The 144,179-nt window shown below is 35.4% G+C and overlaps 2 protein-coding genes across 12 annotated transcripts in view; both read right to left on the bottom strand.

The window, feature by feature from the left end:
* Vps15 (vacuolar protein sorting 15) overlaps positions 1 to 17,361 on the bottom strand; it is a 158,757-nt gene extending 141,396 nt beyond the window's left edge. For 5 of the 6 annotated variants that reach the window (XM_069833973.1, XM_069833972.1, XM_069833974.1 and 2 more), the window contains exons 1-4: positions 17,122 to 17,361; positions 16,024 to 16,204; positions 7,831 to 7,980; positions 1 to 42 (exon numbers count right to left, since the gene is read on the bottom strand). The exon at positions 1 to 42 is cut by the window's left edge and continues 366 nt beyond it. In XM_069833973.1, the coding sequence (XP_069690074.1) occupies positions 1 to 42; positions 7,831 to 7,980; positions 16,024 to 16,204; positions 17,122 to 17,213 (465 nt within the window). In that variant the 5' untranslated portion in view covers positions 17,214 to 17,361. The remainder of the gene's footprint in view (positions 43 to 7,830; positions 7,981 to 16,023; positions 16,205 to 17,121) is intronic. The other variant, XM_069833977.1, reaches the window with a different exon arrangement.
* A 23,629-nt stretch (positions 17,362 to 40,990) lies between these two features.
* Positions 40,991 to 141,413, bottom strand: Hr96 (Nuclear hormone receptor HR96). Of its 6 annotated transcripts, none has more exons than XM_069833968.1 (8): positions 141,323 to 141,390; positions 140,865 to 141,055; positions 130,717 to 131,678; positions 120,243 to 120,462; positions 97,809 to 98,015; positions 83,778 to 83,987; positions 69,638 to 69,882; positions 40,991 to 41,865 (listed from the first exon to the last, which is right to left on the bottom strand). In XM_069833968.1, the coding sequence occupies exons 2-7, from the start codon at positions 141,030 to 141,032 to the stop codon at positions 69,682 to 69,684; spliced, it is 1,968 nt and encodes a 655-aa protein (XP_069690069.1). In that variant the 5' UTR covers positions 141,033 to 141,055; positions 141,323 to 141,390; the 3' UTR covers positions 40,991 to 41,865; positions 69,638 to 69,681. The 6 variants fall into 6 exon arrangements, with proteins under 6 accessions (XP_069690069.1, XP_069690067.1, XP_069690066.1 ...); XM_069833966.1 differs by lacking the exon at positions 40,991 to 41,865 and adding an exon at positions 47,168 to 57,821 and having other exon boundaries at positions 141,323 to 141,413; XM_069833965.1 differs by lacking the exon at positions 40,991 to 41,865 and having other exon boundaries at positions 47,168 to 69,882; positions 141,323 to 141,413.
* Between the last annotated feature and the right edge of the window lie 2,766 nt (positions 141,414 to 144,179).

The raw sequence follows: 144,179 nt of genomic DNA, 5'->3' as shown, positions 1-144,179 counted from the left end.
GGTTATCAAAATGTTCTCGAGTTTGATATCTCCGTGACACACCTGAAACAAGAGTAAGCTGCCATAAATTATCGGAATGTTCTCGAATTTGATATCTCCAAGACACGCCTAACATAAGAGCCAGGCATCATAAATTATCAGAATGTTCTCAAGTTTGATTATCTACGTAACACACCTAAAACAAGAGCATGCCACAAAGTTATGAGAATGTTCTAGAGTTTGATATCTCCACGATAAACCTAAAACCTACAAGAGTAAGCTATCATAAATTATATATCAGTGTGTTTTCGAGTTTAATATCTCATAATATCTAAAACAAGAGCAAACCACCATAAGTTATAAAAATATTCTCGACTTGCACACCTAAAGCAAGAGCAAGCTATCATAAATTATCAGAATGGGTTTGATATCTCCATGACATTCCTGAAACAACAGCAAACCACAATAAGTTATGAAAATTTTCTCGAGTTGAGTGTCCAGCAAACACCTGAAACAAGAAAAACTCATCATACTAATATTATATCACATCCAGCAATTCGCGAAACCAATGTTTCCAGAACTACAATCTTGAGTTGTGAATTGTGGGACTAAGTGTAGGGAAAGCCCATCTCTCAATAGGTGTTTTCCCATATAAACCATCAATTATATTAATTTTATTATCCTCCAATTTATGTTAAAATTTAATCAAACTCGTAAAATCTCTTATCTCATTTTTGGAGTAGAGTTCAAATCTTCGACTTCTGTTCGAGAAAATATCTATAACATCTCTGTAAAATGATAGTACAGCAGACTTCCTTTTAACTGGCACCAATGGGACCAGGCAAGTTCCGGTTACGAGATAATTGAATAAGTATTTTAACAAATTACATGTTCTTATTTTATGATGCCAACCTGTTGAAACTGTGGCCATATGAAGCTTATTTCGCAGTCACTTGATCATAACTAAATAACATAAAACTGTGTGGATTTTCTTTATTAAAATACATCACTGAATACAAAAACACACTAATTTTCGGTTTGCATATCCACTGAACGATCTTTGTTTTGCTTGAAGCCCTTAGGTGAGGTTTCCATCGCACACGCCAGTGTTGTTGTAGGAAGACATCTTCATAATAAATGTCATCTGCATTATATATTTGTTCTGCAATAACATTACTCTCAGAAACAATTTTCTGGAACTGATCCACAGACACTTCGCTGGCACTCCTTTGTTCACCAGATACAACTAGTTTTCGGATCCATGTCTCTCTTTGAATCTGTTAAGTCACCCAACGGAAAATCCACACTCACCTCAGTTTCTTTTTCTGGTGCAATTTCTTGTAGTAGAAGAAATACACATTCCCTCAGATCTTTTAATTGCGAACCATTCATATAGAACACGATCTAATTCTTCACAGTGGGACTGATGTACAGTTTTCCGATCTTCTGCAAATTTCGCAGATTCAGTGTTACTTATGAATCGTCAGAGTTGACTGTCTTGTTTCTTTATATCATATAAAGTTAAACTTCCAGCTTTATATTTGTCCATTAATTTGGATCTACTAACTCCTCTCTCCAGTTTCTCTGTAATTCAAGCTTTTGCTTCAGTGTGAGGATATTCCTCTTGTGCTTAGTGGTAGGAGCCATGATGCTATCTATCACACGAATGAAACTTTTACACGCTGTAGGAATAGAGAATTTCACACTTTCCTATTTAGACTCATCCAACACCTCCTCGGAACAGGCGAGTTCAAGTGGTAAATTTAAAGATATTGTCTGTGCATTGTTTGCAAGGCCCAAGTGGCAACTTAACGATGCTACCCAATCTACTTCAGGGATGTAATGGGGTTTTCTGCCTATGTTTCCATGTGTAAACAATATACATAATAAACGCAATATGCGCATGTACGATCCACGAAAACCACTCAAATCTTCGTCTTCTTCCCATAAATGACTTTTTTTTTTTTGGCCTAGCCAAAAATGCCGCTGTTTTGGTATTGCCAGTTACTTGGGTTCCAGATACGAGGGATTTTACTGTACTTACCACAGATTTACAAACAAAGACCTCTCCATGCTGAGAAGAGCAAGTGATGATATAGCCCTTGACTTTGAGAGTTTCGAAGATACGTCTTTATAAGCTTCAATGCTGAGAAGTGTTTCTCAGGAGAGACAGATTATAATTTATTAGTCATTAGTGACTTACATCAGGTAAATCTGAGCTTATCAAGTATGGCCTACCTATGCAATTCAACGAAACTCTCTTTGCACGCATCTCATTCTTTAAACAGTAAATATAACTCACTTCTTTGTTTAGGAAAGTCAAAAAAGTTATAGTAATTCTATTTCCAATTGAAAAGTTTCTCTTCTAGAAACTTTTTTTTTAATTCTGAAAATCTCTCGCATCTAAAAGGTAGAGGAATTTTAGCTCAGAAATGTCACTGAATCTGTGGATAAAGTTAGCTTTCATGACATCAATGACTTCAAAAAACTTGATTTTCTATCTTCATCTCAAATAGTTTCTAGTTTTATTATCTTTCTAACCAGCAAAATAATTTATAGCTGAGAGATGGCTATTCTAGTTTAACTTCAGATAGAATTGAAGTCTTCTCTGACAAGGAATGTGCATGACCTCGAACACTCAGAACTGTACGAAAATGTGCTTAGAATATAAATCGCTCATCCCAAAAACAATGGTATGAGTCATTCTCATGCAAAACTGCATGTCTTACCACGAGAGACATTTGAATGATCACCTATTCAAGATCTAAGAGAGGAACTTTGATAATGCGAAGAAACAAAATATTGATATAATAGGATCAATCAATCTTCTTAATGTATCCAGCTGTTTGCTGACAACATAAAGTCCACTATAGTCCACTGGAGTCTATTCAGTTGCTGTTTTTCACGAGAAATGAGGGGTATTTTGATCGGTGTTCATTATAATGCCTATTGCTAGTAGCCAGAGTTGGGGTGTAGTCAATATATACTGCAGGGCTGTGTCTTCTGCAACTGGTACTGATAATTTTAATTTACTTCTTTTGTGGTTTATGGATGGACAGTATAGAAGAATGTGTTTCAGATCTTCATCATGATTATTACACCACAGACAAGTAGGATTATCAGAAATGTAAAATCGGTATAGGTACAATTGAGTGACAATGTGCCTGTTCTGGCTCTTGTTAAAATGTTTGAACATGTCTGGGCAAGTTTTTGTACATTTCCGGGTCATTTGGTTTCTTTTGTACAGACTGTAAAATTTTTCCTTTGTCAGAAGAGAGCCAATTGTTAATCCATAGGTTTGTAAAATGAGACTTTACTGAAGCAAAAGCACTGGATAGAGATATCACTTGAAGAGGTCTTGGTTGCAAATATGTTGTCTGTTTTGCAATATTATCGACTTTCTCATTTCCAGGTATTCCACAATGACTAGGTATCCATTGAAATGATATTTCCTTTTGGAGTTCTTTTAGTTTACTTAGTTGTTTCTGAATTGGAATAATTCTATGTGCATATAGGTTGGATACATATTTAATTATATTAAGTTGGTAAGTATGCAAATAGATTTTTCAGAAATTTGAGTAACACACTGAAGAGCAGCATCAATAGCTAGCAATTCAGTGTCAAGACTGGAGGAGGATGAACATGGTATGAAATAACTTTCTTGATATTTTGGAATATAATACCCTGCTCCTGATGTCCCATTATTAGGATTTAGAGATCCATCTGTATAAATTTGAAGGTGATCCCTATATGTGCTGCATGGCATCTAACTTAAGAATGTATGGAGGATCATTTTTGGAATGATTTCCTGGAATTTGTATGCTATGTTCTGGAATCACCCATTTCCATGGAGGAATTTCGTTCACAACTGGACTTTTAGCAATGAGTGTGTCTGTGATATAGATTGGTATTTCTTGATATTGATATTGGTATTGATATAATAGGACCAAAAACACACATATTTCAATGTGACTATATTGCTATATTTCCCTCTGCTTAAAATAATTACACTATCTGAACAACAAACTTTTTCTACTGACCTGATTAGTGTTGCACAGCTATTCAGTTTTCAAAGTGCAGGTGTGGGATTTCAATGAAATGGTCAAAGCAAAGTGGAACAGAACAATATGCACAGCTGACTAAGGCTATTTTTTCACATTCAACATCACTTCCACATTCAAGCAGTCCAATATCAAATGCAACACTAACTACATTTTCAAACGATGACATTGGTATGTCAATGTCATAACCTGCCTTTTGCCAAGCACATTGTAACATAGGCTTGTACTTCGGTGCAGAAAGTTGACTGTACAGCACAGAGTAAAGTCTGATGATGAAATGACAATCATGTAACTTTACTTGTGGTTTTTCACATTGTAGTCTTACAAAATCAACGATCCTTCTCATGTGGAGCCTATATTGCCTAAAGAAGTATACATCAAGAGGTTGGCAATATTTTGTTGTCTTCGGTGGCAATATCTTGAGAGTAACATCCTTGTTCGAAAAACTTTCATCTAAGAGTATAATCTTTATGGCCTGACCAGGAATCACACAGCAACAGGCTCTTCTCATCGTCACACACATGTTCATCAAGGTCTGTAGTTAGAAAACTTTTCATATGCTCTTTCGTCATTTTTCCACTTTTGCTTGCCTCCACATAAATGTTTCGTGGACATGTTGCTTCAAGTTTCTTTGAAATATTTGGGCCAAAAGTGCCTTGTGTCTCTTGAAAACAGATATAGAGCTGTTAGCTAATCTGCCACTCACTGATAAAGCCACATCAATTGTATAGCTGTGTGTAGAACTATGTACAGATTGCAACACACCAGCTGCAGTTTTCTCTCCTCTGTGAGATAATGTTGAGAATGAAGACATTTCATAATTAAATTGACTTTGGTCACTGTTCCAAACATTTTCTTTGTCCACATTCCCGTCTCTTACATATTTGGTCACTTCCTCCACAAACCCTTGTGCCTTCTGACGAATACTATGATCTTCTTGTATGTTAAAAAATGTTATGTTTTATTTAACGACGCTCGCAACTGCAGAGGTTATATCAGCGTCGCCAGATGTGCCGGAATTTTGTCCTGCAGGAGTTCTTTTACATGCCAGTAAATCTACTGACATGAGCCTGTCACATTTAAGCACACTTAAATGCCATCGACCTGGCCCGGGATCGAACCCGCAACCTTGGCCATAGAAGGCCAGCGCTATACCAACTTGCCAACCAGGGCGACTCTTCTTGTATGTCCTTACATATGATGAAAGTAGTAATATGCCTGGAAAAAATGTCATATTCAGCCTTAAGTTTGTTGAAGCTGTAAATTTGTCCAGGCCAACCACTTTAGAGCTTCTAGTGCCCACATTTGCAGATGCCAATAGTGAACTGCAGATCCATACACTCTTGACCTATCAAATTGTGATATTATATACTCTTTTAAAGTTTTTAATTGTGATAGCCTGTTTCCCTTGAAGTAAGCTCGACCTCGCCTTTTGCTAGTCACATAATCTAATATTAACTTGCAATTTGATTTACTTCAAATGCAATTATAGTGCCTCATAAGTTTTCTATAGGAGTTGAAGCCACAATTGTAACAGTCTTCATAAATGTTCTCCAGTATGTTGTCATCAACATCTTGTAATACACTGGGTCTCGACATTTTGGGTGGAGATGGTTCCTGTTGAGCTGGAGATGAAAGTCTTGTACTGCTGGAAGAGCCAATTTCAGGTACGGGCTCTTCCTGTCCTTCAAAATCACTATACCTATCCAGTGCATCACTGAAATGTTTGCATAGTTATTTCGTAAACGATTTTCCCATTTTTCCTCACTCTTATTAAGTCTCCGGATTTTCTTTTGTCTTCAGGCAGAAGTGTTTTTGTGTAACTGAGACTTTTGTTTTGGAAGTACAGCACAGGCCTGTCTGCCTAAAAATAAAGTATAAAATACTACCTAAAATTATTAATGTCGAATTTATACTTATCTATTAAATGAACGAAACTCAAATCAAATTCAAAGCACCACATGCACTACCACTCCTCTAGCAGGCAGCGGAGTCTGGGTGCTATTTCTCAAAAACATCCATCTCTCTCTATTCTATTGTATAACAAAATAATATAATAACAATTACAAATTGTTAGGCAAATTTTCATAATTTTCTGTCCAATTTTACAAGTACTCGCCCATAAGTACAGCATACACACTTAGACAAGCTCATCTACTATTCTGATACCCAGTGCAAGAACATTCTTGCTTACATCACGTGTACAGAGTGAAGCGGTCCCGCACCATCAACCGACTTGGGACTTGGACGTAGCTAATATAATTTAACAAAATTATTTTTTACAGGAGCACTTTTTTATGCAATGAAATTAAAACTGATACAATTTCTTCAGATAGAGAGGAACTAGTTGATATTTTTATCTGTTTTCTGTGGAAAAGTCTATCAATATCGATTTATCTATTTATGCCATTGTTAAATATTAGGTATTATAAAATATGGTGTATGCATAGTTATAAAAATTATACTCTCAGCTATAATATGAACTTTTATTGGCATGTCTATCGTAAGTCATTTAAAGTTTATGCCCTTTGAAAAAGGAGATTTTTATGGAATTACAATAAATTTAACGTGTTAAAACAAGAAAACTATGGTCCGTGTTAAAACAAGAAAACTAATGGACCAACGAAAACAGACTTCACACAAAAAAGTATCTCCTACTCCTCTATAAATACATTTTTTTTCGAGGAATTACACGGTTGTAAGGTTTTTTGCTGTCCGATTTCACATGGAATGTCCCACATAAAGAAAGTAAAGAACCAGTTTCCACCATGAACATAGACCATCTATCCCAATGCAGTGCAATAGAACAACACAAGAGGATATAATCCAATTTACCAGCTATCTGCTGAGATGCAAGAATGAATCACATCTAATGAACATCATTGTAAAAAAAAAAAAAAAAATTAAATAATACTGAGATTCGTGTACTTCTACTTGAATTTATAAACTGATATCTAAGAAGCTGAAATTAAATAAAAATAAATAAGCACAACATAGGCATCAATAGTTAAATGAATTTAAAATAAACAAGAGAAAGTGTATGAGCATGTGTGTATCTTTATAGAATATTTTAAAACTATATCTTGCGCAACCTTCGTGAACCTTGGCATGCTGATGTTGCTAATATGGTATGCACCAAAATATGCAGTATGGATTTTGCGCAGCCCGCATGCACATGCCTGTGCATCTGCGTGTTGTTGCATCACCATTATGTATTGATAGTTGTGTAACAAACGTTGTGCTGTGTGGTTGGAATTGACAATGGGTCTCGCGATGGAAGAAAAAGTGTTCATAGTGGAGTATTATTTTCACTCGTATGGAAATGGTTATCAAGAAACCTTTCGAAGGACGAAACATTTCCCGTGGAACTGAGTTCCCCTACCCATCACATTCCCCCGATCTTACACCACCTGATGCTTACGTGTGGGGAATGTTAAAGAAGAACATTTTCAACTGTAATGTTCCACCCACAACTGTGCCTGCATTACATCAGAAGATCGTCTCGTTTTTCAGGACTCTGCAGCAACCTATGTTCCGGAATATGTATCAAAATCTGCGTGATCGTTATGAACACTGTCTACAGCACAATGGAGAACATTTCGAACATTTACATTATCATCCCGATAACTAACAACAACAAATAACAGTAACATATTGTTCCAGTACTGTATATTTTGGTGCATACTGTACTTCACAAATCAAACCTGATGGATGATGAACACAGAAGAAAAAAGAACAAACAAATTCAAACTGTTACGCCTAGAAACTACTATGGCTTTATAACACTTACACCGACTTTGTGGCACTGATGGAGAGCATACAACACTTGGAAAGCAATCCAACGCTTCTCGATGTCTGTTAGGAAAGGCCGTGTGCTGATGCGGTCATATAAACTGTACTTCACATATTCCCGCATGATGAAACCTGCCTTCTCAGTTAACTGTAAATAAAAATATGTGATGAGTGACAAGAGGAGTGTTCATATTCCAACGTTTATTCACATCCTTATAAAATACTTTAAAACCACATATTGAGCAACCTTCACGAACATCACCATATTAAATGAAGTAACATGCATTTAACACTTTGATGAATAGCATCCAAAGCAAGAAGACTATTAAGTACATCGAAATTAAATATTCCAACAATTTTGAGGATGATTTAGATGGCCAACTGGTGGCCCACGGGCTGTAACCAGCCTGCAATTTGATTTATTCCAGCCCTGGGAGTCTGAAGCTTACTTTTCAAAATCATAACTTCATTACTGTACCGACAAAGTACTCAATTCTTATCAGGACACTTCACAAGTTTACAGTGTTATGCAGTAAAATGTATACGTTCTCATTGTGTTGGATATTCTCTCTTAAAGCTTCAACCTGTCTTCTAATAACAGTGAGCCCTTTTCTGATATCCTCAAAATAATAGTGACTGCTTCCTGAAAGCTAGTTCGTGGGGAGAGGGGTGTTAAATGTTTAACATCCTGGCTTTTGTAGAGGATAAGAAAGACAATTCTAGCAGCAATGTATCTTAGCTGTTAGTGCACCTTCAAAAAGTGAACACGAAGTGTGTGAAACTGTTACAATTAATTGAGGTTCATGTTGTGGTGAGTGATAAAGTTGACAAAGGATGATAGTGAAACCTGAGTGGGAGTATGACTATTTTTTATATTGAATAAAAACCACAAACAACAGTGCCTAGTAGGTCTTTATGTACTAGCAGTTTTCAGGACCCCAATCTGAAGAGACATTATGTGGCAAACCATGAATAAAACTTTGAGAAACATTAAAGTGAAGCAAGAAAAAATGTCTGATCAGTTACAGAGAAACTTCTCCAGCAGAGAGCTGCTTTTATTAATGAAACTAAACAACAAGAACCATCTGTGCTGACTTCACACACACTTTACTCCAGAAGTTGCCAGAAGTAGATTACAAATGACTTTAAATATAATTTCTAAATGGGTCTCAAAATGGAATCTCACCATTTCTTCAAAGAAAACTGAATACATAGTTCTTACACGAAGGTACTCTTTAAATAACTATCAGCCAACTTTAACCATTAACAAAGAGCAATTAGCATTCAATAGAAACCCCAAACTTCTTGGCATCACATTTGATAGAAAATTATTATGACTAGACCACATATGTAACATCGTACAACAGTGTATGAAAAGACTTAATCAAATTATAGCAAGCAGACAGTGGGGATCGGACATCTTAGTCATAAGGCAATTCTATCTTGCATATATCAGAACAAAATTAACATATGGATGTAAAATTTGAGGACATACAGCACGTTCAAATATAGTGAAATTCAAAACTCAGCACTAAAACTCTGCCTAGGATGTCCCAAAACTCTATGGAAATTGAATGGGATGCTGAACCTCTTAACCAAATTATAGCAAGCAGACAGTGGAGAAAAATACTCATAAAATAAAAAAACTACAGTTAACATCACCACAATATCCACTACATGCATTGAATCCAGACCCCAAAACTCCAAAACAGTCCTTCAGATATGCAATCAGTCAAGCACCCACCATAATGAACACAAACAGCATAGCAAAGATCCCAGTAACTCATGACATACCTCTCTGGGAATGGAAGAAACCAAGAGCCTTTCCATCTCTACCAAGCAACAATACAAAACAAACCAACAATGAAATATTAAAGGCAGAAGTACTTGAGATGATCAACGAAATATATGATGACCACTTTCATATATATATATATATATATATATATATATATATATATATATATATATATATATATACACAGGGGCGGCCCGTCCTTATGTGCTACAGTGCTACAGCACAATGATATTTTTTGCTCAAATAAAGTGTTTGCAATACCATAGTATTTGATCTGCCATTTGACAATTTCCCGTTATTATGTTCATGACGCGTTATAGAGTGTTTAGTCTTCGCTCTTCGGTGCCTCAGGGGGTTCGTTGTGCTACTCAAAACTTACATGACAATGTAGACAGTTAATGCGCATGTGCGAAGCTGAAATAACTGCTCTGATTGGCTATTTTTACGCGGGGAAGTGCTGTAGTAAGCTTCAGCACAACACAGCTTGGAGATTGCAAAAGTAAAGCTTAAGGAAAGAGTCCTTGTTTGTGGAGGAACTCGGAACTATGTACAATGTATTTGGTAATTCAAATGTTCGACTGCTGCTGCCATCTAACAGGTTTTTGAGATACCTCTTGAATCAATCAGCAAGTGACAGAAAATTGAATCCCAGAAAATTGATGCCAAGGAGGTATGTAACCGTATAATTCAAGAAACTACTCATTGTTTCCAATCTTTAAGCTACCTAGACGCAACAAAATTGTTAAACAGCGAATTTTTTGACAATTTTTTGCATAATTTTCCTGAACGCGAACTTGAAGTTGCTGTCAACAGCTATAGCCTATTGTACTGAACAAAAGAATGTTAAAGACACAACTTGGAGTTCTATACGGAAGATCAGACTTCCGAAATATAGATGGCTGTTCAATTGTTACAAAACATTGTCTCCAACAATTCACGGGATCCATTCTGTGAAGTAACGAAGTTGTTAAATATTTTGGTTACAACACCAATGACCACTGCTGAGCCAGAAAGATGTTTTTGTTGCTTGAAACGCATAAAAACGTTTTTAAGGAACACTAAGTCCCAGGATCGCCTCACTGCTCTTGCAATACTGTCAATAGAAAAGAGTATAATGTCCAGGATGGAGGGATTTAACGTTTAACACCAGGGTAATTGACAAGTTCTGCAGTAGGAAGGAACTCCATATTTCGTCACTAGGCGAGTCTCAAATTAAGATAAATGCATATAAGTGTATTAGTAGGCCGATATAGAGATTGTAGCACACTCATTATTTTGACCACCAGCCGCTACTGTATATATATAAAATATTTTTTATTGGGTTATTTTACAATGCTGTATCAACATCTAGGTTATTTAGCGTCTGAATGAAATGAAGGTGATAATGCCGGTGAAATGAGTCCGGGGTCCAGCACCGAAAATTACCCAGCATTTGCTCGTACTGGGTTGAGGGAAAACCCCGGAAAAAACCTCAACCAGGTAACTTGTCCTGACCAGGATTCAAACCCGGGCCACCTGGTTTCGTGGCCAGACGTGCTGACTGTTACTCTACAGGCGTGGACTATATATATATATATATATATATATATGGATCATTATCTGAAGAAGGCAAGTCTGTAGCTGGATAATACATCCCATCAACACACATCCCATGCTCTTCTGTTTCAAGCCTTGCCACAGAGTTACTTGCTATTGATGCAGCTCTCCAATACTGCAAAGCTTCTCATTACAGACAGATCTGCATATTTACAGACTCAAAAACAGCCCTTCAAACAATAATCAAATATACACCAACTGCTTATGCTTTCAGAGTTATACCTATAGTGCAATTAATAAATCTGCTTTCTAAAAATGGTAAATATATCACCTTTCAATGGATACCAGGCCACTGTGGAGTGCAAAGTAACAAGATAGCAGATGAAATAGCAAAAACTGCATCAAACTTTTTACCAATACCACAACCTACAGATTTCCTTGACAGGATAATAAATAATATTCATAACATGATAAATAAGCAATGGACAGAAGATTGGTTAAGTGGACAAACAGGAAGAACACTATGGAAAATTTTGAAACAACCCAACAATATTAAAATCTACTGTGATCTTCCTAGACAGGTACAAACTTTTGCTGCATGGGCTAGAATTGGACATCTTGTTGCGGAAGCTTATTTACATCACTTTAAATTATCAGTCACCACTATGTAAAAAAATGTTTAACAGAAGAAGAAACAATAGAACATATTCTACTTCAGTATAATAACACCAACCATACAGTGCAGGAAATAATGAAAAACCACTCATTACATGAAATTCTCACCAATCCACAGCTCTGGAAAATTACATATTTGATTTACAGTGGACATCACGTAATCAGCTTATAGTTGGACACATGTATTAAGAAGTAAGAAGTAAGTAACATGTTTACAAGTCAACTAACGTCCTACATGAATTCTCCACATTCCAGACTACCTTCTCTCTGAAAATCAGACCATTTTCCCACTTTTTTCATTAAAAAAAACCTTCAGTGTCACGTGCTACAGAAAACTCCCAATTTCCTTCAGGATCCCTACAATTTTATTCCAATTCACTCTGTCAAAAGCCTTTCCCAGATTCACAAGTATTACATATAACTTCTTTATTTTTCTCTAGATATGTTTTGCCAATTGTCTGTAGTTACAGTGGCACAAAATCAATGACAGAAATGGTAAGTGGTTTGTCGAACACTTAAGCCATAATTAAATCACAGTACCTACTCTACATTTTAGACCTCTTATAAAACAAAACAAAAAAATCTTACCTGTCGAACTAATTACTTAAAAGTTGGGCATGAATTGGAAGGCATGATATTTCACAGGCTATTTGGAAAGAAAAAACAATTTTACTATACTTCACATCCAGAAAATCACAAAAAAAAAGGCCTGGATAATTTCCATGACAAGATTCTTTGGTAATTTGGTAGAAAACGTTGGTCAATATGAAGGACATCAATGACATCGAGAATCAGTGACAGGTTAGGTTTGATTTGTGGTTTGCATTGCATATTATAAATTTTTGGTAGGCACACCAAAAACCTGAACAAACCAAACCTAACCTGTCACTGATCCTCGATGATGTCCGCCATATTGACCAACGTTTTCTACCAAATTACTGATTAGTCTTCCTTCTTTTTTTTTTAATATATTTGGTTATTTAACGACGCTGTATCAACTACTAGGTTATTTAGCGTCGATGAGATTGGTGATAGTGATATGGTATTTGGCGAGATGAGGCCGAGAATTCACCATAGATTACCTAGATTACCTGGCATTCACCTTACTGTTGGGGAAAACCTCGGAAAAAACCCAACTAGGTAATCAGCCCAAGCGGGGATCGAACCCGTGCCCGAACGCAACTTCAGACCGGCAGGCAAGCTCCTCAACCGACTGAGCCACGCCGGTGGCCTCTTCCTTCTTTGCTTAACCTAATCTAACAGGATGGAATCCAATCAGAATGGGAGGCTAGAGTATATAACTGTGGTAGGGGAATGGTAGTGACATTTCCTCAGAAATAACCAACAAATGTTCCGAAAAAACCAGGATGCTTCCAGCATTGACTTTGTTTCATATGAAGCCCCTTAGCTATCAGATGATTTTGTATCTTATTGCGTGATATTAGTTCACGTACCTTTTAAGCTTTTATTGTTTTGCTGATGTCTTGTGAAACTACGTTGGTTAGTGTTGTCTGTTGTTAATGTAGAGTTGTGTAAAGGAAGTATGGTTTCAAAGTGACGATATCACTTGTTGCCGTTATATTTAGGCCTACAGTTCTGGTAACATAGACTTATAACATTAATTTATTTTCTAGGATGAATATTAGTGAGCATGGTATTACTGTAGTATTAGCAATTGAATGAGTATTTGCAATGAAAATTTAGGTGTTGAATTGTTATTTGTTGTTTAGTCAACTGTCCGAAGACAGCTTTGAACCTAACAAGTGATATGCATAAAGCAATTAAGATAGGAGATAATGGGGTAGAGTGGGCAAGTTCCTTTCCCCCTGCATTGCATACATTGCTGACTAGGTACATATTACACTAGGCCTAATGAGATTTCAGATGGATTAGCGATAGGTTAGAGGTTTATTAAGATGTGTGTATTAGTGAAAGGTTAGGGTTTATTAAAGGCGTATATTGAGTTAGGATTGGTTTGTACGTATGTTAGTTTATTCATATGAGAGTAGATGACAAACTTTGGAGATGATGCAGTATTTTTTGATGGAAGAGAACTAGCGAGAGTGTTTTCAAGATAGAGTGATAGAGACTAGTGGAATACATTATTATTTAGCGAGTGGTGTTTGGATTTGCTAATCTTCGTAGTGTATCCAGCTATTTGCTGACAACACATGTTCCACTTCGTTTCACTACGAATTTCCTCTTCTTACAAACGATGGGTAAAAAGCACGATGCTTGTTGTATATTTCAGCAGCCAGATTCCAAAGATGAGGTGTATTCAATATGTACTGGAGAGAATTGTCCAAGGTTACAGGGATTGCAGATTTTAGATTAGTTCTATGGATGCTTGCGACAGGGCAGTTTAAGAGGATATGTTCCAAATCTTCTTCGTTATTGTTGCACCAACAACAACTACTAGAGTCAACAAGATTAAAGCGGTGAAGATACTTCTGAGTGATAATATGCCCTGTCCTGGCTCTTGCCAAGAAAGTTTGTATGTGTCTGGGAATGTTGCGGAACATTTGTAAATCATTAGGTTTCTTTTGAATGCTTGGCCTTTATCAGAAGAACGCCATAATTCGACCCATAAATTTTTTAAATGAGAATTAAGTGCAAAATATGCGCTGGTTAAAGAAGTTATTTGCATAGGTTTGGGCCCCGAAGATGTTGCCTACAATCTCATTTCCAGTAATGCCGCAATGACTAGGTATCCATTGGAATGCTATTTCTTTTTGAAGATTTGAAGGCGTTAAGTGTTCAGTATGTTACGGTTTTAGAGGGTTTCTGTGAAGGTTATTATTTACAATTATGGCTTTTGCGATGATTTTCGTGATTTTTCTATGGTAGCGAATTTCTGTAATGATTATGTCTCGTGACCAGAATATTGTACGAAATGGAACTATAAAAATTGGAGATTTATCTTTCGAAGAGGTGGAAAAATTCAAATATCTTGGAGCAACAGTAACAAATATAAATGACACTCGGGAGGAAATTAAATGCAGAATAAATATGGGAAATGCGTGTTATTATTCGGTTGAGAAGCTTTTGTCATCTAGTCTTGTCAAAAAATCTGAAAGCTGGAATTTATAAAACAGTTATATTACCGGTTGTTCTGTATGGTTGTGAAACTTGGACTCTCACTTTGAGAGAGGAACAGAGATTAAGGGTGTTTGAGAATAAGGTTCTTAGGAAATATTTGGGGCTAAGAGGGATGAAGTTACAGGAGAATGGAGAAAGTTACACAACGCAGAGCTGCACGCATTGTATTCTTCACCTGACATAATTGGGAACATAAAACCCAGACGTTTGAGATGGGCAGGACATGTAGCACGTATGGGCGAATCCAGAAATGCATATAGAGTGTTAGTTGGGAGGCCGGAGGGAAAAAGACCTTTGGGGAGGCCGAGACGTACGTGGGAAGATAATATTAAAATGGATTTGAGGGAGGTGGGATATGATGGTAGAGACTGGATTAATCTTGCTCAGGATAGGGACCAATGGCGGGCTTATGTGAGGAGGCAATGAACCTCCAGGTTCCTCAAAAAGCCAGCAAGTAAGTAAGTAAGCTAATTTCTGTATTATGTGTTATGCAGTGGAAAGGAATGTCTTTCTTCGTAAGATATGATGTTATAGGCCTATATGACGTAATGTTGGAGTTTTGCAATTGGGTTCACTTTTTCTACGAGTTTCACGCATATGGTTCGTAAGTGTTCATGTAGCCGAATGGTTAAAGTAATGGAGCATAGAAAAGTACGGTGGTTCGAGTCTCGCCATCGGCAAGGTAAGTGAAGTTGTGTGTTAATGAAAATGTATGTAATGTAGATATAAAATTAGATAGTAGAAATAAAGTCGTGGGGTGTGGAAAAAGGTGAAGAAGAATGGAAGAATGAGAGTGTAGGAGAGTGCGCGAGTGGAAAGAGAGAATGTGAGATAAACGTTCGTTATTTTTTGTCTCCCCATAGAACATTTTCTAAGATGTTCGGATGATATTTCTTTCTCAAAATGCGGTGTTTCTCTTCAATATGCTTCGAGATATTTCATTAATATATCATGTTGTATCTGTGTATTTTTTGCGCTCTTTCGTCGTTGTCTGTGTATGGAAGCACGCCCCAAATGTCAAATATTTTAAAATTTCCATTTTATACCATTTCGTATTACAAATAAATATGCTTTGTTTCATACCACGGTCCTTTGAAATGGCAAGCAATTCACTGCTGATGCAAGTTTATTGCGGATCTCCTCAACTTTTTCCTTATGGGTTGCCAGCGGCAGTGTGGGGTCATGAATGGCAAAAACCTTCACGACAATTAGGCCCTCTTGTGTACGAGCACGTGCGACTTTGAGGAAACGTGTACTCCCCAAACTGAAACGTAAAATAAATTATAATTAATCAATCATCCTTGCCTCTTCACAATAAAATTCTTTACTAACGGGAAGATTTATTATAAGTTAATCTTACTGCCAAACAATCTACAGTTGCATCAGAAACGCGAGGTACTGTAAATATCGGATTATAAAATTAGTTAAACTAGCGCTGAGGTAGTTCTCTTCGTATTCCGCTTATACACCTTGCATATACGAATGTGTGACTAGTTAGGTTTGGTTAATTTAGGCCTTTGTTATGTCTTGCATATAAGACCAACTGCATCTTCACAAAAAAAAAATCCTTAAAAATTCAAAGATTTTTCACTTCCGAAATCACCGTAACTACCTCGGCGCCAGTTTCACCATAAGATTAATCAACTATAACGAATTTCGAACAGAAAGATAATGGGTCTGACTTTCATTTGTGCCGTTCTTACCGGAAATTTTTTTAGTTTTCTTCTTTATCCCTCCTTCCTCTTCCACGCACTTACTGACAAGTAGTCTCACTGTTAGTGACAAGTTTAAGTATAGTTTGATCAGGGAACAGATAGTAGCTCCACTGTCGGTGATAAGGTAGGTAGGCTATGGTTTAATGAGATAGATTACTGACAAGTAGCCTCACTGCAAATGACAAGGTTAGGTAGGGTTAGGTTTGAGGAGATAGATTAGCGGAAAGTGCGAGAAAAAAAACGACAAATTAATGTCAGGCCCACTACCCCTTTGTCTACTAATTTTAATTATTAATACTGGTATCGAAGTTATATACGAATTTAGAACCAGCATAAATATAACAAAGTTTCAGGCTATGGAAAAAGATTGGGGAAACCGTGTTCTCTTAATTCATCTATATTCTTATTCAAGTGTAATATTATTCATAATAAACATAATAATTACAGGAACATTACTTCCACTTACTTGACATCAAATTGTAAATCCGCATGATCAGTTAAATAATGTTCAACGGGAAATATTTGGGATGGTGCTATGCCCACTAATTGATTCCCCATAGTGCCAAGCTTTACTTCGCTTTTTACACAGTTTTATACAATATAATTTGTACAACTCATATTAATTAACACACACAAAACCAAAACATGTTTTCCATTTCTGTCATTACTTTGATAGCTACATTAGCTGATTTCGTATATTTCCTACAGCCAGTCTTCTGTCAATTTATTGCCAAATTCATACATTTCAATAATATCCCTCCTTCAAGCAAATATCTCTACATGTAGCAAGATACATAATCTATGAAGAGATCATGACATCAATACTTCCAACGCATCCGCCATTTTGGGGCTAATACAACCAAAGACGACCAAGAAAATAATCAAAAATAGAAAAACATTCATAGACATGTTTCTCGCGTCAGGATCATCAAGTACTCTGAGATTACCATGAGCAGGTTGTGTGATTGTAAACTGCGCATCCTGCGCATGCGCGGCCCTCTCATGACGCCTCGAGCGAGGATCACTGCCAGTGTGGGGACGTCCATCTGAATCCATGTTATCAATTTTTTTATTTTCTCGCAAGATATTTCTCGCTGGCGAAAACTCTGCAAGTGTGTGTAAGTAAACAACCTTTACCTCCAAGCTTGTAACGTGGGTAAAACATGACAAAACACGCTTTCAGTTTTTCTTTGTTACAGTAGAGTATAATTATTATCGAAATGTGAACGTGAGGCCAACAGCCGGCTGGTCTGTCTGAACCTTTCAAGGGCTGTGGCACCACAGATAATTATTTGTGTATAATTGAGCACCCACGTACAATAATGGGGTAAGTAGTTACGAAATATATTCATACTTACCCCATTATTGCACGTGGGTGCTCAATTATGTTCTTTCATGTCCTTCCAGTCAAAATACTAACAACAATACGACCTACCCCACAGTTTTGCGTTATTTTGGATGTGAGTGTCGAAATACAATTGTAATATTTCATTGCTATTATTGGGTTTGAAACGGAATTGTAGCGGTTTTATCCGTATTTAGTTTAACTTTAATACTAGTGAACCATTTATTTGATTAATCGTTTGTCTTCGAAATAGGCCTACTTTTTATAAGCTACAGCTCATCGTCTTCTTCTATAAGCAATAAGGACAGAAGGACAGAAATAAAGGATGCGGGTGTCGAAATACAATTTTAATATTGTATTGCTATTTGTTTTTCCCTGGGTCTGAAACGGAATTGTATTGGTTTTATCCGTATTTAGTTTAAGTACATTACCAGTGAACCATTTATTTTGTTTATGCCGGGCGTTGTTACACATTTATGCATGAAAAAAAATGCTGCTAATTAACAAAACTATGTACTTAACTTCATAAAATTTACATGAAATATGATATATCAGTTGTCTTTTTCCTTTTGACATTGCACTTATATGCCGCACACACAACAGGCATGTTTTTTCTTCGTTTTTTTTTTTTTGTAGTTCTTACCTCCGTTATACAGCATTGTAAGCAAACGAATTTTTACAAAGGTGGGCGCTTAGTTCAGATCTGCCGTGTTTCGCGGTGGCACCGCAAAGAGCGCTGTATAGGACAACATGGCCACTCTAAAGTCTTCTCTTTCTAAGACCCGTAACCAACGAGCTAGATACTATAGAGAGGCCAAAGACTTCTCAAAGTTGAAGACAATTGAACATTGGTCCGCCATGTTTCGGTTAGTCAAAACAAAGGGGCGTGGCTCGGATGTTGTGTAGGAAATGACTGTGATGAAGTTAGTATTATTGTGAATTGAGTTACATATTAAGACTATGTTAATAAGTAAAAAGTAAAATACACACAAAACTTCACGTTTTATAACAGCTGTAGGCCTGTTTTTATTACTTTCACTAAATATAGCCCAGATATTAAATGACAAGCTATACTCAATGCAACCAAAGCAAAACACCTAAAGACGGATGAATGTATTCGGCAGAAGAAAAATAAATAATTTCTTAACTTCGTCACAAATTTAATGACCTTACAGCTAGTCTAACCTAATATGAAATTATGTAATTCAGTGCTCACCAGGTGATTTCAAGAGAGACGACGTATGTAACTAATAGGAGTAAAATATAGGAAAGGTAGCGGCGAAAATTAAAAAAAAAAAAATCCAGTAATTAAGTTATTGAGAAAAATTCTTTGAAATTGGAATTAACACAGAGAACTTTTGAAAACTGCAATTATTAAAACTACAAATAACCTCTTAGCATGCAACATAATAATTAAAGAATAACACTAATAGAAAGTTACTCATGATCATAACTCATCACATTTATTGAAAGGATAAGATACTTACGATTAACATTGTTATCAGAAACAACAGGAGCCACAGCTAGCTACACTTCTTTTCGCGTGATGGAGACATCGTGTTCTCTAATATAATTTGAAACAAACATTGATCTCACACGTGTCTCGCAACTAAGCAGAGGTTTTTGCAGAATAAAACTGTTCTTATATTATTTTGAACAATAATGACAAATTGTGTGTGATGCAAGTGCTAACTTTCCTCTTTGTTAACAAAAAGAGCCCTACGCATTAATAAAAAGAAAATTGGATTAGGCCCTATAAACACAATAAATACTAAACTCTTGATGGTACAAACTTATTAATACAGACATTTCGCTTATGCTCAGTCCGTCTTATCTTATAATTCTCTGGGGCAATGGTACCTGTATTGAGAGGGTTTAATTATCCAGCAACGAATATTATGATTTACGATACATTTCATTTAAATCCGAGGGAATGAGACATTTTTGGAAATTTTAAAGTCTTAATTATTACTTTTTCATTTATAAATCAGCTTCTTTACAAAACCTATAGCGAAATGTTTAAATTACATATTGATGTATCTGAAAAATATAATACATATACCAACTCGTTGCAGTGTACCTTTGATAAGCACTCCTTGCGGAGGCTGGCGGTACTATAGACCGCCATGTTTTTTAGGGAACGATCCATAGTACTGTTGGCCTCCGCAGGGAGCGCTTAACAGAGGTCTTCAGCCTCTCTATAGTATCTAACTCGTTGCCCGTAACACACTTGAAGAGTTTTCGCCAGCGAGAAATGTGTTGCGAGAAAGAGGCGAAGCGCCTTCCTCCACACACTTGGCGAGTTCTCGCTATCACAGATCACACCTCGCTGTGATCATCTATGCACTGCCTTCATGCAGAAAGCATTTATCTGATTATAGTAATGGAATCACTCGGTGGGGGAAATATTATAGGTTATGTGTTTACGTATATTGTCGTACTTAAATATATAACCTGTAAGTATAAAAAAAAAATACAAATTACATACGAACGCTTTGTTGAATCTGAGTATTCAGATGATGAGGAAATTGAGTTACATGAACATATTTTGTTATTCAAAAGAAAATGCAGGCCTAAAATTAAAGCCAGAAATATCTGAAAATTACATTGTATCTTACGAAAATAAGGGCGAGTTCTGGACGCTGGTTTCGATTTCAATGATGATACGTTTAGGCGTTATTTCAGGTTTAATGGACTACAGTTTTTTGCCATTCATGATATGATAGAGTATTCTTTGCTATGTTCTGATTAAAATTATGTAAACTGTTAAGCCATCGATACATTATTTCACATTTTTAATTAATACTATTAAATCTCATCAAAATAAAATATAGCCCTATTTTCAGATAATCTGATATTTATCTCCAGATTTCTTCTTTAAGTTTCGTGTTTTTATAGTTTTCATCCCGTGTATCATATAAATAGGCCTACGGGTGACTTCGTACAAGTTCGATAAGTTTCTGACTGCAATTATCAGCTATCTTTCCTCATTTTCAAATAAAAACAATACAATTCATCGCCATCTGTCATATCTTTTTCTACATTCAATCGTCATAAAGAGTATAAATGTCAAACATCTTTGATAAATGTGTCAAGAAAATTCGCTGAGCTACCGATCCCAGCGACAAACTCGCGCGAGGTTTTTGCCTCGAACGAGAATCTCTTCCAGTGTGTGGACGTCCATTTGAATCCATGTTATCAATTTTTTTATTTTCTCTCAACACATTTCTCGCTGGCGAAAACTCTGCAAGTGTGTTATACTGGTGACAGACTACAGTACTAATCGCGATCAGACCCGATCGCGATTACCGAAAATGTGGTGACACACTAGGTCACGCTTGGTCCCGTCTGGTCAACAGCTGAATTACCATAGAGGAAACAATTTTCTCTATGTACATACGTATTAGAGTTGGGCAACACGATTCTTTTTCAGAAGTCGATTCCAACGATTCAATCATACGTTACGAATCGATTCTAACGATTCTTTCAGTCTGCGATTCCAACTATTCTTTTGAATCGTAACGAGTTCACGATTCCTCCTAGTCTGCGATTCCAACGATTCGTCAACGAACGTCTTACAGGACACTTTCCTTTGCAAACCACGGGTAGAACAAAAACGTTCTACATCTCTCGCATAGATGGCATAAGAGGCGTGACATTGGACTTCTCACGTGCCCATGTGTTGCTGTGTTTATCATGTGACTGCACCCAGAAGGGTGGGGAAAGAAGGGGATTTTTGCAGTCCTACCACAATATTAATAACATGCTACTAGCTCTATTACATGAACTTAATGACCAGTGCCCCCACCCCCCTCTCTCTCTCTCTCTTTCTGCAGCAGTAGTAATAGAATGAAATAATATTAAAATTATATATGTGATAATAATTATCCTATGTACAGAATTCAATAAATTTTGTGACACGATTGGCAATTCTGAGTCTCAACCAATAGAAAAATGTATAGATGTAGCCTACAATAGAAAAAGTTAAAACAATAATATTGCAATTTACAGTGTATACGGTAGTCGGTACAATATTGCGTTGTACGTATTTACTGTTAGTGGTTGCATGTCTATTAATTAAAAGGATACTATTATAATTATAGTGAATTAGTGATGGATAAGAATAAAAGGAGTTTAATTTGGAAATATTCATTGCAAATTAGCCCAGGACGTGCTAAATGTGAAATTTGTGCTAATGTGTATTCCTATAAGGCTGGAACTACCTCGAATTTAACACGACATTTAAAAAGTAAACATCCTACTGCTGCCGTAAAACCTGAAGAGCCAGAAGAACTAATTGAACTCGAAGAGGTAGAACCTACACCCTCCACGTCATCAGCTGCTGCACAATCGGAGCCACCATCCAAAAGACGGAATATTAGTCACCAAAACAAAATAAGTGATTTTGTGAAGCGACCATTATCAGTGTCAAAAAGTAAAATTATTGATGATATAATTTTAAAATTGATCGTGAAACAGTTTCACCCATTTAGACTTGTTGAACAACCAGAATTCCGAGAGCTATTGCACAATCTAAATCCAAATTATGCAATACCCTCGAGAAAGACCCTGTCAAATGCACTTCTAGATTGGACACATGACAATGTCAAACAGAGAATACAGACGTCCCTGGAAAGTGTTACCTCATGTTGTATGACTACAGACAGCTGGACTTCAGCTGCAAATGAAAGCTACATTGCAGTAACTGTACATTATTTAGATGAACAATATAAATTAAGCAGTGCTCTTCTAGACTGCTTCATGTTCAGCGAAAAACATACTATTCTAAATATTGCCAATGAGATCAGACGGCTATCCCAGGAATGGGGTTTGTGTAATAAAGTTGTCGCCCTGGTATCCGATAACGCTGCAAATATGGTTGGAGCCGCAAGATATTTAGGGTGGAATCACATTCCATGTTTTGCACACATTAAATCTTGTTGTGCAAAATGCAATGGGAGAAATAAAAGAATTGCGAGGAAAAGTGAGAGCAGTTGTTGAATATTTTAAAAGAAGCTCTCATGCTCTTTCAAAATTGAAGAACACACAAAAACAAATGGGACTCCCCGAGCAGACACTGAAGCAAGAAGTATCAACACGATGGAATTCAACACTGTTGATGTTCGAAAGTGTTGTGAAAAATAGGGACGCAATTTTGTCCTCATTAGCTATACTGAATCCTGCTATTTTGATTTCACAGGAAGATATCCAGATAATTGAAGAATGTGCAGGATACTAAAACCATTTCTAGAAATCACCCTGGAAGTAAGCTCGGAAAAGCAGGTCACAATTTCCAAGCTCATATTGTTTGCTAGAGAACTAACAAATTATATTAATAAGTATAATCAAAATAATAAGCACGACCTCATAAAAGCAGTTGTGACGAAAATTGGTGAAGAACTGAAGAAACGCTTCAAAGACATTGAAGAAAGAACCATTTTAGCAGAAGCTACATTACTAGATCCCAGGTTCAAAAAACAAGGCTTTCAGAATGAAATTGCCTACAGAAAAGTGAAGGATTCAATTTGTCAGAAAGCCGCTTCTGTAAGAATATTTGAGGGTGAAGATGGTAAAGAATCGAATGTGACAGTGGATTTCGAAGAGAGTGGTGAAGATGAAAGTGCGATATGGGGCGAGTTCGACTCCTGTGCTAAAAGTTCCTTCAGTCTTGTAACACCAACTGCAGCGGCTATAATTGAATATGATAAGTTCATCGAAGAACCTTTATTAGGAAGAAAAGCTGATCCATTTAAGTGGTGGCAAGAAAGGAAATTGTACTATCCGAGGCGACACGAACTCATGAAAAGAAGATTGTGTGTTGTAGGGAGTTCTGTGCCTTGTGAGCGTGTGTTTTCCAGAGCTGGAAATACTTTAACTGACTTAAGAAGACGTCTAACGTCCAAAAAACTAAGGAAGATAGTGTTCCTGAACTATAATTTGTAATGTGAAGAAAGTGGAATTTTCAACATATTTGTGGTCGATGAGAGTCTACATCATTATTTTCAGGTAGGCCTAACTACAAATTTCTCTTACAGTATTATATATTTATATTATAATTATTGTGTTCAAGGGAAATACGCGTTGGAACGATTAGGCAGACAGCTGTAAATCGCAATTCATTTCCATCTCGTCCGTCGGTCTTTGTTAAGACGTTCGTTGACGAATCGTTGGAATCGCAGACTAGGAGGAATCGTGAAATCGTTACGATTCAAAAGAATAGTTGGAATCGCAGACTGAAAGAATCGTGAACGAATCGTTAGAATCGATTCGTAACGTATGATTGAATCGTTGGAATCGACTTCTGAAAAAGAATCGTGTTGCCCAACTCTACTGTCTGACTCTTCATATGCCATGTTTGTTTGTTCTGTCACAGTCTAATATATACAGTCGCGCAACTTCAACACTTTTTTTTGCCAACATTCACGACACTAGCGCTCAAGCGGCAGGCAAGGCACTGGTCATAGGGTTGATACAGCCAGCACGTGCTTTAAAGGTATGCGAGATGTTATAATAACGTTTTAATCATGCGTCGGAATAAAGGCAATGTGTGCAATGACGAAAATTGCAGTAACAACAAGTTTAAATCTCCGAATTTGTCGTTCTTCAGATTCCCTAAAGACCAAGAGAAAATCATAACTCAGTCATAACCTATAATCCACGCTGTAGGTAGCCTATGTATTGCGTTCTATAAAACATTTATTAGTTATCAGTTACCTATTTGTATGTCAGGAAGGAGAGTTTAAATAAAAACAAAGTAAATACCTGTTACAATATATTATTTTTTTGCAGAGATCATGTGTAAATGTGTAACCATTCCGATTTTGGATAATGTATCTACAGTTTTTAATGCAAGTAATTCCATAATTTTTGTATTCGTGTTTTTTTCTTTATATTTTTCAAAAGTTGAATGTTATATCCCATTCAAGTAGGGATTATGGTGTTAATTTTTTCAAGAATTCATGGCGTATTATAATCCTTTTGCAAAATATTCACGTCTCGAAGAAATCCAGACTGTGTCGATAAATTTCTGATGTGTTGGTGTAGATTCATGTGGCAGACGTATTAAGTTCTCAAGAAATAAAAGAGCCTTTTTAAATTTAATATAAAGAGCAATCTTTTCTGTAATAATTTGCATGACTGTTATTGGTGTTGATTTTACATTACCTGTGATTATTTGAGCCGTTCAGAGCAGAAGTGGTATAAGTCAAAATTAGGTAATGAGGTTTAAAGTAAATATTCTGTAAAATACAGCTCAAAGTAGCAATTAATATATCCTTCGTGCTATTCACTGACTACTAATAGTTTAAATGAATTCAATATTAACTGCTACTTTGCGCTGTATTTTACAGAATGTTTACTTTAACCCTCATTACCCATTTTTGACTTACACCACTTCTGATCTGAAACTAAAATTAGGCCTACATTTTCTGAGTTAATTGAAGTTACAATTTTTTCAACAAAGTTGTGTATTCATTTGTTCTCACCTACGTCATAATAACAGTAAGTGCATGTAAATTACGTATTATATGGGTAGGGTAAGTTAAAATTAAGCTTATGTGTGAAAACTGGAAATGTAATGTAAAATGCGGTATACTTTCCATAAAAATTTAAACCATAATATCAGCACTATTAGCGACTCAAAATATTAATAAAAAAAATTGAAAAATAATGAACTTCATAAATCAATGTCTGTCAAATTAAGGTTTAAATCTTCTCCTTTTTTATTTTTAAGTGTACCTCAGCGGCCGAGTTTACCCCAATTTGCGGTATGGAAAATAGTTAATTTCTCAGGAAATAGGGAGAGGAGTTCACCACGCGATGTACCCTACGAGATATGCCCTACAATTTTGACTCTTCTCACAGGAAATATAGAATTCCAATGGTTTATAAATATATTTAGGAATGAATTGAATTAACCGTCCACGTACAAACAATTATATTATTTCAAACCATGATACGTGATCAGGGCCATGATTCAGTTGTAAGGAGCAGAAAGAATTACGTTTATTCCCAGCTTCTGAAACTTGTAGATTAACTGCGTGTGAAATTCTTCCAGGATTCTAAAGTAGAATTAGTAAGAACCATATACACTTATTATATAGCATAAAAATATAAAATACGCAAAACCCGTTTTCTGATGTGTTATCATATGTCGTGTGCACACTTTTAACTTGCCTGCCGCTAGAGGGCTACTGTCGCGCCAGCTGTCAAATGTTGGCATATTTTATACGTATGAGTTGCGTGACTGTATGTTCTGTTGCTTAGGCAACCATGTCGCGTCACCTGGCGAAAGAAATTCTAACTACTTACTCAAGTGGAAGCTTTTGATAGGTTAGGCTCTAGACACTTTTTTTTTTTAGTCGTGATGTTGATTTATACACAAGTTTCAGCCTTATATATAAATAAGGCTTTTACTTTAAAGTAATATAAGAAGATATTAAAATGATTTTTCGTTCAAACTTAGTTATCCTTTTCTTGAAGGCATTTAATTAATCAAATTTCGCTTCAGGTAGCCAGAGCTCGAATGAGAGGGTTAGGATGATACAGCAACTTTCGAGAAAAGTTATTTGAAATTCTTTTGATGAAATCATAAAATGATTCAATCTCTAACATCTCTTGGAGCTGTGCATTTGATGTGGTGTAGTCAGCACCAGTGATTTTTAAGCAGACTGATCGTTGGACTGCATGTAGTCTTCCGATGATTCTTGGATGAGCGGAATTCCAAACTTCACAACCATATGTCATCACTGGTCTTATGACCGATGTATAAAGCCTTACTTTGAGGTGAAGGTTAAGATACGGAGATCTAATCAGTGGGTATAAGTGAATAAATCTGGCCAGAGCTTTGTTTCTTGCATATTCTACATGTTCATTGTAGCGCAGACGTTCGTCGAGAATCACTCCTAGATATTTAACTTCATCTAGACACTCAGGTCAGAACCTATAACGTCTTTGGTCAGAACACATTGCTATGCCATCTGTTGACGATTTCAATCACTACTTAGTGATACTGGCAACTAAGTGCGCACGAATGTGCTTTGTGTGCGATATTGAACTATTTAGTTCCTAACTCGTTGATTAGTTCATTTGAACGACTGAAGTTCATGTGCGGGAACGAACGAACTAGCTCTTGACAATGAACTATTTCGCCCGTCGCTAGAAGTGATCATGACATCAATACTTTCTAACTCGTTGTTTCCTACGCATCCGCCATTTTGGGGCTAATACAGCCAAAGATGACCAAGAAAATAATTAATCAAGAATAGAAAAACATTCACAATCAGATGATGTCCTATATAGTGCGATTTTAAGGCTAAAATGTACCTAAAGAGGAGAAAAAATTTTATCTTTCACTCATTAGAATGTAGGTAACGAGACAACCTATAAATTTGTCCTGGTTTTCTTGGAAAAAGAAAATATGGTAGGACGTAGTAGGATGCTAATCTACATGGGGCTATTGCATGCCTATCATTTTAAAATAAATGCTGGTACTGTAGTTATTATTACTTGAGAGAAATATTAGTACGTTACATGGTTCATGATTGTCCGATTTCGTTACATCTGTAGTTTCCCCACCCTTTATACAACGCATTCATAGCTCATACCATAGAACTATATCCTTAGCAAGTGCAAAGTTGTATGTTGTATTGAAAGTGATGTATAACTTTTTCGTGTAGTTGATTTCCAAATAAAATTTATTTATAAATCCTGATCCGTTTTGAATTGGGCGTGTACAGTTTTCGTGTTACTGTGTAATAAAAAATGTGTTGTGCAAATGGTGACCATTCTAAAAATATTAATATTCATATAATGTTTTGTTTCCTCTTACTATAAACCACTGCGAGGCCTTTTTCGGCAGAAATACTCTCAATACATTTTTCCAGCTTTGTTGCAACCCTTTCAAGAACAGTATAGGGCAGATATTTCGACATCCGAAAATAAAATGAAAATCGCTTTTCACAAGGTGACCATCCATCCCGATTTTTCCGGGACAGTCCCAAATTTAGATCCTCTGTCCTGGATTTTTCTGAAGGCATTTCGGGATGCCAATTTGCCCCGGATTTTTGCCTAGTTGTTATGATTTATCCCGATTTAGACTTTTCTACATTCTTAGTAATGTTTTTAAGGGATATGAATTCTGAAGTTGGCAATATAGTCAGTTAATTGCCATTACTGGTGTTAGTATTATATCTCATTCATTTCAAAATTGGCTTACTTACTTACTTACAAATGGGTTTTAACGAACCCGAACGTTCATTGCCGCCCTCACATATGCCCGCCATCGGTCCCTATCCTGTGCAAGATCAATCCAGTCTCTATCATCACACCCCACCTCCCTCAAATCCATTTTAATATTATCCTCCCATCTACGTCTCAGCCTCCCCAAAGGTCTTTTTCCCTCCGGTCTCCCAACTAACACACTATATGCATTTCTGGATTCGCCCATACGTGCTACATGCCCTGCCCATCTCAAACGTCTGGATTTTAAGTTCCTAATTATGTCAGGTGAAGAATACAATGCGTGCAGTTCTGTGTTGTGTAACTTTCTCCATTCTCCTGTAACTTCATCCCGCTTAGTCCCAAATATTTTCCTAAGAACCTTATTCTCAAACACCTTTAACCTATGTTCCTCTCTCAGAGTGAGAGTCCAAGTTTCACAACCATACAGTACAACCGGTAATATAACTGTTTTATAAATTCTAACTTTCAGATTTTTGGACAGCAAACTGGATGATAAGAGCTTCTCAACCGAATAATAACACGCATTTCCCATATTTATTCTGCGTTTAATTTCCTCCCGAGTGTCATTTATATTTGTTACTGTTGCTCCAAGATACTTGAACCTTTCCACCTCTTCGAAGGATAAATCTCCAACCTTTACACTTCCATTTCGCACAATATTCTGATCACGAGACATAATCATATACTTTGTCTTTTCGGGATTTACTTCCAAACCAATTGCTTTACTTGCTTCAAGTAAAATTTCCGTGTTTTCCCTAATCGTTTGTGTATTTTCTCCTAACATATTCATGTCATCTGCATAGACAAGAAGCTGATATAACCCGTTCAATTCCAAACCTTGCCTGTTATCCTGAACTTTCCTAATGGCATATTCTAGAGCGAAGTTAAAAAGTAAAGGTGATAGTGCATCTCCCTGCTTTAGCCCGCAGTGAATTGGAAAAGCATCAGATAGAAACTGACCTATACGGACTCTGCTGTATGTTTCACTGAGACACATTTTAATTAATCGAACTAGTTTCTTGGGAATACCAAATTCAATAAGAATATCATATAATACTTCCCTCTTAACCGAGTCATATGCCTTTTTGAAATCTATGAATAACTGATGTACTGTACCCTTATACTCCCATTTTTTCTCCATTATCTGTCGAATACAAAAAATCTGATCAATAGTCGATCTATTACGCCGAAAACCGCACTGATGATCCCCAATAATTTCATCTACGTATGGAGTTAATCTTCTCAAAAGAATATTGGACAAAATTTTGTACGACGTCAACAAAAGTGATATTCCCCGAAAGTTACCACAGTTGGTTTTGTCCCCCTTTTTAAAAATAGGTACAATTATGGACTCCTTCCATTGTTCTGGTACAATTTCCTTTTCCCAAATAGCAAGTACAAATTTATAAATTTCGCTATATAATGCACTTCCACCCTCTTGTATTAATTCCGCTGGAATATGATCGATACCTGGAGACTTGTACTTTTTCAGATTTTCTATCACAATTTCGACTTCTGAAAGCGTGGGTTCGGGTATAAATGGCTCAGCTGTTTGTATTTCAATTTCGTCCCGATCATTTCTATTTGGCCTATGTACATTTTCAAAATTGGCTACCACTCATTATTCAATTCAGTGAGAGGGGCTGGGAGTGCCTGTATTCCAATGCTCAGAGATTGGATTGGAAGAGATGTAATGAGCCCTGTGATTGGCTGAGTATAGTTTTCATTCCATGTGGTATAGTAGCCTGATGCTACAAGACTGCATTTTCATATGACTCATACAAATACTCTCTTCCTCACCAGCTGCCATTCTAAGAAAACATCTATCAGTAGAATCAACAATTACACTAATAAAGGAGAAGCCAACAAAAAAAGTAGTAAAGTTCCCTACAGTCTGAAAAAAACTATAGGGAACACAACTGGAAACCAGAAAACAAGCAACTGACGAAGCTTAAGTCCTCCTTAAAAGGCCCAACCAGATACTCCTCTGAAAAGAATAGAAAAAACTATATTCGTATACAATCATCATTAGGGGATGGATGTTGATGAAAAGTCATCTTCTTATTTTTCACATTAGGACGATGCCTATTAATATATAAATCCTTCGTATAATGTAATTTCTTATATTGCATTTTTTGACGTTTTTGAACTAATAATCATTTTTATACTTTTTTCGGCATTTTTGGGTCATTTTTAACACTATGAACTTTTAGATAATTTGGAATGCATTTTACTTTCTTCATTACCGATAGATCTGTTAAATCATTTTCTAACCAAATAGGTCAGTAGTAATTAAGGAACCTGGAGGTTCATTGCCGCCCTCACATAAGCCCGCCATTGGTCCCTATTCTGAGCAAGATTAATCCATTCTCTATTATCATATCCCACCTCCCTCAAATCCATTTTAATACTATCTTCCCATCTACGTCTCGGCCTCCCTAAAGGTTTCTTTCCCTCCGGCCTCCCAACTAACACATTATATGCATTTCTGGATTCGCCCATAAGTGCTACATGCCCTGCCCATCTCAAATGTCTGGATTTAATGTTCTTAATTATATCAGGTGAAGAATACAATGCGTGCAGTTCTGTGTTGTGTAACTTTCTCCATTCTCCTGTAACTTCATCCCTCTTAGTCCCAAATATTTTCCTAAGCACCTTATTCTCAAACACCCTTAACCTATGTTCCTCTCTCAAAGTGAGAGTCCAAGTTTCACAACCATAAAGAACAACCGGTAATATAACTGTTTTATAAATTCTAACTTTCAGATTTTTTGACAGCAGACTGGATGATAAAAGCTTCTCAACCAAATAATAACAGGCATTTCCCATATTTATTCTGTATTTAATTTCCCCCCGAGTATCATTTATATTTGTTACCGGTACCGGTACTATTGATCCAAGATATTTGAACTTCTCCACCTCTTCAAAAGATAAATTTCCAATTTTTATATTTCCATTTCGTACAATATTCTCGTCATGAGACATAATCATATACTTTGTCTTTTCGGGATTTACTTCCAAACCTATCGCTTTACTTGCTTCCAGTAAAATTCCCGTGTTTTCCCTAATCGTTTGTGGATTTTCTCCTAACATATTCACGTCATCCACATAGACAAAGAGCTGATGTAACCCGTTCAATTCCAAACCCTCTCTGTTATCCTGGACCTACCAGTACTAAATAAGTGAGTATAGTTTGGAACAAACTCTAAAGTCCATCACTCATTCCACTTAAGGCCTAATTTCACACAACGGAAGTAATATAAAATGCTTGACAGCTGCTTAGTTTAAGTGAGGACTTTGACCACTATTGTTCTTTTGTCGGTATGAGGATGTCTTTAGAATTTATGTTTGGAAGGAGGAAACTTTCACCATGTCCTGCACAGGACGTTGTGTCCTCAATATAGTTCGGAAGGGATGTCTACTATAGAAGACAGTATTTTTAACACAAATATTGCAAGAATGCACACTGCGCCCACAATTTGTATTGTCTCTCATCTGGAAGATTGTGACATGGACCAGCCCTGATTGAAACACATTGTAAACCCTCATTAAAATCTATAGTTTTCCCTTAAAACCTTCATTTTGTTGCGTGTTCTTTTCCTTTATCTTAGTCAAATTCCAGGAAGTTGCCTCTTCTCTGCGAGATTTGCAGGGCAGTCATTGAAACAAGAAGTTTTGGTGTGAGTACGGTGAATAATGTTTAAATGTCATTTTCTTTTAATTTTATGTCATTTCTCCATTAATTTAAGGGCATTTAATGATCATTTTAAGTAGATTTTTAGGTCATCAATATCCGCCCTCTAATCATCACTCATCTTCCAAAGGACAGCCAAACCTTGGTTTGATGCTGAGTGCTTCAAAAGAGAAGAGAAGCAATCAAACTCTTGCACAGTGTACAGACAGACGTCTCCGAGGCGAATCTAAATCTTTGTGCAGAGAAAAGGAAACCATATAAAAACTCGTACTAAAGACAAAGAAAACTAATTCCATAGAAGAACAAAGAAAAGCCCAAGCTCAAGAGGCATTAACAGAAGACAGTTAACCAGCACTGCCACAAAGATTCCAATGGAATCTTGGGGAAAACACTTCTCCCTTCTCCTCAACAGAGGTAACTAACCGATGCATGCCAACTCAAAGAGCCAGAGTCATACAACGAAGAGCTGATATAAGCATAGCGGAAGTAAGAGCAGCCATCCTCAAGACTAAAGACAAGAAAGCAACCAGAGCAGATGGAATTTATAATGAAAACCTCAAACACACAGAATATCAACTGACTCCCTTCTGAAACAATCTATCCAACACATGCAGTCGATTTCCTTCTTCTTCTTCTTCTTCCTCCTCCTATTACGTATTAAGTCTGGTGGCCTGTTACGGTTTCACTCCATCGTTTCAGCAGATGGCCCAAAGATTTTATTTCTAAAGAGCAGTAATTTAATGCTTCACATAGTTTCCTTGTTCTAGGAATCCTGAGTATATGAGATTTCCATTTCTGTCTATAATTTTTCATTTTCTCTAAAATCAGGTCAATATTTAATTCTTTCAAAATATCCAAATTTTTCTTCTTGTCTACTCTAGTATAACCAGTCGTTCTTCTTAAAAACGTCATTTCATTGGCAATGATTCGGTGTTCATCACATTTACGTATGGTCCAAGCTTCACTTTTGTACATGAGAACAGATCTCGCCAATGTTTTATAGAAGCAGTCTATTTTAATATGTATAATATCTAATTTTTTAGTTTTACATTATTTTATCCATGTATTGCAATGTGTTGTTTTTATCGCGATTCTGTTTTTTATTGGGTATTTATATTTCTCACGTAAATTTATATAAGAAGTTCATAATTAATTTACTATCACACTTTGCAAGGTGTCCCGATTTTGAGACTTGAGCGGTTAATCGAAAAAATCGGATAATCCGTACCATAAAAGATTTTCGTAAATTAAGTGAATTATATTTTTAAACTTTCGTAATTCTCTTCGTGGTGTTGCGTTTAACATGCTAGAGAATGGATCAGAAGTTCACTAATTTAAGTCTGGTTATCAACGACGGGTTTTTACGGGGCAAGGAAATTCCTTGCATTGGCTGTCTGTGGAAAGGTATAAGTAGTGGAGGTCTCGTGTTGTAGATTTACGTACTTTATACACTCCAATCTCGTATTCTGATGCAAGATGAGCCACGGTTTCTCTTTCCCCAAACCATTAAATTATTTACACTTTTTTTCCACAATGGGATTTCTTTCGACACCTGTACACAGTGGCGGTGCATCAATAAGAGCACAAGAGCACGTGAACACCTTGTTTCCATTAATGCACGACTAGTTTTATTATTTAATACCGTATTGACGTAGTGGGGATGTATAATATCAGAATCCAGTATTTTAAACTTCCCGCATCTTGCATAAACTTCTTATGTAAACTTGGCAACATCCGTTCACGTACAAGCCGTGCTCTTCTCAAGAAGGTTACAGGAATTTCACGCATGCGCGGGAGAAAAGTGTCTTTCGCTGGCCGCTTATGACTCGTCAAGAGCACAAAGCTTTAAGTGAACAGTGAATCTATCCTACAGATGTCAGGTGCATCGATCCCTATCGTTCACGTGCTATATCTCGAGGAGGAAACTGAATAGCCTATAGGTGTCAGCATCTCACTGTCAGAACGTTTACTTCATGTGGGTGTGTGTACAGTGCTGCTACGAGAATGTAGTTTGTGAATTACTATACTATAGCATAGTTTGGCTTTCAAAGACGTGCTGGCTGAATGTGGTGGTGATATGAATTTAAATATCTGTATGCGGTGTATATTATTTAAGAATAATATTACTAGATATCACTTTATCACTGAAATTAGCAATATTTTCAATCATCACTTATTTTACGCTTAAAACTGCTACGGCAGTAAGATGGTCTCACATCACTGTACTTCTTAGAAAAGTCTTCACTCTTTCCACCAAAGAAAAACACTTTTCAGGCTAAGCAGTAGTCATGGGAGTGGTAAGAATTATTTTGAGGAGAGTGAACACTTCTGTACAGGAATTGTCGCTTCCTGTATTCAACAATGATTTCGTACATTTTCATAAATCCAGAAATATTACGGAATTCTTTTCAGTTGGTTATTTAACGACGCTGTATCTACTAGGTTATTTAACGTTGCTGGAATTAGTGATAGCAAGATGGCATTTGGCGAGATGAGGCCAAGAATTCGCCAAAGATTAACTGACATTCGCCTCACAGTTGGGAAAAACCTAGGAATAAATTTAATCAGTAATCAGCCCAAGTGGAAATCGAACCCACACCTAAGTGCAGCTTAGGATCTGAAGGCAAGCACCTCTGCCGACATAGCTACACTGGTGGCTACTATAGTGTGGGAGTAGGATCTTGCATAAAGGGTTTCATAAAGATCTGGAAAAAACAGTGGCAGTACAAAGAGATGCACAGCAGGTCAGTACACACAAAGGTTTTAAAGAAGGTGGGAAAAATCCGTGGCTGAAAAGCCAAAAATACATTCCAAGTGGGCAATTAGAAGTGTGTGTCATCAGAGTTTTGATAGAATTTGATGATAAAGCTTTGTTATATTGAAGAAGACTGTTATGTAGTCTGCTGCATTATCATCTACAGATAAGATATCATGTTGGCACAAAGCCAACATGTTGAGTACATGTGCGAATATACTGTAATAAGTGATGAATTCAGGGAGTGGTCCAGGGAGAAATCCCTCGTTTCCGATTCCAGGATGTCCCCCCCCCCTTCCCCGAGATTTCAGAATTTTTAAAATTAAAAAAATTAATTTATACAATATTATATTTCAATTTGATATGACTTTTCAATATGGTAACTAAAATAAATTCTGTTATGTAGATTTTCAAGTACCTAGTTGTTTCCTTAAAGGTTTATGGTCTGTTGGCCAATCTTAATTGGTTGCAATTTAAACCATCTGAATTTTCAGTCTTGATTGTCCCAGTTAAGAAGTCAGGTATGCTGTGTTTTTATTGGTGCAATTTTCACTGTTAGTTTTGTTAGCAAATATAATAATTTTGATTACTTAGGAATACAGTTATTATAACAATTTTCATGTGTTAAAATGAAAACTAAGTTCTAAATTACCTAGTTGACTAGGTATCAGCCATCTTCAGAACTAGTTCTGTTGTTATATTAAGATCAGAATTGTTCTTTGTTTTGCTGCCTGTTCCACCTGTCACCTGGTATAGCATAAATCTTCCCTGGGGAAAAGTACTGAATTCAACGCTGCTGTAATAATCAGTAAAATTCAAAATTACATATAGACCTATACAGGTTGTACCATTTACCTTGCGCACTTCAAATAACTTTTATGTTTGTACAGGAATTGAAAATATTTTTGTTGAAAGTTATTTTACAACAAGGAACTAACATGAGATTTGGTTCATGTAACTGCATTCTTGTACAAGATAAAAGTGACATCACCACTTTTTCAAAGAGCTCTACATAATTTAACCATGTCCAATGAATTACATTCTTTAAGACGAGTTCAAAAATGTATCATAATGCTACCATCCGAAACAATAACACACCGAAACCAATTAATTGTTGTGTCCCATTTATCTTGTGCACTTCAAATAACTTTTATGTTTGGACTAGTATTGAAAATATTTTTGTGGAAGTTATTTTATAACAAGGCTGAAATAAGTATGAAGATTTTTTCATGTAACTGCTTTTTGCAGAAGATATAAGTGACCAGGGCCGCCGAGAAGGGGGGGCAAAGGGGGCAAGTGCATATGGGCCCATGAGCAGTAAGGGCCCATCAGATTAAGTGAGTCTGATTACTTTTCATTATCACGAATAATTATTCACAGATATACAGGGACATCATTTTATTTTTACTTCAATTTTTATTGTACATGAGTTTTTGAATGTACTTCACTCCCACCCTTTCTACTAATGCAGTTCAACCATCCTCCGCACAGATCCAAGACCGCATATACAGTCATAGTAGCCATACAGTCATAGTAAACAGTACGTTTCAAAAATATCTTCACGTTTTCCAGTGACGAAAGGGCTTTCAACATTGAATCATTTTCGCATAGGTACTGTCGTCCATTTGCCTACGTCGCATCCCGGTTTCCCCCACCTGCTTCTATTCGCCTCTCTGTAAAGTCTAGTGGCTGGGCTATCTTAGCTCTTTTCTAAGAGCATTCATTTTTGTTAGGAATTGAAAGTCTACGTAATATTATACCCATATAACGGCTTAAAATAACTTAAATAAAAGGGTCTAGTTAAGTAATTAACCGTCACGTGATTTCCTCCCCTTTCTACGACCCTGCGACATAACCACTTGGACGGACAGTAGATAGCATGTCTGAGTAATTTTATCTTTTCGGATAGGACAGAAGTGAAAATTGAATTTACAGTACATAAGGTACTCTTTTATAGAGTAGGTACAGAATTATTTCAACATGAGTTACTAGTACGAAGGAAGAAACTGCTAATTGGAATTAGGTACAATAGTCTATAGTGCGATAATATGCACATTAGAACTGAAGCCTATATCGAAATGAACGGCCACCATTTTAAAAAATGTGTTTAAATATCCATATTATGATTATTTTTCAATTTAACTTCATTCTCTATAGTGTATGCTAATGTGCTGTAGATTGTATTATAATAATAATAATAATAATAATAATAATAATAATAATAATAATAATGGTTTATTTTAACTGACAGAGTTAAGGCCATTCGGCTTTCTCTTCCACTCAACCACTATACACTACATAATAAATACGTCCACATGGACAGCTCAGTTCGTGAGTAAAAACACTTACATACTGTATTTTGATTAAACAAAAACCTAATGGAAATTATCAAACTCAAAAGCGTGATATTTCCTAGTTTACGTAAATGGATGAACTACTTTTCTTCCCTCCTATAACTAGTAAAGTGATTTGTTTGTATATTACGCCAGTATCATCGAACTCCAGTCGTGGAAGGGGGTAGCAAACTGTGTTTTCGGTTCTCAACAAAGTATAGCCAGGTTAATATTAGAAATGTCAGTAAAAATAAAATTATGTCCCTATACTACATACTGGTACTATAAAATTTTGTAAGGACATTTGTTACATGAATCTGACATATTAACCAACAATAGTAGAATTAATACAAATTACCACTTCATTATGTAACTTTTGTATAATAGAATATCGGTTTCCCACATTAACAATCATCGACACGACACTTGAAGGCTCCGGGATTTGCCTGAAATACAGTAGATTTTCCGTCACCCTATTAACCGATTGGTGGATTATCCGACTGTCTTTCTCGCTCTTTTTGTCTGCAGAAAAAAATATGAAATACTCTACATTATATTAGCACGAATTTTTTCTACAGAGTGTTTTTTTAAACAAATCCTTATCCTTACACAGTATTATCTACTCTTCGAGTGACCGTACTGTCTAACTTCTATGCAAAATATCTTCCACAGGTTTCAAAAGAAAACGTGTTGTGCTACGAAAAAGTAATTGATTTGCGAAAAAAAAAAAAAACTGTGGTTCACGTCATATCAGAATATGAGATAGGAATTACAACTGTGCCCGTCTTAATGAAAAACAAATATAAGAGTATAAAGTATGTAATTCCATTACATGAGACCTATACTATTCCTATCTTTCCACAGACAGCCATCATAAGGAATTTCCTTGGCCATTAAAAACCGGTCGTTGAAAACCAGACTTAAATTAGTGAACTTCTGATGCACTACCTAGCGTATTAAAACAAAAGACTACGGAGAAAATTACGAAACTGTATTATGCACTTAATTTATGAAAACCTTTTATGATACGGATTATCCGATTTTTTCGATTAACCATTCACTCCACGCCCTTCATTACCACGGATAATAGAGGTTCTATTGTATGTTCCCGTCGCTTGTACCAAACACGTTCAATTGGCTTGTCCTCTTTAACTATCAACCCCTGCCGGCCCACCGCAATATGCTATATTAGTGGACTCTCCCAAATTCAAGCCGCAGGATTACATTTCCTTTTCAGTAGGGCCTACATAGTATTTATTTTTTTATTTTATTGGGTTATTTTACGACGCTGTATCAACATCTAGGTTATTTAGCATCTGAATGATATGAAGGTGATAATGCCGGTGAAATGAGTCCGGGGTCCAGCACCGAAAGTAACCCAGCATTTGCTCGTATTGGGTTGAGGGAAAACCCCGGAAAAAACCTCAACCTAGGTAACTTGCTCCGACCGGGATTCGAACCCGGGCCACCTGGTTTCGCAGCCAGACGCGCTGACCGTTACTCCACAGGTGTGGACCCTACATAGTATGTTTCGTCTTTTCGTTGTCGTTTTTGTGATAAATTCTGTTCATTAGTGTTACCAGTGGACAATGGACAAGTAGAAGCATAAGTCGGGAGCTGAGAAGCGCAAACAGAGACAGAAAAATTGGAAGCTATTAAGAAAGGGAGTACAGTAGAACTTTGTTTGGCGTCGGTGTGAAATTGAGCAACCTTGGAAAACTGAAAAGTAGCAGACAAATTGTATCATTGAATGTGTTGTTCGAAAACATAAGGCCTTTCCAAAGACAGTATTACAGTATTTTCAGAACCCAAGAATGGAGAATGTGTTCCCAGAGACTGGCTAGTGTGGAGTGAAACAAATCAGGGAAAATAGTGCACTGACTGATTTGTTTCACTCCACACTAGCCAGTTTCTGGGAACACATTCTCCATTCTTGAGTTTTGAAAATAATACAGTAAAGGCTCTTGTTCCATCACTTAGAAGGTTATTAGGCAGGTTGGGGGTACTTTATCGAACAACACATTCAATGACACTTGCAATTTGTCTGCCACTTTTTAGTTAAACAAGGTCGCATGTTACTTGCCATGACTCAGAGTTAGGAACTGGTGTGTGTAAATTTGTTTCACTTGCACAATATATTAACAAATCATTTTTACTATTGTTTGCTTGTTCTGATTCAATACTACTGCTATCAGAATTTTTTTTCTAAACAGTCGCAATCATCAGTATTCACTTCTAAGCATGAACTGTCTTCATTTTTGACAACCTGAACAGACGGGCTTGAGATTGGTTCATTTTATGCACCTTCACAAGCAACGCTCAATTTCACACCAACTTCAAACAAAATGAAGGAAATAAAAAAGTATTCAGAGTAACAATGTGTCAAGAAAGATTGAGTAACCTTGGACTCCTTAGTCTGGAGAGCGAGCTTGCTAGGTCTTTAAATTTTGATGATGTAATTGATGATTTTGCATTAATGAAGTCAAGGAGAGTTGTTTGTTGATGTTGGCCTGCAAGTCAGAAATTACAGCTGTTTAAGAATAAAGACGAAAGTTTCGTCACGAAACATAGCCTACTATATAGGCCCTGCTGAAAAAGAAGCGTAATATATTATGCTAATATGAAGTTTTGCTAAAAGTTTTCAATGTGACAAAAGTGTATATTTTTAGATCCGTATCTGTGTAAGGGGTTATCTTTTATTAATTTTGCAAATAATTGTTATCATCAGAATAATTGGTAACTTGTCATTTTAAATGTTTTTCAATGGGGCCCGAGTACAATATTGCACAGGGGCCCATAAATCCTGTTGGCGGCCCTGCAAGTGACATCATCATTTTTTTTTAATATACACCACATAATATGCTGTTTCTTGATATAGAAAGGTCTAAAGCTACATTTTTTAATTCGTCTGAAAAAGTGTAATTAATGTAACATGAAAAAATTATGTGGTGATATTTGAAAAAATGATGACATCACTTGTATCTTGTGCAAAAAAGTAGTTACATGAAAAAAATCTTCATACATATTTTAGCCGCTGGTTTTAAAATAACTTCCAAAAAAATATTTTCAATAAAGTCCAAACATAAAAGTTATTTGAGGTGCACAAGATAAATGAAACATCACCATTGGTTTCAATGTGTAATTATTATTTCGGATGGCAGCATTATGGTACATTTTTGAAGTCTTCTTAAAGGTCGTAATTCACTGGACATGGTTAAATTAAATTATGTGGTGCTACTTGAAAAAGTGATGACTTCACTTTTATCATGTACACCACAGCTGCCTGGTGGTCTAGTGACTACAGTGCTAGACTTATAATCCTGTGGACCCAGGTTCGATCCCCAGTGTACCCCTGATTTATAACTTGTGTTGGGCAAGCCCATGGTCCAGGTAACACAGGGGTTTTCTCCGGGAACTCCGGTTCCCCTGTGGCATCCCAACTAATCTCCATAATCATCTCATCACGGGTGTAGCACAGACCAGCCTCCTATGATGCACCCTGGGCAATGACTCTGTTGGTAAAAAATATTTTCAATTCCACACCAAACATAAAAGTTGCACAAGATAAATGGGACACCCTGTGCATATATATATCGTCGTGTGAATGCAAGAACTAGGTAACTCGAAATTTGCGTTTTTTAATTACCTCTTTTATAGCATAGCAAAAATCGCACAAAATGTAATGCAAGAACATGGTAACTGATCGAACGATACCAGTGACATCTATTTTCCAATATAACAAATAGGTAAATGAAAACGAGACATATTCCTTAGTGCAATAAATAAGTAAATAGGCAATGCCACAAAATATGAAAAATCAAGTTACCTAGTTCTTGCATTCACACGACGATATATATATAGGGTGTAAACAATATAAACTGCCAAAAAAAAAAAATACTGGTGGTAGAGCATAAATAACTGAAGGAAAAAGTCAAATAAAATTTTCCTGTACCTTCTTGTGCTGGAGTGCCTGGGGAAAACCCAGAAGGATAATGGATCACTAGCGTATAGGATATTGGTTACCTTTTACATTGAAAGAAAAGTCACCATCAAATTAATCGAAATTAATACACTCTGAACATAAGGTACACAAAAGTTTCTTTTCAGTCACAAAATTGTCTGTAGGAAACTCCCGAACCCTTTGTATCGTAGTTACAGATGTTTTCGGCATGCTGGTATCAAATAGATATGAATCCTTCTGATTCAAAGTATGAACTGGCCTAAAACTGTTATACTTGTACTCTGTAATGTTATTTTAATTGTTGTCCTGCTCCTCACAGAACTACAAATAGTAGTTAAGAATTTAAAATATAACTTAAATTCTTAAGTTTGAAATTTCCATTGTTGAAAAACTAGCTTCCCATTGGTAATGTATTTTTAATATTAATTGTTGGTCACAATTGTTATAAATAATGCACTGAAGCAGGCAGTTCATTTTCCAAGAATTATGCTCTATTTTAAATATTATGCTTTATTTTTTTAAATTATGCTTTATTGTGCTTCTAACATTTGTTTCATCAAGATAGTTTGATAACCAAAATCATGTTTGGGGTAGCAACCATATATCTAAAGTGCTGTTATGCTTTATACTTTTGGGTTGCACTACCGATGACGGAGAAACATCCTGCTGGAACAGGAGCCGTAATGCAATCCACTCTGTTACTGTTTGCCCCAATTTACAGAGCTCCACTGCCCGATCTGATGCTAACTGCCTGCACCCGGCAACTGAGTTACGGAACTGAGCCGCTCCGACTGATTCTCACTGCATCTGCTAGATGACTCACCACAGGGCTCGACCAACTGCTGCCGCTTAAAATCCTCCAATAGAAGACAATGGTCGGCTTCGCAGAGAAAAAGAAAAGGGTGCATTCATAAATAATGCACAGCAACAATATAAATATGATACGCTGTTTAGCCACCAGAGTAACAAGAAACATATACCGCGATGAGTGGCAAAAACCATAACTAAATAATAAGCAGAAATTAACTTAATGGCAGAATATAAGTGAAAGTGTATATCCACAGCATATAAGGAAAACTGTGGTAACTATACCACAATCTGTCAAAGTTTTTGCAGAAAAAAATGTGTTTTGTGAGTCTAAAGTTTTTGTCCAATACCTACGCTGAAGCAATTGTTTGTTACACTGTTGTAATATTGGTATATGTTGAGCGCAAAGTCATTCACGTTCAGTCGAAATGTAAACAAATAACTGCACTACTATCAATCTTAAAAACATAGTATTTTAGAAATTAAAAATAAAATTATAATAAATAATTAAATTTCAGTACACCAATACATACTCTCTGTATAATTTTTGGCAGTTTATATTGTTCACATTCTGTATATATTATTAGATGATATTCAGTAGTATCTTGGAAACAGAGGTCTCCTTGTTTATTATTTTTTAACAATTTATTTTCATACTTTTTTAATCTCCTACAGTTTACCCCACTTTTCCTATTATTGTTGCCACCAAAACTTGTCATCCAATGAAAATGGGCATGATGCACTGTTGATTACAGTCTTTTACTGGTCTCACTTTATCTACTAGAAGGAAGATGATTTTCTCCTCTTTACCAATTACAGTAATAATCAATCAAAGGACATCATGGAGCATGTCGACTCCATGTTGATTTCACAAAATGCTTCCACTCTGTTGTCTTTTGCTAGTTACTCCCAATTCCTGCTCTTTACCAGAATTTTGAATAGTAGTAATTTATTGAGACAAAGGTGTTCTCTCAAATTTTCCCGCAAATATTATATCTACAGCCATTCCACACCAAAATGAGTAAGTGCAATTTTTTAAAGTTTAATAAAAATGCATTTTAACTCAATGATAGGAAATAATAAACTTAAAATTGAAATAGCAAAAGGATTTTATCTCTTCAACTTCGCTTTTTTTACATTTTCTACATGTTTGAAGTGAAGGATGATAAGCTCATACCTTTGGTTCTAAATATGGTTGAGTTCTCAGCTCTGTATTTATTTTAGCATTCATTACTGACTTCAGCTATTTTGTAGGGAAGACAATAAGAGAATATAGCAAACAGCTGATAGTTTTTAGTTTGTTTTAGAATTTTTAATTATTTCAGAAACTGATCTCTTATTGTGGAAACTTGTCATGTCCCGTCTATTACAGAAAATGTAAGTTTTTCATTTTGATGATGACTTCAGAATGATATAACTATTACAATTTCTGTAAGAATTTACTCAAGAATTCTAACATAAAAAATATTATGTTGCTAGACATTGCCAAAATTCAATAAATTTACAGTTTTAAGTGTTCTGTCCATTACAATTTACATACCATATTTCCATTATTTACATGAGTTATGGGCACTAAATAATAAAATTATGCAGCAAAACTTTGTAATAATTAGCAATGCAGCACTTTCTGAGGAAATATTCAAGACTTTTAAATTCTGTACTATGGAGATTAATACAAACATTCAGTATTTTTTATTTTTTTAGATAAACAGGAACAGAATGAAAAAGCAAAGATGAAGATGAAGATGAAAAAAATACAAAGAGATGCTGAAGGCAAACAAAGAAGAATGGTAAAATTGTTTGAAAAAAGATGCTCAGCAGAAGAAAGAAGCCCACAGCAAAGAGAAGATTGTTTTGGCTAACAGCAAGAAGAAGTTGAAGCCGAAAAGACTTAAAAAGACAGAAAGAAAGAAAGAAAAAGTACAGAGCTAGAAAGAAAGAATTTCAGAAAAGTGAATGTGAAGAGCAAGAAATCGTGTAAGGAATGTTCTACCGCAGTAATAAAAAAATGTATGAAACACTACCAAATGAGTGTAGTACAGGTAACATGACATCATGGAAGAAATAACTGTCTGATGAGGTATGTAAAGTTCAGATTTTCTACTACTGAGATGAAATATTAGTCTCCAGGCACATGGGAAGATGGATTTAAAAAATGTTAAGGATGTTAACAAAGGTGTTAGACATTTTAAAAACTACATATGAATGACAGTAAAAGAAGCATGTTCTACGTTCATCAATGAAAATCCAGATTTTAATATGAAGCTTAGTCAATTTTATGAGACCCAAAATATTTCTTGACATCCTTAGAAATGCTACACAATGTATACATTTGTCGCTAACATTCTAATTGTCAATTCACTGTTGATGCTACAGCAAAAGTAGTTCCTGGCTTTCCATGTAGGAGCAAAGGGCTTTTAAAGAAAGTATGCTTCAGAAAGTTGTAGGACTGGAGTGTGTAAAGAATGCAAAGAGAATATTAATTTAGTACTAGAGAAGTGAGAAGTGTGACAAAAAATACAGTAATGTGGAAGCAATGTGTGGATCTCGACAGCACACCTAGACTCATGTCTAATGATGGACTTATTGAGGATGCTGTGTTTCATCTTCAGGATCAACTGTCAAATCTTAAAATTAATTGCTTAGACAAATGTGTGCAGAAAAACATTTTGAAGATAAGAATGGTAACTTGGGCGTTGAAAACTTGGTTCTACAGTCTGACTATGCAGAAAACTAATCTGCAGTGAGTCAGACGAAATTCAGTGAGAAAGTGACTATTTTCACGTGTGTTACTCGGCTAGAAGATGTAACAATGTCCTATGCAGTGCTAAACGATGATTGATCCCATGATTAATATTAAGTATTCTTCAGAGGAGTCACCCTGGGTGGCACAGTCGGTATAGCACTGGGTTCGATCCTGGCTCAGGTCGATGGCATTAAGTATGCTTAAATGCCACAGGCTCGTCCCTAGATTTAGTGGCATGTAAAAGAATTCCTGTGGGATAAAATTCCGGCACACCAGCGACGCTGATATAACCTCAGCAGTTGCGAGTGTCGTTAAATAAAATATAATTTAAAATTTCTTCAGAGGACAGTGATGGCGAAGCAGATGTGGAAATGCCATTAAAGATAAAAGTTAAATAAAGGAGGTAATGTATTTGTTGGTTCAGTTTGTTGGACAAGTTTAGAGGATGAAGAAGTGAAATTAATTTTTATATTGCTGCTAACAGTCCTGATAGAAAAGTATTCAAAATTAATGAACAAGATGTGTCCTTTGTATATTTTAATCAAATTCTAGGCAGCCTTACTGAACTCCAACTTATTCAATTTGCGAGAAGGATTTTCTATGAATTTCCTAAAAAAAATCTGGAAACAGTGATAAAATTAGGAAAATAATATGAGAGTTAACATTAGCCCTAATAAATAAAATATATATTTTGTTTACTTAAAAGTGTAAATTATCGCTAAAAACAGAGTTTCAGTACAGAAAATATATAATAAATGTATAAATTTAAATAGTAATCTGGTATCTCATTCATGATCCTTCAATACCCAAACTGTCCCATCCACTCTCTCTCACTTTTGTAACAGAGAGTAATAAATTCTGGGGGGGGGGGGGGAGTATTATTTTGAAAAGACAAAGTATATGATTATGTCTCATGACCAAAATATTGTACGAAATGGAAATATAAAAATTGAAGATTTATCTTTTGAAGAGGGGGAGAAGTTCAAATATCTGGGAGCAACAGTAACAAATATAAATGATACTCAGGAGGAAATTAAACACAGAATAAATATGGGAAATGCCTGTTATTATTCGGTTGAGAAACTTTTATCATCCAGTCTGCTGTCGAAAAATCTGAAAGTTAGAATTTATAAAACAGTTATATTACCGGTTGTTCTGTATGGTTGTGAAACTTGGACTCTCACTTTGAGAGAGGAACATAGGTTAAGGGTGTTTGAGAATAAGGTGCTTAGGAAAATATTTGGGGCTAAGAGGGATGATGTTACAGGAGAATGGAGAAAGTTACACAACACAGAACTGCACGCATTGCATTCTTCACCTGACATAATTGGAACATTAAATCCAGACGTTTGAGATGGGCAGGGCATGTAGTACATATGGGCGAATCCAGAAATGCATACAGAGTGTTAGTTGAGAGGCCAGAGGGAAAAAGACCTTTAGGGAGGCCAAGACGTAGATGGGAAGATAATATTAAAATGGATTTAAGGGAGGTGGGATATGATGACAGAGAATGGATTAATTTTGCTCAGGATAGGGACCAATGGCAGGCTTATGTGAGGGCGGCAATGAACCTCCAGGTTCCTTAAAAGCCAGTAAGTAAGTAAAGTTTTAGGTATGTTTCAATAAAAGACTTAAAGACTACTATACTTCACATCCCGTCCATTACACAATGAAATTATGAATTTCCAGCTTACTTTACGAAACATACTGCTTCCACTTTTGACAGATTGAAAACCTGAGCCTATCTACTGAATTGAACAGTCTTAAAAAAACGTTTTGTCGCACAGATACCTTTTAAGTCCCATAATCACACATACAACGAAACAAAACTAATTTCATTACCTCAACTATCATTCTCTTGTGAACCAGCTCGCTCATCCTTTGATCATGCGCACTGCCTGCTTTGAGGAACTTATAAAGTATGTGTGCGAAAAAATGTTTTTCTAAGACTGTACATAGTTATGACAATTTAGTTTTGAAGAAATATTACAAAATTGTTATTTTGTATAGAAAATAACTCTCTAACTGTCCCATCCATTACTGTGGAATGCCTGTCTACTGAATATTGTTTGTATCATTACTCTTTCAACAATGAAGGCTAACCATCAAATATCCGAAACTATAGTCGCGACGCTGTTATTCCCGGCGTGACTCCTCCTCTTTGCTTACATCTTAGGAAATGAAGGCTCTATAAAGTATAGGTAGGTGGTATCGTTCGCCATTTTTGTTCTTTCGTTGCCAAGCTACCAGACGAATCTATTTGCCACACCGTTAAACATTATCATGTCGCAGCTCCTATGATAATAAATCAAACGCACTGTAATTCAGCAAAGAATTGAGCGGCAAATAACGTCTTCGTGTGGTTTCTGCAAACGCCAATGAAAGAGCCAAAATGGCGGGCGATTATATTAAGTATTTATCGAGCCTTAAGAAATGAATAACGTCTTCATAAGGGAATCACAAGACGCACAAGTTTAAATGTAGCCTACCTGCAACGCGATTGGCTGCCGGAAATTAGAGCAACGGGACTATAGATTTAATACTCTGATCAGTTGTTTCCAACAGCAATGGAAAAAGTGCAACCAGTATTTCACGTGTAATATAAAAGAAAGGAAATAAAGCAATGCAATTGCAGTTGATAGTACATTTTATAAAGTGTTAAAACATATGTTGTCATAAAATAAAACATTTTAAACCATGACAATTTGTTATTATTCAATCATTCCCATTCCAATAGAGTACAGCTATTCGTACATGTTTTCATACAGTGTATCACATATTTTACTCTATCCTCATTATTTCTTCTCACCCACAAAATATTGAATGTGACATTCCTTGCAGATAATTACTATTTATAACTAATAAGATCTGTACGATTATTTTATACATACAAATGTACCTGAGAAAATCTGCAATCATTTCGTAACATGGTTAAAGTTAATACCTATCTGATAGTAAGTTAGAAAATCTCTGTAATAATAGTCAACAAGAAAGGAGACCATGGTTTCTAGAAGTATTCGAACTGTAAAAAAATGTAAACATTTAACTTTCTTTTCCCAAAAATTCGAATCAATCCCGCTTACAATTAAATACAGCCAGTTAATTGTAATTATGTCGAAATATATGTATAAATTATTTATAGTTGCAGTAATTCTAACGTAATTCATTAACCCTATGAGGTAAGAATGAATGTACTTAGTTTTCCTCTTCTTAAAATGTCCAGTAGAATGTAATGTTTTACTGAATGTAACTACAAACTGAAAATTTCCAACAACTTGCGTTCTTTACAAAAGCAACATGATGCCAATCGAAAATTTATTTTATATAATATATAAATTTCGTGGTAAAAACTATAAACATAACAAATTAATGTTATTTTAAATTGTAACAAGAACTCTTTTAATTCTTCAGTGACTACATTATTGTAGTAAAAATGATAAAGACACATGATGAAGTCCTGCACTTTCAATAACACCTCAGTTATCTGTCAGGACAGAAAGTATAAAATTAAAACAGCCTGCAATATTTGATGAAACTTTATTATCAAAATATTAAAAACATTTTTAAAGCAACAAGATGATTATATATTGACTGACATCCCACAAAATAATGAACCAGAAAATACAACTGCTTCTGGAAGGAGTAACCATCATTCACAGGTGCTTTCTAAAATTTACAAGGTATTGTGAAAAGTTCCATTTTGCATTTGTTTATTCTATAGTAGTTCCATTTCTAAACTTTCTAAAGGAAATATTTTAGTAATAATAATAATAATAATAATAATAATAATAATAATTAATTGATTAGCTAGCGGACTTACTCGTGTTAATTATGTAAGATTTGTGTGGCTTACAGCTCTTTCAGTGCTTCACGCACCATCCTCAGAGCCTACTAGATCTCGGCGTCATCTCGAACTTCTCTGCCTGTTATGTGGGTGTGTTTGATTGTGTTGAAGAGTGGAGTCAAATAGTGTGTGTGTGTGTGTACTGAAATTGATCTGTGTGTTGAGAATTAGATCGGGGTGTGTTTTAGTGTGTTTGTATATTTCGTATTGTTCTAGTGTGTTGAGTTTTTGGTTCTTGGGTTGTATGTGTAGGATTTCCATGTCCGCATTTAGGTTATTGTATGTAGGGTTAGCATTGGTTATGTGATCGGCGTATGTAGATTTATTGTGTCCTCTGGTTATTCCTTTAATGTGTTCTTTGTAGCGTGTTTGGAATGATCTGCCTGTCTGTCCTATGTAGAACTTATAGCAACTATTACACGTGAGTTTGTATACATCTGTGTGGTCGTATTTATTTGTTTGTGTTTTTTGTGTGTTGAGATGTCTTTGTAGTGTGTTTTCTGTTCTGTATGTTATGATGTATTTCTGCTTTCTGAATGAAGATGCGATCTTATGTGTGCTTTTGTTTTCATATGTTAGTGTGATGTATTTCTTGTGTTCTTGTGTTTGTGTTGTGTTTTGCGTGTTTTTGTGTTTGTTAAGTTTTTGTTTTGTCTTTCTTACGATGTTGTCTATTATGTTTGGATTGTATCCGTTTTCTTGTGCTATGTATTTGATTGTGTTCACTTTTTCATTGTAGTGTTGTTGGCTCATGGTTGCAATAAGTTCTACATAGGACAGACAGGCAGATCATTCCAAACATGCTACAAAGAACACATTAAAGCAATAACCAGAGGACACAATACATCTACATACGCTGATCACATAACCAATGCTAACCATACATACAATAACATAAATGCGGACATGGAAATCCTGCACATACAACCCAAGAACCAAAAACTCAACACATTAGAACAATACGAAATATACAAACACACTAAAACACACCCCGATGTAATTCTCAATACACAGATCAATTTCAGCGCACACACACACACACACTATTTGACTCCACTCTTCAACACCTTTCAACAATCAAACACACCCACATAACAGGCAGAGAAGTTCGAGATGACACAGAGATCTAGTAGGCTCTGAGGATGGTGCGTGAAGCTCTGAAACAGCTGTAAGCCGCACAAATCTTACATAATTAACACGAGTAAGTCCGCTAGCTAATCAATTAATTATATTCAAGTGTTAAAAGTAGTGTATGCAAGATTCAAAATGAAATATTTTAGTGTCTGAAGTGACTGTGTGTCAATACATACACATAAACTAGAAAGAACAACTAAGTTTACAAAATTTAATTTACTATTTTTTTTTCAGGACACCACAATTACCTTTATTTATTGATTTTATAAGGGTTTCACAAATTGTCATCTTTTTTTTTTTTTTAAAGATGAAAATAAGTAGATTACAGTTCACATTGAATCGTGTTAATAACATGCAAGATGCTGCATTATATCTATCAAATTTCAAGAAATACTGTGAAATATACCACATTTGTTAATATTTTCAAGATAACATTCAGTACTTTTAGCAAAACGAACAAAACTTTATACAATAAATCTGCTATATAGCGGAAACATCGATATCATCTTGCTAACAGTTAACATAATCACACTTAATAGTCTATGCTAGCTAAATCTATCAAATTCATTACATTAAACTGAATTTCCAATATGCTTTCATATCTACTTGGCTTCCTGTGTAAAGAATACAACTAATTCTGAACATAAAGTCTCGGACAATATGTGCACACTTTTTTCCGAAGCTCAAATGTATTTCTTGGCTCAGTACAACAAAAGTATAACCAAAACAGATATTGAAAAATCGTTAAGCTTTTCTCCACTGTTCTGTCATGATTATACTTTGAAGGATATCAGTATCAACAATTACAACATGTACAATAACCCATCACTAATTTCAAGCCCCATCTTACACAATGCAAGTCATGATATTTCTTTCCAGTACAGGAGAGGATACAAAATTTCACAATTTATCACCCTTGCACTGGAAATACTTTAAATGCGTATCTAGGTTGTCTGCTACCCTGCTCCAGATGTACTGTAGCATACTTAGCTTACTGTGCTTGCTCTCATCTATAATTTTACTCACATTTCTTCAGTCTCACATGACATTAATCTATAGAGACAGCTACTCATAAAGCAGGCAACGTTGGCTTCAAGAAATGATCAGTAAATTTTGCCTGAAGCCATCTTATTCAGGTACAGTTTATAAAAATAGACCACTTCCAAAGGAAGCTATGCTGAAATATTTTTGAAGTCTGTAAAATCCACTATCCTCGATCATGTCCGAACTCAGTATCAACTGATGTATTTTACAACTATTTGATCACCAGGGACAATCATTACATGTCACATATTCATTCGAAATTTTCAGGGGTAGATCTACATGGCATTTACAAAATATTTAGAGCTTTCTTTTATTATATGATTAAAAATTTGACCCACAGTAAAGTAAAAGAATTAACATATTCTTAAACTGTGTGACCATAATATTTTACGTAATAAACTAAATTTGTGAGTAGTTTTTAAATAGCAAACATTTTCTTTCCGCTTTATTTAATTAACAAATGACAAAATACCTGTACTCCTATTTATATACAAAATTGTTCAAATTTAAAATGGATTAAACATTTTGTAAAATTTACTAAGGGTTATTGTACAATGGCATATCTGCTTCTTTTATATTAAGTGTCTTTATGTCAGGCACTAGATGTACTTCTAGCATAAACTTTCCTAACAGTGAAATAAAAATGCTCAAACATCAATATATTACTTATTAAAAAAAGAAAACTAAATGGCACAAACATAAATAGAATATCTCAATATAGACATATATATCTATTTTATCACCTATTGTTCACAACAAATCATAAAAAATCTGAACATACTAAAGATAATGTTTATACATATACTATCACCTATCCCCTGCAGTTAGTTGACTTTACTTAACCAAACCGAGAACATTTTCAGTCTAAAAATTAAAGCATTTCACTGGTGTATGAGGATCTACCTTAACTTATTTAATCTATAAAATAAAGCAATGATTAGGGCTGCCAATTCTTTAAAACTAATGACCAATTATTGAGTCATTCCATGCCGTAGAGGAGTACAAATGATGAATTCCAGATGTCGAAGTTTCGTCCATTTCCTTTTCTTCCATTCACCCTTCTAACTTAATTCGAGTCTTTATACATTTCTTTTTCTTGTTCTTTCTGCAGTTAGAAATTATAATTCAGTCTCTTATTCCTCATCACTTCATTCTTCTATGTCACTAATTTCATATAAATAGTTAACTCATTAAATTTTTATTTTAATTATCCATATTAATAGCAGCAGCACAAACTTAACAATAATAAAGCATGTGGCTCAGATAATCTGGCAGCTGAATTGTTAAAGAATGGTGGAAGAGGACTAAATCAATATCTGGAGCACATTTTCAACTTAGTATGGAATACTGAAATAATCCCAAAAGACTGGCTCATAGGAATTATATGCTCACTACATAAAAGTGGAGATCAATTAGTATGTGCAAATTTTAGAGGCATTACTTTGTTAAATACAGTGTACAAAACGTTGTCTAATATCTTATACTATAGGCTTCGTCCTTACGTAGAGAACTTATTGGGGGACTATCAAACAGGGTTTTGCACCGGAAAATCTACAATTAACCAGATTTTTATTTTACGACAAATTTTAGAAAAAAATGAAGGAATTTTGTATCCCAATTCATCTGCTTTTTATCGATTTTAAGTGTGCCTATGATAGTATTAATAGGGAAAGGCTCTACGTAGCAATGGAAGAATTGAATATCCCAACTAAATTAATTAGAATGGTTAAATTGCTAATGAGTAACACATATAACCAAGTTAAAATACAGAACCTAACATCGAAGCCATTCCAAATACACAATGGAGTTCGTCAAGGAGATGCATTAGCATGCCTCCTATTCAATATTGCATTGGAAAGTGTCATCAGGAAGTCTGAAGTGCAAACACGGAGCAACCTTTTTTTATAAATCCACACAAATATTGGCATTTGCGGATGACATTGTCATTATTGGCAGATCTGTGAAATATGTAAAGGAAGTGTTCCTTTCCTTGGAACAGGCTGGAAAAAAAATAGGCCTAATCATCAACGAGAGGAAAACAAAATATATGTTGGCAGATAATGGAAAGATAGGTGACAAAATAGACAGCCTACAGATATCAGATTATAATTTTGAGAAAGTTGACAACTTTACATATTTAGGATCAGTGGTCACTAGCGATAATAACATGTCCAAAGAAATCTCTAATCGATTAATGAAAGCAAACAGAGCATATTTCGGCTTGAAATATCACTTTAGTTCACATGCTCTATCCAGGAAAGTAAAAGTTATTCTTTACAAAACATTAGTGAGACCAGTTTTGACATATGCGGCAGAAACGTGGTTAATCTCCAAAAACGATGAAAAAAGATTGGAGATTTTCGAAAGAAAGATTCTGCTAAGGATCTATGGCCCAACATTTGAGGAAGGTCTCTGGAGGAGGAGATGCAACTATGAATTATATAGACTTCTAAGAGAGCCAAATATAATCAATACAGTTAAAACTAGCAGGTTGAGGTGGGCAGGACATGTAATACGCATGGACCCAAGTGAACCTTGCAAAAAATTGTAAAACAAATCCAGGAGGTCAGAGAAGACGAGGTCGACCGCACTTGCGGTGGATTGATGGAGTGGAAGAGATGCCAGAAAGTTGGGGTGCAAGAACTGGAAGGCTGCTACACAAGATAGAGACGGATGGCGACAATTACTAAGGGAGGCCCAGGCCCACCAAGGGCTGTAGCGCCAATGATGATGATGATGATGAATAGCAGCAGCAGAAGCAGACATCACCCACCACCATTCTCCGTCATGAACTTACGATTTCTGTGGTTTGTTAATTACCAATATACAAGTAATATTATACGTCTTGTTTACACAACTTTTAACACTGTATCACCACATTCTAGTATATACAGTCACGAAGCTCAATACGTAGTAAATATGCAAACATTAGATAGTTGCTCACCACTAGGATCGCCAATATCGCCTCATTACAGGCAATGCAAAATAGTACCGGCACATTCTATTGTTTCTAGCACCCTCAAAACCCAAGCTTCGTGACTGTATATAGTAGTCTGTGGTATCACTTCGGAATATATATGATAAGATAAGATAAATTCTAACGTACCTTGTTTACATGTTTCGACCTTTTATGGGTCATCCTCAGAACTGGTCGTTGTTGGTCTTGGCATCTCTTGTTTTGTTTCCTGCGAGGGTGTGTTCTCAACACACAACTCAATTTCAGAACACACACACTCTTTGACTCTACATTACACCACACGAACACACCCTCACAGGAAACAAAAAAAGAGGTGCCAAGACCAACAACGACCAGTTCTGAGGATGACCCATAAAAGGTCGAAACATGTAAACAAGGTAAGTTAGAATTTAACACAAAGTCTTATCATACATATTCCGAAGTAATATTATACTGAATTTGGCTGTCAAATCAATTCAATATGATCTACGCTGGTAATTCCTCAAGTAAAATCTAAACAGGAATATTCCTCAGTGAAGTAAAGAGTCCTGAATTAGATCAGTGCCCAACTATAAAAAGGATGTTGGAAAAAAAATATTTCCAAATATTGATGCAAATCCATATAATCAGGCGAGTAAATGAACTCAGAATTTTGAAACCAGTGCTTGCAAAATTTCTACCAAAACTTGTAAGTTCTCAGAGCTATACTAGTGAAAAAATTATTCTGATTAAAATATAACTAATCGTTTGACTCATTGCCACTGACTAATGAATTAAAGATTGGTATTTTTTTTAAGTAGGTTATTTTACGACGCTTTATCAACAGCTGAGGTTATTTAGCGTCTGAATGAGATGGTGATAATGCCGGTGAAATGAGTCTGGGGTCCAACACCGAAAGTTACCCAGCATTTGCTCATATTGGGTTGAGGGAAAATCCCGGAAAAAACCTCAACCAGGTAACTTGTCCCGACCGGGAATCGAACCTGGGCCACCTGGTTTCGCAGCTAGACGCTCTAGCCGTTACTCCACAGGTGTGGACAAGATTGGTATTTAAATCAACAGATCTACAATTTTATATGTCATTCACTTCATGAATTTAGATCTGTCCGTCTGTTCCCAACATCAAACATATTCATCCTCCGAACCAGTCAAAGATATCAGCAAGTATCCTCTGGATCTCAAACATATGAGACTCATCATTTAAACATTACTCCCATAAAGCATGGTATGTCTCAATTAAAGAGTGGGGACCACTCAAATCCTTACACTCTCCAGTTCTGAATTCCTCTGCAAATACTCCTACGCAGTCTAGAATTAAATAGTCCATACTATCAAATCTCGTATGAGTGCACTTCATTAGAAAATATACCCAAACAACAATACACACAAAATAGGATTATGAGATTTCGTACTTTCATTATGGTTAGTCTGGTATCAAGAATTTAAAGCAACTGTAATGATTCAGAGAGATTATTGTATCAAATATATTCGGAACAACTTTCTGTGGCATTTGTGGGGAAAGATCCCAGCTTAGATGAATTCACATATACAAGACATAAGCATATACATACATAAAAACACATATACAAACACATACACACAGACTTACGCGCATAGATTTCACATATTAATAAACCTGACACAAATTCAATTACTTAAAAATGCCCAACAGTACAGTAAAGATTTCTTAATTTATTTTTCCTACATTTCAGTCTTAAATGTCCAAAAGTTGTACAAAAAATATAGCAAATATTATAGTGGAACTTGCATAGATTGCTTCCCAATTTATGAATTCTCAAAGGCAATGTTGTTGATTGAGTTTATAAAAGATTGTAGTTACTGACTGACCATCAGGAGTAAAATTGAGTATTGACAGCCCTAATAAAACATGTTAAAACACATACTGCAATGATAAAATGTGAGATGCAACACGAAAGACATACATTTAGCCATACACTTTTACGTTCAAGTGTGAAAGTTTATCAGTAATTGTTAATATCTATGTAAAAAAAAATACATGAATTTAAAATGAGCTGATTTTCTGAATTTGTGTGCAGACACACAAAATATGTTACCTAACTCACAAAAATCAAGAGACAACATTCACTTTGCTGACAAACTCTAAAATTCAATCAACTGTCTTTCAAAGGCAACATGTGTAAGGACAAATTTTGAATGAAGTCGACTTCGATCATCAGTGTCTTTACTATGAAGTTTACTGGTAATTATCATTCATTCTTCACCATCAGTAAATTCAATTTTATTCCAACAACTGTTGCTTTCTTTTTTTCTCTCTAAGATTTTATGCTGCAACATTGTTGATGCATGACTAGAAATCACTAGTAACATTAACCCAAGTGTAGCATATTATGAATCACAGATGAATTGTAATTGTTAGTGAAGGCTACTGTCTCATGCAGGTAGGTAATGGTATAGTTTTGTTTCACACAAAATGACGTCAAGTAAAGGCACTACAAGTGTAGATTTAATAACAGATCAGGAAATGTGTCTTCCTTGCAAGATACACGTTATTGATTTCAAATCTGCTAACCTAATTGTGGACAAAATTTGTGCTTAAAACGTAGGAAGAAATTGAGTGATCACAATAAACATAAATGGCGTCCTCTTCAAAGACAAGTTCAGACAATTCAGTGGTTGTAACAATTTATTTCAACTTCTCAGTATTATATAGCATTTATCAAACAAATGGCATAGCAAACAGAAGTAAAAAATTTGATCAACTGTTAGTTGTTGTGCTTTCAGCATTGAAAAGTCGAGCTACAGTGAGTTAGCTACATAGCAGCCTGACGACAATGATTCACAAGTCAACAACCCATGTAATTGTCAGACCATGTACAAAACATGCAGAGAAATAAGTTTCACAAAGGTCAACTTTTCATATATATTTTTTTGATTTCACAACAATTTAGTTCCTTTATCATGATGCAAATATTGCGTTTATAGTTTATTTTCAGGACCTTGTGTTAAAACTATCATACATAAACGAAATAATAATTCTACATGCACCAAACTTTCGTTGTCTCCACTGCACACAAAAGGCATTCTTTATAATCCCAAAAATGAGACATTTGACTTCATATATGTAACTATGTTAGGAGGGATGGATTCCATTTTCATTTACAAGCGCTACACTTTTTATTTAAATAATATACCTCTTTAAAATAAAGAACCAAACATAATTACTCAGGAAATAATACAGTATTAAAGAATACAACACTGACTTGTATACTGAACAACAGCATGTTGCACATAACTGGGAAGAGGAACTACAGAGTGGCACATGAAATATATTATTTATGTATCTTGTTGCAATATTATATTAGTAAAGTGTGAGCGTTGACACAGGCAATGTAAAAGTATATGCAATACTGGATGTTCAATTCAAAGTGTGTCGTGGCTCGCTGTATGCCATCACATGATTAGTCGATGAGCCTAGAGAATTCAATCTTCCTACACTTCCGCAGAGGTTTATTACTTATCTGCCAGAGAAGTTGCCTAGCAAGTACGGCGTTCATTCAGAAGTACTTACTGATACGTAGCCTACAGTAACGCCGGTAGTGGCAGGAATGTGAACTGTTTCGAAACATGTACTGAGGTGAGTTTTTTCTTACTGTCGGGATATGGGGAGAGGGTTAAGACGATTACTTACGTATTTGTTGACATTAATTTCGACGGTCAACATGGACACGGAGCATTTGATTTGTATTGTGGAATGTTGCCGTACGCAACCGATAATAACAAATACCTTGCGTACGACTTGGCCACGCAAAACACAGTTCGAAGGAGGTTATGGTAGCACACAGACCGTCATCTATTGCTACGACGTTCAAGTTATACTGTACACGTTCTCAAGTTCAGATTGAACGCCTTGATTAATAGGCAACTTCTCTGACACAAAAGCTGAAACTCGCTTCAAATCGCTGACTCATCAACAGTGACGTCATGACACACTTTGAAATGAACACCCAGTAGTTCATAAAAGTTACGCTAGGAGCTAACAAAAGTCTGAATTTGGTAGAAGTGATGACATACACATTCTTGTGTAAGATGAGGACAGTTACTGGTGTAGCTGATTCGGAGTTGTGCTTGAGCATGAGTTCGAATACCACTTGAACTGATTACCGGGTTGGGTTTTTCGAAGATTTTTCCCAACTGTAAGGTGAATGTCAGGTAATCACATGACGAATCCTCAGCCTCATATCACCGAAAACCATCCTACTATCATTAATTCCATCGATGCCAAATAATCTAGCAGTTGATACACCGCCATTAAATAATAACCACCTAACAAAAAAAGAAAAAAAGGGGAATAGATGATTGAGTGTTGAACAGAAAGTGAAAAAGTATTGTTTTTTTATGGAAACAAAGAATGTGCAAGAGACTAGGAAATGCTTCCATGCTTTCTTTCGTACACGATAAGCACACTGCAAACAGTCTACAGACTATCCCAACTATTCAAAGTTAATGGTTCTGTGTTGGTGAAAAGCGACCTTGCACCACCAGCGATCATATGTCATGTTGTAAAACTATTTCATCCCCCAAACCCTTGGCAACAGATCTCTCACTACAGACAAAATAGTTAATGGAGAATGGAGCACGTCCACACTCTGTGAACATTGTTCTTGGTTCTTTACACAAAACATTCGGTGTACACATAATTTAACAGAAATAACCACTGAAGCTTTCCTGGCGATGTGATAACTCAAAATTTTCTCGGTCTTCCAGCCAGGTCATGAGTTGGTGATCCACCGACGTTTCGAGGATGTTCATCTTCAGGATTAAATGATATCTAAGGGTACACAGCTCCTTAATTTATAGTGCCAGAGGGAGGAGTCAGCTGACGAGATGTGCGCTGATTGGCTCTTATTAGTGCGGACCGCGGCATGAACGCGATGTGTCGTCTTGCTTTGTGCTGTTCGGCTGATTGACCGCGGGTCTCACGATGGGCTTGATGGACGAGTTCTTATGTGTCCTCTGCTGATGATGGCCCGTCGTCTGGGCGTTGAGAAATTTAATAGCCGGTGCCCACGCCTTGCTTAGTTGGAGACCCGAGTCCCGATTCAGGTTACCACGTTCTGCCGCTATGGCCAGGGTTTCCTTTACCCTTCTATCCCAGTAGCCCGAACACTTCGCCAGGACCTCGGTGTTATTTAATTAGCCCTATGGCTTTTTTCCATACAGTGTTCAGCCAATCCGGATTTTTCGGGCTGCATTAATCTGATGCTTCTTTGATGTTCTGAAAGACGCGTAGTTACTGTGCGTCCCGTCTGTCCAATGTAAGCAGCCTCACATTCACAAGAAATGCTGTAGACCCCTGGTACTCTGAGGCCTAGATCGTCTTTTACTGATCTGACTCCTTAGGAGTCGACACAGCTCAGATTTCAACTAGATCTGAGATGCAGGTGAAGCCACTGTACACATCAGACTATTAATTGTTTGTACATCCTGACTATTTAATATTGATGACACAGTTATGCTCTACAAGTTTAGTTTAAACAGCCCTGAAGAAATATTCACGACATAAAGTTATAGATTCGAATTTCTACTTTCCTAATTCCAGCACCTGAGACCACTATACTCACAATCCCGCATGTCTCAAACTTGAACAAGAAACGAATACTAAATTTTGTTTGGGACCCTCTCACTCAGGGAGAGGTTTCTTTTGTACGCCTAAATCTATGACACTAGAACTCTGGTTTGCCTACTTCGTTCTTCCACTTGATATTCAATACACAGCATGTCATGTTCCTTTCTTATACCCTCATTTCACACTGCTGTTCATGAAAATAACTCAAACTATTTTTCTCAGGAATTCTTGGTCGTCTTGCTGTTGCTGTGCTTACCTCTGGACCCAAGTATCGCAAGTTCACAATTCACAACAACAAAATGGATTTTTCGTACGAAAAATTTAATAATATGCCTTATCCTGAATTCCTACATTACATTAAGTTTGTGGTAATATAACAGAACCTTGTGGCAGTTGACAGCTTTTATAACAAGCCAATTATAAAATATGACATTCTTCGGAATTCCTGGTACAGTAAGACTCCAATTTAGAGAAATACCCTGCAAACACTAAGTTCGCACGGGACGGTGCACTCCCTTGTATTCGTTCAGATGTTATCATATGTATAGTAAAGAGGGACATAAGAAAACTATTAAAACGAACCTATTCCTTATTAATATGAACTTTATTATTATTATTATTATTATTAGTATTATAGTCCACCAAGTTAGCTCTGTGGTAGCGTGTCTGCCTCCAGACTAGCCGCAGAAATTTTCATGTAAAATTTCTACCTTGGGATTAGAGGAGATGGCAGTACACAACTTCTAGTCACTAAATTGTGCACCAATACGCCTGGGTTAAATCCAAAATCTCTCTGCAGTGCATATGAAGAGAAGGCATATATCACTGTTGATAGGGATTCGTCCGTTGGATGGGGACATTAAGCCTGGGAGCCCTCTTGGTGCTATTTGAAGGAGTAGGCTATGTGTTGGCACCGGGTTTCCCCTTCTCCTTCCTCACCATCATCATTCTCACCTATTCCCTACACTACATTTACACAAACACTTACATATACATTCACCCTAGTACACGACATAATTCTTCACAGATACACATCATGCATAACATGGCCCACCAAAGTGGTACACAACTTCAAAAATGGATCAAATCCCGCCATCTATCTGCAGTATGCGGAACCCGAATCACGCAAGTGAAGTGGTTAGGCATTAGATACACATTATTATTATTATTATTATTATTATTATTATTATTATTATTATTGTTATAATTATTAGCATGTAGTTAAATATACAATACTAAAACAGTCTATTCTTTTATAGGTGTCATAAGAAAAATTAAATTCTTTCTATAAATAAAATATATATCTCTTTAAACAGAATAAAACATAAATATCATATTTTCGTAATTTCAACAAACAAATGAATAAATAACAAAATATATTTTCATGAACACTTTTTCAAGCACTTATTTCGTGACATAATAATTATAAAATTAATTACACAATAATCTCTGAAAATTAATCCGACACCTTAGAGTCAACTTAACTATTAATTTGGGTGTTAATTTATTTCAGCTTCTCTTTATAGTTTCCCTGGATACATCATTCCAAGCATTTGCAATGTTATCAATTTTGTTTCTTTTATGGAGTATTTCTTTAATAACTCATGGACATTTCCATTTGAATTCTCTCTTATCATGCACTGAATGAATAATTTGCGATATCAACGCTTCACAGTCTCTATTACACCTTGGTCCAAGGGCTGTATTAAGGAGGTGGTAGGAGTCTAGAAACTATGTTACTATTATCTTTCCGCAGGCCGATGTCTAAATGACAAGCTGCATTATCCATCACCAATATGCCTCTTCTGACAAATTATTCTGCCACAAATGTGAGCACATCTCAGGAACAAACACATCATGAAATCAATTTGTAAATATCTGTGCACTCATACAAGCGTTCTTTTGTGAATAACAACATACAGGTAAATTATTAATATCCACATTCTTAAATGCTCTTCGATATTTTGATTTCCCGACAATAGCTAGGGGAAGCTTGTGGGTACCATTGGCATTATAGCACATCAGTAAAGTGACTCGTTCTTTCTGTTGCTTGAACCCTGAGGCAGAACATTCTGAAGCTGACGCAAGAGTATTGTTGAAAATCAATTAAGTCCCGTTTCATCACAATTGTACATCTGAGTGTTACTTAATTGACACAATATTTCATGATGAAGGTCCTCAACAAATTGAGAAACAGGTGATGTATCAGCACTTCGTTGTTCACTTTGTATTGAGATCTGATGCAAATGCCAGGACGTGCTTTAAAATTCCTTTAAGTGTTGTATCACCACCAAGTTTGTTTTTAATTTTACAGGCTTCCACATGCAGTATTTCACCTGAAAAAGGAGTTTCCTCACTTCTCTTTTGCTTGAACTATTCAAATGTTTCATTCTCTGATTGCTTATTATCAGAAGTTTCATAGATTTTCTTTTCTTTACATTACCCTCTCTGTTTTTCAGTTCTTCTGCAAAACCTTTTATCTTTATACTGTCACTTTTATCCTGTATACAACAGATAAGATTAGATTACATTGCTTAACAATTTTACTCATATGTTCACCATTTTCTATTGCAGCAGTAACCTGCAGTTTTCTTCTAGGCTAAGTCTTGTTCTCTTCCCTGACATCTTTAGTAAATCGAGTACTCGTTATGTACATAACAGCAGTGTCGCATGAACTGAACCAACCTTGCTTGCAAGGTCAATGCCTCTCTCCTCTAAATTGGAGTCCTACTGTAATTCATTTATGCTCTCGAGCCTGGTTGTTGTGGGCACAAGATGTGAATTAAATCCGCACAAATAAAGCCCTGATGCAATGCAAACCCAATAAAGTGCTTTCTTTGCCTGAAGATCGCCAGCTAAAGAAAAAGGGTGCAAACAATTTTTACAAGCACCTAATTGTCATGTATGAGTTTCTGTCACTAGTGCACCAAACATATGACATAATTTAAATAAATACGTTTAAAAATGCACTGATAAACACTATAATAAATGTACTAATATTTATCTGTGCATTTTCAATCCATTCATTTTCCAAATCTACAGAATTAGAAGGATTATATTCTTCATCAGCATTGGAGTCATAATCATCACTAGTACCTCTTTGTTCTGGTTCACACTGCTCAACTGCTCCAATTCAAATGTCTCATGTATAGCCCTAGTCCTATAGCTTTCCAACAGTTGAGAAATTATTTTCTTTCTTATGAATAAAGAATCTTTTTCTTTTTGGAGATTTATGTGTGTGAGGAACTACATATGTTATCAGAACAGCATCGTCATTAATTATTAATCTTCGATGTTTGAACTTTGTTTTGCCAGAAGTCTTATTTACAATACAGTACATCTGACTGGTTGAAATCTTCATTTTGGAAGTGAATTCCACAAATTACTGAACATGAAGGAATTATTATTTTTTTTTTTTTGCTTTGCACACACATACTTGTATGCACTTGGGGAAGAATAATAACATAATTTTATCTCATCTAGATGTATTAACATAGCCATAACACTACATGAAGACATTTTTGTAAATGCAATGTGAATAATAATAATAATAATAATAATAATAATAATAATAATATATTATTATTATTATCATCATCATTATTTCACTGGGTACTTAAATAAAAGAACACCAGTATTTTTAGTGCACACAACTGACCTCGACAAACAAACAATACAGGTATATATAAACATAATACAGCTATGATTGGTGATACAGAGTGATATCATCGCCATCAGACCTCGAACTTCATAATGTGAACACACTTTTGTGATTCGATTTTCAATGCTGCCATCAGCTACATACTTTCTGTTATATGAAAAATAATTTTGTTTTGTTCACTACCTCTGTAACTTAACTGATGTCTATTTCCAATTTATGCACCACATGTATATATTCCCACTGAGTACTGTTTTACATAGAAGTTTGTGGATTATTGACAATTTCATATCAGTAGGTTTCCACTCTTCCCTACCAGAAGCATCTTTAACAAACAATGGAAATGAAGTAATTGCAGGCCTCGATATATGTTTGCACCATCCACGATCACAGTTCCTCAATGATCTTTTAAACTCTAGGTTGTATACAATCAGTCAAATTAAATGATAACAGTGAAATGTAATTGGAGGAAAAGGTATGAGAGACGCAATTGGACTGCTGTGAAAAACTGACGAAAGATACCTAGACCTAAAAAAGGCATCTGAGAGAGTGGATTGGAATAAACTGATGACGATCCTGAAGAAAATTGGTGTCGACTGGAAAGAGAGTAGGCTGTTCAGTAATCTTTATATGAAACAACAAGTAAAAGTCAGGATAGGAGAAAAATGTCTGAAGGAAATAAAATGGGGAGAGGAGTACAACAAGGATGCCCTTTATCACCTACCTTGTTCAACATCTACTTGGAAGTTTTAGTGAAGAACTGTTTTCAGAACATGGGAGGGGTGGTAGTAAGGAGAAGAATAAAGTGCATAAAATTTGCTGATGATAAGGCGTTGATACTAAGGGATATGCTACTGGAGCTAAATGACAGCTGTGAGCAGTATGGAATGAAGACCATGGTTATCAGAAGGAAAATAAAGAAGGTAAACGTGTGAATTCTAAATAAGGCAGAAAAGAAAATGGACAGCTTCAAATACTTGAGGTGTACTATAAGCAGTAACATGAACTGCTGCCAGGAAGCCAAGAGGATAGTAATGACAAAGGAAGTTTTTAATATAAAAAGGAGCATCTTCTGCTGACCTCTGGAAAAAGAACCAAGGAAGATACTAGTGAAGTGCTTTGTGTGGCATTGTATGGGGACAGAAACATGGACATTACGATGAAGTGAAGAGAAGCGACCAGAAGCATTTGAAATGTGAATATGGAGAAGAATGGGCGTGTGAAATGGACAGACAGAATAAGAAATGAAGCCATGTTGGAAAGAGTGGGTGAAAAAAAGAATGATGCTAAAATTGATCAGGAAGAGAAAACGGAATTGGCTGGGTCACTGGCTGAGAAGGAACTGCCTACTGAGGATGCATTGGAAGGAATGGTGAACGGGAGAAGAGTTCGAGGCAGAAGAAGATATCAGATGATAGATGATAGACAACATTAAAATATATAGATCATATGTGGAAACGAAGAGGAAGGCAGAAAATAGGAAAGAATGGAGAAAGCTGGATTTGCAGTGAAAGACTTGCCCTTGGGCAGAAAACTATGAATGAAATGGAAAGGGTCGCTTCAAAAGTAATGGAAAGAGTCGCTTCAAAAGTAATGACTCTTACTTTGTTTCTTGCAAGTATAATAATGTACAAACGAATTTAGAGTATACTATGAGAGAATACTTCAACTTTACTGTCCATATCTTGCGAGTTTCACTCCTTCCCACCAGATGGCATAATTGTGTAGCAGTCAATCAAAATGAAGATTGACATCGGCCATGTAAGTAAAAAGTGATGTGATAACTCTCGAAATTGAAACTATCTACAAATCACATTATCTTTCATTTGTTTGAAGAATTATGTGAATATGTTGACAGATAGAAGGAATATGCTGCTTAAGAATTATGACAATCAGGGGCGTATTTTGCGGGCTACCGGGGCTACCGGCGGTAGCCCAAGGAAATTACAAAAGAAAAATTTTATAATATAACATAATGTAATAATTTTGTATTATTAGTTTTATCATAGTAATTAAAATTAAAGTAATTGTTAGATATATTTTGTGTAATAATAGGGTCAGGGGTAGCCCAAACCCTTTAACCAGTATACGCCACTGATGACAACCACCTTGTGTTTGAAATAAAAAGTGTGTGATGTATACATTGTGATGGATTATCATTATTCACGAGGTCTGATCAAAAAGTTTCAAGATTTTTAATATAAAAAGAAATCAAATGGTTACAAGATAATAACTAGTGCCTGTCTCCTAACAATGTAATACAAGTCTGCCAGCATTTCTACCACATTTGAAAGCACCTTTGGAAGCCACTTTCCTGGAGGCTATTTAGTTCCCCTGTCGCATTTCTTTGAATGACAGGACTTTTCGGCCTATCAGCTTCAATTTTAGTCAGGGAAACGAAAGAAAAAAAAAAACTGCAGAAGCCAAATGTGAATAGGGTAAGGTAATACAGGAATTTTTTTTTTGGCCAAATGTCTTGGACAGAGAAGGCACACTGAGCTGGAGCATTGTCATAGTGTAGGATCCAACATTCATTTTCAAAGAGCTCGAGACATTTTCTTCGCATCTTCTCGTGCAAAAAATTAAAATTTCTTTGTACAAATTAATATTGGTTATTATAGCCAGGGAACAAATTCGTAATGTACCACATGCTTAATGTCAAAGAAAACAATCAACATTGCTTTAACATCTGATTTCACTTGTTATGATGTGTGACAAGAAGTTTCGATTTCAGCGAAAATTTTCAATTTTACACGCACTTCAATGTGCCGGAGCTTTTGGTCCTCAGATAAAACTCTCTGCAACTAGCCTCATTTTGAAATCTTCGGTCAACACTGCCCAAGTTCCATACAATAAATTTAATTCTTCAGCAATTTCCTAGATTGTCAATCGTCAATCAGATATAATTTTTGCGCGCATCTGTTGAACTTTTTCGTCCATAAGAGAGGCTCCCCAGAACAAGGTTCATCTTCAACTGGTCTAAACTGTGCAGTGGCGACAACTCACGACAGAAAGTGAAAGTCTGAAGGAAATTATTATGTCGGGACACATTAAAAATCAAAAACTGTAATTATCCTCAGAGGCACGATTTTTTTTTTTTAATCCAATGCCACCAGGTTGTCTTTTCGACATTTCTGGTCTTCTCTCCTGGCCGTGGCTTAATTGTAACCCACTTCTGAGGTTGGAGTGCCTGGAAGGCGGAGTTATATTACCCCGATGATGTGATAGGATGATTATGATATTGTGGTGCCAGGAGAGGTCTTAAATCTAAACTTAACCTAAATTCCAGACCATGGAAGAATTCCTGTGCTCTAACTGGGAATCGAACCCGGGACCTCGTGAACTATAGCCAGAAGCTCTGACCACTAGACCATGAGGCTGGTCAGAGGCACGAAATTAAACTGTAGTATCATCCTCATATCCTTCATGGAGGAATCACCACTGCATACACTCAAGTTCTTCATAATGCACAGTAGAATTTCTAAATGGAGAGCACATTACACTAGTTTAAATTCATAAATTTTGGAAGAAATTTCATCTGAGACAGACAGCTGACACAAGGGATGGGCCATTTAATTGATATAGAGAGTAGTTTAAAAGACATACCAAGATAAGATTGTCCCTTCACCATAGTTACTCAAAAAATATTTGTGGATGGCCTGTAACAAAACTGTAGGATAAATGTAGTTTACCATGTTGTAACACTGAAGAACAATTGAATCCTAGATTGCAAGAATTCGACATGAGAAAAACTAATATCTTCAGCATCACAACACAAATTGACAAGAGAATGCACTGCAAAGCTGCAGTAATATCTTGCCACATGCACCTTAAAATCCTGTTCTCATCTGTTTCGTTCAAAGAGAAAGATGGACTCTTGAGACTATTGCTATTTTTTCTTTTTTAAGCAGTTATTTAATTAGTTAATTATGAAGTTGGTGATAGGAAGATGTGTTCGAGAATATGCCAAAGGACTACCTGACATTCACATAACATTTGAAGAAAATTTCGGAAAAAACCAAACCAGTCCTTCCAAATTTGTACATGCCCAAACACAATCTTAGAATATGAGTCCAGCTCACTAGCCCCCATTATTTCTTCGATACTGATGCTATTATCAAGGCTCATTCAGAGAAGACAAGGATTTTTTTAAGAGATTGAAGAAGTTTACAAAACATAATGCAGAAGTCTGGACTATGACGTATATATAAATTTTATTTCCCTAGCTTCAGTAATATTTACAAGGTAAAAAAAAAAAAAACATAGCAGGCATTACTTTTGGAACGACCATTGTGTGAGAGAATAAAAATTATAAGGTAAACTGAAATACTTGAAATAAACTTCCTTCAAACAGCACTATTTTCACATCTACCAAATATTGAGGAGACATTATTTGGTTTAGATTTTTCCCATTGCTAAGCATATTATATGCATACAAGATGTTTCAAAATTTGAATTTATCTTATCACTGGGTAAGAGATGAGATATTTCAATAATACATCTTGCAATGAAGAAGTTCAAATTAAAATCTTTTTTATTATTAGTCATTATTAGGGACATCCAATTTTTGCAAATGGTTTTTTCACAAATTTTTGCTAATTGAATCAGAGAGTTAAAATGGTATGAAGGAGACTTGTTCTACAGACACATTTTACAATTGCGATTTGATGCGAATTTTGCCTTTTCTCGTGTTATTTTTTTTTTTTTTGGATTAAAGAGATTTTTTTATGAATATTGCTGATCATACATTCAGCAGTTACGAAATGTCATTATTTATTTTCGACAATGAAACATTCAAAATAAGTACGAAAATGAGTTTGTCTTTTATGTTTTACCATGCGAAAAGCATAGGTATAAGAAGAAATGTGTAAAAGACAAGTACCACATTTTCAGCAAGAATACAATACGCAATGAAGACTAAGAATAATGTATTTTGATAATTCAGCAAGTGTGCAAATGAACATAGGCCTAATGTTTTTGATATTCATTTGATTTTTTTCTAGAAAAATCGAAAAATTGAAAGAGAATTGGGAGGACAAATTTAAAAGGTACGCAAAACGCGTCCTTGCAAGGGGTTGGGGCTGTACAAAACTAAATATGTGAGCTCCAAGCCTGTTGGCCACTAGTCTCACTCTGGGTTACGCTGCTCCACTGAAGGAGCTCTAGAAAATTTTGAAGGGGAAGCCGAAATTGGACGTAACCTCTTAGGTACCACATACACGAGGGGGACGGAGATTTGATCAAGTGATCACGGAACGGGGCGAGGAGGAGATGGCTGGTGTTTGCCGTTAGGCTGGCAAGACGCTGTCATATGTTGTTCAATGACAAGACATGTGAACGCCGTCGGAGTGCAACAGGCCTTATTAATACCGGGGAAGCCTGTACAGGAATAAGTGTTTTATTACAAATTTTTAAAGTGATTTCCATGTTTAAATTCAGATTTTCTCTTTGCGATTTACATGTTTAAATACAAGTTCTTTTCATGATTTACATATTTAAATAACAATTTTTTTTCACGATTTACATATTTAAATAACGACTTTTTTCACGAATTACAGTAGTTTTATCTAGTGACTTTGCTGTATTTTATTCACCATTTCATAGTGTCTCTGCTTATCATTACTCCTTTACTACTTTAAACTGACTCACACCATATGTTGTAAAGCCATTAGCTTTCATAGTCTCAGCGTTCAATTAATATCCAGGCCAAAGGCTTTGTGTTGGATATATCACATTTTCGTCGCAAAGATTATTCTTGGTTACAAATATTTTTATATTGACATCAATACATTGATTTCTACCACCACCATAAATTTCAAGGTATATGATTACTTTTAATTAAAATTGAATCATGGGCTGCAAAAACGTTCTAAGCCAATTTTCTTTTAGGTTTTGACTTAGGGACTGAAATGCATACTCTTAATATCAATACATCATAATAATAATAATCCGTGGCACTACAGCCCATGAAGGGCCTAGACCGACCAGCCGGCTGCTGGTCTCACACCCACATGCCGAAGCAGAGGTGGACGATCATCCAACCAGAATGGAGGTATCGTGTGGTTAGCACGATGATCCCCCCCCCCCCCCAGCTGTTACAGCTGGTATTTGCAACCGGATTTCGCTACCTATCGTAACTCCCCAAGTGCATCACGATGCTGGATGGGCACTGGTCCCATACACTGGCCGAAATTTCATGAGAAAATTTCTTTCCCCATGAGGACTCGAACCAGCGTGCATTCCGTAACGCGAGTCCTAGGCAAGATGCCTTAGACCGCGACGCCACGGCGCGGGACATATCAATACATCAATCTGTACAAAAACATTCTACGTCAGATACATCCTGACAGATGACAGAAACAAACTGTCTGTCAATCTGAACAAAGTAGAACTTCGAAGTTAATTTCGAAATACTATGTTCCGAAATTATTCAATACCTTAAGGATAATCCTGATTTAGTTTCTGCATCAAAAAATGAACATAAATATAAGTTTAAAATAAAATAAAGTTGAATAATGAAGGTTCCAATCTTTTATGTTATGATTTTTGTTTTATGGGTTAGTAAATATCAACATTAATGATCAATATGTTAACTTCTATGATAATTTTCTGTGTTTGCATGTAGCAAAAGGTACAATTTGAATTGTGTCCAAGAACTGACCTCTGGAAAGTTGGCAACCCTATTGTGCATCCATAATTTTCCTCCCTCTCAAAAAAAAAAAAAAAAAAAAAAAAAAAGAGTTCACTACAATTAGCATATTGTATTCTTAGGTCGTCTTTATAAAAACAGAAGTGTACAGCTTTAAATGCTCATCTCACATGTTATTGCAGCAGTGTCAAGGATTACCTCCTCACCTGTATCAGTTCCATCAGGTACTTTGATTTCAATATATCAACTATCAGTGTGGCTTCAGATCGAATATTTCGATGAGAAGAGGCTCCACATCTTTAGGATTCACATCCAGATACACTCGCACATGATCATCATTAAGGCGATGGAGTTCAGTAATCTTCTGAATGAGTTTCAAAAAGACTGATCGAGCCTCACAGCCAGGATATATGCTCTCCAGGTAACGACGAAGCAAGTAGTAATATGAGTTCTGCAAAACAAACAACACAATACCAACAAAATAGCACACTAATTTCTTGAAGTTACCATGGTTCAGTATAATTTGTACATATATTTTGTCACTGCGTCTTTAAAAATTAACACTGAAAAAATAGTAATTATGAAAATATCAAGAACACAGAGTGAAGACTGGAATATTAAGTTATCAGGCACAAATTTCAAAAAGGCAGGGAAGTTTAACTATTTGGGAACAGAAATTACTTCAAATGGAAAAATACAGCATGAAATTAGCAAAAGAATACAGAAAAGTTCAAATGTATATAATTTAATAAAATATTTAATTTGAAATAAAGATGTACAATAAAGAGCAAAATGGCAATGTATAAAACATATTTCAAGCCAGTTTGGATATATGCTTCAGAAACCTGGACATACACCAAACAAGATATATGCAGAATTCAAGCCTCAGAGATGAAAATCCTGCGAGGTATGTATAGAAGACACAAAGAGACAGGATACGAAACAGCATAATCAGGGAAATGTGAAGGTTGAAAAATTAACGATATTACAATTAGAAAATAAGAGATTAGAATGGTTTGGGCACCTTAACAGAATGGAAAGGGAAAGGTTGCCAAAGAGAATATTAAATTTAAAAGTGAAAGGAAGACGACCAATGGGAAGACCACGTGAAAGATGGACAGATCAAATTCAGAACTTACAAGAACGGGGATACAAGCGGTATGAAAAAAGCTTGGGAAGACAGAGACAAGTGGGGGCATATCTGGAATCGACCTTCCGAAAGGAGGACACAATAAGAGGAGGATAATGATGATCTTTTATTTAGCAATGACAATCTCAGTGGTCTAGTGGTTACCAACCTATCTACCTCTTAACCCAAGGCATACATACATGTTCAATCCCAACCGTGGACAATGAATTTTAGAGGGGGAGGGGAGATCCTAAGTGTAACTGCTACAGAATGAAAAAGTAAAGTAAAATCATTGGCTCTATACATTAGATTCATGGTCTTACATTTAAAACATGATAATATCTTTGAAAAATATTGGAGTGCAAGAAGTCAAATGACTTTATTGTCAAACGCCTGGCATTAGAAAACAACAACAACATTTAAAACACACTTCAAGAACAAAGATAAATAAAGACAAATTCTGAATTCTCAAATCTTAGCAACAAAAAAGGGTATGCTAATGACTCTGGAGGCATCAAGACAGAAAAAAAAGAGTGGAAACACGTCCATTCAAAAATATTTCTATGTCAACAACACCTACTGACATACATGTACAAGGTGTACAATTAAGCTGAAACCAGTCGTAAACAAGCAATGGCTTTGTGATCAAGTATTTGGCATTAGAAACCAATTTACATTTTAATGATTCCTATGAACCATTGAATGACAGGGAAGTTTGATCACTTTCTGATCAATATCAAAATTTACTGATTTTCGTCAACCTAATATACACTAAATTCGTTTCATAGAAGTAAGCAGATAGTATTCTCCATTCAGTAATACTGAAAACATATTTTGTATTTTCGTCAAATTCTTGAAATCAATTTTTTTCCAATGAGGGATAATGTTCTTTTCTGTGATGAATATTTTTGGTTTCAAAACCACATGTTAAAATTTAATTTCTCCATCATTTCTTCAGTCTGCTATGCCTGTAATTTTGAAATGTTAAAAATATATGAAATATCATCACACAATTGCGAAATCGAAGGACATGAACATATCATGAATATATTCAATCACAAGAGAATCAAATCTTAATGACTTACATTTATTTTGTAGCACAAGATATTGATAAACTCTGTGGTGTGAAATGTGTGATGTCTATGCTCCATGGTCTGTGTTTATGAAGTAATGGCCAATGGTTCAAATATGCGAAAAAGTAAATGATAAAAAACTAAATTTGTTAATGGTCCATACTGTGTTGACTGTGAGAACAGCTTCCACCTTAATCTGAGCCAAATTAATGAGTTCTATTAATTTAGCGATGAGAGCACAATTAAATGTTGTGACAAAGACAGTGAAATCTATGAGTATGGTTCATGCTTTGAGTGACATTGCAGATAGAGAGGGTAAAATTAATATCAGGATTATACAACTTATATTAAAGCAAAAATATTTTGTGATTTTAGAATTAAAAGAACAAATAAAGATTCTTACCAATCAATTGTATTTGCTAACCAAAACTACTACTACTTTGGTAGCAGTCTGTATAGTAATTCTAACATTGTTAAGTGCATCAGGAAATCCCAGATAATAATTCTTTAGAGATTAATTTTGTTACAGACAATGTGAATCAATTAAAAAATAAAAATTTAAAAATCAATTAGGAAGTTAGTAAGAATAATCACAAACCCAGGGATGTAGTGGAGGTGGAACGGAGCAGAGCGGAGCGATGCTCTGGCGTTGAGTTCGAAGGTGGAGCGGAGCTCCGGCATTGATTTGAAATTTTAAAATCTGTTTTGACATCACAATACTTTCCCAGCTAACGATATCTTAGTTAATGTCAGGATATTTAGTGATTATATTTTCTGTGCTTCCTTTAGAAAATCGGAACAAGTTCGGAAGTAGAGGGTCGCAAGACCACTATAAGTGACAGGACAACCACCAAACTAAACTTTAGTGCATCTGCGCGAAATGATCACATTCCTAATTCACTTTCGTTTCGTATCTTACCGGTATTTCGTTAGTTTTCGCATCTTTGTATGATACAGGAGATTGTCTATGGTGTTACTTACCGAAATGTTTGTGTTTGTTTCCCAGTTATTTTACGGAATTAATTTTAAACAGTTAATTTACTGCCTATAATGTGACTAAAAGACTGCTTGAAACTTTTGTTTTTATCTATTGTCCTTCAGTAAATATGGAACAAAATAAACATAGACAAAAAACATGTACTTCTTTCTTGTCTTGTGTCATTGCTGTTACTAGTGGATTTACAAAAGCTTCCTCTCCTGATATTGTTGATATCTCAAACCTATCGCTTCTACTTGATGAACCTAGTAATTCAACCAGAGATAATGTAATAAAAAATACAGACAGTTCCAGTATGACTGCGAAGAATATTCAACATCATAATGTTCAAAATAGTGAAAGCCAAACAGTTGGTCTGCAAAGTAAGTCACCAAATGTATGGAATGAAAAAAATGTGTGGTCAAGAAAAAAAGAAGCTTATCCGTTGAGTGAGTGTAAGAAATGTAAGCTAGGCTGTAAAAGTGTGTCATGAACCAACTACAGTAGGTGCATTAAAAAAAAAGACTGTATTTCTGTATCTAATGAATGGCGTTTATATTCAGTAAATTACTACGGATCGAACAGATCAGATCAGATCAGTTTAAGTCACTACGAAAAAAATCATTGAACACAAGAAATCCAGTGCTCATAATATAGCACAAAAAATTATTCATATGTCTGAAAAGCAATCAATTGAAAATGTTGGCGAATAAACGAGTGCAGCCCACCGTGAAGCAACAAAAGTGAAATTTATATCAGCTTATTGCATTGTGCAGAATGATCACCCTTACAGTGACCATTTCGGTTTACTTAGCTTCAGAAGATAAATGGAGTAGATATTGATTGGTTTTGCCTTGCATTCTCCTTACAGTCTTACTTTATGGCATTTCTTTCTTTTTCTTATTTTTTTTTTGCATCCAAACCTTCCCCTTCCCCAAAAGTTAAAAAAAAACATAAAGAGCTCCGGCACTGTAAAGTTTGGGACTACAACCCTGCACAAACCTGTCCTAAACAACATCAACGACATTGTTGAACATTTTACTTTTGTAGGAAGTATTTTGAAGAGCTAAAAATAATGACTTTGCCTTGCTTGTTTATTTTCTACATTTTATTATTTGTTAAAGAGAATTACTCTACATTAAATCTGAGAAGTAATGTACATAATTATAACACCAGACAAAAGAACTTTATTGATTTACACTCGATTAGCAAAAGTTCGAAACTGTTATACAGCTGTTGGAAATAAACTATTTAATTAACTTCTTTCGAGTGTAACATTCTCTAGTATGGGGCCATTCCACAGTATGTACTTTGTTAGGGTCGCGACATTCAGAAAGGTCATTATACAGGAAATAATAGTTCAAAGAGCAATATCTGTAAATCACATTATGTAACGTAAATACTGCTACTAATAATACATCAAAAGTTCCAAAGTATAATTTAATAAGTTTCTGAAAATCAGTTAAAATAAGTGCATTAGGGAAGGAACCATAGAAATTTGTTGTTGTTGTTGTTTTCTAATGCCAGGCGTTTGACAATAAAGTCATTTGACCTCTTGCACTCCAATATTTTTCAAAGATATTATCATGACCAGCCACTGAAGCACATATTTTGAGGTGTTCCGAATCCATTTCTTGGTTTGAGTTGCACAATGGACAGTTAGGGGACTGATATATTCCAATTCTATGCAGGTATTTGGCCAAACAATCATGGCCTGTTGCCAATCTAAATGCAGCTACAGACGATTTTCGTGGTAAATCGGGAATTAACTGTGGATTTTGATGCAGAGAGTTCCATTTTTTCCCATGGGATTGTGTTATCAAATTTTGTTTGTTGAAGTCTAAGTATGTAGATTTAATAAATCTTTTCACAGAGTAATATGTAGATTTAGTAACAGGTCTGTAAGTAGCAGTGCTGCCCTTCTTTGCCAAAGCATCCGCATTCTCGTTTCCCAGGATTCCACAATGGGATGGTATCCATTGGAATACAATTCTTTTATTGAGTGATAATAATTGAGAGTTCATTTTAGTTATTTCTGCTGTTTGAGATGAAGGTGTGTGTTTAGAGACTATTGATAGAATAGCTGCTTTGTAGTCTGACAATATAACTGCATTTTTAAATTTACTGATGTGGCATAGAAGATTCCTGAGACTTTCACTTATTGCAATGATTTCTCCATCAAAACTTGTGGTTCCATACCCAAGAGATCTATAAAGTGAGAAGAGACAGCACGTAACACCTGCACCGGCACCTTGTTCTCTGGAGATCAAGGATCCGTCAGTTTATAAATGAAGCCAGTTTTGTGGAGGGTATCTAATATTAATTGTCTCTAAAGACAATTGTTTTAGTATTTCAGTGTTTACTTCTGATTTCAGTATTTCTTCTGTTAAATTTAGATTATATTCCATATTTAATAGAGTTAAAGGGTTTGGTTTAATTTGTAGGTTTTCTTTTAAATTCGGGATATTGATTTTCTGTTTTAATTCTTGAACAATGGATATGAAACTTTTTTGAGTTTTCAATCTACAGAGAGGACTGTATGAATGCCAATTGTTTCCTGGTAATCTAATAAGTTTTTCATATTGAATCAGTGCTTTTTCTTCTATTGTCATTTTGATGCTGTTAATATTAGTGAGGAATCTCATAGAATCTATTGGAGTTGTTTTGATTCCACCAGTAATGAGTCTGAGAGCTTGGTTTTGAACATATTCTATTTCGTTTATGAAAGGTGAATTAATTAAAATTTCTCCGCAGGATGTCAGCACTGGGTGTATAAACATTTTGTATGTAGTGTTCAAAGTATTCCTAGAGCATCCCCATTTCTTTCCTGCTAGTCTTTTTAGAAGGGAGAATCTTTTACGAGCTTTTTCAGAAATGTATTTCAAATGGTTGCTCCATGTTAACTTACTAACGAAAATAACTCCAAGATATTTGGATTCATAAGTCCTAGGAAGGTGTTGGCCATTGTATTGGATATTGAATTCTCTTTCTTTTTTACCAAGTGAAAATATTTGGTAGTTACTTTTGCTTAAATTGAGTGCCATCAAATTCCATAGAAATTTGTAAAAAATGAAGATGAAATGTAAATTTTAATTTCACAGCAACTGTAACAGAGAATTATATAATACAAAATCAAATGATTGTCACATGAATGTAGTAATAATTGGAGAAATATTAGTGTATTGCGTTCATGTAGAAAAAAATTATGAAGACTTTAGACCTCGGGTGCACTGTTAGGAAAGGGACAATTTAGGGAACAGAAAAAACAAAATGATTCTCTCTTTCAATAATTGCTGCTGTTCAGCTTAAATTAAGTATCTGACATATAATATTAATAAAAGTGGAAACTTTTTCAATCTGTGACTGGTAATGCATCATTAAGTCGATACTTCCTAGATTGTCACTGGTAGGAAAGGGCACAGTCTTTACAATGTTCTTTATATTTAGAACACTTCGATCCTCACATTTAAGAAGGCAAATGCTTAATTTTGCTTCATCTGACACTCTGAAGAAGTTTGATTGATAAAATCTGACACTGATTTCTTCATCAGTCACAGATTCTACGAGTTTGTCACAAAGAAGTTCCACACCACATTCTTTATACCTCCTGTCATAGCATGCTTCAGAAGGATTGCAACACAATGTAGCTTCTAGAATAGAATTAGTGTTATTTAAGCAAGATTCTTTCTTATTTTTTAGCCCATTCAAGAGGTCAATATCTTCATAATACAGTAGAACCATGATAATGAAGGGGGTGAACTGAACGGTTAATCGAAAAAATCGGATAATCCGTATCATAAAATATTTTCGTAAATTAGGTGAACAATGCTTGTACTTTCGTAATTTTCTCCGTGATCTTGTGTGTAACTTGCAAGGTAGTGGATCAGAAGTTCACTCATTCAAGTTTGGTTGTCAACGACTGGTTTTTAAGGGGCAAGGAAAGTGCTTGTAATGGCTGTCAGTGGAAGGATAAGAATAGTAGAGGTCTCATGCTGTAGATTTACATACTTTATACACTTCATCCTTGATTTTTTATTAAATCGCGCATAGTTGTAACACCATTCTCGTATTTTGATCCGAGATGAGTCACAGTTTCTCTTTCTCCAAACTAGTCAATTTTATTTGCTCTTTTTTCGATACTTAGCACAACACGTTTTCTTTTGACATTTTGGAGTACATTTTACACAGAAATTGAGTAGACCAAACTGTGTAAGTGAAAAGGCATGTAATAACATTCTCTAGAAAAAATACGTACTAATATAACGTAAAGTAGTACTTCATATGTTTCTGTAGTAAAAGAGAGAGAGAAGCGCGAGACAGTCGGATAATCCGTCAATCGGTTAATAGAGTGATGGATAATTGGGGTTCTACTGTACCAATGAAAGCAAACTTCATGGTCTCGTGTAATACTTACAAAGACATCTAACTTACTGGACGTAGACTGTAAAATTTTGTCTTCCCAATTTTCAAATCCCCATATTCGTGCTTGAACTTGGCATAAACTTCCCTTATATTGGAATTCAAACGTCTTTTTTAAAGGTTTTCATCTCTTTATTATCTTTTTTTTCTCACCACATCCTTCTCACCAGCAAAGTATTTGACTTACATCATCTCTGTGGTAGAAATCTTCTAACTTCTTTATTAAATCTTCACGTAAAGAATCTTTGTGAGTGAATCTGATAATTTGTATTTTTTTAGAGTAGCCTGAGAAATTAGTTCACTCTGTTTCTTTGACGACAGATCATACAACTGTGAGTTCAAAACCTTCATTTTTTTTCCTGGTGATCTTGGTAAAACTGATTTTACCCTACGAACTGCTCGTCCTAGTGCCTGAGAGGTATAGGACATCACAGCAGAACCTTCAGTTGACTATCTCTTTTGTGCCCTTTGCTTTCGTTTCCCCCCCCCTCCCCTTTTTTTGGGGGCTTTCAAGCACTTGTATTTTTTTTCCCAAATCTACACATTTCTGATGTTTATGTTCCTTTTCTTTTGCTTTATAATTAGTATTCCTTTCTTCATCTTCCTTCAGTTTCATAAAATAATGTTATAAATTTTCAACGAACTGTTTGTATTTGCTTTTTATAAATCTAATTTAATTTAAGTTCAGATCACATAATTTTAATATATCTGATGATGCCCCACAAGGCGAAAACGTTTATATACCTTATATTCATGTAGCAAATAAAATTTGCAGATAGTTGTGTCTTTGATTGAAAATTTATAACATTATTTTATGATATTACTAGACACATCTGAAATATAAAATGAACTGCAAATTCCTTCAGTTTGTTACGCATTTTTCCACCTTTCTTTAGGTGTTATAGTCTCCAGATTGGTGAATATGAAATAAATATATTCATTCTAAAATGATTTTGAAATTAAGTTAAAGAGCATAAACATTTTCACAGATTGATTTATAGTAAGAGCTTGTGAAAAAAAAATTCAGGGTTAGGAATAAATTTCCAATGATTGCCAATTACTGAAAAATTACTAATTCTTAATTGTAATTTAGTCCTTGAACTCTGTACTGCATACTGAAATTATCGTACCCTACTATCCTGTCCTAAGAGGCACCAGTAGGCCTACTGAATTCTCACTTTGAAAATGTATATGCCTATATAACAAGTAACCAGTATTGAACCTATTAGAAAACAATAGGGTGTTACCACAATAATTATTACCTATTTTTTTATAAAATGTATTTACGTATACAAGGTGATTCACGAGGAATTACCGCCACTTAAGGAGCTTATTTCTGAAGATATTTTGAGCAAGAAATGTCATATAAACTTCTCAATATTTACAGAGTTGCGTTTCGTTATTGGAATGCATTGCTGTGAACAATGAGTGACCTTGGTCAGTGAGCAGTCAGCAGCCAGCACGAGCATGTGACAATGTCGTATCAGCAGCTGTTTCACTGATGAGGTTCGTGCTCAGTGAGTCAGATTGTTGTCTTTGGTAGCGAATGTTGTGAGGTTTGTTCCAACAAGCAGTTCATGTACGAACCATGAATTATCTTATGTCCTGGTGGGTATCTGCTACGAAATTGAAACAGAACTGAATGATGTTGGAACGCTTTTTCTGATTGTGTATTAAATCCACAGATGGTATAACTGTGATCATCTTTACCTCAGAACGGTCTGATTAATAATATTGTTATTGTTTCCCAGCTAATTCAAATTGCAGAAAATAGAATTTCGATAACTTTCTACAAAAAAGATAATAAAAAATATGGAAGGTATGAATTCTGCTAATTCGATGTCTCATGTACTGGGGACTCTTTCATCTAAAAAGAAAAAAATAGTTTTTTTTTCTATTATTCATTTATGTACTTTATTTATTATACTTTTAATCGAAGTTGCATGTTGAAAATGTTGTTGTTGTTTTCTAATGCCAGGCATTTGACAATAAAGTCATTTGACCACTTGCACTCCAATATTTGAAAATGGCAAGTTGTAGCCGATTTAAGTAAACACCATATTTTAACGTTTTGGTGGCTACTTCATTCACACACAACCCCCAGAATGTCTGGAGGACCACACCTGCTGGTGGTCGACGGGTCCATTGGACCTAGCTGGGAGATCTTGTTGATCACCAGCTTTCCCTCCTTAAGCCACTGGAGGACGATTTTAGTGCCATAGTAGGTCAGCACTAGGAACAGAAAATTAGAAAGAGGAGGAAGGAAAGTGAAATGAACCCCTAGGCCTCGAATGCTCCAAAGCCGTCGGGGTTGAAGAAAGTAAGAGTTCAGTCAGAGGACTGGATAGGAAAGGGGATGTTGAAAATGTAATTATTTCAATACACAAATAATTTCCATTATCTTTCTTTATGGCGAAAATTTTAATTAAATCTCTAGTTTTATTATTCGTCTAAATTATCATTTTCCATCTTAACCTCACTGATATGAACTGTCGATCATGTCTTTCTTCATTATCCAGGAGACGTCAGTGAGCATATGCATAGGATGGATGAAGGATCTTGCCTACCAAACGAAGTCACGAACACGTGAGGAGCTACTTGCATGCATCATGCATGCTGCTATGGAAATCAAAGATAGCCGCATGCAGTTACTAATACATAAAGCGATGAGTGCTGTTCACAAGCATGCGGTAAATTGTATCGAAGCGGATGGCTACATTTTTTAAAATGTGTTGTAAACTCTCTACGACTGTAAATTAGGATGCAAAATTGAACTGCAAATAATTAAGTCGGTGGAAGTGATGTTATTTCAAATCCAAAGTTCGTCTTCCCACATACTTAACTTTCTGTTTATCTTAATATGATAATGAATAAAATGGATTTTATAATGAAGTATTTATTTTATTCATAACGGTTTCTTATCAATACAGCACAATTAGATCCATATGACGCCAAATACCGTACAGTTTTGCTTACGCACTTTTGAATAACAGATCTGCTAGCAAGAAAGTTATATTGTTAGCCCTGCAATAGAACAAAATATATTCCATATTTAATGCTGCCATCTCAAATCAAGCTGTCAACTGAATGGCACAGAAAATTCCTTTCCCCCTGCCCTTTGCACCCCCATGAAGCTCTACTGAGTGGATTATGAAATACTTCTGCGCATGCTCTCCCAGAGCTAGCACAAATGACAAAGATTATAATATGTACAACCACAGTCTACTATATACAGTCGCGAAGCTTGAGGTGTTTTTTTGCAAATCTCGTGATAAAGCGCTCCAAGCGGTTAGCAACTATAAACAATAGACTGTCCATGGTCGACTTTGGACTGTGTCGTATTTCTATCGAGTGCTAGCTCGTTGCGTATTTCACATTAATGCTTGTGAAATGTTCGTTATTGGTTATAATTAAAATGTTAATGGCTAAAATATAATAATTGGAATAATAATATGGGACAAGGAGGAGACGTTTGTAGTGCTATAAACTGTAGCAACAGTAAGAGAAAGAGGCCAGAGTTATCCTTTTTCCGATTTCCGAAAGGTTCCTGGGTTTCCACAAGAATGCTGTGCAGAAACAAAACTGTTAATTTGAAGTTCTTTGTGACTGTTAGAATACATTATATCCTTAAATTTCACAATGAAATGTTTCAGTCTAACCGAAAGGATATTAGATACCGGTTAAGGTTCTGTCACTTAGGCTGCTAAATTTCCAGAGAAATAAAGGTTAGGTCTACTTTTTTTTTTCAGAGGATATATTTTTAATTGTAGCTATTAATTTTGTTATTATTTTTATGTGTTATTTTACTAAAGACGTAGAAAAATTAAGTTTGTTTTAATGAAATTTATTGATCACGTTTTATTTTCAATTCTGGTGGGATTATTATTGCTTAGGCCTACTTTTTTTTTTCAAAGGATATATTGTTTTTAATTATAGCTGTTAATTTTGTTGTTATTTTTATTTGTTACTTTACTAGAGACGTAGAAAAAGTCTGTTACAATAAAATTTATTGATCACGATTTATTTCCAATTCTGGTGTGATTATTATTGCTTAACCTCATCCCACTTTGTTAACTACGTAAGCCTACACTACAAGTACCGGCACACGTAAGTTACTCCATTAATTCATATTTCCATTATTATTGTTGCAAAGGGAAATGCAAATTAATATTTATTGGTTTCATAGTTAATTATCGCTATAATCTTGAATGAGTGAAGCTATTATAGTAAATTTCAGTTCGTTTTGCACAAACAAAAATTATATTAACTTATTTCTTGCAGGTATCTTCGAGTTTATGGTGGAATTTAATATAATTCATTAAAATAACAAATTAACTTTATGTATTTAATATTTCAATAATGGAAGGAAGGTGTTAATTTTTCCAAAAGAACACGACAACGAAAGTGTTAACATATTTTGTCGGCTGCTAGGAGAGAGATCTGCGATGATGAGGCGATAGTAGTGATCCTAGTGGTGGGCAACTACCCATGTTTGCATTCTTACTACATATTGAGCTTTGCGACTGTATATAGTAGACTGTGATACAACTATATAGCAGTCCATAAGCGGGCGAATGGATTGTTATCTCTGACCCAGAGCGGTTGTTCAAATAAGAACGTTCTGCTTGAATCAAACCATGAAAAAACCAGTATTTTTATAAAATTTGTCACCTTATAGCACTGTGAAGAATGTACAATTGGTCAAAATGAAACTGGCTGGCCTCTTGAACAGTTAAAATTTTCTAAGTCGCTTCGGGTGAGCGCATAGTTCACTACCATAAACCTCCGTGCGCCGCTTTCGTTAACTCCATAACACAAGGCGCTGATTTGGGCTACCTCCACAGCATGCTTGGCGTGGAGCAGTGATTAAGCTATTAAACTTCTATGCAAGCAGCTCGAGTTCGAATCTCTGTAGTGAATAGTTTGTTTTGACATTTCCTTTATTTTTTACAACTCGTTTTAGTGTAATATAGTCAAATAATTTTGCTTATGTTACTTCATGTTAATTACAAAATTGGTAAAAATTTGTGGTTATAATTCCAGGAAATCAGGATATAATATTTTGTTATCAGAATTATGGTTTTTCTTCTTATTTACAATTACTACGTTTAGGCCCTGATGATCACGGATTTTGGTTAGTATAATAATCATATTCCCTGTAGCACAACTTGCAAATTAATTACTGCCTATTATTTAATCGTCAACATATTTACTGAATGTCCCTTAGGCAATAGAGTGCAAAGCACCAGGGATGAATAAAATAATTAACACAGCATTTTAATGTTACTTCCATCTCGTATCTCAGTTTCTATTAACACGAAAAAAATAATAAAGCGAAAAGTATTCTAAGGTTAAAAAAAAAAAAAAAGAATACCTGTTATATTTTCACTGATGCATTTAACCCTTAGAAGCCGGAAGACTTATACCAATACTGCACGTAAATGTCTTATTCAACCAGGGGTTTGTATACCTGCATAATCGGGTAAATTTGTGTTGGATTCGTTAGCCGGTAGTTTAAGGTGAACAAGATATGTCCAGCCAGCATACCGTGCCTAAGATCACAGGTTCGCGTCCCAGCCACTGCAGTCAATTGAGCCTTGTGGTAAAGGATGGGGAGGGCCCATGTAAAACAATCGGTGTAATGGTACTCATGGAAGTGATGGGTTTCAGTTGACTGTAGTTGAAATGATTTTGCTCCTTTTTTAAGGGGGGGGGGGGGAACATTACAAAAAAAAATGTCCTTAATATTATATAAAATTAAAGAATATCAACGTAACAACAATGCAGTAACAACGGCATAGTAACGAGCAATAGTCATACTCCACTTGACAACCTGTTATATATAGTGTTTGTGTTACAATATTCACTGTTTAAACATTCCGAACGATCTATCTGTTTTAAATGTCGTATATGAATTATTTTCTCGGAAGATTTTAGTGATTAATAGTTGTGTTCCCCATTATAACTCCTACAAGAATATATGCAATCTTTTGAAGAAAGTCTGGCTGTCCTGAGCGCTCATGGAAATACCTGATTCGAACTTAGTCTCTCAGATGCCAGCCAGTTTCATTTCGACCAAGCATATTGTTGAAAATAATAAATAATTATATTTTATTTAGGCAGTGCCATGGCACGAGGATATTACCCCTAAAGCCACCTCTGGTATTTACACTATTACATATTGATTTTTCACGGATGTCAAAATATAAACACAACAATAGAATATGTTCATCAGAAATATATTTTAAACTAGTTGAATGAAAATACCTTCACATACACCTCATTAAGACTTCCCAGGACATTTATAATCTGACGACAATGCGGACAGTTCCAGTTCTGAAGTGAAGATACCTTCATGATTGAAATTATAATCGCCACTGATAATGATGATAGTGGTAGTGGTGATTTGCAGATATCAAATTTTAAGAAGGTGAGAAATATCTCTCCCCCTTTCTCCTTCCCCGCCCCGCCCTTAATCCTCTGCTCTCTCTTTCTCTTTTTTCTTTTGGAAGTCCTAATATGCAGAAGCAAAGTTTTTTACAAGCAGCAAATCAATGATGTGGACCTCCTGACTTCCATTTATATTTTGGAGAAAACCACACTAAAAACTTTTATAAATCTTAAGAATTCATCACCTGCAAGCAGGTATGAACGCACAAATGGACACAGAAATTTAACCAATATAAAGCATAAAACATTTTCTATATGTGATGTTACGGATTTCATAGACTTTGAATTAGCAGATGTACCTGTTCCAACTGGATGACGTCATGATGGACAACCCGTGGTCTCTCAGGCGTAAAGAGAGTTATAGCACTGAGAATCAACATGATGTTCTCATCTGTGCGCCAACGAGGATCAAATGTGCGCAGGAAGCGCTGGTGCTCTTCATAGATGTTTCCTCGTGCCTCCTTCAGTACATCTATCTTCACATTCAAGTGCTCTTGTGTATGGGGAATCTGTAAACGTACATAGTTCTGTAAACCTATTCCAAGCCAAATACAAGTATGTAAAAGAACAGTTTTGTAAACCTATTCCAAGCCAAATACAAATCTGTAAAAGTACACAGTTTTGTAAACCTATTCCAAGTCATATACAAGTCTGTAAAAGTACACAGTTCTGTAAACTTATCACAAAGGTGCACACAGAAGCGTTTGGATGTTGATAGAGAACATTTTCAGCATTTATTGTGAAGGTTACAGACACTTCATTGTTTTAATTAGGCTATTCATTTTCGCTTTCATTTTATATTGCATTAATTAATTTAGAAGAAAGTTTAGATTCACATCAAGTGAGATTAGATGGGCTGGTTATTCTTACCCAACCCTGAAAAATTTACCTCTTCTTTTAATATATTTTAAAAGTTCAACATAAATCATTGGCATTAAGCTATTTCAGATATCTCAGATTCAACCACTCTAAAAACTGACTTTTTACGTAACATTTACCAGTTTCACATATACTATGGCAATACCTCCAATAGATAAAAATTACTTCCATCAAAGTACTGTCACAGTAGCTCACTTGTCAGTGCTAGTCACTGGACTTATAAGACAACCCGGTTGATCCACCCTGAATTTATGACGTGTTGGGCAAGCCTGCAGCCAAGACAACACAGAAATTTTATCTGGTACCCTTGTAACGTCCCAAATTCCCAATCTTGTAGAAGAACACCCATACAACAATACAGTTAACACCAGCAGACTGAGGTGGTCAGAACATAGAATGCAGATGAATGAAAATGAACCATGTAAGAACAGTTATTTACAATATGAGTATCATATCATTTCATATTACAATATGAGTTGATAGCCAATCGAATACTGTAATATGAAGTTACTAAAAGTACGTCGTACAACAACATTTTATCTTACTTTCTTACAAAGTCTTTTAAGGAACCCGGAGGTTCATTGCCCCCCTACATAAGCCTGCCATCGGTCCCTATCCTGTGCAAGATTAATCCACTCCCTATCATCATATCCCACCTCCCTCAAATCCATTTTAATACTATCCTCCCATCTACGTCTCGGTCTCCCCAAAGGTCTTTTTCCTTCTGGTCTCCCAACTAACACTCTTTATACATTTCTGGATTCAACCATATGTGCTACATGTCCTGCCCATTTCAAACGTCTGGATTTAATGTTCCTAATTATGTCAGATGAAGAATATAATGTGTGCAGTTCTGCGTTGTGTAACTTTTTCCATTCTCCTGTAACTTCATCCCTCTTAGCTCCAAATATTTTCCTAAGAACTTTATTCTCAAACACCCTTCATCTCTGTTCCTCTCTCAAAGTGAGAGTCCAAGTTTCACAACCATACAGAACAACCAATAATATAACTGTTTTATAAATTCTAATTTTGAGAGTTTTTGACAGCAGATTAGATGACAAAAGCTTCTCAACCAAATAATAACACACATTTCCCATATTTATTCTGCGTTTAATTTCCTTCCTAGTGTCATTTATATTTGTTACTGTTGTTCCAAGATATTTGAATTTGTCCATCTCTTTGAAAGATAAATCTCCAATTTTTATATTTCCATTTCGTACAATATTCTGGTCACGAGACATAATCATATACTTTGTCCTTTCAGGATTTACTTCCAAACCTATTGCTTCACTTGTCTCAAGTAAAATTTCCGTGTTTTCCCTAATATTTGTGGATTTTCTCCTAACATATTCACGTCATCTGCATAGACAAGAAGCTGATGTGACCCATTCAATTTCAAACCATGTCTGTTATCCTAAACTTTCCTAATGGCATATTCTAGAGCGAAGTTAAAAAGTAAAGGTGATAGTGCATCTCCTTGCTTTAGCCCGCAGTGAATTGGAAAAGCATCAGATAGAAACTGGCCTATACGGACTCTGCTGTAAGTTTCACTGAGACACATTTTAATTAACTGAACTACTTTCTTGGGAATATCAAATTCAATAAGAGTATTATATAAAACGTCCCTCTTAACCAAGTCATATGCCTTTTTGGAATCTATGAGTAACTGATGTACTGTACTCTTATACTCCCATTTTTTCTCCAATATGTGTCGAATACAAAAAATCTGATCAATAGTCGATCTATTACACCTAAACCGCACTGATGATCCCCAATAATTTCATCTACATATGGAGTTAATCTTCTCAAAAGAATATTGAACAAAATTTTGTATGATGTCAACAAAAGTGATATTCTTCGAAAGTTACTACAGTTAGTCTCGTCCCCCTTCTTAAAAATAGGTACGATTATGGACTCCTTCCATTGTTCTGGTACAATTTCCTTTTCCGAAATAGCAAGTACAAGTTTATAAATTTCGCTAGATAATGTGCTTCCGCCCTCTGGTATTAATTCTGCTGGAATTTGATCGATACCTGGAGACTTGTACTTTTTCAGATTTTCTATTGCTATTTCGACTTCAGAAAGTGTGGGTTCGGATATAAATGGCTCAGGAGTTTGTATTTGAATTTCGTCCCAACTATTTTTATTTGGCTTATGTGCATTTAGTAGTTGTCTAAAATAGTTTTTCCATTTGTTCAGAATTGAATGAGAGTCAGCAAGGAAGTCACCATTCTCATCCTTGATCACGTTTACCCTTTCCTGATATCCGTTCTTAAATTCCTTTATACTCTTATATATATATATATATATATATATATATATATATATATATATATATATATATATATATATCGAATGTTTTTATTCTATTTGTTTCTACCATATGGCCTAATAGTAGCCACAAAAAATAAATAATGAAAGAAAAGCCAATATCTTTTATTTAATTTTAAATAGTCACAAAAATAATAATAATAATAATAATAATAATAATCATCATCATCATCATCATCATCTTCATCTTGTATGGTACCACAGCCACATTCCTTTCCAGTGCCCGCGGTCTCCATCTTCTTATTTCTGCTGGATATCTTCCAACCATCGTAATTTAGGTCTTCAAATTCTCCTTTTACAACCTGCTTTTAAATCTGATATCACGTTGGGTACCAGTACGCAATTAGTGTCCATTCTGATTATGTGATCCAGCCTACTCCAATAGTCATAAATATAATATGATATCCTATATTATCCTACAGCACATTTGTGAGTACACTGTGAAGCTCAGGAGTACAATGGTGCACAGTTTGAGAACCACTACAGTATTTAGATAATAATGTTTATGTTGTGAGATCTCTAGTACCCTATTCCTCTAGAGCAGTCATGTCAACTGATGTCCATAGGAGCAAGTGCGCGTTTTAGAGCTCAGGAGAGCCTGACCGTTTTACAGTGGAAAGAAAAGAGACAGACGAAAGAGATATTATATGCCGCTTGGTCGAGCTATATTCAGGGATGGCCAGCACTGATTCAATAGATAAAGGGAAGAAAACTTACTAAAACTGTATCCATGTTAATTTTTAGATTTGTCTGAGAAGTATAAGTGCATTATAAGAAAGTAAGTTTTAATTTTAATGCTCATTTTTCACAAGTTTGATTTTTTTATTCAAAAGAAATATTTTCTCAACTTTTTTTTATAGAGAAGTCAAATTTTCATATATAGGCCTATTTATTTAGTAGCTTTACAGAATGTTTTCGTAAATCTAATATACCGTAAATATGTTTTACTGAAGATAGTGTATTGAAAATTTTGAAAATATTCGCATGGAAATTGTTTGTAAGAAAATGAATTAACAAAGCAACTACTGTTACATCATAAGCAAAAGATACATGCTCATGTGTTGTAAAAATGTCAGCTCTATAGCTTCAGTACATTTCGAGACAATAATTTAATATTCTGATGATAGGAAGTTGCGCATCAATATCGCCTTAAAAGCATAATGCGATAAGAGTTTTGTTATGGAACATTAGTTACACTTAAAACATATACAGCACCTAGGTAACTTTGCTTTGTACTGTAATATTGTTTTGATTAGTTTATTGATTACTTTTATAAGCTAAAGGTACCATCAATATCAATTCCAACTTATCATGTCATACTCAATCTCTTTTTTTGGGATATCACTTTCTTTATGAATGATGTGTTTCATCCATTTAGTACAGTATAGTTGTACTACTATGGAATTTATGTGAATATTCCTTTTTAACTCTTTATTATGTTATTAACATTTAAAACACAACTGCAATATTAAGAAATTGGTATTAGTACTTTTATATTATTTTAATGTACCGAAGTACAGATGATATTTCCATGCAGATATTCTGCGTCATCATACGATGAAAGAGTAATGGAACGGAGAAAAATTCTCTCTGGCGCCGGGATTTGAACCCGGGTTTTCAGCTCTACGTGCTGATGCTTTATCCACTAAGCCACACCGGATACAACTCCGACGCCGGTTAGAATCGTCTCAGATTAAGCTCCAACTCTTGGGTTCCCTCTAGTGGCCGCCCTCTGCACTACGTCATAGATGTCTATGAACGCAGGACCGAAGTCCACACATGTGCTGAGGTGCACTCGATATGAGTGACTAGTTGGCCAGGATCAGACGGCCGGTGTGGCTTAGTGGATAAAGCATCAGCACATAGAGCTGAAAACCCGGGTTCAAATCCCGGCGCCGGAGAGAATTTTTCTCCGTTCCATTACTCTTTCATCGTATGATGACGCAGAATATCTGCATGGAAATATCATATGTACTTCGGTACATTAAAATAATATATATGATATGCGTAAATCACTTCGTGATTTAAGACGGTGCTTATTCCGTCTGATCCCAGGTAACTAGTCACTCATATCGAGTGCACCTCAGCACATGTGTGGACTTCGGTCCTGCGTTCATAGACATCTATGACGTAGTGCAGAGGGCGGCCACTAGAGGGAACCCAAGAGTTGGAGCTTAATCTGAGACGATTCTAACCGGCGTCGGAGTTGTATCCGGTGTGGCTTAGTGGATAAAGCATCGGCACGTAGAGCTGAAAACCCGGGTTCAAATCCCAGCGCCGGAGAGAATTTTTCTCCATTCCATTACTCTTTCATCGTATGATGACGCAGAATATCTGCATGGAAATATCATATGTACTTCGGTACATTAAAATAATATATATGATATGCGTAAATCACTTCATGATTTAAGACGGCGCTTATTCCATCTGATCCCGGCCAACTAGTCACTCATATCGAGTGCACCTCAGCACATGTGTGGACTTCGGTCCTGCGTTCATAGACATCTATGACGTAGTGCAGAGGGCGGCCACTAGAGGGAACCCAAGAGTTGGAGCTTAATCTGAGACGATTCTAACCAGCGTCGGAGTTGTATCCGGTGTGGCTTAGTGGATAAAGCATCAGCACGTAGAGCTGAAAACCCGGGTTCAAATCCCGGCGCCGGAGAGAATTTTTCTCCGTTCCATTACTCTTTCATCGTATTAGTACTTTTGTTTTACAGACAATATAGATAATATCAAACAGAAAGAAGCCATATAAAAACAACGACATAAAATTTCACGTTCCATTTCAAGTTTGTGCACCACTGTTTTCTTAATCCAACAGGCTGTTTATTCATACAATAACCCTTCCTCTTTCCATACTTAGCGCTTAATGCCAGTGCATGATGTCAAGGTCAGAAAAGTGCGCTTGCTTTGACATCACTGCTCTAGAACCTTGAATTTATATATTTTATCACGATCCCTCTAAGAATTCATTTAATTCATACACACTAGAGCTCAACTGAAACACCAGTGTTGTATGCAAATGATGTTTCTTCACAGTATGGAATGTATTTTAAAAGAATGTTTTTAAATGTGGGAAGACACAGCAAAAATAATTACTGTTTTGGCATTTATGAGTAAATGGGTACATGACAGAAAGTCTAGTTACCCATCAGTGAATAAAAAAAATGTCCACACTTACACATAATGCATCATTTGCAAATATTCTGTGCAGTTTTGTTGCAGCAGTCTGAACATGCAATAATATGAACTAAACCACTTATTTGTTGTTCTGAACACCTAATTTTTCCCAAAAATATGAAATTAAACGTTGATGGACACCATGCCACTGTTTGCAGGAAAGCAAATCCACGTAATCCCTTCAGCAGACTCTCTACAGAACAGTAATCTAGGAATCTGTGAAGTTGTTACTGACACGAATATTGAGGTATGGTATCATTCAAGGAAGCAATTTCAACAGAATACAGTACTTCAAAACTAGCAAAAGAGTCAACATTCTTGGCAACTGTCCATCTGATATGTCATGATGTCAGTGCAAAATTTTATTGAAATGGCTGACTCCCAATGTTGATTACTCAATGACAACTGGTTCTTCTCTCAACTTGTCTTGGGACCATTGCCACCAATTTTCAATTTCCACATTCAGCACCAGTAAGTCAGTGGATATTTTTATACACAAGCAGACATGATATACCTTTGATGTCTGAACTTAATTTTTCCTGTCAACATCTAAGTCTCCCTTGTCCAGTTGAACTTCGTAAATCTGTGTCTAGGAAATTAAGAGAGGCATTAAGAATACAGAATTCGAATCTTGGAAAGTAATGCCTGGAAGAGGCAGAGGTGTAGAAGTGTACAGCCAAGTACCTAAAGCCAATGCCTGGATTTTTAATAAGTCTGGACTATCTACATCTGAATGGGTAACCTGCCTTAAAATGAATGCCAATTTAGCAGCAGTTAGAGGAGTACCTGGTTGCTCTTTGGACGGATCCCAGTGCAGACATGGATGCCTGGAGACTGAAACCCTTGCCCACGTCCAAGGTCAGTGTAACAGAGGTTTACTCCTCCGAAATGCCAGACATCATCATGTTCGATCATTGATTGCAAATGCTTTGAAAAAAAAAGTCTTGGACAGTAGAAGAGGAAGTCTCTTGCCTTGCTACTAATGGCTCCTCTAGACGTATTGACATCATAGCGTATTCCCAGACTACCAAGAAAGGTTATATAATTGATCCTACCACAAGAATTGAAACGGGGAGTAGCCAGCCGGAGGATGTCAATCAAGAAAAGATCAACATTTATCTGCCAACAGTTGATTACTTCAAAGCAAAATACTATATATATATATATATACTATATATATATATACTATACTATACAAATGGCTTTTAAGGAACCCGAAGGTTCATTGCCGCCCTCACATAAGCCCGCCATCGGTCCCTATCCTGTGCAAGATTAAGCCAGTCTCTATCATCATACCCCACCTCCCTCAAATCCATTTTAATATTATCCTCCCATCTACGTCTCGGCCTCCCTAAAGGTCTTTTTCCCTCCGGTCTCCCAACTAACACTCTATATGCATTTCTGGATTCGCCCATACGTGCTACATGCCCTGCCCATCTCAAACGTCTGGATTTCAAGTTCCTAATTATGTCAGGTGAAGAATACAATGCGTGCAGTTCTGTGTTGTGTAACTTTCTCCATTCTCCTGTAACTTCATCCCGCTTAGCCCCAAATATTTTCCTAAGCACCTTATTCTCAAACACCCTTAACCTATGTTCCTCTCTCAGAGTGAGAGTCCAAGTTTCACAGCCATATAGAAGAACCGGTAATATAACTGTTTTATAAATTCTAACTTTCAGATTTTTGGACAGCATACTGGATGATAAGAGCTTCTCAACCGAATAATAACACGCATTTCCCATATTTATTCTGCGTTTAATTTCCTCCCGAGTGTCATTTATATTTGTTACTGTTGCTCCAAGATATTTGAATTTTTCCACCTCTTCGAAGGATAAATCTCCAATATTTATATTTCCATTTCGTACAATATTCCCGTCACGAGACATAATCATATACTTTGTCTTTTCGGGATTTACTTCCAAACCGATCGCTTTACTTGCTTCAAGTAAAATTTCCGTGTTTTGCCTAACCGTTTGTGTATTTTCTCCTAACATATTCACGTCATCTGCATAGACAAGAAGCTGATGTAGCCCGTTCAATTCCAAACCCTGCCTGTTATCCTGAACTTTCCTAATGGCATATTCTAAAGCGAAGTTAAAAAGTAAAGGTGATAGTGCATCTCCCTGCTTTAGCCCGCAGTGAATTGTAAAAGGATCAGATAAAAACTGACCTATACGGACTCTGCTGTATGTTTCACTGAGACACATTTTAATTAATCGAACTAGTTTCTTGGGAATACCAAATTCAATAAGAATATCATATAATACTTCCCTCTTAACCGAGTCATATGCCTTTTTGAAATCTATGAATAACTGATGCACTGTACCCTTATACTCCCATTTTTTCTCCATTATCTGCCGAATACAAAAAATCTGATCAATAGTCGATCTATTACGCCGAAAACCGCACTGATGATCCCCAATAATTTCATCTACGTACGGAGTTAATCTCCTCAAAAGAATATTGGACAAAATTTTGTACGACGTCAACAAAAGTGATATTCCTCGAAAGTTACCACAGTTGGTTTTGTCCCCCTTTTTAAAAATAGGTACAATTATGGACTCCTTCCATTGTTCTGGTACAATTTCCTTTTCCCAAATAGCAAGTACAAGTTTATAAATTTCGCTATATAATGCACTTCCACCCTCTTGTATTAATTCTGCTGGAATTTGATCGATACCTGGAGACTTGTACTTTTTCAGATTTTCTATCGCAATTTCGACTTCTGAAAGGGTGGGTTCGGGTATAAATGGCTCAGCAGTTTGTATTTCAATATCGTCCCGATCATTTCTATTTGGCCTATGTACATTTAGTAGTTGCGCAAAATAGTTTTTCCATCTGTTTAGGATTGATGGAGGGTCTGCAAGCAAGTCACCATTCTCATCCTTGATCACGTTTACCCTTGACTGATATCCGTTCTTAAATTCCTTTATACCCTTATATAAATCTCGAATGTTTTTATTCTTACTATTTGTTTCTACCTCATTCAGTTTTTCCTTCAAGTAACCTCTCTTTTTATTCCTAAGTGTACGACTTGCTTCCCGTCTTTCATTGAAATAATTATCTCTCTTCTCCTCAACTGGATCCTGTAAGAATTTCAATTTTGCCTGTTTCCTTCTTTCTACTACCATGCAACAATCTTCATCAAACCACGGTTTCTTTTTCTTAGTTTCATAATAACCTATGCTCTGCTCAGCTGAAATTTTAATACTATCTCTGATATTTTCCCACACGCTATTAACATCTAATTCTTTCTCAACTTCGTCGGAACTTTCTAAAGTGGCAAACCTATTCGAAATTTCGACCTGATAATTTTGCTTAGCTTCCTCGTCCTTTAATTTAAAAATATTGAATTTAGTAATATTAACTTGTTGCTCTACTCGCTTGGCTACTGATAATCTTTCTCTTAATTCTCCAATCACCAAATAATGGTCAGAATTACAGTCTGCACCCCTGAAAGTTCGAATATCTACTATACTAGTATGTCTCCGTTTATCTATCAAGATGTGATCTATTTGGTTGTGTGTCAATCCATCTGGAGAAGTCCAAGTATATTTATGTATATCCTTATGGGGGAATGTTGTACTTTTGACAATTAAATTTTTCGATGTGGCAAAGTTGACTAATCTAACTCCATTGTCACTACTAATTGCGTGTAGGCTCTCTTTTCCAATAGTTGGTCTAAAAATATCCTCCCGTCCTACTTTAGCGTTGAAATCCCCCAATAAAATTTTCATGTGATACCTAGGGAACTGATCAAAAGTATGTTCCAATTCCTCATAGAAGCTATCCTTTATATAGTCGTCTTTCTCTTCTGTAGGGGCGTGAGCATTTATAACTATGATGTCGCACCATCTACCCTTAAGTACTAAATATGATAACCTGTCACTGATAAATTCGACCTTTTTTACTGCTGATTTTATTCTTTTATGTACAAAGAATCCTGTTCCTAATTGGTGATTATTGTTTCCTTCCCCATAATACAACAAGTAATCTCCTATTTGTGATATGCCATTCCCATCTAACCTAACCTCTTGTACTCCCACAAAGTCTATTCTATATCTAGCTAGTTCTTTTGCTACTAATGTTACCCCTCCTGTTCTATAAAGACTAGTTACGTTCCAAGTGCCAAATCTCAAAACCTTATTCCTTTGCTGTGGTCGTGCCAGAGAATCAGTCCTATTCCGAGGCTTACTGTAGGAATTCGTAACAAGCTGTTTTTTACGGTGATGGGTTGTTAGCCCTTCGCCCAACCCCCAAGCTGGAGGACCACCCCTTATCGGCTGTCCACGACTGCTTATTCAATATATTCGCAGCTACCCTCCATATCTGGAGGCCGTCTCCTCTATCCGCAACCTGAGGACGCGCCATGCCGTGGTGATAGGGACCCACCATACATGGCTTCAAAGCAAAATACCAGCTTGAAAACATTGAGGTGATTGGTCTTCTTATTGGAGCTCGTGGTGTGATTCCCAAGTTCTTTGAAAGCTTCAGGAAGACTTTTGAACTACCACAGACACTTACTACTGACATCATAACTTCAGTTTTGAAATGCTCTTGCCAAATTCTAAGTCATCATATTCACTCTGTTTAATTTCTTTTTCTTCACTTTATAATTCATATATGTTTATTTTAATTTTCTGTCAACAAATTTATGTAAACATTTAATATTGTAAAATTCATGTAGGAGAGTATACTGCGTCCTTCTGGATTCCAATGGGAGGCAGCTAACAATTTAAATTTATAATAGAGGCCTTCACAACAATTATCATGGTGACATCTATGTTGAACAAAGAATTTTGGCCTCATTCATTTCTCTTCGTGAACAAAGGCATCTTTTTTTTTTTAGTTGGTTATTTAATGACGCTGTATCAACTACTAAGTTATTATTGTAAATAATATTCCCTTTTCTCTTAAAAGACTAAATGACCACTTTGTAACAATGCAGACGCTCACCTTGGACGAAACAGAAAAGCAGCAAGTTATTGAGGAGTTAAAAATTACCCCTCCTACAACAAGGGATAAATTTTACTTTCGTTATGTAACCGAAACTGAAGTAAGAACGGCATTAAAACGAATCACCACTGAAGCTGAAGAAATATATAAAATAAGCAATAAATTTACTGCAGATAATTCTACAGATAATACTACCAACAGTGACCCACATATTTAATGCTTCATTCATGACTTCCATTTACCCATCCCTATAGAAAAAAGCCTTTATCTGTCCACTTTCCAAGATTAAGACCCCTTTTAGTCTGAATGATTAAAGACCTATCAGCATCCTCCCTACTTTATCGAAAGTTCTGGAATGTATTGTTCACAAACAACTAATGAGCTATCTAACTGAGCACGACTTACTTGACGATTATCAATCAGAATTTAGATCTGGATACAGTACAACTACAGCATTTAGGTCAATGAGGATATCTGCGTGGCCTCTGATGCAAAGAAACTGACTTTATTGACGCTAATTGACTTTAGTAAGGCTTTTGACGCAGTTGATACAGACCTAGGATTTCTTAACCTCTCTGAAATTGCTGTCTCTTGGTTTGAGTCCTATCTTTGCGATCATTAACAGTGTGTCATAGCAGACAGTTCTTCTTCTGAATGGCTAGTTGTAAAGTCTGGAGCCCTGCAGGGCCTTTAACATTTATGATTTACATCAATGACGTTACGAAAACAATAAATCACTGTAAATATCACATGTATGCTGACGACTTACAGATTTACATCCATTTCCACTCCAATGAAACGAATGACGCAATAAGTAGAATGAATAACGATTTGAACCTTATCTCCATGTGGGCTCATAAGTTTGAATTAAGATTAAACCCACAAGAATCTCAGTCTATTGTAATGGAACATCAATGTCTGCTTGGAACACTTAACCACCATAACCTACCACACACAAAGCTAAATGGTAAATCAATAGAATATTCTGAAACCGTTAAGAATCTTGATTTCTTTATGGACAGTGAACTAACTTTGAATAGTCAGGTAACATACATACGTAAGAAAATATTCCCATTGCTCTATTCTTTAAACCACACGAGGACATTTCTACCATTTATCCTAAAAGAGATTCTTATTCAGACACTTGTGATTCCCTATTTTGATTATTGCGATTCCTTGCTGACAACCCATAACCTAGTTGAGAGATTGCAGCGTGCTCATAATATGTGTATAAGATTCATTTGCAATACGCGCAAATTTGATCATGTAACACCGTCCCTCGAGCTTCTGGCATAGGTTCGCCTGAAGGAACGAAGAATCATGCATACACTGGCATTAGTATTTAAACTCTTGCATACCTCTACTTCTACTTGCCTAGAAGCACATTTTCAGTTTTTTTTACAACAGTACGGAATCAGAATAAAACATTTCTTTCTATCTCTCATCACAGAACATCATTATATTCATCCTCCTATACAGTATCATTACCTCGTCTTTGAAATTTTCTACCCAGTTACATCAGGTATTGCTGGACGTTATCAATTCAAAATTAAGTTAGAAACGCACTTTTTTGTCTAACGAAATTTATCATTAATAAGTTACTAGATGTGTCGATTGCAAGCCTTTGCATAATCACTTATTATTGTAGCCTATTTCTTGTTTACATTATTAATTGCCTCTCCTCATTTAGTTATTTAGATTAATAATATTAATATAGATCTTAAGCTTTGTATACAAATTTAAATTTTTTTATGTTTTTTCATTATTTGTTTTGTGTTACTGTCATTGTAAACGTTCTTGTTTTGTTTGAATGAACGTTATAAATTTATTTTTTCGCTAAATGTATACATATTTCTGGTGGCGTGGAACAGAAGGTCTGATGGCCTTAACACCACCAAAATAAATAAATGATTTATTACTATTATTATTATTGTTATTATTATTATTATTATTATTATTATTACTTACTGACTTTTAAGGAACCTGGAAGTTCATTGCTGCCCTCACATAAGCCCACCATTGGTCCCTATCCTGAGCAAGATCAATCCAGTCTCTATCATCATATCCCACCTCCCTCAAATCCATTTTAACATTATCTTCCCATCTATGTCTTGGCCTCCTCAAAGGTCTTTTTCCCTCTGGCCTCCCAACTAACACTCTATATGCATTTCTGGATTCGCTCATGCGTGCTATATGCCCTGCCCTGCCCATCTCAAACGTCTGGATTTAATGTTCCATTATTATTATTATTATTATTATTATTATTATTATTATTATTATTATTATTATTATTATTATTATTATCATCATCATTATTATTATTATTCAGCATCAATGAGAATGGAAATAGTGAGATGGTATTTGGAGAGATGTGGCCGAGAATACGCCATAGATTACATGACATTCGACTTAAGGTTGGGAGAAACCTCGGAAAAAACCAAACCAGGTAATCAACCCAAGTGGGAATCGAATCCACGTACGAGCGCAACTTCAAATTAGCAGGCAAGTGCCTTGGTTGACTGAGCTACGCCAGTGGCCAACAATGAGATCTTACACATACAGTAAGTCTGCTACATGTTGTCAACAGCTTATGTTCTTTATCTAACGCAAGCCACAAAAAGATTATGCCTGAAGTTCATCAATTCCAGCTAGGATTAAATGTGTGTACTTTAGACCAAGAAGTATGACAACTACTTGATTATCAAAGCCAATTCAATTTCACAATTTGTTTAATGTAATACAAAGAAATTACATGTCTAATTTTCAATTGTGTAAGTAACATAGCATCAATTAAGATGCAGGTCAGACTTTCAAAACTTCAACCTAAATAATAACTAACTGCAGTAGTCTATGAAAGCTATTAAAACAGTGAAATGAGATAAGAGGTCGATCCAACGTCTAATATAGCCCCACTAAATACTGAACATGATCAGTCAAGATAGCAGAGAAATATTCTGCGACTGACCTATGAAACACCTTACCTTCCATGAATCTTTATCAGGATCATACGTCATCGCACTACGAAGAATGAGGATTTCTGTGCACCCGCCTTTCAACAGTGCTACTTGGTCTTCCTGACACATGTTCTTGAATGCATTTATTTTCTTTGATGTTTTAATTAAGCGACGAATTGCAATTGCAGTCAAGTTTATCACATCCAATAACATGGGACTGTGCTCTGCATTTGTCTAGAACATAAGAAGACAAAAACAGTTTTGCATCCTCTGATAGGTTTACATATGATTAAACCAGCTAACAGTTGCAAGTTTATATTGTCGCATGAGTGCCTGTATTTTCCTGTGGCTGAAGTACACAAGATGCCAAATACAAATTGAGATAACATATTGCACATCGGAGGTATAGGGCACTATGTCCATTTTTTTACGAAATTGAGGTTTTTGCATATTTCTATTTAATTTTTTTGCTTTCTTTTAGTGGTGCAAAGCACTAACTTCTACGTGTAATAATAAGCGAGTTAGCCTGTTGGAAAGGTTACTATGTGCCATAAGATACCGTGTTAAAGAGCACTTTCATTTAGCTCTTGTGTAAAATTCAATATTTGTGACCTACCTAGTGTCCTTTACCTCCGACATACAGATATATTTAAATGTTTTACTCACTGCAAAGTAGCCTTAACCTATAGTCCCGTCGCTCTAATTTCCAGCAGCCAATCGCGTTGCAGGTCGGCTACATTTAAACGTGTGGGTCTTGTGATTCACTGAACAAGACGTTATTCATTTCTTAAGGCAGATAAATACTTAATATAATCGCCCGCCATTTTGGCTCTTTCATTGGCGATCACAGAAAGCACACGAGGACGTTATTTGCCACACAATTATTTGCTGAATTACAGTGTGTTTGATTTATTATCATAGGAACTACGACATTATAATGTTTAACGGAGTGGCAAATAGATTCCTCGTATGGTAGCTCGGCAACGAAAGAACAAAAATGGCGAACGATACTACCTACCTAGACTTTATAGAGCCTTCACTTCCTAAGACGTAAGCAAAGAGGAGGAGTCACGCTGGGAATAACAGTGTCGCGACTATAGATTACTTTATTAGTTTAAATGTATACATCTTTCAGTCAACATGCATATAATCAACACTTATATAATCAACATGGAGACTGATTTTCAATACTCTAGGGTACCGGTAGCTATTTTCAACTGAGAAAATAAAAAAAGTAAGGTTGTCAAAGTAAATTAGAAAAATGAAAGTAAAAAGAGTAGTAAAACAGTGAGCCCACAAGAGTTAACATTCAACAAACATGGCACAAGCCAACATACAGTAAGCATTCCCTCTAAAACCCTCGATATTCCCTCCTGATTGGGAACCACTGGTTTATATTATAAGAGTGTACCACGGGATTTTAAATTACACCTTCACTTTCACCTTCACTTAGTGTGCCACATGTTGAAAAAGATTTAAAATTCTGCTCTGAAGAAATGTTGTTTAATTTAGGCAACAGATTATTTCTTACTTCTCAGTGCATGTGCCCAGCTATTACTAAAGGATTACAATGTAACCACAGAAATTTGTGGTTCGTGAATCCCATGACAGCTGCAAGACCAAGATGTCACCAAAGAATTTTCACATCGTTCCTATAATTTTTTCCTTGAAATTATTCAATGATAATTTTACTCAAAATCAGTGGATATAACCCAAAGAGCAACCAGAATAGAAGTATGTGGTGCAACAATGACACGAAATATTATGTAAACATCATTTCTAATACAGCGGAACCTCTATTATCCGTGGTAATAAAGGGGATGGACTGAACGGTTGATCGAAAAAAATCGGATAATCCGTACCATGAAAGATTTGCAATTTCCTCCATGGTCTTGTATTTAACTCGCTGGGTATTGGATCAGAAGTTCACTAATTTAAGTCTGGTTGCCAACGACGGGTTTTTAAGAGACAAGGAAACCCTTTGTAATGATTGTCTCAGGAAAGATAGGAATACAAGTCTCATGTTGTAGATTTACATACTTTTTTACACTTTATCCTTGTTTTTTACTAAATCACGCAGTTGTAACTCCAATCTCGTATTCTGATGCGAGATGAGCCACAGTTTCTCTTTCTCATACCATTCAATTATTTCCATTTTTTATACTTAGCACAACACGTTTTCTGTTAATACCTGTGGAAGAGATTTTATATACAAGTTACATCATAGAACGGCAATTCGAACAGCAGACAGTGGTGTGTAACGATAAAGGCTTGTAATAACACTCTCTAGCAAAAACATATGTAGAACCTGCTAATATGATGTACAAAACAGTACTTCATGTAAGTTATTTATTTCTGAAGAAAAAAAGACCGAGAAAGACAGTCGGATAATCCGCCAATCAGTTAATAGGGTGACGGATAATCAGGATTCTACTGTACTTTAAATTGTTACCACCATGACACTGCAGTATTAGTTCAATAAGGTACAAACAGAAATAAATGATGGTGTGTGGATAAGCTTCAGGACTTCTACCGCGTTGTCTTGGTGTTATTGGCTGACGTTTCGACCGCTGTGTTGTGGCCATCTTCAGAGCAGTTGTTGGATAAGGAAATAGTCTGCCAGCTCTTATATATATAGTAGTCTCGATGGGGGGAGTACTTGCTGTGATAGGTCGTAGGTTCTCCTTCTGGCATCTGATTGGTCCTATGTTGTCCAATCTGGTTGAGGTCTGTATGAAGGGGAGTATTCATATTAAATACTGGCCCTCATAAGGTCCGAAAGAGTGAGGGCCAGTATTTAATATGAATACTCCCCTTCATACAGACCTCAACCGGATTGGACAATGTAGGACCAATCAGATGCCAGAAGGAGAACCTACGACCTATCACAGCAAGTACTCCCCCCATCGAGACTACTATATATATAAGAGCTGGCAGACTATTTCCTTATCCAACAACTGCTCTGAAGATGGCCACAACACAGCGGTCGAAACGTCAGCCAATAACACCAAGACAACGCGGTAGAAGCCCTGAAGCTTATCCACACATCATGTTCACCAGCCGCGGAAGCCTACGCGAACAGAAATAATTGATGCTTACGTTGTTACCCAATATCTCAATTTGTTGTTTTTGTTTTCTGGACTTTCCAGCATATTCAAGAGTGCACACTATTCATAATTAGCTGGCATGGAAGTCTTCTGGAAACAATTCAACTATATATATATATATATATATATATATATATATATATACATATATATATATATAATTTCCAGTCTCTACCTCGTACTGTCAAGTGACAAGTGAAATATCGAATATTAAACAACTAATATGAGCTATACGCATTTTGTTAAAGATGGATACATTTTTAAAAAAGATCATTGGAACTTTATACATCTGGCAGCGACAAAAACAGAACTAAAAATACATTGTATAGTGATGACTAACTCAAATATGATTTTACCATTATTTCCGATAAATTTCTCTATGTCTAGTTTGTCGAGAAGTGTTGTCATATGAAAATTTGAAGCCATGAAAGCTATTTCGACATTTAAATACCGAACATTCAGACGTAAGATTCAAATCTGTAGAATTCTTTAAAAGAAAGCTAAACTATCTCCACAAGGAATGCACTGTTTTTACTTTGTCAACCAGCACTAATGAAAAAACATAAATAGCAAGTTATTGAGTTGTATTTACCATTGCAAAAACTTGTAATCCATATACAATTGCCAAAAATCTGATTTTACCGACAGTTGTAGCTATGGTGCAAATAATGGTTGGACAAAAAGAGGCTGACAAGCTCAAACTGAAGCAAATACACAATTCAAAGAAGGATGTGACATCGCGAAGGTATTCAAATACAAGTTCTTGAGAAATATTAAGAAATGCATGGTATTCTTATTCCAGACGAACAAATCCAGATATTTCCAACCATGCCTAATTCATAGTTTTTGTAAAATGTGAAACAGAGAATGGTGTCATGGAAGATATTTTATTTTATAAACCACTTGAAGCCAATACTGCCAGAGGATATCTTCATTAAAATGGCAAATTACACCAAAGAAAGAGCATTGCAAACTCATATTTTCAGCAAATTTATGAAGATATGGGTTCGTTATATGAAAATTTTCTTTATCACAAGGAAGTAAGATTGCTTTCGTGGGGTAATGTGTTGAAAAGTGTTCTCCAGTTAAGAGTAGAACTTCCTATTAGCCATCTTCTCCTAGCATTCCAGTCTCCTTCTTGAAGGCCTATTGCAGCCATGGAATCTAAAACATCTTCTTTCCAAGTCTTCATTTGTCTTTCTTTCTTTCTATGTTGTACAGGAGATCACTGTCACACTTTCTTTGGCCATACTATAGGAGTCGTTTAGTTTTTGTGGTGTCCAAGTGTGTTTTGTCTACTCCCATTTTTTTGTCTTATCATTTCACTTTTAACACAAGCCATCCTGGAGATACCAACACTTCTCCGCCAGAAGTTCATCTCTAATGCAAGCAAGCTCTGGTTAACAAGTTGGTTAAGCTCCCATGTTTCAGCTTCATAAGTAGAAATACTTTCCACTGCTATCTTTATATGTAATTGTTTTAGTTGTTTTGTAACTTTATCATTCCAGAAAACCGAATTTAGCTGTCTAATAGCTCTCCTTCTTTGGAAATTTTATTATTAATGTCATCTCTACTTTTACTTGTATGCGAGGGAGTTATCCCCAAATATAACTTTTAATGTACCGATAATTGCAAGACAAAATATTGGCATATGCAAATCTATTTTCCAGTTATTTTCTCTTTGGCTTTTTAGACTGGCCTTCCTTGCTGATATTTTCGAACACTAGAACACTTTAAATAGTAGTTTGCAAAGCCAAGATGTTAACATAATAATATCCCGGGATAAAATCAACGGATTTATAAAGAAGCTTGATTTCTGGTAGACATCATTTAAGTTTGCATAATTTTAAACAGCTTCTTGAGTATTTTCCAGAACAAATTCAAAATATTATGATAGTCACAGGTGGATATTGAATTCGTTGTTAGACAAGTTACATTCAACTAGCTGTAAAAAAAAAACAACTCATTGAAACATGTACCTATTGATTGAATGTTAAAACTAGACTTTCTTTCACAGTGCATAAGACCAGTTTTGGATCAAAAGAATGCAAAAATACCTCGAGCTTACAACATTTTTGTAACATTTACAACCTCGTATGTATGCAAAATAAATTTCTCGTCTATGATTGCCATCAAAACAACAGCGAGAAATCTCCTTGAACTTGAAAATGGTATCAAATACAGAGTCTGCATTTGAAAAGCTACTTTCTGAAAAACAGGCATATTTACTACATTATTTTTTACTTTATAGCTACTGAAACATTTTTTTTTTTATTTTTGTGTTCAACTAAATACAAAATGAATGTATGTTAATAAGGCATTTTTGCTTTATTTTGGGGGTTGCGACCCACATTTCGGGAACCACTGCTCTGGAATAAAATAAAACCTTGGGCACTATATCATACTAAGTGTGTTGTGGCATGTCACGAACAAAATTGAAGACCTCTCCAGAGAAAGATGTAACATCAGTCTTGAAATATATTGTATAGATGGAAAAAAATTATTGAAGCATTTATAACAATAAATTATTGCATTCAATGGCTGAATAAACTTCTATCCTTGTTTAGTCAAATGGTTGTGATAGTAAATATAGGGCTAGTGAAACATACCCCTGAAATTATTTTCCTTTTTCTGAAACACGAATTACAGTTTTGTTGGTTACTCTTATTCCTGGGAGGTCTTCAATTCTGAAAATGCTCATTAAATTTTTTATTCATATACCTCAAGTCGACTGACAAAATGCCAGAAACCCACGTCAAGTGCACACAAACTCTGTGCGATTTGAAATTGTGGTTTTCTGTTAATGTACCTACAGTAACGTATATATTATGCAAATCTAGCTTTCAGGTAAAGCTACCTGTGAAGCAAATTTGAATAATTTCAAGGGGAGGTGGGGGGAAGGGAAAAATTGAGATGGTGTCAGGTGAAGCTCCTGGGTAGCTCAGTCGGTAGAGTGTTGATGTGCTAAGCCAAAGGTCCTGGTCCCAGAACAATTTTTTCCTTGAAATTAATGAAGTCTGCTTCACAGGGAGCTTAGCTGAAAGCTAGATTTCCATAAAATTGTCATTGTTTTCGATTTTACAGGGATTTGTATTTTTCGAATGGGGTTAAGTATGGTAGTGAGGGATTGCAAACAAAAGGCTCGCCCAAAAGTGCATCATGCCTTCAAGAAGTTTGGGAACCACTTCTCTAAAGGAAGCTGTACCCTACTTTAGATGCTCTCATCAGGGTTTGAACTTGCAATATTTAGGTCCAGAAGCAAGCACAGTAACCACCACCATTAAAAACGACTTAAACGATAGAATAGGGGAGAAGGGGGCACTTTGGTACACTTTTTATGTTTTAATTTTTTTTTAGTGCACGTTATTATAACTACTGAAATGAAAATTTAACAGTACATCACTTACCTTATGCTAGGAATAATGCTATAACAAGGAATTTATCATTACTTAAATTTGTTCAGTTTTGGCCACATATTGATGCTAACATTCTGTACCGAAGTACCCTAGTTGGGGGCAGTTTGGTACATGTCTGGGGTACTTTGGTACATCAACATTATTTTCAATGGAAACACTTTTAAACATTTATTTCTTATGATGAAATTTTATCACAAAGAATTCAGAATCATCACAAATAAAAAAACACTTTAGGACAATTGTAACAGCTTTTATAGTCTACTGTAATTTATTTAAAAAAAAAATACATCTAAACAATATTACAATGTTTTTATATGTAGCCTTCCATGCTAAGAATCATCATTAATTAACTAGTAACTGAAATTATCTAACTCAACTGATATCAGAATATCACAAAACAATAATTGTTATTAGGAAACATTATAATCGAGTAAGATCGACACTAAATGTAATAAATGAGGTGTATGAGCTGAGACCTTTGATATTGTGTGCTGCAGGCAGCTTAAGAATAATATTTTCAATATCTACATTTTAAATATCTTGTTTTCCAGAGAAAACAAATTTCCAAGCACCTTCAGTCTTTCCTAGGGAGCTTACCAAAAACTCACGACTGACAATTTTTTCTACCATACCTACATAGGCCTACTACCTGATAGACTTTTTTGTGCAAAATTTAACCAAAACATAATCATTGCTTGAAATGTTACATTTCCCTGAATCAGAATCAATCACAGGGACAAATGTAATATCACTGTCTTCACTGATAATGTTCTGTGTAAAAGAAGTAAGGGACTCCTCAGATGAGTCACTGTGGAAGGATGTGTCATCTGATGATCCTGTATTATTGCCACATTTACATCTCTTCTGCTTTTCCACTAGCTTCTTTGAGAAATCAATTTCCTTTTTATTCGCTCAACCTTAAACATCTCCTGTTCTTGAATTTTGTCCTTTTCTGGGGTCTCGATAAGAATCCTCGATTTACATTTTGGTCGTCCCCTGTTCTGTAGTTTTCTAGATTTGGCTTTTGGATATGGCTGTACTATTTCTGGGATTACACATTATCTTGAATTTGTTGTCATCTCTAGGTTGGAGCATGAAGGATTTGGCTGATCAGATAATGTCTGAGAGGAGATGAAATGGTCTGGTTCTACACAAGATGTCTGAGAACTGGGACTCGATTCTTCAGGAGACATCTGACAATTAGTTTGTTCTGATTCTTCTTCAATGAGAGGACGATCAGTCACATATTATGATTGAAAATCACTGTCTTTGAAGACTGTTCTACAGAATGGCCAAATTCCACATTTCTGAAAACCAGACAGAATAGTCTTTACTGTAAAGGCTGAGATGTAAGCCTTTCTCACCAGTTCAGCAATGAAGTATATTGTTACTGTATTACCTGGACTAGTTAGTAACCACTCATTGAAAGCAGCCTTGCAGTATGTTTTAAATGGACCATACAGAGATACATCTAATGGCTGCACTTTGTGTGTGCAGTATGGAGGAAATGATAAAAGAATGATCCCATTACTCCTACAGTATAAAATATTTTCAAAAGATAATGTGATTCATGATTATCTAGCTATATTAATATTGGATCATTCTTTGTAGCTTCTGTATGCATTTGGATGTGCTTCAGTACTTCAATAAATAATTTGCTAGTCATCCAGCCTGTTTCGTAAGCGAAGCCCAAACTTACAGGAAGAGCTCCTTGAAGGAAAATGTTCCTGAATTTCTCACGAGGAAAATCGAAAACAGGGGGCATAGTCTGGCCTGTAGCGCTGATAATGGCACAGAATATGACCAATTGGCCTCTTTTGGCTGAAACAGCCTATCCTATTTGCTTCACCCCAGTTTCAGCTACAAACTTTGGTGCTTGCACCACAGCAGTTACTGCTGTTTCTTCTAAATTATATATTCGCATAGGGCGAATATCGTTTTTAAAAGAACTCTTTCATATTGCTGGGATTAAAACTAGTTGCACGTGAAAGACTGGTGGTCTCTGGTTTTCTTAGACTTAATGAAGGATGCCACTTCATGAAACCTTGCATCCAGTCAACACCAGCACTTCTCCGTTCTTCCAGGACTTAGGGATTATACTGTTCAAGTGTTTGGAATACTCATACACAAATTCTCTAATATTCTTGTATGTCAACTCTTAGTGAATTTGTGAACAGGTTTTTAAATACTCCTCAAACATTACTTCTTGTGCGCAAGTGAATACTTGATTGTTGCATATCTGGATGAAAATGCATTCTGGTTTGAAGTTGCTAACACATGCTGACCCTACGCATTAGTTCCCAAAATATTTTTATGCTTTTTAATTCTGTTCTGCAAGGTCATTGGTTTCAAGTTGTAACATTTAGCTGCTTCTCGAACACTCATTCTTTTATCTAATATGACATTAATAGCTGAAGCCACGTCTTCTTCTGGAATCTCATGTCTTTTTGTTTTTTTAATATATTCTCTGACCATGTCTGAAAAAAAATTTCGTTTATTGTAATTCCATCGTTAACAAAATTTATTCATTGATGTAAATTATTTTATGAGGCCAATATGAGCAGAAGGAATTATGGCGTGCATTGTACCAAACCCAAACTACCCCTCATACTGTGTACCAATGTGCCACTCACACATGTTTGATAAAGTGATCCAGCTATATATTATTATTTCTGGCAATATTCCTAATATAGTCAGTTCTGAAGCTGAATGTTTGCTTCATTGTTTCATCATATATCAAAATAATAAAATCTCTGCTTACCTTTCATATGAACTCTGAGTGAATGTCGCAAAAAATTTTTTGAAGCACAAAAAACCAACGACTGACTCATCCAAACTCAGAATATAAAATGGAAGCTACCTAATTCCCTCCAAAAGTAGTATACTTTGTTCTCTCCTGGTGGTATAAATTTGAAGCTCATTCAATTGTTTTTGAGTGAGATATCTGAACTGTACCAAACTGCCCCTGTACCAAAGTGCCCCTTCTCTCCTACGCTTTCAGTTTTACTATGTTATGCAAATTCAAGATTACGAGTTGCAGGGGCGTTTTGATGAACAAAAATTACTAGTCAAGATACAAAGTTGTAAATTCATAAATGATAAAGAGGCTAATCTTGTGGACAATTTCTCATATTCCATTAAGATTCCTTCATCAAATTTCTACTCTCATTCCAACTAAAGATTGAAGTAAATGTAAATAAATGTACGTGGCTTAATGGTTCCTGATTGGCTATTGAACGCACAACGCCTCCAAGCTCATGCTTGTCATCTTCTTCCTCACATTAAAATAGTTCCTTCTAAAATAATAAAATGTATACATGGAATATGGGTAAATTAAACATGCTTATAAGAACACTTTCTTACGATTTAAACAATATGTTTATATTAGTAGTTTCAGATATTGCATGATAAATCATTGTAATGTATATTACGGCAATGCGCATGCGAAATAGATATTAAGTTTCTCCCAAGGTGACCTGCAGCTTCACAGAGCACATCAGCACAGCTAATAACACAGTGCGAGATTCAGTGTTGCCAATCTCAAAGAAATGTCTATAGAATTAAAGAAATTGTCCGCTCTTCAAAGAACAACATTTAATTACGAATCTACAGAAAATCCACTATTCCCAGTAGAGAAATAATGAACTCTTCCATATCAACGCGCATGTATCTAACTAATGAAAATTCTTCGATATCCCTGTGTTTTTGAATCACCGTGTCAGCACAAAATTCGTCTCCCCCCTGCCTCTAGCACGTGTGCGTTCCGAGAACGATCACATGAGAGATGCATGCCTTGATCACGTGAAAGATGCCTTTGTGAATACCCGACTTCGTCTTTCTCGCACCATCTGAGGTCGAGGTCAATGTCTCAGTCACAACAGTTTGTTCGTGGTAGACGACAGTGATTGTTGTATTGCATTGCAGTAGCCTATTGTTAAAGCAGTCAGTACAAGAAGCATGTGTTATAGTGTTGTGGTTGTGTCGGATATGGAGGGAATAGAGCCGCTATCAAGAAATGATTAATGGTATACGAGTTCACACACTGACATAAGTAGAATCTAATTATTATATTAATAACATTTTATTGTTATTAAAATCATGCAAGTCTTGTCATTAACTTTCTGTGAGCATTTTATGGATTAGTTTAATGAATGTGTGGAAATGTTGTCTGCAATATATCAGATGATGGCTGCCCTGCGTGCTCACTTGCTGAAAATAATGCGCCCTGGTGGCTGCTTTGGTAACTAGCTTGCGATTGCGGAGTAATAAATTTCAGTTTTGTTTACGTCTACTTCAATCTTTAGTTGGAAATAGTATAGTAAGTGTTGCACTTAGACTACTGAAAGATTTTCTTAAGGAATGTATAAGGGCTTAGAGTGAAGCACCAAGACTAAGTCCTCAATCAAGGGATTGACTTTCCCTAAATCAAGGAAAATGACTTCAGTAAATCTCTATTAAAATGGAAGAGATTTAATTATAATGAATGATATACTCAGAAGTCACTGTCCAAGTAGCAATATGAACAAGTCACAGTTATCATTTATGATATGCAGGCAATATGGGAAGGGAGAAGAAACATGGGGAGATATACATAAAGAAGAGAAATTGAGGCAGATTCCGGAATAAGGGCACATAGGGTTGTGTGCCCTTTTTTTTTTTCCAAAAACTGCATTAATTGACCGCTTGAGTTCATAGGAATATAACTACCACTTCTCGTTTGACCACAGTCTAATATATACAGTCACGAAGCTTGGGATGATTTTTTGCATTTCTCACGATAGTTGCTAGCCGCTTGGAGCGATGTGAGTACTAGGAACAATAGACTGTGGCATTGCCATCGTGATCTAATACAGACCATAAGGCAGACCATGTGACTCCCTTAACCTGATCACGAAGGGCGGCTTTTCAACCATATAAATTAGTTGGAATGCATAAAGAGTAACATATATTTCTGTCAAATGTAGTGTAATTGCATTAATAAAATTTAAAACAATGATTATGAGACATTTCAGACATAATTCACTTGAGAGTTAAGGTGTAACATTTTTGGTGTGAAAATTACGTTGTTCATATGTGTAATACCTGCCTTTATTTCGAATAAATATTGTGAAATTCTTGTACATTCATTTATGCACGATTCAATAATTTTCAGTTGCACCGCACGGATATTTAGATATGTTGAAATTATAGGTTATGTTTACTGTACCAGTTGCCCCTTTCTGTTTAAATTTACTGATCTCCAATGCCTTGCCATTCACATGAAAATTATAGGTTATGTTTACTATATTTAACTTATATTCCTAAATTCAATTTGTCTGTATTTTAATACTACAATTGAGTACTGAATTACTGTATTTATCTACTACTTAAGAGACAAAGTAACACAATCGTATGTACACCAATTTCATAGGAGTGGTATAGTAAATTTTCTGTCCACAATTAAGGAAGGTAAATGTGCTAAATTAAAATCACAATGTAAATTCTTTTTTATTAAACCTCAAAACAGCTTCAATTCTTAACTTAAAATGTTGATGCGAATAGATTATGTTAACATGTAAAATTCTCTTCACAGTAAAATAACACAGTTTTATAATTATTTCTGCAACATATTATGCAGCAAGAAGAACACGAAACTTATGGACACCTTACACTAAATAAAACTTAGCAATGATACGTAATAAAGTTATAAATTATAATATTTCATTGAGCTCCATACACTGAAATAGAAAACTCGAACATACATTACGGTGGTCCAGATCGAAAAGGCATTGACTGTGCCATATTTCGCATTGTTGTGAAAAGTTGTGTAAACTGTGAAATGTATGTTATCGGTTGTAATAACTGTAAATGGCTAAAAATACAATAATATGAATAATAATAGGAGGCAAGGAGACGTTTGTTGCACTACAAATTCTAGAAAAAGAGGTCAGAGTTATCCTTCTTCCGAAAGATCCAGGAAGGTGAATTTATAAAATATAATGTATGCTTTATGAAAATAATATATGAACCTTATGTATTTCGTATTTCAATAGTGGAAGGAAGGTGTTAATTTTTTCAAAAGAGCATGATATCGAAAGTACAATACATTTTATCATCTGCTGGGGAAAGAGTCTGTGATGTGGCGATAGTAGCGACTTTGGTGGCTAGCAACTATCTATGGATGCATATTTCAACTGTCTATGTTTGCATATTTAGTAAGTATTGAGCTTCGTGACTGCATATACTGGACTGTGGTTTGACTATGCTTCAATGAGGCAGGAGAGCTGTTTATGCAACGATGCTAGGGGTCAGGATCGAGCATTCCATATCCATTAGCATTTCACTACTCACAGGTATATCATTGTCCTTACGCTGTTGTGCAATTGGTTCGACCATTTACAGATTGAGGCCTATAGAGTATGTGCTTATTGGTGATACTGTTTTATGTGTAACAATTTAAAAACTTATCTTGTAATTATTATTAAATAATGGAAGATACTGGGAGTAATCTTGTTCTATTATTGCTTCATGGAAACTCCTACTTCTATTGTTTCATGGAAACTCAAGGAAAAAGAATGCTAATTCAGAGGCATCGTTTTTGTATGACTGCTTTCAAGTAAATCTTAATGTGCAAACTGTCATAATGATGTCTGATGCTGCAGGAGGACAAACTAGAAATTCGACGCTTCTGGAGTTTTCTGCTTGGTTTGCCAATAATTATTATTATAATTGAATATAATTGAAATAATCCATGTGTCCTGTTCGTGGCCATTCATTTACACAATGTGACAGAAAGTTTGGACTCGTGAGATCTACTATGAAAAGAAAGAAACAATTGGAACTGCAAAACCATGGTTGAAAGCTATAGTAACATGCAGAAAACATCCTAGTTACTTTGAGGTTGTAATGGATCATACTATTATAAAAGAGTGGGATACAGCTATAACACCCTATTTCATGAGGACTCCATCTCCTAGACGCAAATTTACGATTATGAAGTATTTTAAAGTGAAATACAAAGTGGATGGTACTTTTCTGTGCTATGAAAATTACAATCTCTTATGGATTTCCTTCAACTATTCCATCAGACTAATAGAAATAGGCATAATAATATCAAAACTACCATTGTTCCATTCCCAACAATCAGCCAAGCCAAGGTTGACGACATACGATCTCTATTTACTGTAAGTACTTAAACAAGGATGACGTGAAATGGCTAGAATTTGTCCTCGAAGAATCTCATAATGTATAGAAAAACAAAGTAGTACTATGGTGTGTGGATAAGCTTCAGGGCTTCTACCGCGTTGTCTTGGTGTTATTGGCTGACGTTTCGACCACTGTGTTGTGGCCATCTTCAGAGCAGTTGTTGGATAAGGAAATAGTCCAACAACTGCTCTGAAGATGGCCACAACACAGCAGTCGAAACGTCAGCCAATAACACCAAGACAATGCGGTAGAAGCCCTGAAGCTTATCCACACACCATGTACACCAGCTGCAGAAGCCTACGCGAACAAAGTAGTACTATGCCTATGCACAAACAATAAGAGTTTTGTAAAATAAGTTGATTAACGAGTTATTATTATTATTATTGCTATACTATTCATTGAAATACAATGAGATTGTGAATATTTTTTTTCTATTTGAAATTATTTCGTAAATAGTTTTATCTTTGTTTATTCTTTTGTTTTCATCACTCCTTAAGTTTATTTAACGCAAATAAAAGTATCTTTGGAAAAAGGGCACATAGGTCGTACCTCCTGTACTTACTATTATGACAAAATATCGGTAGGTTTACAAATGTAATATATACATATTAGCATATTAACAAACGATGAATTTATAAAATATAAGGAACTAAATCAAAATTGTGTTTCAAATGCATACTGGCAAAACAACATCTTTGCAGTCATTATCTCAAAACACACTTTATGGGTATGTACCATTCTTCCAGAACTGGCCTCAATTGCTCTTTTCTCTCAATTCTGGAGAAACTTCTCGCATTCACATACATAAGCCTTGCTCACTCTGTGAGCAATCTTCCTCTCCAAGAGAAGTTTCTCAACATGCTCTGGCGCAGAGCAATTACTCTGACTGGTATACATGAACAAGAGTAAGAAGAGAAATTGCTCGTAATTTGTGGAGTAATCTAAGTACGTGACTCCAGTTTAGTTGAGCAAAGTGTTTTAAGTGCAATGGACGAGTGCAATGTGCTAGATGAACCGAGAAAAGTTTATAAAGCTCGCAGAGATTCTGCATCAGTATATTATTATGACATTTAGAGATTTCAGAAGGAAAAAATCACTTGGGTAGAGCAACACTTTCTAGGAGAATGTAACAAAACTAGAGGTGGATCTTTATCTAGTGAAGAAAATATGCAAATTTTCTTATGTTACATCAGTGATCTTATTTCCAAACTGTAAAGTAACTATTAGCATGTCTGACCGTGAAACGAACGAGCCCTGGTTCAAATCCTGATTGGGACAAGTTACCTAGTTGAGGTTTCTCCCGAGGTTTTCCCTAAACCAACTGAAACAGAATTGCTGGTGTAACTATCAGCGTTGGACCTTGTACTTATTTCTCCATCATAATTAGTTAATTAACATTCCTCTCTTTCATCATCATCATCATCATCACCATCATCATTTCCCATATTTTGGATTTGCTCTGATGTAGAGTTGGTTGCGGATTGTCACTGAACTGGACTCCATTGTATATGGTTGTGCTATGTACTGTGCTTTCTTCCCTGGAGCTCATAGTGCTCGTGGGACTTGGAGTTGCAGGACTGCATTGATCCCTAAGTAAAAGATAGCAAAGGGATTCTTTATACTGTAGGAGAGTTTGGGGATAGCCTGCAGGGAAATCTGTAGTACGTGAGGCCATCGCCCTCTCTCGTCATTTGCGTCACGTTAGGTGACTAGGCTGGACACCTATCCACGCGACGATTTCTGCCTCTTGTTTTCAGCTCCAGCTGCCAGTTCCACTTCCGCTCGAGCAGGTGACTCGTGGTGGCGAAATTTGTGTTGTTGTTGTTGTTATTGTTGTTGGGCGCCAGCCCCCTCGAATCAACTGCAGTAGATCTGAGTTCTCAGGTTACTAAGGTAACGGTTGGGACGAGGAATTCGGAAGACTGTAGCGTAACATGTGAAATGATGTGATTAACACGTGTATTAATTTGTATCCACAATCCCAATGGGACGTTTATTCTCAGTTATATGATGCTGTTAATACAGCTGAGAGTGTATCCAAGAATGTTAAGTTCACTTGTAATATCAATTGATAAATTTACGGTGAGCGTAGCTAAACGGGTAATAATTATCGTAATCATCGAGTTCTCAAAGATGCTAATAATTGAAGAATACTTGTATGAGTCACGAACAATAATAATAGTATCTCGGTGGCGGCTGCTACGATTATACGAGTATATTCCTGAACTTATGTAACATTGATACTTCTTCCAAATAAGATTCTGAGTTCGTACTTGATATTATACGGAGCCTGTAGATTTTCTAAACACACAAATTACACGACGTTATAGTTATCTTCTATTCTATCTCCCCGTATGCACTATCCACTGTTTCGCCAGACTATCGCAAGCGAATGTCTATCTTCCTACCACCGAGTGAGTTACTAGGGTGATGTCTTCACACCACCGATGATTTGACCAGAGTGATGTCTTGACCCGTCGAAGTATGTTACAAGAGTGCTTCTACATCCCACCGCTGATTTGACCAGAGTGATGCTACTCGCGTCTAACAGCCCTCAATATAACAAAATCACCCACACTATCTCTAGATCACCTGATCTGTCTAGAGGCTACCATTGGCTTACAAAAGCCCTATGTCACCTAGACGCTTATTCAACTCTACTAATGGCTCTTCTATCAATTCTAAGAACTACGAGATTCCCCTCAGTGCTCGACAAAGACAGACACTTCGTACTCTATGCACGCTGTCGGAAAGTTACTTGAGGACACTTCAGCTCAAAAGACGATTTCATGCTTGATTACATTGGCTCCACAAGTCTGCCTATAACAATAGATTCACACTTAACTCCTTTTGTCCCTTTGTTCTCGTAGCGCTGCTACTATGCTAAAACTAACGCTCTGAGTTTAACTTAACACATTCTCAATCTAAGCTACATATGCAAAACTAATATGATACAATATCCTATCATAAAATGAACACCTAATCCTAAATATATAAAACTAATTGAATCAATAAACAAACAATACTACACTAGGTAGAAGGAACCGTCTCATATGGGAAGCCTTAAGGAATGCATACCACACCATTTATTTCGGATAATGCAATTAGCCCACACAAGCAGCCTACATGTGAAGACAGTCCCCAGCCAGTTTTCCTCCTCTCAAGGAGGACAAGTAGAAGCCACCATCTCTCGTATAATTTACAAAGTAATGGATGAAATAACAAAGAAATAAATCTGTGCGTAAAATTTTCTTCAACTGTCAACACAAATGAAGCTGCTAAAGCTGAATAGCAGGAACGGTATAGGTATCCTGATTGCACACACGTGTTGATTAGAAAAAAAGAATAAGCATTTACGGAGACAACTATGTTACAAGAAAAGAAGCGTTAAGTTTTATATGATGATACATGTAATTCTAAAGAAGATTTCACTGGTGTAGATGTAAAGTAACCTGGGTTGGTACATGATTCGAGAATATGAAGGAATTCTGATGTTCACTCCCTCTTACTTATCTGTCCGATTCCACAGTCTTTCTCAGTATCATAACTTAAATACTCGGTCACAATATGATAACACGCTAGAAATACCACTCCACACATCATCTCTTTATTCTTCATCTTTCACTGTTGCTACTTCTCGTCACTGGAATTCTCTGCCACCTGAAGACAGGCTGCTGAACTTTAATTTCCTTTACATGTAAATTAGAAAAATATCTTATGATGAGTTGCCAGACCTAACGCGTTGCAAATATTTAATGCAATGTGTTCCACTGTATTTATTTTTATTTTTTTTTGTTTATTTTTATTGTGTAATCATGTAAATCGTGTTTATTTATCACTTAACGCCAATATATATCCCACTGTGTTGTTTTTTTTTTATTATTAATCTATTTTTTGTGTACATTTTATTCAATTGTCGGTTTCTGGTTTAATTATGTAAATCCTACTTAATTGTAATCTAATACTAATATGCAGGGAAAGGATTTATATGTAAATACATATTTACTTATAAAGCTAATATAATTTATATTTTGCATTATCTTTATGTTTCACAATGTGTAGGGTTGAAAAATCCTACTTTTATTTTCCATATTTTTCCATATTTTAGAGTTTAGTACATATTTTCGTTAATTTCCATATATTTTCCATATTTCATATAAAACAGTCCATATTATATTAGGTTTAACAATAAAACAAAACAAAATTCCATTAACTTTTAAAAATACATTTCAACAATAGAGATTTAAACACATGTTCAGTAATCCCTTTAACATCAGAGTTATTTGAAAATTAGCAGTCCTATCAACAATGGGAAAGTAAGTTACAAAACTGTATTAATTTAATTTAAAATTTTTAACAGACTTCAGTTGTGCAGCTCAACAGTTAAATGCCAGTCAGAGTACACATAGGTTCAGTTTTGTAAATCATACTATAAAGACGGTAAATATGCCAAAAGTACGTCATTCAGTCAATTTAAAATCAAAACTAACAAGTTACATTTCAGAATTTAAAGAAGATGGTTTATCAACTGACAATAAAATATTATTTTGTAATTTGTGTCAGTGTGCAGTATCATCTACACAAAAGTTCCTGGTGCAACAACACATTACAACTAGTAAACATCAGGCCAACAAACAACTAAATTCCAAGCAGAGACAATTGTTTTTAACACAACCAACAACATCGAATGTAAGATCTGAGTTTAACATCGACCTGTGCCGTTCTCTCATCTCTGCTGATATTCCTCTCTACAAACTAAAGAATAAGGTCTTCAGGGAATTCCTTGAAAAATATACTCAACATACAATCCCGGATGAGTCAACACTTAGGAAGACGTATGCTCCATCCATCTACGATGAGACAATACAGAAGATAAGAGATGAAATTAAAGATAGTTCAATTTGGGTTTCCATTGATGAGACTCCCGACAAAAAAGGTAGACTTGTTGGTAATGTAGTTATCGGTTTGTTAAGTGAACAATATTCTGAACGAATTCTTTTACATTGTGATGTTCTAGAAAAGTGCAATAACAAAACTATAGTTAAACTGTTCAACGAAGCTATGGGTATCCTGTGGCCAAAGGGTATTATGTACGATAATGTGTTATTCTTTATTAGCGATGCTGCCCCTTATATGGTCAAAGCTGGACAAGCATTATCTGTTGTATATCCTAAATTGACTCATTTTACTTGTGTGGCGCATGCATTTCATCGTGTGGCAGAAGTGGTCAGAGACAATTTCCCTAAAGTAGATTTGTTGATTTCATCAGTGAAAAAAGTATTTCTCAAAGCTCCCAGTAGAGTTAACGTGTTGAAAGAAATGTACCCTGAAATTCCATTGCCACCAAAGCCAATTTTAACTAGATGGGGTACATGGCTAGAAGCAGTTGAATATTATGCCGAACATATAGACTCTATTAACAATGTTCTCCTTGCATTGGACTCTGAAGATGCAGTCTCAATTGATACTGCGAAAACAGTTACCTGTGACATAAGTGTGAAGAATGACTTAGCTCACATTCAGCATACATTTTCATGCATCATAAAAACGCTCAAAAGTCTCCAAAATAGGCACCTTTCACTATCTGAAAGTTTTGAAATTATAAATAGTACTGTGGAACAACTGAATCGTGGTAGAGGTAAAGTTGCAGATGCAGTAAGAGCTAAGGTGGACACTGTACTTTCAAAAAACCCTGGATATGAAGAACTACAAAAGGTTGTTGCTGTGATGAGTGGTGAATCAACAGTGAAGATTAACTTGGACTTATCCCCAGCAGACATTGTGAAATTGAATTATGTACCAGTTACTTCTTGTGATGTCGAACGCTCTTTTAGTCAGTATAAATCTATCCTCAGAGACAATAGAAGAAGATTCACTTTTCAGCACTTGAAAGAAATGTTTGTAACCTATTGTTATGGTAACAGACAATAAAAATTGTGTTTTGTTGAAACTACATTGGAAGATAAGGTACGTCCATTATATTTTTTGTTTAGTTTGATTAAAATGTACCAATATTTAACGTACATAGTCATTTTTTTATAATTTTAAGTCCATATTTAATTCCATATTTTGGTAAAAATCCATATTTAATTCCATATTTTGGTAAAAATAACTACATATATATTTACATATTTCATATATTTTTAGTCCATATAAATCCGTTCCCTGCTAATATGTATACTAATGTGTTTATTTTTATTTCTACTGTGTACATTTTTTATTGAATTATCGGCTTCTGTTTTTATGTGATTTATATTTGATTCTAACAACATTAATATGTGTTCCACTATGTTTATTTTTATTTTATGGGGTAAATTTTTATGTAACTACCTCTTTTGATCTCATTATGTACCTAAATTGTATCAGTATGTAATTAATTCTGATCCAGTTTTATGTTCAACTATGTAAGCAAGTTTTAATCCTGGTTGAGTGTAAGAGAAGGCCTTACGGCCTTAACTCTGCCAGAGTTAAATAAAGCCATTATTATTATTATTATTATTATTATTATTATTATTATTATTATTATTATTATTATTATTGAGTGAAAATCTGGCAAACGCACTACTTCTTGGTGACAATGGAAATTGTATTGCCTCTAGGCTCATGTCACCGTACCAAAATGTCGTAACTCAAGGACCGAGCTCGTATAACAAGCGCATAAAAGAAGTTGTAAAGAAAGATGCTTTGGCTAGGTAAAGCAATGCTTTTCTATTTTACAAAATAAGAATAAATACAGAAAAGGGTACTTTCAATTATCTTGTGTTGTTTTATTCTACATAGCATGGCTCAATATCTTCATGAGGACACTTGTACAAACCCACAAAATGAGGATGGAAACGGCGCTCAGGAAAATGAAATTGCATGTATTAGAGATAGAGGACAGATGATATTGCTGGAAAAATACATGGCTTCCAAAATTAAGTAGTAACTCATATTTATAATATTTATAACTAGTTCAAAGTACCCGATATCTTCCTTCTCTTTTTAAGAGGTGTTCCGTAAAGACATTCTACTGACTCATATAAAACTTTAGACATCCCTTAAAATTGTGACATTCTTTAAGTTTAGACATCCCTAGAAATTTTAATGGTCCTTTATACAAAATTTGATACACATTACAATGTTGTGATTCTCTTAACACAATTTTTGTACTCATTTAAAATCCAGTTTCTATGTATGAAACCTATGTAAAGATATAATTTATTGAGCGGATAAAATATTTAGCTTGGGACATGAAAATCCCTAAAAGGCCTCTAATCTCGCAAGATTGTGTAATAATAATTTACAGCCTATAACCACTAAGAAAAAGTAAACTTTGTTATAAAATTATATAGGGCATATATAAAATTTGACTGTGATATAGGGTTTGTCAATGGGCACAGAACAACAATCTAGATTGATCATTTACTACACATTATGCGTATTTACTAAAAAAGAACTTTAAAATGAAGCTTAATGTAATTTGTAGTGTTGATTGATGTACCCCCATTGAAACATATAACAATTTAAGCTATTTAATTATTATTATTATTATTATTATTATTATTATTATTATTATTATTATTATTATTATTATTAGCCTATTTTTAAGAAGATTTACATATTAAATTTGATAATACATTTAAAATGTAAGTCTAAATTGTAATTTTTTAATTTTGTAATTCGTCTATAAAACAATATACTACAAAATAGCAATATAAAGAATCAGTTTCACTGTAATCTATATTATCCTACCCTAATTCTTACAATATGAAAAACATTACATTAATTACAATTGACTGCATGATACTATATGTTTACCTTAAATATGATTTTATATATATAATCATATTTTGCTAACAATACTATTCATGTTCAAAGGAATCTTATTTAAACTTCAATAATAAATATTTACAAATATTGCATTTGTTTTATTAGTGTAATATTTAATAACCTCACTTCTCAGCATGGTTATAATGGAATTTTCTTGCCCATTGAGTCAAGCAGGGTCTCATCCCAATCTTTCAATACTATCCATTTATTTCTGATAGTTTTCATATATATATATGTTTTTTGTCTACTTTTCGTGTTGAAGATTCTTTCTGTTTTTTGTTCTCTGTACCTATTTTCAGTCTGAACCAAATTCGTTTTGTACATTTTTGTATATTTGAACTGTTGTTTTTATTACTGTTAATTTTTTGTCAGATATCCGATAAATAATATTTTCGAAAAAAATATCAGGTACTGGTTTATGATTTCCACGAACTTGCTTGAGACTCAACTCCTCTTTCTTCTTCTCTTGTCATGTTGTATTGAAATGTGATGGTCGCATTACTGTAAGAACCTCAGGTGCAACTCCTTACCTTATCATCATCACCAGGAATTTGTGTAGTCTGGAGTAGACACGTTTATACAGTTGCACGAGATAACGAATCAAAGCAGAGTAAATTCTCAGAGCCGCAGAGGAACGTCGATGTGGCCGTATGCTGTTTTTATGTATATGCAACAGAGAAAATTCTCTTACGTTATGTATTGCTCAAGAGAGATTTCTCCTGAGAATTTGTTCTTTTTATGTATATCACCCATGAACTGGATGGTGTCAGGGAAATGCATTTGGAACTGATCTTTGGATCCTAAAGGTTTAAAGGGGATTAATATTCGCATGTCCACTTGCCTTTTGGTTGCATATAATTTCCATGGATGGGATGCACAAGGAGCCATATTAAAAAGCAGATGTACTTAGGTACTAAGATCTAAAGCAGCAGACAAGTTACCTTAAAACGAGTGTCATCACCAATTAGTGTTGAGAGGTCATCGTCTAGAGGTTCGTGTAGGGCCTTGTTGGCAACAATCAACTCATTCAGTTTCGCTCTCTCAGCATCATTTAGCTCGCGAGAGTTCTGGTGAGATTTTGCTATGGAACTATATGCCTGAAATTCCAGTTTTATGGCTGCACTCAGTATAGATTCCATGGAGGTTGGTGCATTTGGGATCCTGCAACACACAGCAATAATATGATGACTTAATTATTTAATAGTACTTTCGAAGTGATCAACAATGAATGCTGAAGTGCCACAGCTCTCAGTGGTTTCAAATTGTGTGCAGTAATTTTAGAATGTACTAATGAAATTATGGAGAAATGTATATATATTTTCTCCAAGAGTCAGGTAACTCTGAAATTTGAAAGTAACGAAAATAGTTACTGTTCTCCAATCAGGAGATTAACCATGAAAGGAATGTGCTTACTATTGCGCCATCTATTGGAGCGAAGTAGATAGATAATATTACTGTTATAATGTCAGTTTAAAAAACATGCACTCTCCTGCATACGTTATATCCTGTATGGAAAGATTAAAAGACCAGGAGATTAACCGTGATCTAATTTTGTAACTAGGGTAGTATAAGTATGTGTGTATCGGTGTTATCATTTGTGCTTTGAGAGTTAGCCAATGGAGATGCGTGTACCCACGTGTGTGACCTTATGACATCAACATTCATTCACAGCATTACCCCACTGCGTCTCATTCCCCTGAGACTTTCTCCTGGTTGGAGTACAGTAATGTAATGTAATGTAATGTAAAATTGGTATGTAAGTACTAGGTGATGTGGAATGAGATCTCTATGCAATAAGACATTTGGAATTAAAGACAATGGTATAGTGATAATCTGGCAATGGATTTAGTCGAATCCCTTATGAGAGCCAAAACCTACCCTTCCTTTAACTGCACAAAATATGTACAGTGGATGACTGGTCAATAAAATACCAAATAAACAGATAAAATATTACTAACACTAAACGAAAAGCTAGAAACCTAACCAAGGATCTAATGAAGTTTAGAAATCATCTTCTGTCTTCCAATAGGAATGGACTGAAGTTCTTAATTTTATTAACATTTTTTTTTTTTTATATTTCTAATTATGATGTAGGCCTATCACAAAAAGATAACATCCCATTCACAGAAGTCAAATCAAGGGAATAACAAGGATCCTTACAGGCTGTACTATTCTAAATAGGCATCTACATGTAACGGACTTATAAGATACTCTAGTTTAGGAAATGTGACCAGGAAAATGAAACATCAACTCATTAAGACAACACGTACTGAGCTCAATTTGGCTGGATCCAGAAGATATTAATTGGGTAAGATTAGGAGAATGATGGAGAAATTGTTGCAACACATAATGAAAGTATGTTTGTAAAATAAATAACAAATAATATGCTTAACTTAGCAATTTTCAACCAGTGGCTATCCTAATTATTTTTACAGTTCTTCTGAGTTTTTAAAATAATGCATAATACAGTTATGAATAATTATCGTTTCTTGATAATAGTATTGTTCCCCACTAACCAGTTGAATTACTCAGTCAGTAATAAGGAAATTAATGCTCCTTCGTCACTTATAATCTGCTTTTATTTTTGGTCAAAATACTTCACACTTTTTTTAACTTATCTCCACAATGATTATGACGCCCACTTGCACCTAGCTGATTTTAATTTAGATCTTTATCTAGAGTCGAAGATCAATGATATAACTGCTGGCTATTAGGCTGAAACGAATGGAGCAGCAGAGTTTGTGTTGTGATGGTAGTAGTTATTTTACGGCGGTGTATCAACATCTCAGGTTATTTAGCGTCTGAATGAAATGAAGGTGATAATGCCGGTGAAATGAGTCCGGGGTCCAGTACCGAAAGTTACCCAGCATTAGATCATATTGGGTTGAGGGGAAAACCCCGGAAAAAACTTCAATCACGTAACTCACCCCAACCGGGAATCGAACCTGGACCACCTGGTTTCGCGGCCAGACGCGCTAGCTGTTACTCCACAGGTGTGGACGAGTTTGTGTTGTACCAAATCCTATGAAACACATATGAAGTTGGCAACCTCTAGTGATTTTGTTGAGAACATAAATGAAGATATGGGGTAGCTAATAATTGTCATAAGGAAAATATAAGATAGTTATATTCAGTATTTTTTCTGGCAGAACGTACTAGAATGGCATTCTAGCACCTTTTCATCGCATTTTTCATCATGGAACTGAGAAATGTGTTTATAATGTTTTTAACATAACTTTTCTTCGAACTCCGCTTAGGCCCTGAAAGTCTTAAATCTGGACGAAAAAGACATTAAAAACGACAAAATTCTCGTTCACTGGACAGTAGTTTATTTTCCTGTCTGCTACACAGAGTTCCACCACCTTTTTCTCCAGAAGAAAAGCACTGGTTATATTGTATATTAAACAACCATTTCAAGCTATACCGGAATTAATGGATTAAATACTATTATAGTCACAATCATGCCATGGTATGAAAGAAAAATTTCACAACCTCGAGCGGGAATCGAACCTGCGACTTCCTGTTCTCCGGTCAGGCGCTCTACCACTGAGCTATCGAGTTCGTCTCACGCCAAAGGCTCGGAATTATCCTTTCATACTGGCGACTCTGTTATAGAGTACTGTCCATAGCGTCTGATCTTAGTCAGCACTGCTTATGGCTGGAAAGAAACTTTACAACAGCGGTAGAGCGCCTGACCGGAGAACAGGAAGTCGCAGGTTCGATTCCCGCTCGAGGTTGTGAAATTTTTCTTTCATACCATGGCATGATTGTGACTATAATAGTATTTAATCCATTAATATGTCACAGCAACGGACGTATATATGTCACCCAAACATCGTAAGATGAAGATTACATTTATACCGGAATTATTTAATGACGTTTTTGGAGCAATGCTGAAATAAGAACTCAAGCATAAACCTATAACCTGGAGAAATTTTGCTTCACCGCCAATTCGTCCAACACAAATCTCAAAGCATCTACTTGCAATCAAACTCCAATTTCTTTGCTGGAAAGCTATCATAATTTAAGACCTCCCTCGAATAAGGATGTAACCAACAAATCTATAATACATGTTTCAGGAGAAAAAAAAATATCTGGGACATTTCGTTGGGTCTATATTTTACTACCAGAACCATTTGATTAATCAAGGATACAAGTTTATTCAGATAAGTCACATATTTCATTAATTTGATGTTACACCCTTTTTTGAGGCAAGTCTTCAATTATAAATGTGCTACATTATTAGGCTGATAAGAGACAAGATGAATGGCAAGAGATAACATGGGAAGAGAGACAAATAAAAGAAGGCACAAGCAATCTCGCATCCTTGCAAGGAATCTTGAGACTGACGGAATAGCTATGTGAGCTCCACGCCTTTTGGCCATTTAGATCACTTCTGGGTACGCTGTCTCATTCAGAGACTGGATAATGGTTAAAGGGAAAACCTGAAAAGAGGTGTAATCTACAAGAACTCAAGGATATAGGCCACCACTAACCATTAACCTATGAGAGACAGTCTCCAGATATGACTCAGCTGGGCCATACATTGGTTTCTGTCAGCAGCATCACCACTCAGACCAAAAAATTAATTATCTATTAAATGAATAAATTTAATATGCATGCAATTATGCCCCAAAAAGTGCACTGTGCTACTCAAAATAATAAAATATGCACTTTAAATATTTTTTACTTTATTTTCTGTGGGCTTTATCTGATCAAAGTAACAAAATTAATGATATCCAAATTTGAAACTAGGCCTATTTCCTTTTCCATATGTTCAGTACTAAATTTTCTATCAATCTTCTTAATGTATCCAGCTGTTTGCTGACAACATGAAGTCCACTATAGTCCACTGTAGTCTATTCAGTTTTTGTTTTTCATGAGAAACGGGAGACATATTTTGATCAGTGTTCATTATAGATGCCTGTTACTAGTAGCCAGAGTTGGGGTGTTGTCAATATATACTGCAGAGCTGTGTCTTCTGCAACTGGTACTGATGATTTTAATTTACTTCTTTTGTGGTTTATGGATGGACAGTACAGAAGAATGTGGCATTATCACATAGGTGAAATCGGTGTAGGTACAATTGTGTGACAATGTGACCTGTTCTGGCTCTTGTTAAAAATGTTTAAACATGTCTGGGCAAGTTTTTGTACATTTCCAAGTCATTTGGTTTCTTTTGTACGGACTGTAAAATTTTTCCTTTGTCAGAAGAGAGCCAATTGTTGATCCCTAGGTTTATAAAATAAGACTTTACTGAAGCAAAAGCACTGAATAGAGATAACACTTGAAGAGGTTTTGCTTGGTTGCAAATATGTTGCATGTTTTGCAATATTATCGACTTTCTTGTTTCCAGGTATACCACAATGACTAGGTATCCATTGAAATGTTATTTCCTTTTGGAGTTTTTTTTAGTTTACTTAGTTGTTTCTGAATTGGAATAATTCTATGTGCATATAGGTTTGGTACTTAATTAATTGTATTAAAAATAGCCTCCTTGGAGTTGGTAAGTATGCAAAAAGATTTTTTCAGAAATTTGAGTAACACACTGAAGAACAGCATCAATAGCTAGCAATTCAGTGTCAAGACTGGAGGAGGATGAACATGGTATGAAATAACTTTCTTGATATTTTGGAATATAATACCCTGCTCCTGATGTCCCATTATTAGGATTTAGAGATCCATCTGTATAAATTTAAAGGTGATCCTTATATGTGCTGCAGATTAGTTCCATGGCATCTAACTTAAGAATGTATGGGGGATCATTTTTGGAACGATTTCCTGGAATTTGTATGCTATGTTCTGGAATCTGTTTTAAAAGATCATAAAAACATCATTTTATGAACACAGGAAACATTTTATACAAAAAACCTATCAAACTACAAGTATCTTCGTATAAAAAAACTCAAATTAGTTACATAAATCTTACCTAAATATTACATGGTAGCAGCTACAAAGGTCAATTTCAAATTCTGTGAAGTGAAACTCTCTCCACTGTCTGCTAATATGATCTTTTGGCAAGAAAATATCATTCTAAGTCACTTGAACTGCACAATAATTATTAGATCATGTTATATTTTCTTGTGTCAAGCCTTCTTCACTGTTCTATGGTGAATTATTTGCCCCTTTCAGAATCCAAGCAATGTTTTCAACTGTTGACAATCCAGGATTTTTAGCCAATATGCAATTTAGTTTATTTGCGACTGTTTCTGCTATTGGTTCCCTTGATTTAGTCAGTTTGTTCACTATTTATTTCTTTTCTACTAATGCACAAAAAGAAGATACATAGGGACATAATATCTTTTGCTTGTAAATGAGTAATCTTCGCAGCACCAAAACTGTCTTTTCAATCAGAAATTTTACTTGAACTCAATGTGATTTGAATCCATGACTTCCAACACACACTCTAGCAGTTCAGACAACACTGCGCTTAGTGTACAGACTAGATGTTCTTGGTGAAATTAGCCCAAAATTAGCCTATCTGAAATACAGATGAAATGTTCTTTTCACAGTCTTACTCATATTTATTTTTCTTCATCGCAAGAATGGCTATACAACTTTCTGGTAATAATTTCTCAACAACTTCAGTAACATCAGTAACATTCATGTCATAATTACCATAAGTTTCTAGCCAAGTTCCCATCATGAGAATAGAGGTTTTGGAGGCAGTGGGATGTAAAAAGCAATTTCTTTGAAGATGTGACATACAGATAATAAGTTTCTTGATATTTGAAATTAGGCAATAATTTTCAGGACACTGCATGAGAACTTCTTCATGAATTTGATGAAGAGTGTACGTCATAAGCAGTGTGTCTCCAAAAGAACAAAATATGTATGAAATTTTCAAGAACAATGGAAATGGTGTAATGATTTACTTTCTCAGGTTCTTCAATATTTACAAGAAATAAGTATATTTCATGTTTTGTCTAGTTACAGAATTCCCACTAACACATTTGTTGTGTAACAGTCAAATAAATATGTTTTCATCAATGGATACTCAAAGATTTTTGTCTAACTTTTCTTTACATTTTTTAAAACATTTCTTTATATCTGTTGATTATGCCAGTTTTCTACAGAGCACTGTAACAGTCAAACATGATTTCATCAATGAATACTCAAAGATTTTTGTCTAACTTTTCCTTACATTTTTAAAAACATTTCTTTATATCTGTTGATTATGTCAGTTTTCTGCAGAGCTGAGTTTTAGGATATCTGTCACAATGCTGTGTCCGATATATTTCACAAAGAAATACTCACTGCAGCAAAAAAAAAAAAAAAAAAAAAAAAAAAAACTCACGTAAATTTTCAGAAAAATGTTTAACTCTTTTTGTACAGGCATACCAATATTTTCTATCAATGGCTTGACATAATTATGTTTGAGCAATTCCTCAATATTTAGCAATTTCCAGAAACTGTGTAAGCAAAAATATTTCCAAGCACCCTATATTGGTTCCATAGAATTTGTAATACAATTAGGTGTAGCAGGATTCTGTCATCTGTAGAGGAAACCACATTCACGAAATATTTTGCAAAACCTCTCAACTTAACAATTTGGCCAGCTTTTAAGAGAGACACCACGGCAACAATCAATACACTGACAATGAGTCTGAGTAACTAAAATAAATAAGAAATGAGTGAGACTGTGTCATGGGTTATTTGTTACTTCTATTTCAGTGAGACCCAACTACTTTTCAATGACTGCATATTAATTTAAACTTACAAATGGTACTCACAAACGATAATTAGAGCTGCTGGTCTAGTAACACGTGAAGTAACACTGTATCACAAGGAATTTATTACCCTATAAACATATTACTGACTATTTCTATTTGCAATACTGACCAAAGAATGATCCAGTACCTTGTTCTAGAAATGTCCTGAACTCACAAAATGAGCAATTCTGGAATATTTTCTACACACATTAACATTGGTAGGGCCTATAAAATTAAACATGTTTGTAAAAATGTCACTTCTGAATAAATTTTCAGGCAGTAGCCAGTCATCACTCTATCTTTACAACTTGCACCCAAGATTTCGGTCTTTATGAGTCGGGAAAATATAGGCAAGAAAATATAGGCCCAAGTATCAGTCTAGCTTGTTCCTTGGCGTTTTTCAATATATTTGATATTTCCTCTGAATGTGATAGCAATGTGATTCACAGTGAGTAGGCCTATACTGATAGACAGTCATCTCAAAGACGTTAGTCAAATTAATTTAAACTTGCTCTTTAGGAGTGATAAGGGGTGCCCCTTCTGCTGCCATTATATTGCTGTTAAGATGTTTACTGTTATCCCCAGCCACAGATACTCCACATTTATGTATTTTGTTCCATGGTGAGAGAGTGATCCGAAATTTTTCTTTTTCTTCTTCTTCCTAAACACGGTTTAGGCCTTTGCGACCTGTTCCGAGGCTAATTAAGTGTTTTCAGACAAATTGGTCACTCCTCACTCCATCTTCTCACCGGTCTCCCAACGTCTCGGCCTCCAAATGGTCTGTAAAAAAAAGCTTGCCGTGGAAGTCTTGAAGGACTCATTCTTAATACATGTTCTTTCCATTGCTTCTGATATCTTTGTATCTCTTCCACCATATCCTCCTGTTGTAGTTGGTTTCTAATATCTTTATTACGTAGTCTATCTCCTCGGGTAACTCCCAGTGTTGATCTCAGGAACCTCATATGTGCTGCTTCTATTCTTGATTTATCTTTAGCTCTTAAGACCCAAGTTTCACTTGCGAATTTTAGGGCTTGTTTTGAAGTAATATTATGTATTCTTAGTTTAATTTCTTTTCTCATACCTTTCCCAAAATGTCTTTTTATACAACCATTTAATTTATTATATTTTTGTAAATTCTCTTCTATATCTGTTTGTGCGCTCATAATTGAGATTTTAGTACCCAAGTATGTAAAATTTGAGACCTGTTCTATAACTTCCTGATTTACGACTATTTTTATTCGTTTTTGTATTTTTCCTTTGAGGGCCATTGATTTAGTTTTTGTATTAGATATAGTCATGCTGAAATCTTTTGCTATTTTATTCAAATTATTAACCACTCTTTGTAGTTTTTCTTCGTTTTCCGCTAATATCACCTGATCATCTGCGAAGCATATCGTGTCGATATTTCTTTGATTTAATAGGATACCTTTTGGTCCCTTTTCCTCCACTCTTCTATTATTTTGTTCAGATATAGATCAAATAATATTGGCGATAGTCCACATCCTTGTCTCAATCCTATATTGACATCAACACATCTTTTTTGTTGTATCTTGAGCTAGACTGATTTTCGTTTTGTGGTATAATGCCTTAATGGAATTAATCAAATTTTTTGGTATTTTATATTCTTCCAAAATAGTCCATAACTTTTTTCGATCTACTCTGTCATAAGCCTTTTCGTAATCTATAAACACTAGGCAGGTTTCTACATTATATTCTTTCCTTTTCTCTAATATTTGTTTGATGGTAAAGCTTGCATCAGTGCATGATCTGCCCTTTCTAAATCCGTTTTGTTCTTCTCCTATTACATTCTCAGCAAATGGTTGAAGTTTCTTTTTTATAATATTTGCGTAAATCTTATATGCTGTATTTAACAGAGAAATCCCTCTATAGTTTTTACATTCATTCTTGTTACCTTTCTTATGTATGTTGATTATTATTGCTTCAGACCATTCTTCTGGCATTTTTCCTGAATTCCGAAATTTTTAAATCCCCAAATTAATTGACTTCGACATGTAGGGACGATGCAGAAGGGCAAATTTACAGAGAAAATATATAACTACAACCCAAAATGAAGAAGAGAAAACGGACAACCAATAAAGGGTGGAAAAACTAGTTTTACAGACTAACCGATGATAAAGATGGCTATTAATAGTATTATTATTATTACGAGGGTTGGGGCATTAAGTCATGGCAACTACTTTTTTGTGAGAATTCCACTGTTGATGGAAAATCGATCGATCAATCAATCAATCATTCAATCAATCTTCTTAATGTATCCAGCTGTTTGCTGACAACATAAGATCCACTATAGTACACTGTAGTCTTTTCAGTTCTTGTTTCTCATGAGAAATGAGAGATTTTTTGATCGGTGTTCATTATAGATGCCTGTTGCTAGTAGCCAGAGTTGGGGTGTAGTCAATATATACCGCAGAGCTATGTCTTCTGATAATGGGTGGAAAATGTGAAATATATACATGAAAGGACAAGGAATGGACGAAATGTACGGACATTTGACAACAAGCCAACATTGTGCTCCTCATGTTTATTACAGTCGTTGTCAGAACATTACAGGGTTCCTGTGCCAGAATCAATACAGGACACATATCAGTTCTAAAGGCCCTCAAAGTAGCTACCCACCTCACAACTGTCCGATATGGAAGGGCATTATTCCTGACAGCTTCTACCAACTCTCTGTGGCATTCTCTGGCATTCCTCCCACAGAGAATGGCTATTTTGATATACAAGCATTGTTCAACATGGGTTACAGCCATCTGCAAGGCGCTACACTGACAACTGATTTAATATTACTCTCTGTAAATTTAAGAATGCAGTTATATTGTCAGACTCCAAAGCAGCTATTCTATCAATAGTCTCTAAACACACACCTTCATCTCAAACAGCAGAAATAACTAAAATGCTCTCTCAATTAATATCACTCAATAAAAGAATTGTATTCCAATGGATACCATCCCATTGTGCAATCCTGGGAAACGAGATTGCGGATCCACTAGCAAAGAAGGGCAGCACTGCTACTTACAGACCTGTTACTAAATCTACATATTACTCTGTGAAAAGATTTATTAAATCTACATACTTAGACTTCAACAAACAAAATTTGATAACACAATCCCAAGGGAAAAAATGGAACTCTCTGCATCATAAACCACAGTTAATTCCCGATTTACCACGAAAATCGTCTGTAGCTGCATTTAGATTGGCAACAGGCCATGATTGTTTGGCCAAACACCTGCATAGAATTGGAATATATCAGTCCCCTAACTGCCCATTGTGCAACTCAAACGAAGAAACGGATTCGGAACACCTCAAAATCTGTGCTTCAGTGGCTGACCATGATAATATCTTTGAAAAATATTAGAGTGCAAGAGGTCAAATGACTTTATTGTCAAACGCCTGGCATTAGAAAACAACAACAACATTACTCTCTGTTCTATTACAGACAAGCACAGAGCCATCTTGTGTTGTGGACACACACTATGACTGCACAGCTTCTGTGCGACGTATGACATTTTGTGATATCAACCCTTATCTTTGAAAAAAAATTAGTTGCCATGACTTATGTCCCAATCTTTGTATTATTATTATTATTATTATTATTATTATTATTATTATTATTATCATCATCATCATCATCATCATCATTATTATGTGATAAAAATGGAATTTGTCCTAGTGCAGACTATACCTTGGCACATCCTGAAGTATATCTTTAGCATCATTCTCCTTCCTGTTGTGAACCATTGTTACAATGTCATTCCACTGATTGTCACTTGTTGTGATCACATCACTTCTTCTCCGTGTCCAATCACCAGCACTTTGGGACACAGGCATGTCCTTCTGTATCACAGACACGGCTGGAGCAGGTGGTGGTGATGATGATACAACGTAGGACTCAGGAGACATCTCATCTGTTCTTGCACTACTGATGAGGGAGGAGAGCAATGGAGTATCATTGCTCTCTGGGATGTGCGCTTCACCAGATGTGTGATGCAGGATCGATCTCTGCATCACAGCACTATTCTGTTCACTTGGACAAGGATGGGAAAGTGATGGCGCTGGAAGAACTGGTGACGTTATGACACTAACAGCACCAATATGGTGGTCACTGTTCTCAGAGAGCATTTCTAGAGTCTTTGAAGCAGCTACAGTGGCACTATCTGGGGGAGAAGATGGACTAGGTATACTCGCAGCAGAAGTGGGTGAAGGGAATGGTTCAGACATGTGATGACGGTCAGTGGATGTTGAAGCTCGAGGACTAATGCTATGAAGTCTGTCTGCATCTTGAAAGTTTTGGTGTGGAAGTGGAGCATTAGCAGTCCAAGATTTTCTCGCTTCTGGAGCTGCTACACCATCTTGCTCTGGACAACTAGACACCGATGACATGGATAATCCAGGATCTGCCACAGATTCTAATGTCTCATCCAGAAACTCACGCTTTAACTTGGGATGATTTTCTCCATCACTCAGTGGTCTCTTTTTAGCACGGTTCTCTTCGATCTTACGCCGTTTCATGACCTTATCCTCTTCTGACATTATGTAATCTTTCCGCATTCCTATTGCAAGACATTTTCTTAATCTGCAGCGCTGACAAAATCGACGGGTTACAACAGTTATTTCACAACTTTCTGAGAAAGGACAACGGAATTCCTGAAAAAAGAAAAAGAAAATATTAAAACAGGAATAATACTACAATATTCTTCAACATTCAGTATTCCATATTGCAACTAAAAGACTAATAGGCTTATTCAATATTTCTGCCACAGTTGCAATCTACTTTTGCATAGGCCTAGCCAATTCCGACCATTGAAAACAACAGAGCACTCGTAATTTGACACTCAAAGTAAATAAAAATATTTCAAGACTTCATCATAAATGTTCATTCCTCTAAAATGATATAATTTCTTTCCTTGATCTATCTAAAAGAAAAAACCCTACTTACTTTCTTATGGCTTTTAAGAAACCTGCAGATTCATCGCGACCCTCATATAAGCCCACCATCAGTCTCTATCCTGTGCAAGATTAATCCAGTCTCTATCATCATAGCCCACATCCCTCAAATACATTTTAATATTATCCTCCCATCTATGTCTCGGCCTCCCCAAAGGTCTTTTTCCTTTGGTCTCCCAACTAACACACTATATGCATTTCTGGATTTGCCCGTACGTGCTACATGCCCTGCCCATCTCAAACGTACGGATTTAATGTTCCTAATTATGTCAGGTAAAGAATATAATGCATGCAGTTCTGCACTGTGTAACTTTCTCCATTCTCCTGTAACTTCATCCCTCTTAGCCCCAAATATTTTCCTAAGAACTTTATTCTCAAACACCCTTAACCTATGTTCCTCTCTCAAAGTGAGGGTCCATATTATAATGGACACATGGCTCCTAAGAGTTAATACACTAAATTTTTGTATAGAATTTTTCAGTCTTCCAGTGAACATGGAGATATACTTTTGGCAACTTTGCTCAGACGTAAAAATAGAAGAATAATCTGAGTTCATCCATTAGTTTTGGAAAGACTGAATTGAGGACTTTATTTTAGATGCGTTGCTTTATTTTAACATGAAATAAAGGAGATTTTACTACATAAATAATATATCCATTGCTAAAAGTATATCTCCATGTTCACTGGAAGACTGAAAAATTCTGTACAAAAATTTAGTGTATTAACTCTAGGAGCCATGCTTCCATTATAGTGGCCAGCTAGTATTATGGTCATGACGTGATGTTATAAATTGTATGTTATATATAAAATACGTTGATATTCTTTAATTTTAAATAACATTAAGAACACTGCATGCACTTGATTAAAACAACAAAAACTTTTTTGTAATATTTTTTTTTTCTTAAAAAAGAGCAAAATCATTTCAACTGCAGTCAACTGAAACCCCATCAACTTCCATGAGTACCATACACCGATTGTTTTACATGGGCCCTCCCCATTCTTCACCATAGGCTCAATTGACTGCAGTGGCCAGGACGCAAACGTCCGATCTTAGGCACAATATGCTGGCTGGACATATCTTGTGCACCTTAAACCACTCGGCTAACGAACCCAACACGAATTTATCTGATTTTACAGGTATACGAACCCCTGATTAAGAGTTAGGACATTTGCATGCAATAGTGGTATAAGTCTTCTGGCTTCTAAGGGTTAAGCAGCACCACTGACACGCATTTGTAGTGCCACTAATGCGCCATTAAAGTGGTCTCATCTGAAGGGACCCTTATGGTGGTCAATTCTCCCGTATTTTTCGAGAACTCCCGTATTTTAGCTTTTTTTTTTTTTTGGATCCTCCCCACTCCCATACTGATATCCTAATCCTCCTGTATTTCTCTTGATCAATCACGATTCCTAAAATGTAACCTAAAAATAACAAGAACTACTAAATATGTTGTTGTTGATTTCTAATGCCAGGCCTTCGACAATAAAGTCATTTGACCTCTTATAAACTGACATTAATATCGATAGTTCACTAGGTAACCAATCAATTCAGTCATTCTGTTCCTGTGATCCTGTAATGTTTGATGTTAACTGTACGCATGTATGATTCTAAAGTTTTTTTTTTTCAGCTTGCATAGGAAGATAAAAAATTAAATGTTCTCTGTCTTCCTATTAACAAACACAAATAAGTTAAAACTAAAAAACACACATATTTTTAAATATTGTGCTCAATATTGGGACCTAACTCATATTTTCATTATAAATAAAATAGATAGTTTTACAGGCTTTATTTAATACTAGCCGTACCCGTGCACTCAGCTGCACCCGTTAGAAATAAATATAAAGTAATCACATAATTAAAATAGGACATTTGACCCAGGGAACATTCGTGTTTGATAGAAGGATAAATCGTTTAATATGTTACTTAATTTAAATTGTATTTAAATAATTTAAATGCGATCATTTTGGTCCAGAGAGCAATCATTTGGTGCAATGACAATTCCTTTAACATGTTTCTTAATTTTTATTACATGCAACCATAGTTTAATGAACAGTGACATCAGTTAGATTTAATGTGTATACTTTATTTTATTTGCTATATGTTTCCATTGAATTATGGTAATAACTTAATTTTAACCCTTGTTTTCTACGTATTCAGTAAATGGCGCTTGGCCCACTATGGTTCTGAACCCTTGAAATAACTTAAATTATATTATATTATATTTATTATATTATATAAAAAGTGTGTTGATAATGGATGTAAAGTTTTTAATTTGTTATGGGGGCTCTTGAATCTCAGGAGGAACAAATTTTATTTTACAACAGCGCAACATAATCTGCTTGGCTCATTGCCCAATTTTTTTGCATTGCATTTAATGCATATGTATTTTATGCATTTTAACACGATTCAATTGAGTATAGTTAAAATTTGGATTATAAAATAATGGAATGTTAAGCTAATATATTATTACTGCATACTAAATGAATACACTCTCGTTGTTCGTTAATTCTCTGAGATAAACATTATTTTAAGAAATAGAGGAAACGAATATACAGAATAGTCTATCAAGTTTCCTGTGCATAAGAAGCTATTTTAATCTTACCTGTCCTCAATTCACTCAGAAGTTACTGTAATAACATTATAGCATTATGTCCATCTAGAGAAACTACACTTTCCAATGGTGAAATAATAATTAATTACACAAATCGGTTAATTTAGCTTCCGATATTACTTCATACAAACACAGAAACATTCTCTGTAGGCTATGATTCATAGCTTTCGATTGCTGTTGACCAAGGCCCCTTATAGACGAAGTCATTTGTTCTTTATTTCATTACACCACCTTAGATGGCGTTATTTTAATTTTAAAACTCATTTAACTCATTAAACATCAGTCCTATCAAAATTTTTCAAAGAATAAAACTTATCGGAAATGATTTTTAAAGAAATGTTTGTTCTGTAACATTTTTCACAAAAATCAATAATAAGCGAGAGATTTCGACTTATTTAATTTAGGCCCCCTTATAACCCCCCTTTTAAATAATGTAATTTGAATGCCATATAGCCTAAAATCTATGTCACAACGAACTTAATTTATATTCCAATTTTCATCGAAATCCGTTCAGCCATTATTGCGTGAAAAGGTAACAAACATACAGACAGACAGACATACAAACAAAAATTTCAAAAAAGCGATTTTCGGTTTCAGGGTGGTTAATTATATATGTTAGGACCAATTATTTTTGGAAAATCGAAAATTACCAGAAAAATTTCGGCTACAGATTTATTATTAGTATAGATACGAGTAAAACATTCCAACAATGAATACTGGCTTCGAAGAAATTGCCCTAAAATTTATCGTGACCAAGTCTTCCGTATTTTTGTGATTAGAAGTTCATCACCCTAGACAGAATGCAAAAAATGTTATAAAATACCATAGCCTATGCCAGCGATGTCAATCACAGCATATATGTGCTACAGAAAACGCATCACTGAAGCACGTAGAGCTTCAGTAAGGGTTGTACAATGTACAGTTGGCATTAATCATGCACCCGGTGAAGAGATCGTACAACAAGTTCCAGGTCGAATGGGCACTGGAGTTCCTATGCAAGGAACAGGAAGGAGATCTACAAATGCTTAATATGTGGAAAACATACGATTAGTAAAAAAAAAAAAAAAAAAATGCAGTATACAGTGACATCGAGGGGGAAGAACAATTAAAATTATTAGATACATTACAGAATACCGTAGGTACAAATATATACATTATTCATGTATTAATTTATTTAATTACTTTTTTATTGAGGGTCCTTACAGGTAGTTATCCCCAATTCGAAGGACACCAAAAGAAAAAAATATAAAAAAATATATAAACAAATTAAAAACAAAAGATACATAAACACGTGCTGTAAATACAAAGTTTACTAAAGTTCACTAATATATACTAATGTGATAAACATTTAATTTCCAAACACGTAAATTGAATTGAGAGATGTATACATAACAAAGAAATAAAGTACAGATATAAATTGAGACAGTCCTGTAAATAAATAATGTTTAAATTTAATGTATGATGTTGCAAAATCGAAGTCTATAATTTTACATAATTTATTATGTGTACTACAAACTACATGGTATTAATAATGGAGAAATTTGATAAGATGCGGTTTTAGAAAATGAAACTCATAATAATTGTCGAAAACAATATTATGGGTACACTGGTTAAAGTATGGAAATAGTGGCTTATGTCAGAATGTAAACATAAACGGTAATTTTTGTTTTGCTCTATTTTCAATAATCGTTATAGGGTGAAGTAACACCGTCCAGCAGTAGGACTGTGCATAAGAGTAGTATATTGCGTGCTAGTTACGAGATATCGCTAAGAATTGCACAGGCATGTCGTCCCTTCACCAAAGGTAACTTTATTAGAGTGTTTAACCGAGGCTGTTAATATTCTGTCACCAAGTGAGGTACATAAATATAGGGACATAGGCCTACTTTTATCCAGAAACATAGATGCTAGTCGCATTCAGGACCTTTCTCAGGATGTCCAATATCAGTTGAAACAAAATTGTAAACGGTTTATTATTCATTATGCCTTGACGAAAGCGCCGATATTTGAAGGGTACACGGGAAAAACGATCAAGGTCCATCAAAAATCGAAATTGAGTTAATAATGCTATCTTATAGTGAAAAAGAAGTACTATCATGTGGTCTAGCTAGTAATAAGAAATAATCGTTCTTGACATTCTATTACGTCAATTTCTATTAAATACATACATAACTAACTATTAAGTGCTTAAACTTTAAAATTCGTTTTTCTCGAAACTTTCTAAAATGGACCTTGAGTGTTATTCCTGTGTACCCTTCATTTTGGATACTGCACAACTCGTGGTATTTGTACGTGGAGTGGATGAAGATCTGTATGTTACAGAAGAGTTGTTACATTTAATACCACTAAAGGACACAACTACAGGAGCAGATACATTCAGTGGAACTGAACAATCTCTTGATGAATTGGGGCTGCCATTCAATAAATTAATATCAGTAACCACCGACAGTACACCAGCCATGACTGGAAAACATAACGGGTTCATAGGGATTTTAAAGAGCACGCTAGCATCAGAAAATACAAATAATACATTAGTTTCTCTTCACTGCATCATTCATCAGCAGGTGTTATGTAGCAAGATTCTCAAGATGAGCCACATAATTATTGATACTGTGGTGAAATCCATTAATTTCTTTAGGGCGCATGCTTTTCATCACCGCCAGTTTAAAAAATTTCTACAGTCAATTGATTCTGAGTTTGTAGATATTCTCTTTCACTCTGATGTTCGTTGGTTAAGTCTTAGAAAGATTCTCTCCAGATTCTTCGCATTACGAGAATTAATAGCAGAATTTATGCTGAGAGAGAAGAAAGAATTGCCTGAAATTTCTGACCCAAACTGGGTAAAGGACCTTGCCTTTTTAGTCGACATGTTTGAACACCTTAATAATTTAAATTTGAAGCTGCAAGGTAAAAACCTTTTTAATTTACAATATAGGCTACACAGTTAACAGCTTCAAGTTGCAGCTTTCATTGTGGACATCTCAAATGTCACAACGCAACTTCTTCACTTTCAGCATATTCAGTCACTGAATGAAACAATTGATACATTATAAATACTGCAGTATATTAGAAGATCTTAGGATGGACTTCGACAGACGATTTCAGGATTTTGAAATAATTAAAACTAAATTAGAACTTTTCTATCGACCTCTTGTTGCAAACATAGAAACTGTACCACAAGAATTGCAGCTAGAAATAATAATTGGGAGTAAAATCATTCATATAATGATCGGGACCTCCTTACCTTTTACAAATGTTTGAACCCTGAACTGCATCCTATGGTCCTTAAATTTGCAGCTCAAATTATGACAATTCTTACCGATATCTCGTAACTAAATGCTCTTATGCACAGTCCTACTGCTGGACAGTAAGGATTATTGAAAATAGAGCAAAACAAAAATTACCAATAAATGTTTACATTCTGACATAAGTCACTACTATAACCAGTGAAACCCACAATACGGGTACTGTTTTCGACAATTATTATGACTAGGGCTAGGATTTTGATGAAATTGCATCTTTTTTCTAGTAAGCCAGAAACATAGCCGCTTTAGTATTTATATGTTATGTGATAAACTGAGTGCTTTAAGACATATTTTTGCCTGTTTCAACTCATAAGAGCATCTGTTGTGTTGTATGGACATTTTTGAGGCATTTTCATTTAATTTTGGCCACAGATCCCCATTATTAATATAAAATAATGTTTATTTCCTTTGATATTTTGTATACATATTTTGTCCATTAATAACCTTTATTTTTTACTTAGTTATTTAACGACGCTATACCAACTACGAGGTTATTTAGTGTCGATGGAGTTAGTGATAGTGATATGATATTTGGCGAGATGAGGCCGAGGATTCGCCATAGATTACCTGACATTTGCCTTACGGTTGGGAAAAACCAGATAATCAGACCAAGCCGGAATCGAACCCGCGCCCAAGTGCAACTCCGGATCGGCAGGCAAGCACCTTAACCGACCAAGTTACGCCGGTGGCTAATACCCATTATTTTGTATAAAATTTTAATCGTTTTTCTACACAAATATTGCTCTTTTAATGTAGTACACCCCATGTAATGGATAAGTCCAACCATCCCTTCAATATAGACTCCTCTATACTTGCTAATCCCGTGTAAGAGTAGCCTTGTGGTGGACTACATGGAAACTACATCAGGTAAAATATTTAATTAACGTGTACCACTTAGAAAAAATTATGTAAAATTAAATAAACTTAAATGTTGGTACTAGAATTTAATTTAATTACTAGTCTAAATATTAAGTAGCAGAAAACTCCTTTCCGTACTAAGCCAATTTTAGAATGTAAGATCAATTTTTAGGGCATTTTAAGGGCATTTTTGAAAGATTTTTAGATCATAAATGCATTGTTTTAGGACATTTTTTGTGATTTATAGGTCATCAAAATCCTAGCCCTAATCATGACACTTTTCAGTAGTAGTACATATGTATGCGAACAACTTTTTTCATTGATGAAGCTAACAAAGCCAAGACTAAGGGCCAAATTATCTAATAACAGTATGCGTGCTATGGTTCGACTTGCTACTTCAAATAACATAGTAGGCCTACCAAACATTACAAGGCTGGTATCAAACAGAAATCGTAGGAACGATTCTGGTGAAACTTCATTTTGAAATATTAATTTTCCCTATTTTCGCCATTACAGAAGACGCAGTAGTAATTCTAATAACCAAGAATATTCATAAATCTTTATAGCCTATGTGTTATGTTATTTGTAAAGCAGCATTCGGCTATAATAGTCTACAAAACTAACCTTGGCTGACTATTCTGATTAAACTTCATTTTGCAATGTTCATTTTCCCTATTTTCGCTATTACTGAAGATAGTATGCCTAATAACCAAGAATATTCAGAAATTATTGTTACGTAATTTTTCTCCTACCTATTTTTAACTTACTAAAGCAGTATTAGGCTGCAATAGTCTACAAAACTAATCTTGGCTGACTATTATAAAGCATATATAAATTATTCAGCTATCAGATAATTGCATTTAATAAAATTGTATAAACAAATGTGTAACGAATTATTACATCAGGACACCAGATCATTTTCACTTTGTCCGTCCCTGTGTCTCGCTCGTTTCCGTGTTTACGGAATTCCACTCCAACAGGTAAGCACGCAAAGGAATCTAACAACATTCATGAGCTCTTTCTATGACATCGCTGGCCTAGGCCTATAGAAATTTCAAACATTTGCTCTCAGCCAACAAGACGAAGACCCTGGTCATAGGAAGAAAAGTAAAGAAGGTAAACTTGCGAATTCTAAATGAGGCAGTAGAGCAAGTGGACAGCTTCAAATACTTGGAGTGTACTACAAGCAGTAAACATGAGCTGCTGTCAAGAAGTCAAAAGGGGAATAGTAATGGCAAAGAAAGCTTTTAGTAGAAAAAGGAGCACCTTCTGCGAACCTCTGGAGAAAGAACGAAGGAAGAGACTAGTGAAGTGCTTTGTGTGGAGTGTAGCATTGTCTGGGGCAGAAACATGGACATTACGATGAAGTGAAGAGAAGCGAATAGAAGCATTTGAAATATGGATAACTTATGGAGAAGGATGGAGCGTGTGAAATGGACAGAGTAAGAAACGAAGCTGTGGTGGAAAGATTTGAAGTTTCAGAATTCAGCACATATGTTGAGTGCAACATAAAATAAAATCTGCAGTAATTACCTGGACAATAGTAGGCCTGTATTATAGTATCTTTCAGCATTCAGCATGACATATCACACAAGCTACGAAGTCAAAAACATTACTATATTAACCTAACATTTTATAAGTACCGTATTACGTATTAATGAGCTTATGTTCAGGTGACAAATAAGTACTAATGTCAAACATTCTTTTAGCCTAACAAATTACTTTGTACGAATATTAAAGACCTACAAGTCCATGTGCTTGAACGAAATTTAACATAGTATATTAAAACGACTTCATGAATAGTATTACATGTATATACACTTAAACACACTTTTGATTGTGCAAATAATTTTATTATCTCAACACTGGACTTGGAACCTATTCAAGTTGAACTCTTGTACTATGTTTACTGTGCAAAATGATCGCAAGGCACACTCTAAAAAAACATACCTACCGGTAATATATTTTCTGTTAAAATAAGTACACTTAGGTGAAAATACTATTATTTTATAAGACGAACCAATATCTTTTCTTTAAAGACAAAATTTTACTTTAACTCATAATTAACATAAAGATTATCTGAAGTAGGCTAATTAAATGTTTTAACTTACTTTGTTTTTTAGGGCATTTCTTCTAAAGAAGGCTTTACAAGATTCACAAGTAACTGCATTAAAATTATAGCCCAGAGCTCGGTCACCACACACACCACAAATCTTGGGATCACCTTTCAATCCTGGAATGTCCGCAGCTGGAGATTTCTCGTCGACATCCATGGCCATCAAATTATTCTCGTTTGAACCAGCTAGACATAATGTATAAGATATTTTTAATGTCGTTCAAACCATACAATCTAACAACCCTAGATCATATAACAATATAAACATGAGTCATTATCATAGGATGATGTCAAAGACAGTCGTCAACATGCTATCTTGTTAATAAAAAGGGTCGTTACGAATTATCATCACAAAATAAGTACTGTACATATACACGATCGGGTGTATAACTCTAATACAATTATGAAAAAATGTACACAACATACTGTCATTATCATAATCTTACACTTTACCACGGTAATTAATGAAATTATCACGCCACCACTCCCACCACAACACTTCTCATTCCCACATACGCCATCTTCCAGTTACAATAGAAAATCAGTATTCTCAGTTGTACCAACCCATAATAAATCATTCGTTGCAAAACATTATAATAGAAGCCGCTAATTAATATCATTTCTATTTTTGCTAACTACATAAAATTCATTTACTACTTACCTTTAAAGATTTTTATTATATATTATACGCTTTACTGTAAATGTAATTGCATTGTGAAGCATGTACTAGATATAATGTTGGCTACAATGTTATCTTAAAGGAAGAATGTAAATTTATGTTACATAAGAAATTAAAGATAAAATAGCCCGTCAAATATTGGATACTTGGGTGCCGCGAAGTTTCGTGGACAGGTGCCAATAAGAAGAAGCATGTTTTTACATGCTGGAGTAGTTCGCCTCGCCGCGCATCTCACTGTTCAGCGGGAATCAAACTGATTTCATTTTCAGGATGCAGCTGACTGAAACTTTGTTCTATCTAGAGCTATGTAGAGACTTTAGCAAGCAGAGAGATCTTCACCGCGTTAAACATTATCACGACGTAGCTATTATGATAGTCAATCAATCGCTGTCATTTTTAGGATTCATAGATAAATGTCTAAGGAAAACATAGAAAACAAATTCGAAATCAATATCTTTTTTGGGAAGTGAAAAAGAAAACTAACTTCGAAGTGATCAGTTCAAAGTAAGCATTGATACCCTCAAAAGTTGATAAGCGACAAACTTTTTAATTTTTCACTTTTAAAAGTGGCTGCTACTCAAAATCCTTACTGGTTTTCGAGTTTCGGGGAGTTAAATAAAGGGGTGCCTGGCGGACTTCCGTATGCAGAGACTAAACTTTTGTCTGTTAAAACTGCGGATTCTCATAGAAATAATCACGCTGATTTCAAATTTGTCTTCAAATGTTTCTATTGCTTAAGATTTTCGAGTTAATCATGAGTTTTTAAATTTAAGATGTACTGGAAAGAATGGTGAACAGAAGAAAAGTTCGGGACAGAAGAAGGTATCAGATGATGGACAACATTAAGATTTTTTAATTGTATGTGGAGACCAAGAGGAAGGTAAAAAATAGGAAATTGGAAAATGCTTGGTTTTCCCTTTGACAGAAAACTATGAAAATGAAAAGTGAATTTTTTGCTAATGATAAATAATACAATTTAATTCATTCATTCAGTGTTCTGCCCAAGGACAGGTCTTTCACTGCAAACCCAGCATTCTCCAATCTTTCCTATTTTCTGCCTTCCTCTCTGTCTCCTCATATGACCCATATATCTTAATGTTGTCTATCATCTGATACCTCCTTCTGCCTACGAGAAGATCCCGTTCACCATTTCTTCCAATGCATTCTTTAGTAGGCAGTTTCTTCTCAGCCAGTGACTCAACGAATTCCTTGTCCTCTTTCTGATCAGTTTCAGCATCATTCTTTCTTCGCCCAGTCTTTCCAAGACAGCTTCATTTCTTATTCTGTCTGTCCACTTCACACTTTCCATTCTTCTCCAGATCTACTTTTCAAATTATTCTAGTCGTTTCTCTTCACTTCGTCGTAATGTCCATGTTTCTGCCCCATACAGTGCTACACTCCACACAAAGCACTTCACTAGTCTCTTCCTTGGTTCTTTCTCCAGACGTCCGCGATGCTCCTTTTTCTATTAAAAGCTTCCTTTGCCATTGCTATCCTCCTTTTGACTTCCTGGCTCATATTACTGCATATACAGTAGTACACTACAAGTGTTTGAAGCTGTTCACTTGCTCTACTTCCTCATTTAGAATTCACAAGTTTACCTTCTATATTTTTCTTCCTGTGACTATAGTCTTCGTCTTGTTTGCATTTATCTTCATCCCATATTGCTACAATTTAATTATAGTACATTATTCCTTTTAGATATAATACCAGAGATACTACCACATATTTTCAACAGTAACTGGTTGCTTACGAGTATGTATGTGAATTTGAGATTCTGCTAGGGTCGAGATATAATTGAAAGTTGACTGTTAGGAAAGGATTTCTTAATCTTTTCTAAGTGAAAGCAATATCGCGAAAAGAGAAGTACAGTATGCTGAAACGTACTTGTAGTTTTAATGAAACCTTGCATAAGGAATAGGCCTATAGGCTAATTGTTTACGTTTATTGAACAAAACATCTCAAGATAAATCCATCAAGTGTCTAATATGTGCCGTGGTAGAATAATGGATGCAGATCTTTAGAAAAATGGAAGAAGGACAAATTCTTTACGGTACTCTTCAGAAAGTAGTAGAAATAGTGTTATGCTTACCAGGCGCAATTACTCCATTAGAACGTGTATTTTCGATAATGAAAAGTGTTTGTACAGATGAAAAATCTCGTCTTTCAATTTCAACATTGCGATCTATTTTGATGGTGAGGATGAATTATTTCTCTCATAATTGTTCAGAGATTTATGACGCTATATTGAGAAACAAGGCTGTTCTTGAAAAATTGGCACAGCAGAAAAACAGTTCTGGCATTCTTCTACTTCAAATTCTCAACAAGAAAGAACAACTAGCAAGCAGTGAGAAGAAGGTTGGTTACGACTATAATGAGGAATGCTCATTAGATTTACTTAATATATTATACACCGTATACATAAAATAATGTATCAAAATATCTAATAACGTGATCAGAATAATTTAATTATGATTATTGTAAGATGTTAACGAAAGTTGGGAGATTTTATTCATTGGCAATAGTCATTGTTGCTTGAGCCGTATGTCACTTTTTTCCATATGTCACATTTTTTCTGAAAATGAATTTAGAACAGAAAGCTCGTTGTGTAGAATGGCTAATTCAGACTAA

The sequence above is a fragment of the Periplaneta americana genome, chromosome 8 (assembly GCF_040183065.1).
Source record: "Periplaneta americana isolate PAMFEO1 chromosome 8, P.americana_PAMFEO1_priV1, whole genome shotgun sequence".
In the NCBI taxonomy this organism is placed as follows: Eukaryota; Metazoa; Arthropoda; class Insecta; order Blattodea; family Blattidae; genus Periplaneta; species Periplaneta americana.
The sequence above is the reverse complement of the archived record's forward strand: the minus strand, read 5'-3'. Positions and strand labels throughout refer to the sequence as shown.

Excerpts from the sequence above, each read along its gene's own strand:
- Hr96 (XM_069833965.1), bottom strand. The coding sequence starts at position 141,032 with ATGGCCATGGATGTCGACGAGAAATCTCCAGCTGCGGACATTCCAGGA. Across the intron at positions 120,463-130,716 it reads ATACTTCAGGATGTGCCAAG|GATCCCAAATGCACCAACCT; the intron begins GTATAGTCTGCA and ends TGTGTGTTGCAG. Across the intron at positions 83,988-97,808 it reads CTGATAAAGATTCATGGAAG|ATTCCCCATACACAAGAGCA; the intron begins GTAAGGTGTTTC and ends GTACGTTTACAG.